The sequence below is a fragment of the Ischnura elegans genome, chromosome 2 (assembly GCF_921293095.1).
Source record: "Ischnura elegans chromosome 2, ioIscEleg1.1, whole genome shotgun sequence".
Taxonomy (NCBI): Eukaryota; Metazoa; Arthropoda; class Insecta; order Odonata; family Coenagrionidae; genus Ischnura; species Ischnura elegans.
Genome location: NC_060247.1, coordinates 10,465,392 through 10,609,570, shown reverse-complemented (window position 1 = coordinate 10,609,570; position 144,179 = coordinate 10,465,392).

The following is a 144,179-nucleotide window of genomic DNA, read 5'->3' as shown; positions in this document are numbered from 1 at the left end:
GGAGATACTTCATATGGGAGCACCCAGTAGGAGTTCCAACTAACTCCTTTGAAATATTTGTGGTATCAACTGAATCCCACCAACTCCCATTCCAAAACCCTGTAAATTTTGAATTCATCCAAAGCCATGTATGTATTAGCAGTTGCAAATACAATTACCAAGCACATTGAAATATAACCATTGGCTTCAACCTTAAAAACGTTCCCAGCAGTAGAGAATCATTCCCCTGCAGCCCTTCCTTACCCAAATCCTCCAAGTGTCATATAAGGGCCAGTGAAAGGAAGCAGCTATCTACAGCTTGTAGGAAATATTAATAACAGATATAGTAGGTAAATAGAGGACAAAAATATCCCTAATTACTCGGCTGCTATTGCAATAGAAATAATGTCATGTTGCCTTACAACTCATGAACAACCATTAGTTAATATTATTATGTATTCTGGTATTAATGCATAATCCAAGAACAATCCATGATTGAGATATTAGAAAATACATGGCGTTATAACAATTTTTTAAGGTACTGGGGTAATAATTACACGAAAGACTTCAGATTATTATAGAACAAGGCTTTTATTTTTGGAGATGATTTTTCCAATTATAATAGGTATGACATCAAAGGAAAGAGCAAACCAGGGGTGCCGACTTGCAAATAAAATTGGGGGCCCACACCGGGGACCTTGCCCCGGTAAATTTTATAAGTAGTGAATTTTAAGTTTTTCAAACATTGTATAAGTCATATATTCAACATTAGCACCCTGATCACTCGAATGTCGATATCTGGACACTCCGGGGAAAATTGACTAGCCTGGCAAATTTTTTCCTCACATCTGTAACGAATTTTTGGGGGGGCTCAGGCCCCATGGAGTCGGCGCCACTGGGGCAGAGCTCAGCAAGGCATAGGTTACAGCTGTAACTAGTTTAGCAGACACTATGAAAGAAATATCAGTATATTTTATGATGGCCTGCCGCATAGAATAGGATGCCAGTGACAAGTGTAGGATTATAATTCAATATTGAATGTAATGCATCCAACTTAATGAAATGAAATCCCTCCACCACATTTTTTCCCCATTAAAATCACAATTTTAAAATATTCCAAGGTAAAAGATTATGCCGGGAGCAGGGCTGAATGTATAATATCAATAAAATCATCAACAGGGAAGAGGGATTCTGAGGACAGTGAAATATTTAACTGAGGCCTTGGTGTGGAAGGTTGTATATGATACCCATTGTCCACCATATTTCCACCTCAAGTGGGGAGGTGGGAAGGGACCATCTTTCTTCACTTGTGCTGGGACAGGCACTTCTCTACTAACACAGATAGTCAAGCCCAGATGAAGTAAAAAGTAGGCATCAAATATGATTCTTCATCACAAATTGCTCCTAGCTTTGGTGAGTGAAGAAGTATGCTATTATTCTGAGAGACCCTTAGAGTTCTCAACTTTAATTGATGAGAGTAACTGATTGGCCCATAAATAATGAATCTACCTGCATGTGGAAATAAGATAAATGAGTATAGAAGATTGTTAAAATATATGTCATAATAAATTCATGTCTCATAACATTGAAATTTACATTCATCTTTTAATCATGCAAGGCTAAATTATTGATTTTTTTGTCACATATATAGCCAGAGGAGGGCCAACATTGATTTCATTTGTAAATATATCATTTGCTTCATTAAAATATTCTATATGCAAATGGTGTATTGTTGACAATATCAATCCCAATTTCTGCAAAAAGATAGTGCCTTAATGATCTAATAATAATGATAGCACCTTACCCTGGTATGACTATTCTGTAAGTTTTATGACTTCATTAGCATACCTGTATATCTCAAAAGTGTTTTTTAAACCCTTTGGTAAGTTTTCATTATCACATAATGACATATTTTAATGGCTATAGAGGCATCAGGCCCAAGATTTCATGAAATAAACTTTATGGTTATTTTCTCATATGTGTCCATTGTCCAAAAGAAAACGATGTAAATGCAATGCATGAACAACTAATAAATATCCCTTGTAAAATATTCTTAAGTATGGTTTAACTAACATTCCATAATATTATTCTCTCTCACCCATTGTGCCTCATGAATTAACTCTCTTTCTTGGATAATAGGGGGATTAGGAGTAGGGAGGGGTTTATCTTCTTCCTTTATATGCTGAGGGAGAGATATACTTCCTCTCACACATGTGTTATGTGGTATGTAACATGCTGTTATTATTCTGCCAACCTTAGAGTAGAGCTATAGTGCAAAAGATGGTGTTTTAAAAGACATCTAAAGCGATTTTGAATTACTCCAATACACCTCTCAACAGTGGATCAAGCTTTGCAGTGTAGAGCTTTGTGTTCGTGACATAAAATTAACTTCAACCTTTACAAAAGGCAGTACTAAAAGCAGCAATTTAATAGTTGTCTGTCCATAGTACTGTTAGAACTATATCATTCTATTATTTTTATGTAAGAATTGGTTGAAATAATCATCTATAATCAAGACTTACTCAATTACATGTTCTGACCTAACACCGCTCTCCAATACCCTTCTCATTTCATCGTGAGCTTCACTATGGCCCCAGACATATGAATAATGAGAGCTTCAAGAGAATCTTGAGACACAATTTAGTATCATGAGGTCACTATCACATATATATAGAAAGGTGAACACTCATATTCAAGTTGGTGAAAAAAATTATCTATATAATGAATTAATCCAGTACATAATGATCTGGGCATACTAAGATTAACAAACTGTTTTCAATCGGGTTATATATTGAATGGGCGTACCCTTCTCTTCTATTTACATTTATGTGTTAGTATGTAGAAGGAGCCCTTATAGAAATATGAGTTCCATCAACAAAGCCAACTACCCCAGGGAACCTAGATTCTCTGTAATTCCTGTAAAATAATTGTGGTACATAAAATTTATCATGGTGTTACATTTAAAAAAAATCTAGATAGAGGAAGGAGTTAACATAATTTTCAAAGTATGAATTGTTACAGGCAAATTTTATGAGACTATATTAATCTACTCCACATAAATTACATAAACATGCTTTAACAGCAGTTTCTACCTCCTTACACTTTGAAAACATGTATCTCATATGACTTTACACTGGCACAAAGATCCTGGTAAATTTGTTCATTAAATTATTTTTACAAGATCATCAAAGTATTTGAACTAACTCTCGACTCATCTCCCTTCTTTCCTCTGCTCTCACTATAGGAAAGGTAGCCAATTGGCAACCATATTAAAGAAGTTAATAGCTTCAGTCAACTCATCCATAAAGCATCTTATTGAACTTTGGCTCAAACCTAAATACCTGTCACTGCTAGCTGACTTTTGATATGACCCTTGGCCATGAAAGTGGAGAGTGCAAAGTACCTACTTCATAAAGAAAATTGATTTGCTTACATTAAAAAATGTAGTTGCATCAGATATTAAAAAGAAGCTTAAAATTTCTTTGATAGTATATACATCCCCATAAAAGCTTCATCAGGCATTTCAAAAGGTACATATCCCCCTCTATTCCTTAAATTTCTTCTCTTCCTTAGCCAAATTAGGGCGATATCATCATCCATTAATTGCTACAGAGGTTCATGAAGGGTGGTTATAAATGTTTAATCAACTTTGAATGTATCATCATTACTTTCAGCCTTCTAATAAGTTTGCAATAGATAGGAGCATGAAAAATTATCATTATCAATTATCAATACATATCATCCTGTATGCATGTCATGCAAGAACACTTATCATTTAGAACAAAAACTTATTATTCATAATTGAGTATCAATTTATCATCTAAGCATTCAAAAGTAAATAAAACCATCACTTATATTACATGATGTCACCCAATCAATATTCTTACTTGCCTAATGATGCATCCTGTAACCTATTCCTCTTACAATTACATAGTGCTTCAATATCTTTGTTTTTCTCATGCTAAATCTAAGTTCTGATTCTAATGATAAGTCAGATCATATACCATTCAAAATAAAGCTCATATTTATATGTTACATGCATCGAGTGCATTGATTACATTCTTATCAAATAAAATATTCATCTTTCATCGTTAAAAACCTGTGCTAACGTTTATACTGTGATAACGTTTATTATGATTTCTGTTTCATCATTCAAAAGAGTGGTACTTACTCTCAAATCTTGCGAATCTTAATCTTTCGTAAAAACCTCTTAGTATGTAAGGGTATTCTTATCAATAACACTCCAGCGAATTTTATATAAAGCCTTAGCAATACCTACGGGTGACGCAAAAACATCTCACAATTATCGTCCCTTAATAGCTTAGGAAAGTGTTAGTGAAACGTAAACACTATAGGATTTATGATAAGGTACACGGTCATAAAAAATGCAACGTCAGGAAATTGATACACAATGAAAACAATAATTTATAGTCCACACGAAATCACAAGATAGTACCAATGAAATGAAAGGCTATGCACAATATCATGAACGAATATTATGAACACAATTTGTAAAATTGTAATATCATACTATCCATATATACGTATAACGTACTTGGTACTCTATAAATGATGAAGTTCGAAGAGAATAACCACGCACTGTTAAATACAAACACATTCACAAACGTCATCTACATCTAAAAGTTGCTCCGATGTTGGCGAGCAAGCGTATAGGTAAAAAAATAAGCCTCAATTAAGTAGTTCATTTTCTCAATTATACAACAGAGATTTTCCAGTATAGCTACAGCGATCACCGACAGCAGAAAACAGAGCTAACATACAACAGAATGAAGAGCACGACCCCTAATAATAATCACAAAATCAACACGAGCGAACACAATCCAAAATCAGTTACCAGGAATTCATGAGTATTGCCTATCCCCAAAAATTTAGGGGCTGTGAAATCCGCTATAAAAATATAGTTCCATTGTGACTCGTGGTGGCGAATATTTAGTCACGATTCTTCACAGAAAATAACTGAAAGGCTAGTTCACAGGTGATAGCTCACGAAACAACCGTATGAAACTTCGGTTTTTGAAATAATCATATTATAAAATTATACAACTATACGTATCATTATACCTATTTTGCCTTCTTAAAAATATGAAATAAGACCGTGATCACCGTCGTACGTACGTCAACTTTTGAACTATGAACTTCTAAATATGCCAGCTGCAGTTGCACTCCTTGTAAATCGAGGATCAACAAGACTCGAAATAATTGTCGAGGCCTACGTCGCCTCGATATTTTTTCCGTCTGGCGCGGCCTCGAAACGGCGACAATAAGCTTCGTGAATTGCAACTTACGGAAACGTCGAGGCTTGAACGTCGCCGTCTCGACATTGTCGAGTATTCGACAAAATCGAGGCCTTCGTGAATAAGGCCCCAGATGTCAGTATGATCGAAAAATCGATTCGATTATTATAGCAAATACGTAAATGAGCATAACTTCCATAGATTTACCGTTGGATCAATGAAATTTGGTGATTGGGTACATATTGGTATTCCTCACGATGCCCAATGAAAATTTATTTTGTAAGTAGTCTCACATTCGATATATATCGAATCTACTTTTTCTTAAAATATATCGAATGGCTATAACATGTAGGATTTTACATCTAAGGACATAGTTAACTAAGGATTAAATAGTAGATACCCATAGACTGGAATTTAAACCAATAGGATTGCGGACTTTACCGTACAGATGTAAGTATGATCGAAAAATCGATTCGATTATTATAGCAAATACGTAAATGGGCATAACTTCAATAGATTTACCGTTGGATCAATGAAATTTGGTGAATGGGTACATATTGGTATTCCTCACAATGCCCAATGAAAATTTGTTCTGTACGTAGTCTCACATTCGATATATATCGAATCTCCTTTTTCTTAAAGTATATCGAATTGCTAATACATGTAGGATTTTACATCCACAGGCATAGTTGACCAGGTATTAAATAGTAGATACCCATAGACTGAAAATTAAACCAATGGGATTCCGGACTTTACCGTACAGATGTCAGTATGATCGAAAAATCGATTCGATTATTATAGCATATACACAAATTGGTATAACTTGAAAAGTATATCCGTTGGACCAATGAAATTTGGCGAATGTGCACATCTTGGTAATCATCACACTGCCCAACAGAAATATGCTTTGTATGTTGTCTAACATGCGATATATATCGAAAATGCTTTTTCTTCTAATATATCGAACCGCTATAACATATAGGATTTTACTTCCAAGGGCATAGTTGGCCAGGTATTGTATAGTAGACACACAGACTGAAAATTAAACCAATAGCCATGCGGATTTTACAGTACAGATGGCAGTGTAATCGCAAGATCGATTCGATTATTCTATCAAATACGCAAATTTGCAAAACTTGATTAGTTTATACGTTGGTCCAATGAAATTTGGCAAATGGGTACATCTTGGTATTCCTCACAATGCCCAAATGAAACATATTTTGTGTATAGTCTCACGTTCGGTATTAATCGAATCTACTTTTTCTTAAAATATATCGTATTGCTATAACATATAGGATTTTACATCCAAGGACATAGTTGACCAATATAATGATGTGGAAGATAGCCATAGGCTGTAAGTTAAATCAATAGCATTGCGGATTCAACGATACAAATGCCAGTATAATCGAAGAATGGATTCGATTATTATAACAAATACATAACATTGGCACAAGTTGAATAGTGTATCCGTTGGACCAATTAAATTTGGTGCTTGGTACATCTTGGTATTCCTCACAATTCCCAAAGGTAATATGTTTTGCATGTAGTCTCACGATTGATGCATATCGAATATGCTTTTTCTTAAAATATATCGAATCGTTATAACATAGGATTTTGCATGCACGTACATAGTCGACCAGGAATTTTAGTGTTGATGATCAAAGATTGGAAGGTAAATCAATCGGATTGCGTATTTTCAATGCACGTGTCAGTATACTTGATAATTCGATACGATTATGATATCAAATATGCCAATGCGGGGAAATTTTTGAATATTAAACCACTTATGGGCACATGACTCGAAAATATGTGACACAACTATGTTTCCACCCCCCCTAATTACCCGCTTGATGAATTCAAGCGCCCAATCGACTCGTTAACGTCCCTATAATAGCTGCGATTTGATTCACTGATTGGGTGATTGATACAAATTAGTAGCCAAACTGGTGATATGTGTGGGTATATGGAATATTGGACGTAAAAGTAAAAAAAAATTCATCGGGAGGAAAAATCTGAAATCTTTAAAAAGTCGATAACTTTTCGAGATATATCGACTTGAATTAACATGGGAGCCTTATGGGACTAAAACTTTTTCACTTTTTTTATGTATTTCTAAATATGTGAGGAACATGAGATTCCCTTGACATAAACTAGATTTTTTGGTTGATTTTTTGGTGTGGTTGTCATTGCGATAAATTGATATTTAGTATTTTTTATGATTTTTTGAAAGTGCCCCATGCTTTTCTTATGGCACTACGTTAGGATTTTTTTTGACCAACTTGCAATCATCACAGGACAAATTCCTTGAAACGCAAGATACTAGATTTTTTGGTTGATTTTTTGGCTATCTCGAAATTTTCATATGTCGAAACAATTCCGAGGAATAAACGATTTCGACTTTCCATTGTAGAGGTGGTCGAATTTTCAATCTTGGATTTCGGCGTTGAGACATGTGCCATATGAAAATTTGGAATCTTTAAGAAAAACCGTTAGAGGGTTCTCCGAACCCTCACGTTTGAGCTTACTTTCGCCGTAACCCTCTTGGTTAATTCATAATTAAATTCCGAAAAATGTCCTGCAAGCGAAAAATCATTGTCGCCATTTTTTTGTGGAGTATGCAATCTTGAATATCTTAGCAACCGTTTAAGCTAGAGGAATGAAATTTTCAGATAAATAATATTATTAAAATGGTCAACTTTTGCAATGATGACCATTCCGCTCGATCGATTCATGTGCGAGTTATATCGATACGAATCTCCTTGGATACGCTTTAATCGCTAATAACTTTTTTATTAATCAAGTTTTGAACATGAATGTCATATAAAATACGACTGAAAATGTCATTCATCCGACAAAAGTTAAATCAGGCGAATCGATTGATTAGACTCGAAGTTATGATCGATACAAGGTTGTATTCGATTGAGCCATTTTTTGGGCTTATTTACATAGTTACGGAAATAAAAATTTTAACAATACGTAGGGAAAAAAATGAATTATGCGCACACATAAATTATTTAGATGAATTATGTTTCCTAATGAAGATACATCGATTTGAATTTATATCTTTTTGTATTAGGCCCCCGTAAGAAATACACGCATCCCGTCCTATTACGTCACCAATATAAGAACATAGGCTAAATTTTGAAAGCGGGGATATTAGAGAAGGCAGGGATAAGGGAGTGACCATAGAAGGGATATCAATAGGATTGCGGATTTTACAGTACAGATGTCAGCAGTGTCTAAAGTACGATTCGATTAGTATAGCAAATACGCAAATTGGCATAACTTGATAAGTGTGTACGTTGGACCAATGAAACTTGGTAAACAGGTACATCTTGGTATTCCTCACGATACTCTATGGTAGTATGTTTTGTATTCAGTCTCCCGTTCGATATATATCGAATCTACTTTTTCGTAAAATATATCGAATTGCTATAACATGTAGGATTTAACATTCAAGGACATAGTTTACTAGGGATTAAATAGTAGATACCCATAGACTGGATTTAAAACCAATAGCATTGCGGATTTTACAGTACAGATGTCAGTATGATCGAAAAATCGATTCGATTATTATAGCAAATACGTAAATGGGCATAACTTCAATAGATTTACCGTTGGATCAATGAAATTTGGTGATTGGGTACATATTGGTATTCCTCACGATGCCCAATGAAAATTTGTTTTGTACGTAGTCTCACATTCGATATATATCGAATCTACTTTTTCTTAAAATGTATCGAATTGCTATAACATGTAGGATTTTACATCCAAGGACATAGTTTACTAGGGATTAAATAGTAGATACCCATTGACTGGATTTTAAACCAATAGCCTTGCGGATTTTACAGTACAGATGTCAGTATGATCGAAAAATCGATTCGATTATTATAGCAAATACGTAAATGGGCATAACTTCAATAGATTTACCGTTGGATCAATGAAATTTGGTGAATGGGTACATATTGGTATTCCTCACAATGCCCAATGAAAATTTGTTTTGTACGTAGTCTCACATTCGATATATATCGAATCTACTTTTTCTTAAAGTATATCGAATTGCTAATACATGTAGGATTTTACATCCACAGGCATAGTTGACCAGGTATTAAATAGTAGATACCCATAGACTGAAAATTAAACCAATGGGATTGCGGACTTTACCGTACAGATGTCAGTATGATCGAAAAATCGATTCGATTATTATAGCATATACACAAATTGGTATAACTTGAAAAGTATACCCGTTGGACCAATGAAATTTGGCGAATGTGCACATCTTGGTAATCCTCACACTGCCAAACAGAAATATGCTTTGTATGTTGTCTAACGTGCGATATATATCGAATATGCTTTTTCTTCAAATATATCGAACCGCTATAACATATAGGATTTTACATCCAAGGGCATAGTTGGCCAGGTATTGTATAGTAGATACACAGACTGAAAACTAAACCAATAGCATTGCGGATTTTACAGTACAGATGGCAGTGTAATCGCAAGATCGATTCGATTATTCTATCAAATACGCAAATTTGCAAAACTTGATTAATTTATACGTTGGACCAATGAAACTTGGCAAATGGATACAACTTGGTATTCCTCACAATGCCCAAATGAAACATATTTTGTGTATAGTCTCACGTTCGGTATTAATCGAATCTACTTTTTCTTAAAATATATCGTATTGCTATAACATATAGGATTTTACATCCAAGGACATAGTTGACCAATATAATTATTAGGAAGATAGCCATAGACTGTAAGTTAAATCAATAGCATTGCGGATTCAACAATACAAATGCCAGTATAATCGAAGAATGGATTCGATTATTATAACAAATACATAACATTGGCACAAGTTGAATAGTGTATCCGTTGGACCAATTAAATTTGGTGCTTGGTACATCTTGGTATTCCTCACAATTCCCAAAGGTAATATGTTTTGCATGTAGTCTCACGATTGATGCATATCGAATATGCTTTTTCTTAAAATATATCGAATCGTTATAACATAGGATTTTGCATGCACGTACATAGTCGACCAGGAATTTTAGTGTTGATGATCAAAGATTGGAAGGTAAATCAATCGGATTGCGTATTTTCAATGCACGTGTCAGTATACTTGATAATTCGATACGATTATGATAGCAAATATGCCAAATCTTTTTTGCAAATTGGAATATCTTGAGAATAACTATTTTTTAAGACCAAAGAAATAAGAGGAATCGTTACAATTCAGTATTTTACAAACTGCATTATGGACATTCGTTTTGCAAGTGGAATATCTTTATATATATATCTAAAGAATCTGCGTTGTATTTTCAAGAGTGGATTATCACAATGCTTATGAACTTTAACAGTTGAAAAATAACCACATAATCAACACTCTCTTGAAATTTTTAAAGCCTTATTCCGATTATGTGTCAATGGTTAACTTAATGGATCAAAGAATCAATTATCCGTAAAATAAAATCACATTGAAAATAACAAATATTTCTAACAGTGAAAAATTTAGTTCCTTACCCTTTCAAAAAAAGGCGGGGAAATTTTTGAATATTTTTAACACTTATGGACACAATGCTCGACAACACGTGACACAACAATGTTCCCACCCTCCTAATTACCCGCTTGAAGAATTCAAGCACCCAATCGACTCGTTAACGTCCCTATAATAGCTGCGATTTGATTCACTGATTGGGTGATTGATACAAATTAGTAGCCCAAACTGTGATAGGTGTGGGTATATGGAATATTGGACGTAAAAGTAAAAAAAAATTCATCGGGAGGAAAAATCTGAAAAGTTGAAAAAGTCGATTTGTTCTCGAGATATATCGACTTGAATTAACATGGGAGCCTTATGGGACTAAAATTTTTTAGGTTTTTTTCGGTATTTATAAATGCGTCAGGAACAAGAGATTCCCTGGACGAAAACTAGATTTTTTGGTTGATTTTTCAGTGTGGTTGTCATTTCGATAAAATGATATTTAGTATTTTTTATGATTTTTTGAAAGTGCCCCATGCTTTTCTTATGGCACTACGTAAAGAATTTTTTTGACCAACTTGCAATCATCACAGGAAAAATTCCTTGAAACGCAAGATACTAGATTTTTTGGTTCATTTTTTGGCTATCTCGAAATTTTCATATGTCGAAACAATTCCGAGGAATAAACGATTTCGACTTTCCATTGTAGAGGTGGTCGAATTTTCAATCTTGGATTTCGGCGTTGAGACATGTGCCATATGAAAATTTGGAATCTTTAAGAAAAACCGTTAGAGGGTTCTCCGAACCCTCACGTTTGAGCTTACTTTCGCCGTAACCCTCTTGGGTTATTCATAATTAAATTCCGAAAAATGTCCTGCAAGCGAAAAATCATTGTCGCCATTTTTTTGTGGAGCATGCAATCTTGAATATCTTAGCAACCGTTTAAGCTAGAGGAATGAAATTTTCAGAGTAATAATATTATTAAAATGGTCAACTTTTGCAATGATGACCATTCCGCTCGATCGATTCATGTGCGAGTTATATCGATACGAATCTCCTTGGATACGCTTTAATCGCTAATAACTTTTTTATTAATCAAGTTTTGAATATGAATGTCATACAAAATACGACTGAAAATGTCATTCATCCGACAAAAGTTAAATCAGGCGAATCGATTGATTAGACTCGAAGTTATGATCGATACAAGGTTGTATTCGATTGAGCCATTTTTTGGGCTTATTTACATAGTTACGGAAATAAAAATTTTAACAATATGTAAGGAAAAAAATGAATTATGCGCACACATAAATTATTTAGATGAATTATGTTTCCTACTGAAGATACATCGATTTGAATTCATATCTTTTTGTATTAGGCCCCCGTAAGAAATACACGCATCCCGTCCAATTACGTCACCAATATAAGAACATAGGCTAAATTTTGAAAGCGGGGATATTAGAGAAGGCAGGGATAAGGGAATGACCATAGAAGGGATATCAATAGGATTGCGGATTTTATAGTACAGATGTCAGCAGTGTCTAAAGTACGATTCGATTAGTATAGCAAATACGCAAATTGGCATAACTTGATAAGTGTGTACGTTGGACCAATGAAACTTGGTAAACAGGTACATCTTGGTATTCCTCACGATACTCTATGGTAGTATGTTTTGTATTCAGTCTCACGTTCGATATATATCGAATCTACTTTTTCTTAAAATATATCGAATTGCTATAACATGTAGGATTTAACATTCAAGGACATAGTTTACTAGGGATTAAATAGTAGATACCCATAGACTGGATTTAAAACCAATAGCATTGCGGATTTTACAGTACAGATGTCAGTATGATCGAAAAATCGATTCGATTATTATAGCAAATACGTAAATGGGCATAACTTCCATAGATTTACCGTTGGATCAATGAAATTTGGTGATTGGGTACATATTGGTATTTCTCACGACGCCCAATGAAAATTTGTTTTGTGCGTAGTCTCACATTCGATATATATCGAATCTACTTTTTCTTAAAATGTATCGATTTGCTATAACATGTAGGATTTTACAGTCAAGGACATAGTTTACTACGGATTAAATAGTAGATACCCATTGACTGGATTTTAAACCGATAGAATTGCGGATTTTACAGTACAGATATCAGTATGATCGAAAAATCGATTCGATTATTATAGCAAATACGTAAATGGGCATAACTTCAATAGATTTACCGTTGGATCAATGAAATTTGGTGATTGGGTACATATTGGTATTCCTCACGATGCCCAATGAAAATTTGTTTTGTACGTAGTCTCACATTCGATATATATCGAATCTACTTTTTCTTAAAATGTATCGAATGACTATAACATGTAGGATTTTACATCCAAGGACATAGTTTACTAGGGTTTAAATAGTAGATACCCATTGACTGGATTTTAAACCAATAGCCTTGCGGATTTTACAGTACAGATGTCAGTATGATCGAAAAATCGATTCGATTATTATTGCAAATACGTAAATGGGCATAACTTCAATAGATTTACCGTTGGATCAATGAAATTTGGTGATTGGGTACATATTGGTATTCCTCACGATGCCCAATGAAAATTTGTTTTGTACGTAGTCTCACATTCGATATATATCGAATCTACTTTTTCTTAAAGTATATCAAATTGCTATATCATGTAGGATTTTACATCCACAGGCATAGTTGACCAGGTATTAAATAGTAGATACCCATAGACTGAAAATTAAACCAATGGGATTGCGGACTTTACCGTACAGATGTCAGTATGATCGAAAAATCGATTCGATTATTATAGCATATACACAAATTGGTATAACTTGAAAAGTATACCCGTTGGACCAATGAAATTTGGCGAATGTGCACATCTTGGTAATCCTCACACTGCCCAATAGAAATATGCTTTGTATGTTGTCTAACGTGCGATTTATATCGAATATGCTTTTTCTTCAAATATATCGAACCGCTATAACATATAGGATTTTACATCCAAGGGCATAGTTGGCCAGGTATTGTATAGTAGACACACAGACTGAAAATTAAACCAATAGCATTGCGGATTTTACAGTACAGATGGCAGTGTAATCGCAAGATCGATTCGATTATTCTATCAAATACGCAAATTTGCAAAACTTGATTAGTTTATACGTTGGACCAATGAAATTTGGCAAATGGGTACATCTTGGTATTCCTCACAATGCCCAAATGAAACATTTTGTGTGTAGTCTCACGTTCGGTATTAATCGAATCTACTTTTTCTTAAAATATATCGTATAGCTATAACATATAGGATTTTACATCCAAGGACATAGTTGACCAATATAATTATGTGGAAGATAGCCATAGACTGTAAGTTAAATCAATTGCATTGCGGATTCAACTATACAAATGCCAGTATAATCGAAGAATGGATTCGATTATTATAACAAATACATAACATTGGCACAAGTTGAATAGTGTATCCGTTGGACCAATTAAATTTGGTGCTTGGTACATCTTGGTATTCCTCACAATTCCCAAAGTAATATGTTTTGCATGTAGTCTCACGATTGATGCATATCGAATATGCTTTTTCTTAAAATATATCGAATCGTTATAACATAGGATTTTGCATGCACGTACATAGTCGACCAGGAATTTTAGTGTTGATGATCAAAGATTGGAAGGTAAATCAATCGGATTGCGTATTTTCAATGCACGTGTCAGTATACTTGATAATTCGATACGATTATGATATCAAATATGCCAAATCTTTTTTGCAAAATGGAATATCTTGAGAATAACTATTTTTTAAGACCAAAGAAATTAGAGGAATCGTTACAATTCAGTATTTTACAAACTACATTATGGATATTTGTTTTGCAAGTGGAATATCTTTATATATTTATCTAAAGAATCTGCGTTGTATTTTCAAGAGTGGCTTATCACAATGCTTATGAACTTTAACAGTTGAAAAATAACCACATAATCAACACTCTCTTGAAATTTTTAAAACCTTATTCCGATTATGTGTCAATGGTTAACTTAATGGATCAAAGAATCAATTATCCGTCAAATAAAATCACATTGAAAATAACAAATATTTCTAACAGTGAAAAATTTAGTTCCTTACCCTTTCAGAAAACGGCGGGGAAATTTTTGAATATTAAACCACTTATGGGCACATGACTCGAAAATATGTTGCACAACTATGTTTCCACCCCCCCTAATTACCCGCTTGATGAATTCAAGCGCCCAATCGACTCGTTAACGTCCCTATAATAGCTGCGATTTGATTCACTGATTGTGTGATTGATACAAATTAGTAGCCAAACTGGTGATATGTGTGGGTATATGGAATATTGGACGAAAAAGTAAAAAAAAATTCATCGGGAGGAAAAATCTGAAATCTTAAAAAAGTCGATTACTTTTCGAGATATATCGACTTGAATTAACATGGGAGGCTTATGGGACTAAAACTTTTTCACTTTTATTATGTATTTCTAAATATGTGAGGAACATGAGATTCCCTTGACATAAACTAGATTTTTTGTTTGATTTTTTGGTGTGGTTGTCATTGCGATGAATTGATATTTAGTATTTTTTATGATTTTTTGAAAGTGCCCCATGCTTTTCTTATGGCACTACGTTAGGATTTTTTTTGACCAACTTGCAATCATCACAGGACAAATTCCTTGAAACGCAAGATACTAGATTTTTTGGTTGATTTTTTGGCTATCTCGAAATTTTCATATGTTGAAACAATTCCGAGGAATAAACGATTTCAACTCTCCATTGTAGAGGTGGTCGAATTTTCAATCTTGGATTTCGGCGTTGAGACATGTGCCATATGAAAATTTGGAATCTTTAAGAAAAACCGTTAGAGGGTTCTCCGAACCCTCACGTTTGAGCTTACTTTCGCCGTAACCCTCTTGGGTTATTCATAATTAAATTCCGAAAAATGTCCTGCAAGCGAAAAATCATTGTCGCCATTTTTTTGCGGAGCATGCAATCTTGAATATCTTAGCAACCGTTTAAGCTAGAGGAATGAAATTTTCAGAGTAATAATATTATTAAAATGGTCAACTTTTTTAATGATGACCATTCCGCTCGATCGATTCATGTGCGAGTTATATCGATACGAATCTCCTTGGATACGCTTTAATCGCCAATAACTTTTTTATTAATCAAGTTTTGAACATGAATGTCATACAAAATACGACTGAAAATGTCATTCATCCGACAAAAGTTAAATCAGGCGAATCGATTGATTAGACTCGAAGTTATGATCGATACAAGGTTGTATTCGATTGAGCCATTTTTTGGGCTTATGTACATAGTTACGGAAATAAAAATTTTAACAATATGTAAGGAAAAAAATGAATTATGCGCACACATAAATAATTTAGATGAATTATGTTTCCTACTGAAGATACATCGATTTGAATTTATATCTTTTTGTATTAGGCCCCCGTAAGAAATACACGCATCCCGTCCAATTACGTCACCAATATAAGAACATAGGCTAAATTTTGAAAGCGGGGATATTAGAGAAGGCAGGGATAAGGGAGTGACCATAGAAGGGATATCAATAGGATTGCGGATTTTACAGTACAGATGTCAGCAGTGTCTAATGTACGATTCGATTAGTATAGCAAATACGCAAATTGGCATAACTTGATAAGTATATACGTTGGACCAATGAAACTTGGTAAACAGGTACATCTTGGTATTCCTCACGATACTCTATGGTAGTATGTTTTGTATTCAGTCTCACGTTCGATATATATCGAATCTACTTTTTCTTCAAATATGTCGAATTGCTATAACATATAGGATTTTACATCTAGGGACATAGTTGACCAGGAATTTTAAAGAAGTTACCCATACACTGGATGTTAAACCAATAGCATTGCGGATTTTACAGTACAGATGTCAGTATGATCGAAAAATCGATTCGATTATTATAGCAAATACGTAAATGGGCATAACTTCCATAGATTTACCGTTGGATCAATGAAATTTGGTGAATGGGTACATATTGGTATTCCTCACGATGCCCAATGAAAATTTGTTTTGTACGTAGTCTCACATTCGATATATATCGAATCTACTTTTTCTTAAAATGTATCGAATTGCTATAACATGTAGGATTTTACATCCAAGGACATAGTTTACTAGGGATTAAAGAGTAGATACCCATTGACTGGATTTTAAACCAATGGGATTGCGGATTTTACAGTACAGATTTCAGTATGATCGAAAAATCGATTCGATTATTATAGCAAATACGTAAATGGGCATAACTTCCATAGATTTAACGTTGGATCAATGAAATTTGGTGATTGGGTACACATTGGTATTCCTCACGATGCCCAATGAAAATTTGTTTTGTACGTAGTCTCACATTCGATATATATCGAATCTACTTTTTCTTCAAAAGTATCGAATTGCTATAACATGTAGGATTTTACATCCAAGGACATAGTTTACTAGGGATTAAATAGTAGATACCCATTGACTGGATTTTAAACCAATAGCCTTGCGGATTTTACAGTACAGATGTCAGTATGATCGAAAAATCGATTCGATTATTATAGCAAATACGTAAATGGACATAACTTCAATAGATTTACCGTTGGATCAATGAAATTTGGTGATTGGGTACATATTGGTATTCCTCACGATGCCCATTGAAAATTTATTTTGTAAGTAGTCTCACATTCGATATATATCGAATCTACTTTTTCTTAAAATATATCGAATTGCTATAACATGTAGGATTTTACATCCAAGGACATAGTTTACTAGGGATTAAATAGTAGATACCCATTGACTGGATTTTAAACCAATAGCCTTGCGGATTTTACAGTACAGATGTCAGTATGATCGAAAAATCGATTCGATTATTATAGCAAATACATAAATGGGCATATCTTCAATAGATATACCGTTGGATCAATGAAATTTGGTGATTGGGTACGTATTGGTATTCCGCACGATGCCCAATGAAAATTTATTTTGTAAGTAGTCTCACATTCGATATATATCGAATCTACTTTTTCTTAAAATATATCGAATTGCTATAACATGTAGGATTTTACATCCAAGGACATAGTTAACTAAGGATTAAATAGTAGATACCCATTGACCTGATTTTAAACCTATAGGATTGCGGACTTTACCGTACAGATGTAAGTATGATCGAAAAATCCATTCGATTATTATAGCAAATACGTAAATGGGCATAACTTCAATAGATTTACCGTTGGATCAATGACATTTGGTGAATGGGTACATATTGGTATTCCTCACAATGCCCAATGAAAATTTGTTCTGTACATAGTCTCACATTCGATATATATCGAATCTACTTTTTCTTAGAGTATATCGAATTGCTAATACATGTAGGATTTTACATCCACAGGCATAGTTGACCAGGTATTAAATAGTAGATACCCATAGACTGAAAATTAAACCAATTGGATTGCGGACTTTACCGTACAGATGTCAGTATGATCGAAAAATCGATTCGATTATTATAGCATATACACAAATTGGTATAACTTGAAAAGTATACCCGTTGGACCAATGAAATTTGGCGAATGTGCACATCTTGGTAATCCTCACACTGCCCAACAGAAATATGCTTTGTATGTTGTTTAACGTGCGATATATATCGAATATGCTTTTTCTTCAAATATATCGAACCGCTATAACATATAGGATTTTACATCCAAGGGCATAGTTGGCCAGGTATTGTAAAGTAGACACACAGACTGAAAATTAAACCAATAGCCATGCGGATTTTACAGTACAGATGGCAGTGTAATCGCAAGATTGATTCGATTATTCTATCAAATACGCAAATTTGCAAAACTTGATTAGTTTATACGTTGGTCCAATGAAATTTGGCAAATGGGTACATCTTGGTATTCCTCACAATGCCCATATGAAACATATTTTGTGTATAGTCTCACGTTCGGTATTATTCGAATCTACTTTTTCTTAAAATATATCGTATTGCTATAACATATAGGATTTTACATCCAAGGACATAGTTGACCAATATAATTATGTGGAAGATAGCCATAGACTGTAAGTTAAATCAATAGCATTGCGGATTCAACAATACAAATGCCAGTATAATCGAAGAATGGATTCGATTATTATAACAAATACATAACATTGGCACAAGTTGAATAGTGTATCCGTTGGACCAATTAAATTTGGTGCTTGGTACATCTTGGTATTCCTCACAATTCCCAAAGGTAATATGTTTTGCATGTAGTCTCACGATTGATGCATATCGAATATGCTTTTTCTTAAAATATATCGAATCGTTATAACATAGGATTTTGCATGCACGTATATAGTCGACCAGGAATTTTAGTGTTGATGATCAAAGATTGGAAGGTAAATCAATCGGATTGCGTATTTTCAATGCACGTGTCAGTATACTTGATAATTCGATACGATTATGATATCAAATATGCCAAATCTTTTTTGCAAAATGGAATATCTTGAGAATAACTATTTTTTAAGACCAAAGAAATTAGAGGAATCGTTACAATTCAGTATTTTACAAACTTCATTATGGATATTCGTGTTGCAAGTGGAATATCTTTATATATTTATCTAAAGAATCTGCGTTGTATTTTCAAGAGTGGCTTATCACAATGCTTATGAACTTTAACAGTTGAAAAATAACCATATAATCAACACTCTCTTGAAATTTTTAAAACCTTATTCCGATTATGTGTCAATGGTTAACTTAATGGATCAAAGAATCAATTATCCGTCAAATAAAATCACATTGAAAATAACAAATATTTCTAACAGTGAAAAATTTAGTTCCTTACCCTTTCAAAAAACGGCGGGGAAATTTTTGAATATTAAACCACTTATGGGCACATGACTCGAAAATATGTGACACAACTATGTTTCCACCCCCCCTAATTACCCGCTTGATGAATTCAAGCGCCCAATCGACTCGTTAAAATTTAAACTGGAAATATTTTATCTTGATAAATCAACAGCTATAAATGGCTGAATTTTATGAAATCAGTATTTGAAAAATTATTCAGAGCCTTATTAAAAGTTGTCAGATTATACTTCGATTCACAGAGTTTTAAAGATGTTTGAAATCATTACACTTAGGAGGTTGACCTGGCACTAATTCCGTCACATGTTCATTTTCGTGACATTTAGAAGGTATTGATATAATATTGGCATATCATATAATTTGGGCATATTTAGAAGGTATTTCGGTAGTTAATGTTTTTTCTCCATATAAACATCACCTTTATAAATGTTTTTTGATCATGCACAGTTATAAGCTTAGCATTTTTTTTTATTTTACAATTTATCGAAATATCCCATCTCGCAATTTCCTCTAAAGGTAATTCCGTCACAAATTGAATTGCCCCAGAGAGAACTTTCCTTTCCTCTAAACGCCCACAAGTACATTCCAAACTTCACCTCAAGGGCTTATCTCTCTTTCCTACCGCTGACCTTTTTGGCCAAAGCATATAGAAATAAAAAAAATCATTCAAACCACATAAGCATCAATACCAATGTGAAATAATGGGGCTATCAGTTTTAAAAAATCAGGGGCAACCAACCTAACACAATGAGTAATCGAAAAAATATAATGGACATATTTCGAACTTATACGTAAACAAACGTTCTTCTTCAATCTTTACCGTCGATTTAGTTGATTCCAACATCAACCTGGAACACTTACGCCGTCATAACTATATTTTCACCTAAGGAACCCATTCACGACATGACTTTCAGCGAGTTGCCTTGAACTGCGCATGCGCAGCGCGACTCATGACGCAAGTGAGGTTAGTGCTCCAGAGCAAACTACTCATGGACATTTTGTGATGCTGAGATCAATATTATGCCCAAAGTATCTACAAGATCGAAGATTCCCATTCCATCATTCAGCAATCGATGGCCTTACACATCGGTCTCAATGAACTCAAAGCAATGGAATGCTGGTTGCTAAGCATCGCTCCCTGGAGCAGTGAAAACCGAAATAATTGTCGTCTAGAATTCTAGCGAGTAAATCTAGCGATTCGATCTATGGATTTTTCTTCCTCATAGGAAAATCCACTAGGATCGCTAGAACAATAATTGCCTATGCTTGGTTTCGCTAATAGTAGGACCCCCTTCGCTTCTATAGCGTGCCCCGGTGCGTTGTATCCTTCGAAGGATTCACCTAGAACCCTCATACTCTCTGTCGTCTAGAATAGAAGTACCTAATTCATCTTCCAAGTCGCTAACTCATCCGACATGCAGGAGGTGAGAAACTTTTCAAAGCTGCGAATACATATGTATTTAAACGGAGCGGGAGTACAGAGGTCCTTTTCAAGATGGCTTCACTTAGGCATGAATATTCTATTATTTACACTTCATTGATTGATTTCAAGGAGAATTCGACTGAATAACTGGCACTCATCAAGGCACACAAATTTTAAACTTGAGAGTTTTGTATTGGAAAAACCTTTGTATTATTAACGTGTGCATAAATAAATAAAATATCCTTCCACGGATTGGTTTACGTACTCAAAATTCCTTCACGAGTCGTAGTACCTTCTCCAGCTGAAAAAGCATAACAAAATACATCAATACCCTCCCGAAACTTTATCACTCACTTCTATCGCGCAGGACGTCACTTATAACTGTCAGCACCGAAGGCGCGTATACTATTGCTGTACCGGTGAGAACATAACTCACCACAACCAGTCAATTTACAAAATAAATTAATTAAAATTGGCGCATGTGTATCGTTGTCTGTGTAAATGATTGCTTGTGTAGAAAAGGAAAGATGATGAAGCATTTTTTAACAATTTTTAATTAGATTATATCATTTTTTCTTTTGCTTAGAGAGTAGGTACAACATGTGCTTTGCAAGCAGCAAAAGATATATATTTTTTATTTTTTTTAAATTATTTTCTGACTCTTTTGAAATTCCATTTGAAGGGTAATGGAATAATTATTGTCTTTAAAAGCAAGAACAATTTAAAACCTGTGATTGGAAGAAGGTAAGACATACGAAGGGCACATAGTCGTGAATAATAATTAAGGCAGTGTAATTTGTATTTGATTAAATGTCTGGTAAAGTTTTGATTCTTCGTCGATATATATAGAGAGAGAAAAGCACCATGTGTAGAGGAGGACTACCCTCATACCACACACGTTTTACCCACCCCAACCCAAGGACTTATTGTTAGAGCCAAGGGGGAGGGGGCGGGGGAAAAGGAGGCATGTTTGAAAAACTGTTCGCTCAGTGCACGCCATGTTGCGTGTGTGACATCACAAGGGAAGGGGGGGAGGGGAGACAGACAGCAGTCTACCTCCCCTCCGCGGGGAATTCTCTTCCCCTCTAACTTCGAAAGCACTAACCTCTAAAAAAAATATATTACCTCCGCCTCCCCTCCTTGGCTCGAAAGGCCCTTTCCCTTTATCTACCCCTACATTCTCACTTCCCCTCCTTCGAACCCAGCTGCTCCCACCCCCTCTCTTCCCCTCCCGCCTGCGCCGCGCCGCCTCATGGATGGCTGCCGAGCCGCAAGACGCCGTCGACAGAGGACTCTGGGAGTCTACGGAGCCGTGTCGTCACAACAACACGTCACACGTATACGTTATGCCTCGGGCGGGGTGGAAACTACCCCTCCCCTCCTTCCAACGGTTGGGCGAGGCCAACGAGGGATGGAGGGGAGGGAGCCAGCAGGCAGGCACGGAGGTAGGGGGTCTCGCTATCTGCCGACCGACCGACCGACCGCCTTGATATGGATTCGCGCAAAGGCGGATGGGAACACTATAATCGAAGCGGGTTTTCGGATTTCGGCCGCCCGTCCTGCCGGGCGGGTTTCCACGCAGGCAGGCAGGCTTTGGCTGTTAAAGGAGTAGGTCAAGAAATGCTCGTCCGGGCAGGGAGGCGGAGGAAAAAAATTGTGCCGTGAGCAGGTTTTCAAACAATTCCCTTTTTTTATAATTCCCCCTGTTCTGGCCGCAGCCGTTTCAGGAACGAACGTGTGATACGTGAGCGGAGCAGGAATTCTGTGATCAAATAGACGAGGTAAATAACAGAAGGAAGGATACTGTTGCGCAGGCATATCGTTATGAAGTGACGTCACCCGATTATAGGAGTTGTGTAAAATTGAATATGGTGCGAGGCAGTGAGCATGTATGATGCACTTAGCGTGACTACTCAGAATGTGAAATGTGAGGCAGGCGTGGAAATATAGTGAATTAGGAATATTTTACAATATTATTAAAAAATACATTTTGTAATAATCTAGCCGATTAGTGCTATTGGGTAAGAGAGGCCTCGCAATTTTTTAACAGGATTTATGGTTCTGTTGGTTGTTTCTAATGTTGTAAAACATAATTAAAGGCGTCTAGCGTAAGAATAGATTCTGGGGCAAACAATTGCGAAGCCCAGGTGAGATTTTCCACCTAATTATACCGCACACCGTACATGGTGTATAATAATAATCGTGTACGCAAAACTATTATGCCAGCAAACTCAAGAGTCTTATTAGATAATTTAAAAGACCTGTATTATGGCTAGGAACATGATTATGGCCATGCGTAAATTTAGACCCACTCTAATGCACGAGAAAAAGTGATACGCAGAAGTTTCATGGAGTCAGTTATACCTAATTCTATCATGATGGCAATTTTATGAGAGCATTCTCTATTATTGCTGTGTACATAATCTACATTGAACTTTACTCAATATTATATTAACAGACTTAGATTTCACGCATGAAGTAGGTGATAAGGAGGATAATTCTGTTCTCGTGACTAAAAACATCTTTAAAATAATTTTAAGCTCTTTCCTGTATCTTTCATCGCGATGAGGACTTATCCATGCAAGTAAGAAAAAGTCATTGAAATTATGTCCATGAAGGGGCTTCAAATCATGAACGTGAGTTCTAAGTTCGATGTAAAAAAAAATTAGCAAACTCACTTCCAAGAATCGCCCAATCGCGGAGACTTACAGGGACGGGTAGACCTTAGAGTTTGGTGGTATTCGCACAAGAAAATTTTTCTTTCTCCTTCCATATGGCTCTCGATTATAACGTTTGTATTTACAGTGCGATGTGTCAAATTTTAATAGGCAAGCACTTATCGAAGTGTGAGTCATCCAGCCTGTCAACGACGGTTGAAGAACTTCTAATCGTGGTCCAGAATCTTATACTGGATTGAGAGCCTAACCACTTGATTATAATTAGCACACGAAATCCATGTTGTGTTACTGCATTTAATTAAAATATTAGACTCTGAATTTATTCCTCAATTAGTCAAGATGGCCGTCCATCTTAATACTAAAATATGTACTTAGTTATTTATTAACCAGAGATTGTTGAATAGGAAAGCCTGAACAAGTACTCAATAAATCATTCAGAATAACATATTACCTTTTTCGGTAATATACTTAATTGCAGGCATTTCAAAGGTTATCAGACCACTCAAACAAAGTTAGCCGCATGGGAGGGTGAACGTCAGGGCCTACGAGGTTGTAATGGAACCATTGACCTCTTGGCTACTCATTCATACCATTTTCAGGATTTCTTCCCCAATAAACTGTCATTCTGATGATAGTAATGACTCACAGTAGCATGCAAATAAACTCGGATATGGTGGGCAACGTAACGAGCCGATCTAAGGGCATTTTCATAAGTCACTGTCGAGGTCACAGTTGACATTTATTGAGAAGTGACTACAGCAAAATAGCTTTTGACAAACATTTTAATAGATTGATGTGATAGCAAGGGAAATTTAATGGTTAGAAAAATAAGTTATGGCTCTTTATTCGGAATAAATTCCTATCATAATTATTATAATTGAAATTATGTTTCATTTGATGTGTGATATTCATGATAGAAAAAAATAACACAAAAATCCATGCCTTAATTTGTTTTCTGACTACTCCAATTACATTTAGGTCCTCGACATATATTTCAAAAAGTAACTTTATTAAAACGCCCATCGCATTAATTACATTCTCCATCACTTATCTCCTTTTCTAAAAGGCTCAATGTACCACCTAATAATTAGTCGTGAAATAGGCATCCAAGGTGTGTGCTTGACCGATGCAGTCGTACACAGTACGGCAGGTGTCTGAATCTGCTTTAAAAAAATAGGTTATCCGCACATGAGGTTCTAAACCATGAGAATGCCAAGAAAAAGTAGCAAACCACTTCCCGAATAAAAAATAATATTGCAAATGATCGACCTAAACATCAAAGGCCAAAATAGGAGCGTATTGAATGATCATTCGAGCCAAAATCAGTCATATTTGCTCGTATAATACCGAATAATCACCCACCATTCTTCTATAAAAATTTTGATAGATGGACATCCTGCCAAAATTGGAACTTGAAAAGTTTCATGCCTCGCAGATAACGTACAGATGATTAAGAAAGCTTTGATTCTTTAGCATCACTTTTCATTATTGCCAGCAATAGAATTTCATTGCCGTCAATGGCACACGAACGTAACTTCCGACGCGTCGGTACGACGGAGTTTTTTGAACGTAGATCATAATAACATGGGGAGTTGATTTTTTTCCCTTGGTAACAGTTAAGATCGCGCTTACATTTTCGGTCCAGCCGATGGAAGGCTGTTCCACTTCGATTATCTGAAGTTTACGGCGCATATCAAGCTCGTCCTAATCGTCTCTCTGAAAGATAAAGAAGAAGAAACACAGCAGAGCCTTATGTCGAGAGATAATGGGACGCTCGAAAAAAAACATAAGTTCACTTGAAGATATAAAAGGGAACTATGAAACAGCCGCAACATCTGCAGATATCTGTTGCGCGATAGTGTTTTTTTTTGTCGCGCCAAGGCATGCGTGGACCGAATGGGCGCTTGTTCAAGGGGTTAGCGCAGTGACACAGCTTCCCCTATCACTTGGACCAGTGATCAGTGGTTGCCACGCCAAGAGTCGACCAGCTGATCCGAGCCCCCATTGTCATTTGCTCTCTCGGATGTCAGTGGTGCGTCCCTTTGTTCGAAGCAGATAACGCGACTTGTTCAGTCTCCTCTCCAAGTCTCAAGCTGTGAGTACACCTACGAGGTCTAATATTCCTTCGATAACGGTTATCATGCAAGATTATGGCTAAAGAAAATTGTTTTCAATGATTGAGATAAGAGGAGATGTTGAGGCAAAGATCAGGACGACGTCGAATCATCGGGCAGTGGGTACAGGGTGCTGCATGGTGATGACTAAAATACACTTCTATTATATAACTGATAACTTCAGGCTTTACTTTCTTAAAACCTCTCCGTATTGGAAACAAAGGAATAAAACTTTGTAAGGTTCACTATTATTTTAATATGGGCACGACCCGGGTTTCGTAACGTAGTCACATCTTCAGGTAAGGCAGGACCTGAAGATGTGACTACGTTACGAAATATAAATATACATATTAAAATAATAGTGAACCTTACTAAGTTTAATTCCTTTATTTACACTTCCATTGATGTGACACCTATTGTTTTCCTTTAAATTAAGAAAAGCACCACACTGGAGCAAAATTAACATTCATGCACAGCATAACTTAGTCAAAACCTCATTCATAACTTATCAACACAATTTGCATGCAAATACCAGTATAACACGGACAACGATACATTGTCGACATTCCATAATGCTGCAGAAAATGAATTCGACAATGACCATTGGCCATTCTTGGATTCATTTCCTACAACATGGTTGGATGGGACAACAAAATATAGACTATTTAACCTCCAGCTATGGAATATTTTAGGGATGAGAAGCGGTGCTGTTGCTCTTCATCAATCCCCTGGACCATCATACCTTTGCGATGCATGGCAGTTAGAATTAAATTTGAAAAAATGCTTAGCAATGAATTTCTGGAAAAAGAATAACTCCTCATAACGTAGCTATATCATTCGGGGTACCCAATCAGAGGCTGTTGAATCCGTGAAATATCTAGGAGTTAGACTCAATAATGATCTATCGTGGAATAAACATATTCGGGCAATAATAAGACAATCTTAAATTGGGTTTTGTTAAAAGAATATTAGGAAAGTGCGGCGACAAAGTGAGAGAAATTAACTACTTCTCCCTCGTTGTACCCCATTTAGAATACGCTTCCAGTGTTTGGAACCCTCATGAAATATGAGCATGAAATGAAATTCAAGAGCAGTGTCTTCTCTGACGAAGTTAACAATATCTTACGAACGCCAACATAATACGGTAGATCAGATCATGTAAATAAAATAAGAGAGATAGACTGCAGGAAAAACAGATTCAGAATGTCTTTTTTCCACGATCAATAAGAGATTATAACGACATCGTGAGGACTCACGAATAGATTAGATGCCTTTGTAGTGTAGACTACTACCTTATGTATACTTTAATGCATATTTCCGAATTTTATTATTATTTCTAACAGCATGTGGTAGTATAATTTTTATGCATGCGTAACGTTTATTGGACGGTGTGGTGTGCATGTGGGAATCCAATTGCATGCTGCATGCTGGTGATTGTTCACCCCCTGCCAAACACCCTAGTGGTGGCTCGCAGGGTATTATGTGGATGTAGATGTGGATACCTCTTGTCAGGTCTCTTCAAGATTTCTAAAAGGCGTTACAAAGATTAAATAAGCATTAAATAAGCTCCCGTATGTTACGATGCATTCAGTAAATTATTTCTCAGTTAAAAGTACAAATTTTAGTAGAATGTTCTATCCATTACTCGTATATTGACGACCTTCAAGAGAGTTATGTAAATGTCTTTTAAAGAACCAAATACTTAGGATGTGCTCGGAGACACAATAAAATGAGTTAAAAAGTGAGTAGGACGGTTAAAATGTCGAGAGAAATATGATAAATCAAACTATGCAGCTGTAATCATCCCCAGTCCTAGTGCTATCTCCATTCCCGGTGTTATCTCCAGTCAGCGGGATAACGACAGTCCTCAAGATCAGTTCGACGCAGCTCTTTCCATTGTATTCTTTTATCAGCTTTACTTTCCAATTTTACGAACATCCTCCCTTACCCATCCTTGATGATTTTTCCTACGCAACTACTTAGTTCCATTACTAACGATATCATTCTCCCCTTCCACTTGTCCTTCGTTAGTTGTCGCTGGACCATCATACCTCTCGTTGTCCCGTCCCTTCACAATTTTTAGAAGGCGTTACCAAGGTAAAGTTAAATAAGTACTTTACGATACACTCAGTGAATAATCTAGAGCCGAAATAAACACACGTTTAAAGATCTTCTTTGAAGAGAAGAAAAGTCTTTGCACTACTTTATACAGGTATTTAAAACTTTATTTTCCAGTATCTTCGAATATTTTTCTTCAATCTGGACTGGAGTAAGTCTTTCTATCAATCAGTCTTTCGCATTTGGTTTTCCTTAGATTTCCGAGGCGAGATTTTCATCGTAGTATGATTAACTTGAAAAGGTTCAGCTGCCAAATTTCGTCAAAAAGAGTGCCCATCCAACCAAGCTCCCGGATCCTACATCTGAGCGGTGGAGCAAGGTGCATGGAAATTGTGAAAAAAGTGCATATTGTCTCCAATGGAAAGCCTCCGTCGTGAAGGAGGGTCTACTTATTTACGTTTTTATTTTTCCATTATTCTATATTTCCATTATTGGAATTACTAACTGTTGGCTAGTTTCGCCTTTGCATGAATGTGCATGTATTTTTGTTATTATGTGTCATATTTATAGGCCGTGTGGTAAGTATGTGGATATCCTCTTGAAAATAGATGACCCCCTGACAAACATCCTAAAGGTGGCTCACCGGGTGCTATTTAGATGTAGGTGTAATATGATTTTTTTAATTCGGGGCGGAAGGCATGAAGAATAATCAACGCCTAAGTCCACGAGCTACCAAAAATTTAAAATTTGCAAGACTAACCTCCAGCGATTGATATTCAAATAATTTAACATCGAACACCTCCTAAAGTCCAATTTCAAGCTTGATTACTCATACACATGTAATGAGTGGGTAAGACCCAGCCAAGGCTTTTTATAAATAGCATGTTTAATTCAAAATAATAAAAACAAACAAAACATCAGGCGTCAAAAAGCTGCCGGCAGAATTCGGAATGGTCAATTTTTGGAAGAACCGATGCTTATAGGACCTCTCTTACTCTCTTTTCGTCTGCCTCATATGTATCTCGAGGTCTCCATAGCAACAGCGGCGTACGGGAGGGCAGGATTGATTTGCATAGGAGGCGCTAGCGTCGCTCCAGTCGGGCTGCTTTCAAACGGCGCCAAGGCGACCGACCGAAGGCGCGACGAAGATTTTCGGCGAGAGAGAGATGCTTCCCTCCCACCGAAACCACTCCCACGCCCTCAAAAGGTCCACTCGAGCGAGCTGTGCCTCGAGCGAACGAAGACGGGCAGGTACTGATAGCTCGTGTTGCGGTTGTGAGGGGGGATCGATTTGGATGGTACGGTATTTGGAGGCGAATGACATCTGAGATCACTCGCAACCATGAGTGAAGGGGAGGGATGGAGGAAAACCCGGCGTCAGTATTAGCTTACTCGTCAATTTAATCAAACAAATCAGCAGCAGAGAAGTCAGGAGTGGAAGCATTCGAAATGCGGTGCTACCGAAGAATGATGAAGATAAAATTGATTGAGCGTGTAAGTAACGAGGAAGTGCTAAGAAGAGTGGGAGAAAAGAGAAACTTCCTAAAAATCTTAAGCAGAAGACGGGACAACTTAGTTGGCCATATTTTGAGGCACGATGGTCTGGTGAAGACAATCGTTGAAGGACAAGTGGAAGGGAAAAAGGGCAAGGGACGGCCCCAAATGAGTTACATAGGACAGGTGATGTAAAAGAGATGTAAAAGATGTAAAAGAGAAGAAATATGTAGCAATGAAAAGGATAGCGGATTGGAGAGAGAAATGGAGAGCTGCGTCAAACCAATCCTAGGATTGTTGACTAATGATGATGAATAATAACAATAATTTAAGGTCGCCAAACATGAAAATAAGGTAAACTATTTTCACAATTAATCATGATTAAAAAAGACCTTTATACAATAATTAATTATAATAATTATAGTGAAATTAATTTCGAAAAGAGTCAATGCCGGCTGAATGTCACTTACAAAATTGTTCAAATTTATAATGTCGCTAACATCGACTATATCTGTCCACGAAACATTTCCTCTTTATTTATTATCATCCTATCGCATTTAAAATTATGTTAAATACTTCGCGGATATTTCATGATCACTAAATAAGGGTGCGTGCATTAATAACGTGAGGCGTTTAGGGAGGGGGAGAGGGGTTAAGCCGATTCTCACCCTTCTCACCCAATCTCGCGTGGGGAATGAGGGGGGTCCTGGGAAGTATCACTTAATCTTTTTCCACAATAGACAGTTTAAAAAGTGATTCTATACTACGATTTAAGTAATATTAAATACTAGTCTGAACTAATGTTAAACAAAATTAATTTATGACATCGTTTTTTTTTGTAATTCCAACGTAATGAAGCATATATTAACGTATTTACACTGAAAATACGCATTTCGAACAATCTCACGTGAGATTATCGGGAGGAGAGAGGAGTTTGAGCCAAATATCACGATATCTCGCTAAAGAGGGGAGAGGACACAAAAATCGCCATAATCACCTCACGTAATTAATGGACGCCTCCTAGTGGACAGGGAAACATGGTATAGTAAAAGTATTTACATTCAAACGACTCATTTCCGTGTTAACCATTAGAGTATCGCGCTCCTCCTATCTCACGCGAAAAGTGCCAGAAGCGCGATAGCGCTCCTCCTGCTATGTCTCTCTTAATTGCTGATAGTTCACTAATAATTCAATAGTCAGTATTCATTTTATGTTAACATTAACTATTTTCTTTTAATTATAAAAAAATAACTCAGATTACCAAAAATTCGTCAAATAATACATTAAAAAGGTGAAACCACGTAAAATAAAGATTTCTAAATTTTTTTGAATTTATGCTTTTAGTTGTTTTTGTGACCTAATTTTTTTCCTAACCTACTGCAAAATCAGCAAAAATGCCTTGGCACTTTTAGCACAGTACCTGGGAAACCGGTTGTCACTCAAAGGGTTAAAATAAATTATTCTCGTTTCAAGAGGATTGGAAGATTCAGATGCCTTCTAGCGTCTAAATGTTTAGCTTAAGGGGTCGTGGCGTACGAATATTAAGGTATGGGGATGCAAGAAGAGTGGTTGATGCGTGTGGAAAGAGTTTGTGCTGGGGACGTTGTCGCAGAATACGAGAGGGCGTCGGCCCCGATCAGTGTGCGCCTCCCCACTCATGGACCCGAGGAGAGACATGAGAATGCATTTGCCTCCCACGGAATATTTCGTGCGCTCTCTCAAAAGTCGTGAAATATTCTCGAAGGGACACCATTATGAGAGTGAGAGACACCATTGTGAATGAATTAATGCTCCGAAGGCGGGAAATGCTTCTCGAACAAATAAATGCAAGCGGAAAGAATCTCGCACTCTCGAAGGACGGTCGATGGCAAAAAAAAATGATCGAAGTTTTCATTTAGAGGCAGGTTTCACGCCAGTATATCCTTTTTCTCCACTGATTCAACCTTCGCAGTTCCGGGAAAACTTTGGGAAAAAACGTAGAGGGGCATGAAATAAAAATAAATACATAAAAAGACGCGATGCGGATGCAAAGGGCGCTAAGGAATCGTACGGTGCAAATGATTCTCGCTTCGAAAAAACCTGAGGTTCATAAGAGAAATACTAACTTCGTCAAAATAAATTTCGCAAAATAACGAGCCCACGCCAACGTTGTTTTTTAATTGAAGGAAGTGGATGAAAAAAAAGGTTCAATTTTCTTTGAATTCTGTTAGAAGCCATGTCCACGAAAATTAATCTCTGTTATAATATTATTATTATTAAAAGGATCTCGTATTCATGAAATATCCGCGAAGTATTAAACATAATTTTAAATGCGATAATCTAACTACTGTCAAATATAATTTCTTATATCTTTTAGGGCTGAATACAAGCCACTAAGAATACATAATGTCCCCACTAAGGAGATAAGTGATTAAATGTTTAAAAAAAGTCTTAAAATATATAATTTAGCGGACATTGTTTGTCATCATTTAAGAATACCATGTATCATAAAGCGTTCAAGTTCTTCACCGAAGAATTTTGCAAGGTTTAATAATGAACACGACTAAATTCGGGGAAGGGTAGCAAAATATCGCTATCCTTATGAATCGTCGCATCGAGAAAGGTAATCAAATAGAATTAAATATATTTAAATATTTTTAATGAGGAAACACTGCGTTTCTGTTTTAAACAAATTCATGTGAAATATTTCGTTATTACTCACATAACGTATTGGAATATGGCTACCAACTGTAAACGTAAATATTATCGGTATTAGCAGCAATAGAAGATAAGTAAACAAATGATCACAGATCAAAATTTAAACAAAAAGGAGGATATTTGTGAAGCACTTAATTGGAAAGAAGAAAAAATTGTGAAAATAGGCTTGCTATTGTATCATTCATTGCAAGGATCGTGCTGACAAAACTCAAATTTGTATCAAAACAACTGATTAGTATATATCTCTGCACTGTTCCGCAATGTTCAACTTATCGAACTCATTCAAAGCTGTCCAGACGAGAGTGCAAAGGTTGAAGGCCGAAACGAAAATGCGGAGTGCACGAAAACAAATACGAAATTTGGCGATCATTTTGGTTGCGTATCGCCACATGAGGCTCACTCTATCACTCGATTCTCAATCATTTTCATGCTCAGCATCACTTTCGAGAGCTTTCCTACTTCACAGAAAGATGGCGGATCTTCATAGAAAGACATTAAACCCACGCTATGTTTAGTGATTTTTCGTGACGCTTTACCAGTCTAAACTAAAGTAGTCATCTTAAAGTTTTCAATATGATAAAAGCAGACCCGTATCTAAATTGGCTTGAAGCTCAAGTATAACAACTGTGCATCAGAGAAAATTTTGAGATAGCGGGGGATATTCCAGAACGAAACTTAAGTCTTGATCACGACTTAAAATCGGTTACCACGCTGTTATTACCATACATTACTCAAGTCCCGATCAAATCGCCAAGTTCCAAGATGTCCGCCGTCATCGCCTCACGTTTTTAAAATGAAATGTATCTCGTCAAAATACTTACACATGCGATATTGTGCTCCACCATTATAGTTTTTGATGAGTAGGAGACCATAAGTGAAAATATTTTAGGTGAATCCAATATTTTGTAAATTTTAGCTCAGTTAATCTAGCTCAAGTGAGTTGAGTTGAAGTTATTTCCTTTAAATACGATCTCTAACTCAACGCGAGTTTCAGTTCTGAACCACCGAGGTACAGAAGAAAGACTCAAGATTGATTCAGGTCCTGAAATGCGGCCCAGAATATTTAAATACGAGATTCATGAAAATGTTTACGCTGATGTACTTAATACGCCCTGAAAGTTTGAAGGTGAAATCATGAGTTTTCAATGAGTAATGAAGCGTAAAGAAAAGACTGTTCGAGCGGAAACTATACGTCCTTCTTAGGAATTTTATTTTGTTGTCGTATTGCCTTTCACAGCATAACAGGGCCCATCAATGGCACCTGACACAACTATTTATAATGATATTACGCAAAACCAAAATTTTCACTTATCTCAGGCATAAATTCTCTTCTTATACAAGACATAAAAACAACTTTCTCTGACCGAAAAACACAGATGCTGAGCCGTCTGGAAAATGTTTCCTAGTGTCAAGTTTAAAAAAAAGGCTTGATTTCTTCCTGGCGAGTCCAATGCACGGGGAATGAGACTGAAGCAACTTTTACGATACTGAATACGATTCGGCCCGTTTCCACATTCGTGAACGTCGCTTGGCAATAAATATATATGGTAGAAATTTCGACACCGCCATCATAAAGAAAAGGAACACATTCAAGGGGGAAAAAATACGTCCAACACTAGTTGATTGAGAGTTCACATGTATCTCAGGCCCCGCGTAGATGGGAACGAGTTTGGTGTAGCAGGTTTCTTTCGAAACGCAGGTCGGCAGACACGGCCGCATTGTAGAAAGTGGACCTGACTTAGGGACCAAGCATAGACAAGGAAAGGGAGGGATTATGACCCGCGGTCAGACGGAGCAAGGACCCTGGAAGGAGACCATCCTGTTTCCCCGCTGCCAAACGGGAAAGCAAAAACGTGCCTTCACATACGTTACGGAATCGTGAAATCCCCTGTCGAGGTTCTTTCGAAGCTTTCCAGATTCCGTAATTAGTGCTACACGCCAGCTTCAATCGACTTGCAGCAGCTCCCAGCAAAAGTGAAAGCCTTTAATGTCAACGGTTATAGTTGAACCGGTTGGAAATACCGCAGGCGGTAGACAAACGAGTTTTTTTGTCCAGTTTACGAAGAAATGGAACAGCTATGCGCAACGAGATTGTGAATGGGACCTACTGAAAGGCATTCGCGTCGAGACGAAAATGTCTCCGCTCATTAGCAATAACGCATTAAATTTTCTCGGCCATACATTCAGGGTTTATGGAGGGGCATTCAACGTGATAACAAATCTTTATCTATTTCGTAACTCCAAGGAAAAGTCTTCGCACAATGGAAATTAAAACCTTTAATAAAACATTAGCATAGGTTGCAGAAATTTTTCTGCAGCTGATACTCCGGGAAAACCTAAGATCATACATTAGCATAGGTTCTAAGAACGGCATGAGCATAATATCAATGGTGACGACATTTTGGAAACTGTAAGATGACATAGACACCAAGGATGAAGTCCGCCATGAAAAACTTGGGTTAACTGGCATTCAAACATCGTGCGCGTGACTGCGTACAAAGTCTTTTGTTTCACTCAATGTTTTGTTGACACGTTGCGAGTGTTGTTCTGTCTTCTTCTGCTGGCGCAGTCGACTTTGCGCTTGGGGAAAACGTAAAATACGAAGATTTTGTGATTGCATTTTATGCGATGATCGACCATGTTCATATTTTTTTATCTCCGGCTTTCCCACGGTAGCCACCTCGAACGGAATTGAAGGGCAACCAGAGGGGAGAAATTGCGTGATATTAAGACGATTCGCATTAACAGAAATTAATATCGCGGATTTTAACGAACGTTTAAATTTAGGAGACAAAAAAGAGAGCGAGAAAAATCATGACGACACGATAGGGGTTGAATTGAATTCCAACTCAAAGTGTCACAAACACGGAAATGGAATTTGATCCGCTGCAGTGGAAATATGAATCTCGGACGTACATTGAGGTTCCATGAAATCTTTGCTCATGCCTTGCATCATTACATAATCATCTGCAACCTTTTTTTTCTGATATATATCAACCATGAGACAGAACTAGAGGAATAAAAGATGTGTTGACAGAAGTGTCAGGAGGTTACAATTAAATGACAAACTTTCTTCCGTTTAATCAAATATCCATTGACTTTCAGCCACAGTATTTCGTCTCACTACGATTCAATTCATGCATTTGATTGAAATGTGTAAGCATACTATGTATTTTAATTCTCAGACACCTATTTATACTCTCAAAGAGCAAGAAATTCTAACTGAAGTAAAACTCTCTACGGTATTTCGCTTCAAAGATAAACAATACAAGATAATAGTTGGCTAAAAAATAATGCCATAATGAGCAAAAACTAATCATTTGATAATAGAACATGATGCTGAGGTCGCGATCCCGTGCAATATGAAAGACGTATTTGATGTCCGAATGGAAATAAAATTACAATATATCTTGAAAAGGAGGTATTTGTCTAAATAACGGCAATATGAGCTCAAATTATTGAATCTACCAAAAATAAAAATATACGGAAATAAATTTATGAACCGTAGAGAGTCAAATACAAAGTTAGGGCAGGAAAGTTAAAGAAAAATGAAAATACATGTAATTAATCCGGGCAGTCCAGGGTCCCAACGATAACTCTCATTTGATAGGCAACCCGCCCATCATTCGGGAGTTCAAGGTTGACGGATAGCACGGGGTAGTAGGTGAGTAACTAGGTAGTACATAAAGGCCCCTGCCCATCATCCGATTCATCAACGCAGATAATAAACCGGATAAAGTTGAATACTAATGCTCAGTGCATGCGGAGAAGGCTAACGGAAAATATTTACGTTTAAGTAATTATTACGCTTATATTCTGTGCCGGGATATCAAGAACTCCTTCGAAGAATTTAATCGATATCGTCTTGGTTATCTTTGTGTCAAATGGATGGGATTTTCCATCGCTGTCACCAATCAAAACAAGAAGTATCTTCACTTCAGAGTAAACAGTGAGAACAATATGCTATCACTTTCTTGAAAGGAATAAATAGTAAGATTCATTTACGAAGAACCATGAGGAATTTACCGATGACGGGAGCATTAAATTATGATGTCAGAGAGTGTTGCTCAATGAATAGTCGAACTCCCAGTTTTAATTCGAGTGAGGGCACAAGATATGGCATTTCCCAGTGAGCAGTAATTTCAAGTGCAATTTTTGCCACTCAATTGGATGTTTCGAAATAAGCGTGGCATATGATGGGGTAAACATATGAGAATGAGGATGGGCGATCGTAGAGATATTAATTTTTTACATTATTATGGATGAGATTGATCAATCAGTTCACCCCAAATAGATTATTTTCCTTAATTTATTATATGTTTTTTCTTAAATATCTGTTCTATTGCTTTGATTCATAACAGGGCTAAGTTACCGAAAACCTAATCATTTTGTTTGACGCTTGTAGATCTTCTTTGTGAAAATGCGAAATAGAAAATGAAAATTTACCTTGCACACTGATGTGTAATTTCTAGCTAAGATTAAAAATTCAGACGAAGGTCAGAAAGAGCCCATCCTGTAAGTGCCCATTACACTCCTAAGTAGATCCTGGCACTTATTAAAATCATATCGATGTTCAACGGACCTGGCGAAGTTTTTCTGCGCACTTACTCTTACGCAGTGATTATGCCCGCCTCTTGACGGTTACAAATAGTGGTAGCTTAGACACTACTTTATGTCATTTATGATTAGCATCTTCATCTCTCGGGTGAGTTCTGTAAAGTTTGATATTAAAATACTGATAACGATGTATAATAATGCTTTCTGTTATTGAATGTAGATAGGGAGTTGCTGATTGGAGGAGAGGTGGATTGTTGAGAAAAGAGGAAGGAGGGGGAGGAGGAGGGGGAAAGGGAAAGTTGCTTGAAGGAGCGAGACAAGAAAGAAAACTGTAATTAGATGAAAATAAAAAGGTTTTAGGAAAAAAAACAATCGTATAAAGTTACAGTTCTCCTATTATTATTTTCTATGATTCTTAGGCATTTAATCTATTCGCTTTATAATTTCATCATACACTTAATGCAAACGTTTCTCAATAAACTCTCTCCCATTCATGAAAATTGCCGTGAGCGAAAAATTCCCTTGCACCGGGAATCGAACCTCGGACCTTTGTTCATCCGGGCCACTCCGCAGACCGCTAAGCTATCCAGGTTCTTGAATTCCTATGGCAATTTTTTGAGGGACTTTTCACTGGTAATTATCATAAGGCCTATATGTATAAGGTATAATTATTGAAAGGCTGAATTTACGTATCTTTCTTTGAAACCTATTGTAATTACTATCGTCTGACAGATTTTAATAGAGATCTGGTGACGGCGAAGGTTTCTAAAGATCAAATGGACGGATAAAATGAGGAATTATGAAGGGTACCGCAGGAAAAAATGAAGGCAGGGGAGAGTTGAGCAGCATACGCCAGAGAGGGACGCAAGGCCATGTATTTAGACACAGCAATATCGTGAGATGTGAATTGGAGGGCATTGTCGAAGGGAAAATTCTGCGAGGGAGATAAGAGTTTGAGGAATATAAATAAGAATACAAAAAATAAGAGCGGGAGAGAAATGAAATACCTGACTTGGGAGTAATTTAGGGTGAAAGAGCACTAATCTTAGGAATGCAATACTATCAATGAACGAACGACAAACTTAAGCTTGCTAAAATAAAATAAAAGTACATTGTATTTTCGACACATATCTATTTCATTGTGTTCTACGTCACTTTCAAGCTATACTGCGTGTAGTCTAGCAATCTAGCTTGAAAATGACGTAGAATACGTCGAGACCGGTTGCAGAATATTAAATTAATTGTCAGTGGCGGCTCGCGAGTCAAATGCTGGGAGGGGCACACTCCACCGGGGCGGTCAAAATTTTTGAATATTTTGTTTATTTTAATGAGTTTTTTCAGGCAATCTAGAGACCACTAATACACATAACAATCACTAACACTAAAACGCTAACAATCAGTAACTCGATTAACTCAACTACCACAAGGCCTATTTACATTAAAACAATTTACTCATAATTAGTCAACTGGTAACCAAAACAAGGTATTCTGCAACACTGCAACACCAAGATTATACGGCCGCCGGGCGTCGCGGCAATGTCAACTCACTAGATACGTCGTTCTGCGCATGCTCGGGCGGCGTCCCAAGACTTCCATAAGGCACAAGCTTAGACACGTCATAGCACCAGCAGCCCCCACCACTACCACTCTTCATATAACTGCATGGAGATGGATTGGGACGTTCTGGCCAGCGCCCCGCGGCTACAAATGTGAACTTCTCGCGCTATTTTTGCGTGTTTTTCCTATATTTTCGATGCATGCGATTGAAAAAACACCTTAGTTAATAGATGAATCATTATAATTTAATGGGTATTTAATTTTTTCCTTTTTCAAATCTTTGGGAGGCGCGGCGTCCGAGAGTCCTTATGGGCAAGTCGCCACTGATAAGTGTGGCAAGTACGAAATGCCTTTATTTCATTTTAGCATGCATAACTTCCACAAAGTTAATTCACCAAACATCAACTCCATTAGAAACTTTAGCTTTCAATACAAATATATCTGTTCCGTTTTTCTCTGCTGCATGGAGCGATGCAAGGTTGATGGCGGCTAATACAGCTAGCATACATGCGCACACGTTATTTTATCTCTCGACACACCTGGATAAAGCTGCACTCGTAGCGTATTCGCTCAGTAAGTTGGCGAAAATACATCCCCACTGGACTCTCTTTGAGGAGATTTGCAGGAGACTTGCACTGTTCTTATTAGAGTAGAAAATTAAAGTCTAATACGTTGGCTACCTTAAACAGCATAAACCTTCAAACCACTGTCACAGTAAATGATGAATTTTTGCAATGAATGGCAACTGAAAGGCATTATAAATTATCATGAAATAATGTAACTTATTAATTACGACGTCATTATATCATGTATACCACAAATATAATTATAAAAATCAGAAAATACTCAGCAATACTAATGATTTGTCAACGTGATTTCCTTAGGTATGTTTTTGGTATCCTCGGAGCTCTACTTCCAAATTCGGCCGATAGTTGGCGTATTGCTTGTCTGGATTCTCGAATTGTGCTCATGCAGACAAGTGAGCGTCAGAGCGATAGGACGCCGGACTGTCGTAGGTAAAAGATAAGAGCGGACGTCCTTGTGCTTCGGCCGGCGCCTTCCAGATTCGAGACGAATGTCCCCGGCAGAGGGAGCACCGCATAAAAGGCACGCAAATTCTAGCCGTTTCGCTCACGCGTGACATCAGCGCTTACATCACCGGCACAGTATAAAGGTCCCTACGCTTGGCTAGCGGTCAGAGGGGGGCGCATATCTAATCTTGATTAGATAAATCCGTTAAAGGGATAACAAGTTTCATCCAAGCTCACGATGTAATGCGATGCATGAAACAGAATAGCAGGTGGCAGTGTAATAGACACTAATCGAATAATTTCTCAGCAAAGTGATTCAGCAAAGGGTATATGCAGAAGAAAAAATAAAAATATCGTAGACTCAATCGCAATGAATAGCGAAGCATGTTATGCGACGGTGGAGAGAAACTTAGAGCTTTTGTCCTGAGCGCTCCTCAAAATACCATAACAGTATACCTGCAGTACTAACGTAGTCATTCACCGACAGCAATATTAAATGAGCAGCAATTTTTAAAAAAACCCTGCGATAAGCTACGAAAATTATTTACCATAGTTATATTTTTCATCGAAAGAACGAAATAAAAATCTTAGGATCACATCGTTAATTGTTCACACAATATTGTCACCAAATTAAGAACTAGTTTCCAGGATTTTTGTCCTTGGACAAATTCATTTGGGGCCAATAGATATTAATCAGAAATTCATTACAATTATAAAATAATGACATTAAAAAGGATTCTAATAGTGTACTTCATATGACAATGAAAGTTACTAACTACTAGAAGCTTGAGTAAAATGGGATCGATTTACCATTATCATAACGAAAATGGAGATCCTAGTTAGCTTCGTGATCTTAGGTTCAAAGGATCAGTCAACAATCACGATTCTGAACCACTAGGGCCGTTATAATACATGTTATGGTCGCCAGAAAGACTATATCATTTTACCTTAAGATCAAGTTTTAATTGGAATATAAAAGTGAATATTCTGAGAGAAACCGTAAATTTATAATTCCTATATCTCTGAAATACAAAAGCATCCAGCGGAGACATAATGTTACTTCCCGAAGTGAATTTAAATGTCTTTATCGGCATGATAAGAATAATGAGAATGGGGGACCATGTGTAAGAGGTTATGTGGAAATTTCAAGTCTTTACGTTCAAAGTCTCTTTCCAACTTGCGCCCTTTCGACGACAAAGAAGCTCATTATTATGGTCCTATCGTTTGTGTAACATGGAACTGGTTTCAAATACTTGGCCTCAAAGCGGATGACATACGCAGATAATGGGGTCACTTTGGATGAGAGAACAAAAAAGAAAACCACCCTCAGCATTTCGACTGGATTACAGCCACGTCTGAGAAAAGTGCATCACGTTTCTCCCTCCATTGCACTCACCTTCTGTCAAAACTGAAAGCAAAATAAAATACGTCATCAAAACGAATACTTGAACTTTGCTCTATTTAAAAATTATGGCAACCTCAAACTGCCTCCATTGGGAGATAACATTAGATATAACGGCACTAAAATTCCTTCCGCGCTATCTTTATCTGAAACGACTAAGATGATCTTGTTTTTGGGTTTTGGCAATTTAACCTATTTATTTCTTCGCAAGAATCGTTTTCAACTTAGATTGAGCCTTATATCCACCAAACTTGAATTCAATCTTTTTCGCAGGCAAAAAGGAGATCTATCTAATCTGTAAATGCGTTCCTCAGAATTGTATATTCCATTTTATAAATACGGAAAAAAACATATTATTTTTCTACGTTTACAATAATTATTAGTATCCAGTCATTAGTAACCATGAGCCATCCTGAAGCTTCTCGAAAACGTAAGTTTGGTCAACATTTACCATTGTTGGATGGTTGTCTTTCACAGCAAATTAGATCCTAGAGAAATATTAAACTACCGGTGTAAAATTTTCTACGCAGATATCTCCCTAGAGCAATACTTCCTGATTGGATATGGATAATCGTAGAAAATGGATGTGTGCGTTTCATAAAAGGGAAGAGATAGTGCTTCGATGTTTGTTCATATATAAAAAAGGGAAGGATTCTCAAGTTATCCAAAGTAATATACAGGACGGAAAAAATTGTGTCATGAAATTTTAAGCTGATGCCAGTAGTAACCAAAATTAAAAATGATGGTAAGGTCGAAAATTCAGCCTCGATAGTGTGAAAAAGTTTTCGTGGTTAACTAGCTAAAGATGCACTTCGATTATATTTTCCTTCTGAGAAACACTTATTAATCGGGCCCAATCGCTGAACCCACGAATATTACAATATTGGATAATCCAGTCGGCCACTGTCGCTCAACGCATATTGTAAAGTGTTTGCCTATGTCGCGATGCTGACGCAAGAGCGATCCGAATAGCAAGGAAAAATAAAGTATAATAAGCCTATCAACCGAAAATAATATTTTCGATCAATTAATCTTTCGAATTTATAAATATTAAGTGCATTTATTTTTAGTGCAAACATTCTATCTCTAACAGATGGATAATTAAGCGCTCATCGCTGGGGACATTATCACCAAAACCGGGGATATTTCAAACCAAACTGGTGACCTTTTATCACGACATTTTTGAAAATGGATCAAAAAGCGAGCGAAGAAGCAGCGTAAATCAAGCTTCCATATGACGGAACCTGCATACGTAGCATTCAATTTGCTGAACCAGTGCTAGGGAAAAAAAGGAAAAACGAGTTCCGAGTCCGACGACCTCTAGAGATATCTGTGTTGGATCTACACTTACGGACACCGTGAGGACAGATCATCGAGGCAATGGGATGAGGACTACTAGTGGAGCGACTTCACGCCGTGGGGGTGGACCAAGGTGGAGGGTGAATGGGTGGGGTAAGTGCGTGCGGATACTACCCTGCGAGCCGCCTAAAAAGGCGTGTGGCAGGGGGTGTTAGGACACCAGCCGTTTCCATATAAATATCAAATGCTCGAAAACAATTACGACTAGTATTTATTATGGCCCTTTATGGTTCGGGAGAGAAACGTATTCCAATATCTATCCGTTTGGCAGAACATCTCTCTTAATTTATCGCTTCTACCGTTCCTGGAAATATAGTGCGGCTCTGATATTCTGTTCTCTGTGTCGCTAATAAAGATATCCATTCTCATTTGCTCAAGCAATCTAAGCCTAGCGCGCAGCCTCCGAGTCTCCAGCGGCTCCCAGCCTAATTCGCTTAACATCTGGGTAACGGTGTCTGTACGCCCGTAGCAGTTTTTGACGAAACGCGCAGCCTTCCTTTGTATTTTATATTTAGCGATAGGCTCAGATTGTTTGAACAATTGAGAATGCCCACGCCGCCCACCCACCCCTCCCACCTGAAATATAAAAAGGCAGCAAAACCCCAATCCTAACACTATTCCCTTGAAAAAGTGACCAGCAGTCGGTCGCAAAACGTCGGGGCTATCTCCATCACGACACGCGGCATACACCCGTATGTGACTTATTTTTAATTGAGAATGGCTCTAATATTATGTTCTCTGTGTCGCTCTGAAACATATCTACTCTCATTTGCTCAAGCAATCTAAGCCTAGCTCGCAGCCTCCGTGTCTTTAGCGGCTCCCATAGTCCGGAGTATACGTCAGCGGCGTGCGGATCGGTCGTGGTTGCACATAGTCGTTATACACTGCTCGGAACAGCAGCTCAAGTCGACGCGAGATGGAGAGAGAGGGGGAAGCACCGTTAGAATCGGCTAGCACTTCACCTGGAGTGCACTCCGAGAGAGTCGACCGCCTCCTATACGTAATGCCTTGTATACGATTGGGGTCAACTTGACCTTCAATTTCAAAGCCGAGTTGAAGTGCATGGATTCTTATGCTTCGTTCACATTACGATCGTCCTAACGATAGTTGGCCGAACTAGCCGTGTGAATGAATGTCCTGACAATAGTTACCGTAGTTCCGAACGCTGCCACTCTACGATGGTTAGGCGCTGGGAGACCGGAAACAGAAGCGACAAGAGAAAGACGAAACGTTCGTGAAGCTCTCTTCCCCCTATTTTTTTCATGGATTTTTCCTAGGAAGGAAGAATATGGGCGGAAGAAAAATTATTCGGTAAATACATGTTGAACACAGGAATATCTTGACCCTGCATACCTCAACAGCTTTGTTAACCGTCAATTTCTCGTTCACTTTAGATGTCTGCTCTAGAGGGCAGCACAAATTTTAACCATCGTTGTGGGAATGCACGATTGTTCCGACGATTGCTGGTACAATCGTAATCTGAACGAGGCATTATGGACGGGTGTACGATTGCGTGAAACCGTCAACCGCCAACTTCAACCGTCAACTTCAACCGTCAACTTCAAAGTTCAGCCAGGCTGACATTTTTCGTTTTTCGGCTGACATTTTCACGCTGACGCGAGTGCAGTACACAATGCGGATATCGAATTTCATTTGTTAGGTACCCGTTGGAAGCAAATGGCATACGATACCGTCATACTTGGAATTCACAACTGGAAAATTATTATTATTAAAGTATTCAACTGTATAAGGCTGGTATCATCCATGGAGTACTTAAGAAACCTCCCCTTCATCTTCATAAACATCCGTGTTCAGTTCATAATAAGGCCTACTCCCTTTCATTCTATCCAAAAAATTCTATTCTCTTATTTCCTCTCCCTCGTTCACCCAACATTCTACCCTCTAACGCTGTCACCCCTCAGAGTACCTGCTCCATCCATACCTTCTGTCTCCCATTCACTCACATCATTTTCTCTTCCACAAGGGAAAGAGAATGATAAGCTGCGAAATAGAAATGTTCCCCGCACTACCATTCCTTTTCCTAATGAAAGTTAAAAATGAAAAAATACGAAAATTATCGCCGACTTTTTTGCATTTGGTAACGCCATCAGAGATCTTGCTCATTCACTCGTTCAGGGAAAACATTTCAATGAGGGAAGTAATGATGGCAGTAATATTATCTCAATAATTCATCAGGCGAAATGGAGGCCTTTAAGTCCTCTCTTATACCCACCCACTTTAGACAATTGATGTTTGTGAATTTATGTTCTCTCAAAGTACATATTAATTATTTGAGCTATTGCATGGGTTACTATGCTTCCAATGTTTTTATATGTGGTATTAAAATTCCGAGGTGGATGCCAATGGCAAGATGGTCGCCGTGCGCTCATATCATTCACGGAAATAATTCAAGCAAATTAGAGCAGGCCAGAAATTCGAATTATCATTCGAATGCAGGGAATTTCCGTTACGGTGAATGATGGCCATTCGAATGATCTTTCGAAAGATCTTTCGAATGATCATTCACCGTGTAAAGCGGCCTTTACATTTACCTTTTTTGTCAATCGCATACATGTAAGCCCTGGGAAGTGAAAAATCCACCCAGGGGGCATTCGAACCGGCGACCTCTCGGTAGGAAGACGATGATTTTACCCAGCCGACATTGAGGCCCGACGGAGTCGCTCGGAAGACAGTTGGATGACCGGTTAATTAAGTCAAACAGGCAAGCATTATGAAGGAAACGTAAAGAATGTTTCATCACCTTGGTGATGAAATTCAGAATATCCGAACCTATCCATAATTTGAATAGGTTAGCCACCCTTGCAGATCAGAGCAACTCATATTGAAAAAACAGGTTTCATCGAAGGCACACTTTCAACGGGAGACACTACAAACATTCATGCCTAAAAAGCAATATACTGGCTAAGATAAATGACCAAAAGTCAAAGTTTAGTGGGTAGTCACAAATGTCACTCGCAGGCTCCATCTGACGAAGACTTATGGTAACTGGTTTCAGTTCTGTTACGCCATTTTCACGCACCTTATTGAGGTCAGAATACCTCATTAAAGTGGATAAAATACTGTTTGGCCGGGTCGAAAAAGTCATCTCATAGTTAGCAACGAAAGCGATATTTCATTCAGGGCTTCCTTGTTGCAGAACATGATTATTTATGACAACCACACCTTAGGTTGGGGATGTTTCCCAACCTGAATTCAAGATTAAACTTCGAAATAGAGATGTAATTCAACAGTTGAATTAACGAGAAAGGCCCCCAAATCGTGATTAATATTCGATTTCCATTGATGATTACAGGGCTCTTGAGACAATCATTACGGTGGAGTAAAAAAAGAATATTGCATTCAGACTGTAAAATCAATGCAACCGAAATGATTCAGGCGTATGCTCTTCGCAAAATACAGAATACTTATTTTCAAAATTTATTGAGCGGTATATTAACGGCACGATATGACGCAAAGAGTAAGAAACGATTTTGCATCTATTTAATCATGAAATACGGCCAATTTTACTATTGAAAAATGAGCTCCTCAAATACAGAACACAAAAATATTGGCAAATTGTTGATATTATTGACTGCCTAGATCCATTGCTATGCCATAGTTGAAGCTGAACTTGTATGCTTGCATGATGCAGGATGTGTCCTGAATTCAGGCCCAATGCAACGGCACATGATATTCTATTATAATAGATGGAAGGTTTAAGCTTGAAAGAATCAGATAATTTTTCTTCAATAAAATTGAACAAGCTACAGGATCAAGGAGGCTGTCGGAAACGCTAGAATAAGTACATTACTTTTAAGAATCTAAAACGGTTGGGAAAATTGGTCATCTAATGGAGGATTTATATCAAACAGTATTTTAATATAGGTGAAGCAGCTAGATAAACCAATTCCAGTGATTTTCGATCGTTTTGAATTAAAACAAGGCCAAAAACAAAAGAGCATTAACGCAAGTTTGTGTTCATGTACTTGGGTTTACTTACTATATTAAGTATATTTTTATTCATCTTTTAATACAACTTCACATGCATATTTAACCTTATCAAACATATGTATACCATAACTCTTCACCCCATCGATCAAGAAAAAAAAATGCAATTAAAGCGAGAAATGAATAAAATTAAGACTCTAAATTAAAAATACGGTGGGGATAATGTGATTGCTATTCAAATATCACACTCCAGATTCACCTGCAATTTAATTATTGATCACTATTAATTTAATAATCGTCCCTAACAAATCCGTCTCATACCTCATAATTTAAAGTGTGTAAACAATAAGAATATTGTCTTGATTTTTGATGAATTGAGGGTAAAATATACCTCCAATGATTAAGAGAATAAGGTTATTATGATTAAAAACTTTTGGACTATGTCGCCGCGTCAATTCTTGTGTGGCCCCAACGTTTGCCGACCGATGCTGGTCGCTTTTTCAAGGGATTATGAAGAGAAGGGAATTAAGGATCTTTTATATAGGTATCTGCGTCAGATACCTATATAAAAGATCATAATATCATAGCGGTAATCATAACGACGAGCACCCGCGAAAGTTTTAACGAAGAATTAAGAGAATAAGGGTAAACTGGAGGTATGATCTTCACAAGCGTATGGAAATAAGAGCAAAGCATATGAGACCAGTTTCTACTCAAGGGGATTTTTATTATTTTATTACGAAACTTAGAATTCACGCCAATAATATAAGCGAGAATAAACAGCAAGGACAAATTTATAATGGCAACGAAAGGGCATAATATTTCACCGTTCATGCCAGTATATATAAGCAGGATATTACGACACAGGCATTCCTATTTTTTCCACAGGCAATGCAATCGATGAGGTGCAGCGAAGAACCGGTTTATGAGAGTTGAACAATCAGTACGCAACTAAAGGAGCGGAGTCTACGTACTCGACCTTTTTATAGCTGTTGCCTAAGAGGATGAGATGGTTTTGAATAACGAAAAGGCACATACTCAATGCAACGGCACAGAGTAAATGCAAACCAAGCATTAAATGTTTACAATTTTTTTAATATTGCTAATTTTGATCGAGTTTGAAAATGAAAGAGCCGTATTTGTCCATTTTTGAAGCCGTCACATATTTATCGAGATATTCGCGATGAAAATTCGACGCGATTAACCAATCCGCTGATAAGTTCATGACGTCACTAACTCTTGCAGAGCGGCTCACCGCTTCTCCTCTACTTCTCGGCCTTGCGCGTTTTCACGTGGTTCGTTTTCATCAACAATGTAATGAGCGATTCTTTCTATCAGAGATGGGGGCCGATTGTGTAACTTGGCTACCTTTCGTTCGTTAGAGATCCGTTCACTCTCGATTGAGTTCCCAGTATTCGAACGTTAGCTGTAAGTGCGATTGTGTATGGACGATCGTCAACAAGCAACCGAAAGTTACGACGTTGTCATATTTACTTGGAATTGGGAATAAGTTTCGCGATTGTTTTCCTTGAGCGCATGCGCAGTAAGGCCGAGAGTGGCTGTGTTTGTTTTGAATAGCGAAACTTTAATAATAGTCGTAAGGTAAACAGTTAAAAAAGCACGTAACTCATGAAATAAATAAGTACGTTAATATTCTCAATCAAAAACATTCTCATCATCACAAACCTTTCACCTATTACTTGAAAGAAAAAGCAAATATGCAGAGTCATCTTTGATATCTCCTCTCGTCTCAAACACCCGAATATCACTTCAAAAAATTTACCCTTTCTGAGGAAACCATATCGCATCAGAGACATTCATTGAAGTACATAAACCATATAAATTCAACTTAATTTAAGACGTCATTGAGAAGTTAAAATAAACTATTTGAATACATAAATTAAATCATTTACTTGTCAATAACTGCCCGATGATCCGAATTAAATTAAACATTGTAGAGAATATAATTTTGGCAATGTATTATAGCACGACTATAATTTACCTAATATACTATAGTGGAATCACGTTTAAATCAAGCATACAAAAAGGATAATTTCATTTGAATTGCACACACATTACATAGCGAAGCAATTGTAAACGTCCTCATCTTTGTATCGTATAGTAAACTAACACGTACAAATTGTATTTATCGATGTAATTTCACTACTTATTCACGTTATTAAAAACATAACACAATGATGTATAAATTAAATAGAATGTTTAATTCACTTAATTCCACATGAGTTAATTTCATTTCAAATGCACACACATTACACAGCGAAGCAAATGTAAACTTGCTCATCTTTAAACCATAGTGAACTAATACGCACAAATTGCAATTATTTATGTCAATTCACTACAAATTCACGTAATCAACAACATAACACTGCGATTTATGAATATAATTGATTGCATAATTCACTTAATCCCAAAAAAAGGACATACAACGTGGCCATGAAAGGTAATAAACATTTAAATTCCATCCCAAACCTCACCTGTGAACGATTCGATAGCCTTATCGTCAAGTGATGTGTTGACGAAGAGATGCTTTCGATCGAGAGCCGGAATACTTTCGAACGTAAAGTTACACAATCGCTCCTTCAATTGTTTTCGAGTTGTTGATCTAAAATCCACGGGAACCGGATCGTTACGTTCGAACGTTAAGTTACACAATCGGCCCCATGGTCTCTATGAACGACTCAATGAACAAGAGCATTAATGACGTCATTAATTCATGAAAAAGGTACTTGCGGCAACTATTGTATTTTCTTCATTTAGAAATAACTGAATGAGGATGTCTTTTTTTCGTCATAACTCACATCCCACTCATCTCATCATATTGAGATTTCGGTCTAAGATCCTTCTACTTCAAGTAAAATTGGATGGATGAGCCAGATACTTTGTGGAGATCCATTATGAGATATGAAGTGAAACACTTTGCGCTTTCCACATTAAAATTTATTAAACTACAGTCGACATGTTTGGTCTTGGAAATACTGCAGTGCAGCGAAAAATGTCGACTGTAATGTAATAAATTTTTATGTGGAAAGTGCAAAGTGTTTCACTTCATATCTCACTTCAAGTTAGCTTCGAAACCGGTGGGTCTATTGCCTCTGATAAAACAATTCGTTAGCAATAGGCGCTCTTAGAAATATGATCCCAATGTATTTACCTCAGAAGATAGTATTTCTTCCGTGCGTCTTAAGATTATTCCTAATCACCCCCAAAAATTAGTGAGTACAATCAATTACAATAAATGTTACAAGACACAAAGCTGTCATATCAAAGTCCTCATACTTTCATAAAAATTTAAATAGCTGTTTTCTATTCAATAGTAATAAAATTGACTGAAAAATATTACTAACCAAACTTCTCCACATACAAAAACTTCATTCGTGGTTCACCAGTAGAATCCAAAGAGTTGAAAATACTGAATTTGAAACTCATTACGTAAATCGTTGGCCTCCGGTTCAATCCGGAACCGTATCTAAGCACGGGCGAGTCATGTGAACATAGCAAGATAAAAATAATGAGATAATATTTCAGCGCCGGAGAATAGATGGAGGAAGGGGAAGGGAGAAGATGTATTTATTTAGATGCGATCTTTCGACTGTAGTACGGCAGGGAGCAAAGGGCGCTGGGGCAAATACCATTCTCATCTTGATAATAGAACTAGTCAAGTGCACTCAGGGTGGGTTGCATGGGCCTATGCTGCCTCACACGAAAATTAAATTGTTTCGCTTAAATCTCTATTCAAGAGAATACGAGTACTTAATACGGGCAAGCCCCCTTCTGAGAAAATTATCATCATGCCTACGAGATATACTTATAAGGACTGATATGCACTGATTGATCGCATGATTTACTTTCTCATGAATTGATAGATTGTGAAGGTCAAGTACTCTCCCGTATTGAGTCATCATATTGACGCAGTGAATTTGTTCATCAGGTGGTACATAAACCATGACTAAGAAATCGAATTTAAACAGAGGATTTCATTGTAACTTCTGGAAACATCATTTATAGCAACAGATGTAATGAATAGATAAATACTTGTCACACCCCTACACCATTTCAATTAATGTCCGCTTTTATTCACGTGTGAGTGATGGGATGTAAAGGCATTAGCCAGGCAAGACGGGAGATGACACATTATGAAAATACAAGAGGCTAGAGTGAAGTAATGAATGAAGCCTCAATAACATTCACATTTCCGGAAAAATAAGGTATTGATATCTTGGAATAAAATTTTAAAGTCGGAAAAATTAATTACTTGTCGAAAAAACATTCTAATTAAAGTTTATCATACACATATTATCCCGTATACCGTATTATCCCGTGATTTCAGAGTCAAAAAATAAATATGTACACATATCTCACGTCAACCGAAGTGTTTCTTAATGCTAAAACTCCCGTAAACCTAATAAAACTATAGCTGATAATATTGAGCAATCCACGATGTTTACCTGTCACCATGCTTTGAATTACAGGAGTTGATAAAATAAAGAACGAAGGAAAAGCAAGAATAGAGTCTGACAAGTAATCCAAGAATTATATCTTGAGTTATTTAAAAGATATCACTCTTCAAAGAAAAGAGAATGGAATAGTGTTTTGCATTTCACTAATCTTTAGATCAGATAACTTACAAGATATCGATCAATTCAAACTTTATGTAGCACGAAAGAAATCGAGAGTTTCATAGTAAGGCTGATGAGTTAATCAGTTAAGAATATATATATTCAGACAGTATTATCATCTACCCTCTTATGTCTAGCGATTTCCGAGTAAATTCAGTGAAATGAAAATGCTTACCACTCGATTGAAATGAAATTTTCAAGGACTTTAAAATGCATATCAAATGATGAGGATTTTTGGGATTGCATTTCTCTTATTCCTGGTATCATCTGTTTTCCGTGATAATGCTGGAATTGACTCTGCTGGGTGGACTCTGGAGTGATTCTGAGCATCTGGATGGATAAAACATTATCTCTTGAAACACGATAACGGGAAACAACGAGGCTGTGATACAATTGTAACAAGACTCGAGATATAAAAGGGCTCCGCTCCGAGAGTTTCATCAAGCCTGAGTCAGATACAAACGAGCTCTTTGCGATAAAGCGGTTTCTTGTAACAAGGCCGTAACTGTAGAGAACATTCCGGGTGATTTTATGAGTGAGATGGTACAATTAGGGGGGTGGTACTTAATTTCGTACCTTCCAAACATTTTAGGGGGTTTGATATTTCAATGAACAATGGTTAACTTATTGCAGATTCGTATATACGTCCATTTATTCTATTCCACGCATGCCCATGTCACTTGGATGACCTGCTGCAAGCGTGTTCAGGTCTTTTTCTTTCAATCCCGGTGAAACTTTTAACAAACTCGGACATATGTATTGGGCACCCAGGAGAAGTGGATCTTCAACTTCCAAGAGCCGAGGACTTATCCAAAAATACATTTGTCTTCATTTCACTCACCATGGAGTTAACGTATAACGTTAAAATATCACATGAACCTCGGAACGCTAATTTTAACCTTCGAAGAACAGTAATGAAGGGATAATTTTTTACTCTTAACTTCATTCACCTCGACTGGTTTGGAGCGATTATGAAATCATGTTAAGAGGAAATTTCGGCTCGAAATCGGACGGGGTGAATTAAGTTACATGCGGAAAACTACTTATCGTTGTTAATCTCTTGATCATGATGAATTTTCAAAGAGCCATCTCGTCGACAGCTGATCTCATTCAGAGAACAAGTTTATTTATCACAAAAATACATGCTTACTCAGCGGTAAATAGGAGTAGCAATAGTAATTTATCAACCACACGGGGAAGGGGAGCGTAAATGAGCCGCAAGACAGCAACAGACCCGAAGTGATTTAGTCAACTTGAACCCCAGCCGAAGACCGCTTTTCTCATGAACCTCTGCTTCGTAGAAAAACTTCAAATTCGTGCCAAATCTGCATCCAGCTACACGAGAGACAATACTCTAACAAAAAACGTAGCTAACGTAACAGCTTCCAAGAACGGCAACTCTTTCCGGGAGACTCCTCCGTTTCGTAAGCCTATCAACATACTGACTGGTAAAGGGGGTACTAAGCTTCGGCGCCTGCCGGAAACGGGGAACAAATATTTCAGTGAAGGAGATGCAGGGGAGGGGGGGGGGCGAATCGCGAGCTTGGCCAAAGGGAGGCCATTAAGCGACTTCAACTAGCACCCCTAAATTTCTCTCCCTTCGACGATTGCATTTGATTCATTTGCTTACTGAGTGAATTGATTATACTGAGTGAAATTGAAGTATTAATTCAACAAAATGTCGATGGTAATAATAATTTCTTATTTCTTTACAGGTTCCCCCAATTACGAGTAATCCAATAAAGACATTTATTGACATTTATAGACAAGAAAACAAGCACATTTAAAACCACCCAAGCAAGATCCAGACGAGACTCGAACTCGCGACCTTTGGTTTGTCTGGCGAGAATTCATCACATAACATTCTTAAATTGTTGAGAATAGTTTAGTAGGAATAGTAGCAAACGTCACTAGTTCAATGAGCATGCGAGGTGAATCCGGTGTCTTTCAACTTGATTTGTCCACTTGCGAGTTTGAGGGCCGAGTAAATTAACCGCTTCATAACAAGGTAAGCAGTGACTGAGGTGATAAGGTAATGGAACAAGCAGAGTGTAACCTAAATGTAAATCCCTGAATGTTTTGGAATTGAGATACAAAATTTCGACACGAACTTTGATCCATTCCGAAGAGGCCAAATGGCATTTTATGTTCCTGCGAGTGGTAGGCGAGCGTGCAAAATTTCTCTCCCCGTATTATTGACAAAAACAGCTGAGGTAGTTTTCCACATTATTTTATTTGCTCAAGCGGTATTGCGTGGAATATTACACCAGCTGTTTGTATAATTACTACCGATGAATTTCCACAGGGAGAACTCTTCAGCAATCGATCTGATTATCTCCCCCTTCCAATGCCTTCGCTCTCTGAGGGATATTCCATAACTCTTAATCGGTATTATAACATTCAGGGGTTGGGCAGAACTTGGGGAAACCCAAGTGATCGTGGTTCAGGTCAAAGGGAAGGTGAGTGATAATTCCTCTGTGGAGTTTCCACACGTCACGGTTACAGCCCCCATTTCAAAAGTAATGAAATACGGAGCAATAGCTGAGATGCCAATAGGAAGACAATTGCAAAGATCGAGCGTAGCTATTTAAAATTTTTATATCATAATATGGATACCATAGTACACAAGGGTTAAGAAGACGCATCACCTACGAAGACGCATTGGTCGTTTTTTGTCTCGTTTCCCACCGCATAACTAAGCCCCTCATCTTGATATTTTCAGGGCGAATAAATTTAATGCATCACAAAAACAACAATTTTCCCTTATAAAAATTTCAGGGAAAACGTTTAGGTATGTAATTTTTGATGAGTAAACTACCGTAAATAATTAGGAAGGCGTACCTAACAATCGAAGAAAGAGCAAGAGTGCAAATGAATGTTACAAACTATGAAGGATGAGAGCATATAGGATGAGGAACAGAATGTAAGGAGAGGTGTTTGAATCGAGTGACGGCTATTGGTGTGTTTGTGATGAAGAATAGAAAGAAAGATGGTCGACATTACTACTTCTACCGTGTCCAACTTGAGCATATAGGCAACAGGTATAAATAAATCCTATGATGTTATATAGCTGAGGGCGTACAAGGGCGTACCCAGGATCATAGCTGGGGGGTGGGCAAGCCATGGTCTAGAGGGGGGGGGGGGGCAAGCCAAGTTGTGACATTTGAAAAAATAATTTTATTTCCGTCACATATCTTATACTAATACATATCATTTTTCGTGGGTTTAAAGAAAACTTGTCTACTAATTTCATTTCAATTCAGTACTGATTTTGCTACAAAACTTTTGCGATTTTATGCTTCAAGGGGGGGCAGCTGCTACGCTCATGCATTCTGACGATGATACTTAACCATTATCTCCAGAATATATCCTCAAAGATTTTGTTTCAACACAGCATAATTTTATTGAAGTTTCTACACTCTACAGTCACGATAAGAGCATTTTTAGGAGAGAGGTTTGAGTGCTAAATTGAGTGGTGGACAATAAATTTATATTTAATAGGAATTAAAATATAAAGTAAGTGATGATCCTTATAAATCAAAGCGGACGAATAGCATACTGAGATTCTCACCTCCGTCAAAAGTCTTATCCTCCATCCTAATCCTCCGGCCTCAACAGCGTCAACGGAATGGGCTTTCGTTTTTTTATGCTTCCCCTCTCCCCGGAAAACAAACCCGCGGGATTTAACTTGACTGATGAGGAGGGCGTATAATGGGCAGAAATAGTTGAAATTGGCAATGCGGGAGGATTTTGAGTGAGACGAAAATTCCACAGAGAAAAAAGTCATTCGTCCTGACGGGGATGATGACCGGCGAATGATTTTTTTCTTTCTGAAGAATTTTCGCACAATTTGTGAATTGCGCGTGACCCCGTGAATTTTTCACCGCACCCAGCACCGGAATACTTCAATTTGAGTGAGACATTGGATGTGTGGGAAATGTTGGAAAGATGAAGGCGACGTCTGCAGGGAAAACCGGCTCAACGATGATTTCTCCGAACGTACGGAGGAGCCGACGTTCCGCTAAACCACGTCACGCCAGTCGAGGGAATGGGGAGTTAAATGGCGCTACCCCGTTGCAGGCAGGAAGGGGGGAAAACCCTCGGGCCCCATTCGAACCGTCACAATTGGATTCTCCCTGTATCGTTCGCATCCTCGCGCAGGAAAAAGTGTTACGCGTCCTCCGTCATCCTGCGCTCCGCTCCGCCTCGTGGTCATCGCCTCTATTCCGGTAACTCGACTAGAGCGAAAGAGGCCGACAGAAAAACCGCACTTTTTCCGCCGCAAAGGATTCTGGGAATCGAAAGCGGCCGTGATTAATTGCACCATGCGGTCGGCAGCGGAGTGCTCGCAGCGCCATGACGAGGAATGTGCCGAGAGGGGAAGTTAAAGGCTCGCGGATGGTTCAATTCCACGGACTACTGGCACACACTCCTCGAGTGAGAAACAGATGAAGATCATCCGTGAAGAAGTTCCCGTCAACTTTGGACTGAAAAAGCTGAAACGGTTAAAGAGGAGCTACTAAAGACTCGAAAGACCGTAAGAGATTGAAACGAAATCAAGACTGACGCGCGGTGGCATGATTAGATAGAGATAGAAGCGAGAGGAGAAATCGCAAATGAAATAGAATAAAATGCACGCAATTAAACGTGGAATACCGTAAATACACTGCAAATTCAAATTAATAGGAATAGTAGTACATGCAAGAATTATTTTCACCTCGCCTAACATATGATCACTGTCAAAACTGATCTGAAATAAAATAATACCACTTCCAGAATCAACACAATTTTTTCGCCGTCCCATTAAGGTATGCAGAGTGCAATGGCTGGTGTCCCAACATCCCTTGCCACACGCCTATTTCTGTGGTTCCGTAAGGAGATGCAAGATGGCCACCTGACATCGCCAAAATTTTCTCGAATAAATAAATTAGAGAAATTCCGATGAGTTATTTATGGAGGCTCAGGTACTGCCATAGGGACATCCAATGGTGATACCGAAAACTGAGATTACATGCACATGTGTAAAAATAAATGTCACTGTCCATCAGATGCCTATTGATTCCCCTATCAAAGGTCGATGAAAAATAAGAATGTTTTTTTGAGATGTTTGCCTTATCAACGAGTACGAGGGATCATGGGTCCACATGGGTCTTGGAATGGAATAATAATTTGCTACTAGAAATTCCACATACATTGCCTTCTACTCCGTAGTGCTTTATTCTGAAAATTTAAATGAATCTTCATACGAGAAAAATCTAATAGGAAAAAATATTCAATAATCCTACTCAAAATCCAAATTAAGCGATTTAACCCCGTTTAAATTGCAGATTGAGTGAGAGAAGTACAAAAAATTCATTACTGTCACCGCAACATGTAAAAAAAATTTTATCCCCGGTAATAATGGTCTCCAAACGTATCATTTCACCAGAACATGGTCCAATCTCAAAGCTCATTACAGTGAGAGTCAATTATTTTCATCACAGCAACAGCTTGATACACGAAAACTACCGGGTATTCAAATTTGAGGAACGGGTAAGGCAACTATGCTACTCGAAGGGAACAGGTAACACGAAACTTTCTCCCGAAGAAGACTACGAATGAAAAAGGGTTACTCAGAAGGAGCGCACTTTCCTGGCTTCGGCCAAGGTTACGTCATCCGGATTTAACGAGCAAATTTCGAGGGAACCACTCAGACCTGTTTCTTAAATCAGCCCCACGCGGATGTAATGAAAAAAGACACTGTGTCAGCGCAGGTGAGATTTCTCTAACCCCTGGACTCTCTTTGTAGTTCCCCAAACCAGGAACTGAAAGATCGAATTGCTTTCTCCACCACCCTTCAATTATCGGGAATTCCACCTGATGCATCTCACCCGGAAGAATGAAAATTCTTGTGAAAAAATCGGATAGCATTTTGAATGCAAATGCCGATTTATTTTTAAGCTATATAGAAAAGAAAAGTAGTTGAACTTTTTCACAATTATTTAATGCGTATAACGCGTTTTTGGCTCACGGAGCCATCCTCTGGTAAAAGATATCCTCATGTACAATAATGTCTTGTAGCAGATTAAGGCTAAACGAGATGAACGCGTTCTTAGCATAGAGTCGCTCTCTGCATGGGAAAAAAATATAATGTGACATCTGACAATGAGGGAAAAAGGGGTTTTCCCAGCATTCATACTTAGCCGTCGCGTTTTCGCGCGGTTGAAAATTTTCACTTTTCATTTGATCGCGAAAAATAAGTATCGTCATTTAAAAATGCAAAAGCTTTAAATACGTATTTTAGGAGTAACAATCTTTCGATTCAGGCAATAAAAAAATTGGAAACCACCATATTTTAAACATTGCATGAGAAGAAAAAAATCCAAAATGCAAACGAATTTAAAATGGAATTTTCTCATCCCTTCAATACTCTAGTAAACTGTAAATTTACTTTCCTCGTTACCAGATTTCACGTTATACATTTTCCTATGCAAGGAGCGATTTTATTAGAATCCAAATCCAGGCAATTCCATAATCCAATCATCACTAGTCAACAATCCTAAGATTGGTTTGACGCAGCTATCCACTCTATTCTCCTATCAGCTAATCTTTTCACACCTACGTATCTCTTCTCTTTCACATCCTTCTTTACTCTTTCCATATATTTTGTTCGAGGTCTTCCTTTTCCGTTCTTGCCTTCCACTTGTCCCTCGACGATTGTCTTCATCAGGTATGGCCAATTAGATTTTTTTCGTCTTGATATCAAGGTTTTCACGAGGCTTATCTCTCTTGCATTCTTCTTAGGACTTCCTCATTTTTCACCAGGTCGATCAATTTGATGATCATTACTTTTGTAGCATCAAATTTCGAAAACCTTGAATACATTGCGATCTCCGGCAACTAAAGCATCCGGAGTCATGAGTTGTCCATAGCATCCGGTAACAGGGCAAACTCGCAGCCAATTGAGCGCTTAGTTTAAAGTTCCTGTGGTTTAAAAATGCTGCGTTTTTGACCCAAACGTCAAGAGTAATTTTGATTCCTACTGGCATCAGCTATCCAGGGATAAAATTTCGTGTAAGAAGTTTTTCTCCCCCCTGAGTATATTCTCCGGGAAATCCCTCGGTTTCATTCCAAGAGGGCAGGGTACGTCACATCCTCGAGGTGGATATGATCACGGCAGAGGCGTTGGTGAAGACAATTTGCACAGCAGGGATAGCTTTACGGGGAAGAAAAGGGGTTGGGGTGTTGCAGTGAGGAGGACTGCCAGTGTTCACTGACCTCCGCGTGCATCGTTAGTGGTGGAATAGTTCTGCCTTTACCGAAACCCGCTGTAAACAGTGAACTACTTCTTTTGCGGTATTAAAGATTCTAGTCTACAATGCCAGTAGAATTATGTTAGAACCAGTAAAATTTTATACTCATTGATAAGCTAGTGAAGCTAAAAAATGTTTGAAAATACGCAGATTGCTATTTTTTTACGACCAATGTCATACACCGAGCTTGTTTTTTTTCCGGCAGTTTTCTCCGGACAATCTCCATAACTTCAACGATAACATTTTGCCACTGCACCCAAATTTTGACTTGGTTTCCCACAAGACGGTTATAAGTAATCCTTATATAGTTAGGCAGTTCGAAAATTTCATATTTGTTTTAGATATTAAATCTCTTCTTGAAATTTCCCAATTTTAGAACAGTAGGCAAATCCACCACTGTCAAATGTGCACTAAGTCGCCCTAAATCATTAATGTTTTGTAAAATAAAGACAAGCAGGACACAAATATATATTTTCACAATAATAAAAAATATATAACAAAAATGGACGCATGACCCTCTTACTAAAATTATGAAAAGTGGAGCATTATATCAGATAAAGAGGGAAAATATATGTTAATATTTAATGCCTTGGGAGGAGATTCATGTTCATTTTTTTTATTTTGGATACTGTTTTGATAAACATTTTTATCTACAATATTTAAAAATCATAGTAATTTTCACATTGTTCAAACCCGCGGCATGAATGGGTTTAAAAAAGGTCATAAGTAGTCCTACGTCGGAAATAAAATTGGTAAAGTTCAGCTGAGCCTTTCACAAAAACTTGTGCCACTCGCAAAAACCTGAAATACCAAAAGGAATGACTTTCCCGGCTTGATGCGTTCGGTGGAGGGTGGGTTGGGGGATGATCTTCAAAGTCCCCGAATGACAGGCTCGGCGACGAACAATCCTCCCGTTTATGTGGAACTGTTTCTTCTTGTACGTTTTAGAAAGGAGGAAGTGGGTTCGTTGCCCTGCAGCATACGTGAAGCTGGTATGAGGGAATTTATAATCGAGGATCGAGGACGAATTTCCAGCAACGCGGCGAACGTTTTCGACGGCTGTGCGACTTCGCAATGGGAACAGATTGTCTTGGAAGCAAGAAAAAAATTGCGATCTTGCGTTCGACAAAGCAATCGACCCATATCATTCTATACCATTTCAATTCAGTCATGAATAGCGCAAAAGAATGTTTAGGAGCAAGCCGCTCGTTAAAGTAAAAAAACTTAATAGATGGGATCGGAAAGCATTTCGGCATTCATAGACATAACCTTAGTCGACTTAAAAAAAAAACAATTTAATTTTTTTAAAGTTGAAAAAATAACCTTAAAAGCTATTGCGAGAAGGGATACCTCATATATTGAACAGCTTTCAGCCATCGTACATTCCTACTCCACAGCTGCTCACGAAATGTGTCCGTTTTGTATGTTTCAATCCATATATTATTGCATCTGACATCTATAAATGAATGGAATTAGAATTACAATCAATATTTTCAGGCGTTACTTGGTGTAATTGCTTCATATAAAATAAAATGACTTTGTTAAGTTCACATATTTTATATCATACAACCATTTCGTCGGGTGACTCGATCGTGTGGCATTAAATATGCGAAACACACAAGGAATAGAAGGATCAACAACTTTGCTATTTCCACATAGTAATTTATAGACACCGACCATGGTTTCGTTACAGAGTAACATTATCAAGGTGTATTAGAGTATCAGAAGGTATCAGAGTAACATTATCAATCATTATTCACCTTGATAATGTTACTCTGTAACGAAACCATGGTCGGTGTCAATAAATTACTATGTGGAAATAGCAAAGTTGTTGATCCTTCAATTCCTGCGATTATGGATTTCCACTAAGTTACGCCCGCTACGATTTATTACGAAACATACAAAGTTATTTTATTTCATAAATTGTTAGAAATTTTATTATCTAATTGCTTCGAGCGAAATGTTCCCAAGGTTGACGTACGTACCTCAGGAAGGAGACTGATGCTGTCTCAGTTCCGAAATCTCAGGGAAATATGATTAATCATATGATTTTCAGCTCGAGCGCTAAGCCTCGGTAAGCCTCACTCCACAACAATGTTCATCAGACAAAACAGCACTACGATTAGTTCAAGCGCTCCGAGAAACACGAAAACACTGTCAAAAAAAAGACACGACGGAAACGCCTCCTTTTTTTTAAAAGGGGAAGAGAACGGCACGTGCCGAAACTTTCGCAGTGTTCAACAATGCCGGAAGTCAAGGCAACGACAGGTTTACTTTTGCTCCTTTCATGATATCGATCAAATTTCCTCCGACAAGCGGATTAGACTGACCGAGTCCGCACAGCTTTCTTTTGAAGGAGCTAAGCCGGTCGGAGACCTCTGGCCACAAACGAAACGAGTTCACGATTCTTGGTCATGCTGTAACAATTTTCATTTACTATCCCTTTTAATGGCACACTCCCGAGGCGAATGTGTTTAAACCTAGAAGACGGAAATTTAAAAAAAATGATAATTTAGGTAAATGGGTTCCACATTCAACCATCATTTAATTAAATACACAAAAGGATGAAATTCGCCATGAAAAAATATTTGATTTAGCCGGGATTAGAACCCGGATCTCCCGATTGCCGGTCAGGCGTTTCCACCACCAAGACATTTTCTCAGAACGAACTTCGGGATGGGTTTTACCGAACAGGACAAGACGTCACAAGTCCACACAGTAGCAATCGGGTTATCCGGATTCGAATCCCGGCTAAGTCAAATATTTTTTTATGGCGAACTTCATCCTTTGGTGTATTTAACTTTGCACCCGTGCGCGTGACTGCGTACAAAGTCACTTGTTCCTGCAGTGTTTTTCATCATTTAATTGTTGACACGCCCGGAATAGAAGTGAACGATTATGCAGCTGTAAAATAAAGTATTCCACTTGACATACCAGTAATTACATGAAATATCACGAGGAAAAAATAACAAGAAATGCTAATGCATGGAGGTGAAAATTAAAACACATTACTGCTAATTCAACATAGGGATTTATTTTAGTGCCTTCGTCTCTTGTTATGTTCATTTAGTGAAAAATCATTTCTGCCTATCTTGAAAAATACGTTTCATCGATTTTCATCGTTTTTAATGAGTTTATAATTCGCGTTTCGACACACGCGTGTGCCTGAGTTTGTGTTTTGAAGCTGAATGATGAGAATGAAGAAGAAATTTCAGGGATTGCGCTCTCATGCGTCGAGTGAGATTGGTACAGTTATTAAATCGAACGAGGGAGAACAGTTTTTCATTCATGTTATGGCCACCGACGGTGGGAGTCAATGACCTCATCGAATGCCGTGATTCAGATGACAACACGCCGAGGCACACGCAGGTGAGGAGAAATTTTAAGGGCAAAGAGATGGTCTCCCGGCGGGGGTAAGCAGGCGCTCCCGTCTCGAAATGCGAGAAAGCTGCTGCTTCTAAGCGGATGCGGAAGGAGTAAAAGACGGCGTGGAAAACCGGAAGGAGCGGTGCAGCCGGATGTGAGCGCGCAACATCAAGATCTCGCTAAATGGATTCGTTATTATTCGGGAAAAGCCGCGGCCGCCGCCGCAGCGACGGGGGAGTTGTTCATGTAAAATGCATGCATGGAGACGGCGGTCCGTCCAATTGCAGCCGAGGAGCAATTCCCTCTCTCTCCATCCATTCGCGGCGTGGACGGAAGGTTCCACTTCACGGGAAGAATATATTCGCCTCGTCTGAGTCCCCAGAGCACGTGAGGCAGGTTGCAGGGGATGCCAGATGTGGAAAAAATCATTCTATCCTTTCTTTCTTTCCTCACGGAAAAGCAATTCAAGGCCATGGAATCCCATCCCGTTGGGGAAACCAACAAAGGGTTTCATGATTTTATACACATTTTTGGACACTCCGATAGAATGGATTTTTGACGCTTCTCAGGTTTAAAAATTCAACCACTTCTTGAACTCCAGAGATGTGTCATCTGTATCTTCATTGTGACCTCCAAGCTAGCCCAGATTAACCAGGCAACGAGTATTTCAACCTTCAGGAAACATGGTAGGTTAGTGGGCACGAACTATGAAGTTTCCAAAACATCGAAATAAACACAGAAGTATTTGCAATATTTGATCAATCAAAGAATTTTCGATCCTGCACAAAAAATCTTCTAATTTTCAAAGAAGTCACAGCCATAAATTGCTCCCTTTGAGGTCTTTGAGTTCACACTTCTGCCCAGAGAGGAGAAGACCCTATCAACAACGAGCGAGCCAAAACCTTGAATTTGGAGGGAGCCTTACTCAATCGCTCGAAGGGCGGGATTCATCATCCCGTTCCTTGATGCTCCATTCGAGCTGCTGTGCCATCCAACCGATTTCATGAATGAGAAACACGGAGCGAATGGAAAGAATTACGAATGAAAAGAGAGCTTATTAATTTATTTCCCCAAGAAGTAAAATTAAAAACCTTTCGTCAGAGTGGACGAAATCTCAGCTAATTAGTCACTTTAACACGAGAGGAAAGATACAAAAAAAATTTAAAGGAAGAGGGAAGGAGATTGAAAGGGAAAGTAGAGATCGCGATAACCAATAGCGGAAGATCAAAGAGTGCAACAAAATGTCCGCAAATTTCTAAATTAATACTTGAACTTACACGGCAGCTGCCTCAAGCATATGAAGTAGTATTGGTTTTTAGGATGCGTTGACAGCATAAACATTACTGACTGATATAAAGATTTATTAGGGATTAAAGGTTAGCGAGATCATTAACTTGGCTTTTGTGGTAATTAAAATACCTGCTCTCGCGTGTTCACATCCATAGTATCTCGACTACTTCACATTTTAATAAATATCTTGTTGCATTATTTTCGTAATCATAGAATGGGACTCAAGTTTCGAGAATGTATCGACTGAAGACGACAAATATAAACGAAACAAATATTTACGAAGCCCAAAATAACACAGCAAATGGCTAACTTCACTGACAAGATAAATATTAATAATTTTCGAAAGATTCTAGAATAGAAATAGCCTAGAAAGATCTATATTATCTTAAAAGATAGATAGCTAATTTCCTTCTCATTCAAATCACCATTCATGACAATTCAATATCGTGACCTGAAACTCAAAAGCCTCAATAAGAAATGTGAATTCATAAGGGAGAGGATCTAAGCTTCGCAGCAAGAACTCCTTAAGGCAGAGTGCCAAAGTAATACAGTGCTTGTATGTATATTGATGCAATCAGCTCATTTGTTTTCCACGCAATTTTGGCAGAAAATAAAGGTTCAAAAGTTTCAAAGCTCTGCTTAGAATTTTAGCCAGCAGGCCTGAAGAAAATTAAAAAAAATACAAAGCCTGCCCCTCGAAAAATTAGAAAATATAAAATGAAAAAATAAGTGGTGAACGAGTCAATGTATTTCTTTAGATCTTATGTCTAAATCCAAAGTCCTAAGTCCAACAATTCATGAGCGCTGCTAGGAATACTAACCATAGGTATGAAAGAGATTAAAACATATAAAGAATAATTGGATTAGCCAGTTATACATATGAGTTTGCTAAAACCGTAGAAAATTTCCAAAATTTAATAACAAAAAGGGTGCGCAAAAATGAGACATTTACGGTAATTATTACCATGATTCTCCATGTAACTATATGAAGCAAGAGGAAGCAATAAGTCAAGCAATTATATATCGTTCGAGCGGGGACGATATATCACCAGGATTTCAAAAAATAACGAAAGGCTTTTTTAAAAAAAAACTAGCCCTCGCGACAAGTCTGTCGAGCAACACTGACAAAATGAAACTCTGTGTCAAGAGGAAACACTACCAGAATGCCAAAACAAAAAAAAATCTGACGCACTTGCAGAATTCAAGCACGTCAGGTTGCGACAGGAAGGAGCGCGGCGACCAATCGCATTTGAAATCTGATGATGGCGGCAGCAGGAGGGACAGAGGTGGGCAAGGTGACCCACGGATCGGAAGAAAAATAGACACGCCACCCTCTCCAGCTGACGGACGAAACACACTCACACACACATGAGCTCATTGCAAATCAGCCGACGCGACCGACGAGAGGAGAGGAGAGAGAGAAACTTCTAATGTGTTGCATTGGAATCCAAAATGACCCAGACGGCCGGTTACAAAAGCGAGGGCGTCTGCTGATGCTGCTTGTCGAATTCATGAGGGCTTTATGGTCGGACGGAATTTGCCTTTCATCGATGCTCCACGCATCACGCGACACTCCGCTGGAATTATTAAAAAGTCCCCCTCTCAACGGGCGGAAGTTTCAAAATGTCCGCTAAAGCTCCTTTTCTCTTTCTCGGTCAACTTTTCATTTCGTCCTTTCCTTATTTTTTTAATGCCTTACTTTAATTTTTTAATCCTAACAATGTATCGTCCTCACTCGAGCGTTATCCGATTGCCTGACCTATTGCTCGTTTAAAACTTACGCTGTAATCTAGAAATATTTAGGGTATACAGAGAAAAATCTTGTGAGAAATGACCAGCAACTCAAAAGTGATAATCTTACCTCAGAAAAGTACTGATTTAAAACTTTCCTATTTGAGATTAGTTCAAGACATTACTTCCAAAAGCTTATTCAACTTACTAAAAATCTCAAGACAGCAAGGTAAGCTAATAGTAATAGTCCTAGGAGGAGAACATGTAACCAACCAACCAATGCAGCATTTCCCGAAAGCAACCAGCAGGATTGATAAGAGAACATATAGTCTCAGCTTGACCGTTCGCACATATCCTTGATTTCTTTACATATCACAAGTTCAAAACTTACCCTATCATCTTGAAGATTTCAGGCTACGTAGAGCAGACCCTAGTCAATATTTATCTGTATCTTCAATTTTACCGCAATATGCCAATATCAATATGCCAATTTCACTGCAGAGAACCTACCGAAGAAAGAAGGACATACTGTGTTTGAGATGGAAAATTGTGCTGATAAGGGTCTGCTCTGAGCATCTTGAAATTTTCATTATGGTAAAGCAAGTTTCGTGCAAGTAGTAAGTCATGAAATGAAGACAAAAAATACGGAAGGGATGACTGCTCCTTTTTAAGCACACATTGCGGATGACGGGACTTACTTAGTGGGACACGGACGAGGATAGAAGGATTAATCACTCCCCTACGTCTAGGTATTAAGCGTCCCCATTGAGGAAGCGGGGGAGGGACTAAGCCTCGGTTGAGCCTGGACTCAAGATGCGCAGACGGAAAGAGTGATTACACTGACGTTTCAACCGCAACATCATTTGACTCGTTACCAAGATGTGTGCGAGCGGGCTAAAGATACTGAGATACTCCACCTCCGGTAGCTTCGAATGATGATTTACCCCTGAATACTTTTTTTTAATTTGACACGAACGATTAGACTACAGCGCTAAGCCGTGATTGATATAAAAAGCCACTGCTGAAGTCAAAGAAGCTGAAATATCAGTATGCCGGATGCTCAACAGTAGCTTCAGTTTAACTTTATAACAATTTTTATCTCATCATGGAGTGCATAAATTTCCTCGTTGATATAGTCATCTACACTCAAGCTATCAATAGCTTCTTTATACGTAACATGATACATATGAAAATCCTGGGGATCCAGGATTGCGGCCAAAGTGATTTCATGGAAACTGTCCTATATTGATAGATGTGCTCTCGTTTAGTTTCGTTGTTTTTTCCAGGCAAACGGGGACAATATTCGTTTAGAGTAAATGGGTAAAGAAAAACGTCCGAAGGGTAATTTACTTATATGATTTACTATACTAACATACCTTCAAACATATCTAATTTCGCCCAGCATATGGCGGGGAAAAACTATCTTTATCTATACGAAAGATAGAGGAGGTTGGATAAAGGGGAAGTGGTGGTTTGGTATTTGTAATTTTCTGCCGACATCTCACCTACTATTTCTATTAACGTGAAAATACATGTGATACGCACGTGAAATTTACATCCGTGTGTATAAAAATGCTTATTTTTCTCCACTAGCTCTACCCTGAAGAGGGTTATCCTGGAATCAATATTTCCACTCTGTTTATCCTCCCAAAAAGAATCACATATTGGTATCCGGCTACTTTTCAAATGTATACTCAGTGGAGCAACGATTTAGTCATGGCATTGGCCACATCTATCGTTGCGATAAGATAAAAGCCCAGATTGGAGCTAAGATTCAAATAATAACATACTTCAGAAACGACAAACTCATCAATTTCACTTTTCTATTAATGTGACAAATATCGTCATGAATTATTCATGTAGTGATAATAAGGGCTCTGAGTAATTTTTCTTATATTTTATATTACCCTTTACATTGATTTAAATGAAAACTTTAGGATAGAGGAAGTATTGGGGGTGCTCTGTCGGCCTATGGGAACGATGGGTCTTGTTATTTTATTTTCACACTTTGATTACGTTATAGAGCTTACTTCGCATTCACAAACTTACAGTGCGCATTGATGCAAGTATAACAAAATATATTGCCCACGAAACAGCGATGCAATCAATGGAAAACAGAAAAGTTAAAAGTCGTACTATGCAATGCACTCTAATTGAATTGTCAAAAAAATTATTGAAAATCACTGTAAATCACCGGCGGAAAACCTATGGAAGTCATTCACCGGGTTTGGAGAAGGTGACGTTTAGGACTTACCCTTCAGGAACTTAGCAACATTTACGACTCAGTTCCCTTAGAAATGCTGAAAAGAAGAACTAATGCGAACCCATGGAGAATGTAATGATGAGAAACATCGGTTACACGCCTATTCCTACATAGTGACCATTGAAGAGTACAGCTTTTAAGATATCTTCGGCGCGAAATGCCACGTTGTTATTTTTTCCTTGAAGCGTCAGGAGGGAAGGAGAGGATCGGGTTGTATTGCAGTAATGGCTTGGCTGCGCGGAGACGTCATTTCACTCTCTCGAGGAGCGAAGCAGAGTCAATCCGTAATCTGCAGCACGTAACGGTTCTCTGCGACCCTCAGCAGCCCCGCCTTCCACATATTTCTCTCTCGCCGCTTCGGCCGCTGTCTCCCTCGGCTGCGTTTCGTGAGGGTGACGCCACGGCAAAGCTAACGGCACATCCTCCTCCCTTTTTAAAAGCAGCGGGGCAAATGCCTTGTCTACACTACAGACTTAACTAAAGTGACTTCACTTATGAATATTAAGTGTGGTGCGGTAGCTACACTTGAGTATTAAGTCGACTTCAGCGCCGTGATTGTCTATACCGGGAAACAGTTATGTTGACATAAGTAGATCTAGGAGAGCAATTAGTGAGTCTGTGATCCAAAGCCGCGGATATTTGAAATAAACTTCCTAACTCCGTGAATTAACCATTTTGGATTTAGAAGGTTAAAAGGAAAGACCGATTGCAGTCCCGAGCAAACGCTATTTAGCGAGAGGTGATGGAGCCAGAGGAATTTAGAATTACTAAGCTCGACTTCGTGGAATGGCATATTCATAACGTAAACGAAAACGCTAAGTCAAATCCCACTCCTTTATTAAAACCATTGATGTTAAATTTTAACCTTCCATTCCTCCTACGTCCAATTAAATCGCCATAGTATATCCCCCTCGGCATCCCCAGGACTAAAATTGAAGCCTTATGCATTGGCTACAATAGCAGTGTGTGGGATTGTACTAAGTGCATTCGTTTACGTTATTTTAGATTATGACACCATAAAATGGGTAATAATCGAAAATGACGTAAATGTGCCATAGAAACTTAACTGTTTCACCGGATCCTCTGCCGTCGTCTCAGTCTTAAAATTCATTAAAACGTTTCTAAGTTTTATAAACGGGTTTCACTGTGAGCAATAGGCATATTAATTAGTTTTCACGGAAATAAAACCAACAATAAGATGAGAAACTCTACAAAATAAATTCGTCGATTTAATAACCCCAATACCAGAAAGTTAACTAACGAAATAGAACGTTCGATGACCAAATCATGGAATACGGCACAACTTAGAGCATTATAGACGGGATGAGTCAGGGGTGGGATTGGTATCATCAAGTGCCCTTGCGCCATTCACAATACTTGAAGAGCGTCAACCGTGCGGAAACAGTTGCCTACGCAATATAAGTATGGGTTCCAAGTGACTTAAGTGTAGGTGTACTAAAAGGAAGCTAGTGACACCTATACTACCACTTCAAATAGAGAGCAAACTTAAGCGGTCACTTAAGGTACTAGTGTAGACCCGGCGAAATGTGGTCTAGTACGGGCGCCACTCCTCCCTCGCCACCACGACCAACGCTTTCACAGAGGCCACGCAAGAGCACCACCATCGTACAATCGCACCAGTTCCATCACATCCCTGAGATCGCAGCGTAAGAGCTCGAGTCTTAGGTTCTGTAGAATAAGTGCAAGTTGGCGAAAGCTCACTCAAACACACTGTCGAATACTTAAGTAGTGACTCGATGGGTACAAGTAATGAGGGCTCAGGTGAGCCCTGCGAGGGTACAACACGCCGGGGCCGGATCCCAGCAATCGTGCTGATACGCCCGATCACCCGGGGAGGGGGAGGACAGGAAGGAAAAAAGGAAAGAGGCGCCGCCGCGATAGGAGCCCGTCGACGCCTCCGCGGTAGGGAAAGAGTTGGATGGGATGGGACGGGGAAAAACACCTCAACGCTATAGAAGCGAAAAGGGCCCAACTAAATGGCGAAACCAGGCAAAGCCATTACTGTGCCAGCGATTTTAGAGGATTATCCTATGAGGAAGAATAATCCAACGATCAAATCGCTAGATACTCGAAGGGTACAATTTATGCGTAACATTTTTATATCCCTGCGGTGTGCATGTGAGAATCCTTCTGCATGCCACATGATGGTGAATGGTCAACCCCTGCCAAACACTCTAGAGCTGGCTTGCAGGGTATTATGTAGATGTAGATTAGTTGACAGTAGCTCTTCAGCAAACTTCTTCTAAGTCCAAGCCACCCTAAAAGTATTGCAGTGGGTGAATTTTCATCATAATGATCCACCGTAAATGTATCACTAACTGGCTGAAAATTACGGCAAGTAGGTGTGTTCAAAAATGGCTCTCATGTTTTTTTCTCTAATTTTCGAGATATATTAGAGAAACATATTTATTTAATTAAAAATAATTTTCCATCCAATAAACTTCTTCAAATGATTTATGTCTACCAAAAACTTTTTAAAAAAATATTGCTAACTCTCGAGATGAATTCCAATAAAGAAATAAAATATATATCAGCTACTTCAAATTATTCCGATGATGCCCAAGGAACAAGGGCTGCTCTGCAACAAGAAACCAGAGGCCGCTCAACTCCGTTCTTTATTATTCTCTCGTCCTCTTCAGAGCAGCCGGAGACATACGGAGTGGCATAAGAGCGGTGTGGACATTGCAGGAGAGTCTTTGCGATGCGTTTTCCCACAAACTGAGCGCCTCACGAGAGGATCTTTTTTCGCTTCCGTTTCGCAAGGGGACTCGTCCCTCAAATGAGGATCAAGCGGATTGATGGAGATGTGAGGAGCAAAAACACCAAGTTGGTGGAATGGTGCACTCACTTCATTATCACAAGAGTGGTTCGGGCCGTCTGACAAGAAGACATCCCGCGATCACGCTTGCGTGTTTAATTTACTGTTTCCACGTATTTTCAGCATTCGATAACACGACTTGGGCCCCACATATCAAAGCTGAAACTCACCACCCTAATCGCTAACATGAAAAGAGGAAACTTTTTATGTTGGCGATAACAGAACCATTTTATGTTAATTGGAAATAATTTTTCCATCTGTAAATGATAAATACAAAAATATATATAAATTATTGCAAACGCTCAATATGAACTGCAATAAATAAATAAAGTAAAAATCACTTACTTCAAATAATCAGAATCACGATTGCGTATTTAATTACTGTTTCCGCGCATTTTCAGCATTGAATATCAAGACTTGTAACACGACGATATCTCAAAGCTGAAACTCAACACCCTGATCGCTATAATTTAAAAAGAGGAAGCTCATGGCACTGTCAATCATAACCCGCAGCTGACACAAAGCTCTTTTCAAAGTTTTTTAAAATCAGCTTGAAAAATTTTAAGCCATATTTTGAGGAAGAGGCGAGGATCGATTTCCTTCATATTATTCACATCACATCGGGAAAAATGTCTCCAAAACCAAACTAAATTCACATTTTGGAAATTAGAAATTAGACATTTTTTTCTTTTACCGAGAAGGAAGGAAATAGTAAGCTTTGCCTTTCAAAAAAATAATCAGTTCCCCAAGAAAGATTCAAAACGAGGAAGCAGATGTAACTTCTCGAAAGAACGAACAACGAAAATTCTTATTTGTATTTTCCTAACAGCAGGCTGAAATCTGAATCCAACAATAATATCGGTTACCAGTGATGCATGAAAAAATGAACAGTTCATACGGTCGCTGCATGCTTGGGTAGCACTCAAACCACCAGGAAAATACTCGTACAAATAAGAAGTCTTAAATGCCGCTGAGTTTCGGAACACGATTAGGAACTATCAGTTTAAAAAAAAAACTGATATCGTTAAGAATACTGTTAATTCGTCAATAGTTAGAGAGCTTCAGCGAAAACTGAAACCCATTTTATTTAGAAAAACCTATTCCTTTTCATTGCTGCCTGAAAAGCATTGAATACATGTAGTGTATTTTTGTGCTTAACATTAACGTAGCTTCAATATTTTTTTAAATAAATAAAAATAATTCATTTCAAAATGACGCAGGCAGCAGATAAAATAAAAATGTTTTTCTTCAAGCGCATTTGATGTAAATGATAAAAATATCCGAGGAGCGCATGCAAAGATAATGTCTGAGGAAGGCCAAGGATGAAATGCGTCGGGAAAATAGTGGTATTCATAAAAATGAAAAGCCATAAAACGTCCCGCGAGAAAGGGAATAAAAACTTGCAGAGAGTCGTCGCCGGGATTTATGACAGCTTCCGACGACATCTCCGCTTCAGGTCACATGTGACGACGATGACGAATACAAGCGAGGAGGTGATAGGCGTCGGGGGAACTGCAAGGCGAACGTATTCTCAAGACGTAAGAGATGTGCTCAAAACGAACCGTTATGTCCATGTGTTGGATTGGTGATTGCGACAGAAAAACACAGGGAAAGACAAACTGGTGGGAAACGGTGTTGTGAAAAACCTCTTGAGCGACACGGAGAACGCCGACGAGTGGTATCATCGGCATTGATGTCTTCACGTTCCTCTCACTCATCACGGGCTTTTATTACTGATCTCCACGGATGAAAAAGTCAGGCGTGATTTATGGCAAAGTCTTGCAAAGGGCAAATCGGATCGGTGCGGCATTAATGAAGTACGAGTACATCATACGGCGGGCTCAAATACGAAGAAAGACAACTAAGAATTATTTAAGAGAAATATTTCACCGCTGTCATTAAAAAACAATCACAATAGTAGCTCAGTGTGAGTTAGAGTTGGATATATTTGTCAATAAGAAGCCAAGAATACTACCTCGAGAGTGGATCATCAATTTGAAGGGCTGTTTGCTCTAACACGTACTGCCCGGATCAAACTGCGAATTGATATTGCCCGGAACAAGGTAGGATTGATATCAGAGACTAATTAAGTACAGAGTAGAGCGGTCTAGTGCGTGATAGGATGCTATCAGAGACTATGGAGCGTTTTCCAGATGCTACACGAGTCATGCTGGGAATCCTTACTTGAGTGTAGGGCAAAATATACGATGAACTTGTATGGAAAATTCTACGAGATGTTCAACACAATTGAAGAGAAAAATGCCTTTTGTTCAGCGTTATATTATGGATCACGAGAGGGTGAATTAACGACAGAGACTGCAGACCAGAGAAGTCTACGGCGTTCTTTACTCGGATGATTTCTAGGGGCAAGACAAGTTGTTGACTAATTACATATTTTTATCTTTTTCCATCTATTATTTTTTAGCATGTTTGTCCAAAATTTCTTCGAGGCTATCCCTTTGTTAAACACTAACAATACATGGAATAACGTATATTGTTAATTGATCTTAAAAAATCTTAAGAAGAGTTATCACTAATTATTGCTATGTTTTCGCAATAAAATACTCTCTTAAAGTCTTGAAATTATCAATGAGTAAAGGAAAATCCTGATTAACATTTGATTGCATCTTATATTTTAAAAAATTACTGCAGTGCAGTTAGTCGACCGAATAAAGATTTTCTACGAAGTCACTTCAGTTGAATCGAGTGAATGAAATGGTATCGGCGAGTGAGCAAATGTCGGATCTTCCAATATCTTCACCCGAATGCCGATCGCGGCAATGAAAGGTCTTTCAGCTTGCACCTTCTTCTTCACTCCAGCAGTCCATGTTTGTGTCGAGAGGAATGAAAGCACGTACCAAGGACGCAGAACAATCCAACTCTGTCTCGCATTTTATTACTTTTCATTATGATTACCAGATGAGGCAGACAAAAGATTCCTTGCGCCACAAATCTCTGGCGATAAATGCGTCATTCTCGCATCGGATTCCCTGCCGTCCCGAAAAAAAAAAAACAACTCATAAGAGGTTACTGGCTTTCAAGTCGAACGGCTTGCAGGAAAAAAATGGGTCAAATGATAAATGACGAATAAGTGGATCCTGCTCATTCAAGTAAGCGAGACAAAGAGGTCTTTACAAGCTATAATCACAAAAATACATGTTCATTCTGCTTGAAGTGCCTCTCAATTCTCGGTAATCTTATACAGCTCATTAGCCAAGTTTAACGTATAAGTCGGAATTGGATGTTCTAACCCTTCATTCATCAGATTAGTGGAAATCACGTGGACTAGCAAATCTTACATTTATAGCCACCGTGCACTACGTCATATTCGACAAATAATCCATAAATAACCACTTATGATGGAAAATACATCCATTCAAAGGGACAGATATTAGTTCAAGTGTTCAGGGAATACTATTAATCCAAATTAATGACAAAAATTAAATCAACTATGCAGTTGAATTACTTTTTGAGGAAATACGTTTTGAAATTCAATGACTGCGCAAAATCCTAAACCACAGTGAGGATTTTGGGCATGGTTGAAAGTCGAATTTTAACTTCTAGGGTTAAATTTTGGGCAACACTAATTCGTAGTTATTGCTACATAGTGGGTTGAAGAATCGGTGAAACGCTTGTATAAAAATTTACTTGTCCTGGATGAATAATTTTGCCAAATACATAAAAGGCATTTCCTAACGCATTCATTCAAACTCTCCTCAGTGAAACTCCAATCTAATCGTGACACAGATACCAAAATATTGTCTAATTTTATCGATAATCATAATTATTTTTTTTTATTTTTGCAAATAAATTTGGTAAGTATCACGCTTAGTAGCACGCTTTGTACGCGATTAAACTGTAATAACTGTTCTTTTCTTTAATTGTTAATAAAACAAACTATAAACAAAGAAATCGGAGTGAAGGAAGTTAACATAAATAAAATCTGAAAGTGTATTCATATTGTGGTGAGATGAGTTCTAAACATATTATTGAGCCTATTGAAATAAATACTTGCAATTTCCCACGATCATTGTAAACCAAAGAGGGCGCTAATTTATTTCAATACGGAAAAATTGCACTCCATCATGCTTGAAACTTCACATTTTATTCTCGAGCCATGCTCCATGTTCCTAATCATGGCTTCAAAAGAAAAAAGGGCTAGATAATTCCCTCGGAGATTTAACAGTGAATTTTTTCCCCAGTGCATAAAGGAGTTATCATCCTGTTCTCATAATCCTCTAGGTTGTTCCAGCGGGATTACGTCTAGATAATACGCCGATGGAGGATCTAGTCTCCAACAAGATAAAATGGACAAAGAAACAGCTACTTGCGGTATAATGGTTGATTTACTAGGGCTTAAGACATAAATAGAAACTGGGAGTTAGCCGATAGCTTACATTGGAAACTCGATCAGTTTATCACCGGCGTTTCATCACTGTCTATCTGAATACAGTATGATATATTCAGAGTGAGATTCCGGTAGGTGATTAAGGCATTGCGTTATAGTCGGCTCCGCGTCCTTCATATGCACGGAATATAATAAAGCTAGTTTCAGTGGTAGGAGAATGATTGAATTCTACATGTCTTCAGAATATAAATGCAATGGCGAGTCAATAAGTCAATATTTTCTTATTTTGAGTAAGAATATAAATGTGAATTTTATATTAATTTTTTAATCAATTTTAATATTATTTTCATAATTTTATCAAAGTGACGCCTATAAGGCTACCAAAAGCTTCCTCATATAAATTGCGAAATAGCAAAGCCTAAAACGACGCAAGACGCGTAAAGTCAACGCGTAAAAAACTAAAAATGGAAGGAAAAAAAAATTGCCGATTCCAGGAATCAAACCTGTTATCTCCCATTTTTTTAGGCAGATGCGTTAACTGGTACACCAGACGACACCTGCTACTCTGACGAAGAATGTAATGACTGATACTCGCCCCGAAGGTGACCAATCACTTCAAATGTTAACTGTCACAAATTGTGGCTCATACTGCCGCTAAAGGCCTAGAAATATTGTAAAAATGCACTGTTATCTGGTTTTGATCTGCTCTGAAAATTTCAAGCCGATGCGACAATGGCAAGTGTGCCAAAAATCAATAACAAGATTCTATCGACTAAATAGGCATGCATACGATGCAAGTGAAGAAAAAGCATGAAATAAAAAGAGGTAACTGCGACAAAGAGCATTGGTTAAATAACCCTTTAAGTATGGAAGCAACTTATTGGGACTTACACTCGGAGCATACTTCTTTATGGCATTGAGGCATGGGCGATGACAGCAGCAGGAAAAATCAAGGTTGGGAGGTTTCGAAATGTGATGCTACAGACGAATGAGGAAGAACAAATGGTTAGATCGATTTAGTGATGAGGAAGTTCCCATAAGAGAAAGAGAGAAGCCACCTAACGACTTTTTAAGGTTAACCTTACCCAACGGTTAAGTTGAAGGAATAAAAACTTTGCTTTTTCCACATGGTGACTTATTTTGTCCGACCATGGTTTCGTTACAGCGTAATATTTTCAAGGTGACGGACGCAGGACAAGTAACTTAAATATTAATTATCGTTTGAATAAGTGGGCATCTTCTGTGAGTGAATTTAGTTTCATGGATCGAATTTTTTGTTGAACATGATAATATTTGCAGATACTTAAAGAGTTACTTACCTACGATAACTTTTTTTAATTCCTTTTAAGTCCTAGGATAAATATATTCTACCAAGTTAATCCCGCTACTATTACTTAGGCTTACTAAAATCTTAAGGTTAAGCCCTTACGTGGAAACGGGGACAATTCAATCCGAAAAATCATGATACACAGTGAAAATTATTGTTGTAGGACAGGTATAAGTTTCGTTTCTCTTCCGCTAGGCAGAGAGGACGAGATAAAGAATGTAAAATAATAGAATTACGTAGTTGGTAAAGGATTATCTGCTAGGAGAATTGAGTGGAGAGTTGCGTCAAACGAATCTTTGAATGATTGATGATTGATGATGACGACGACTGAAAGCCCCATTGAGAATCGACCCTGAGGCGATTATGAATAGACAGAAAGAGTGGGGCTTTCGTAAGCAGATGTGTCCGGAAGAAGAGGAGTGCTGCTTCTGCTGGCGAAAGAGCAAAAGGCGAAAAGATGGATAGATCATCCACTCACCTCATTTGCAAGTCTTTCCCTCCGTTCCTTCGCTCGCCATGAGCGGAGTTCTCGTGGCCAATGGCAGAGCACAAGGGAAAGCTAGGGGACAAATGAGTGAGAGAGAATTTATTCAACGAAAGCGAGAGACTCACCCAATAACCGGCAAGCAGCAATTGACAGTGGAAAGGTTACTGGGAACTTTGAGGGGTCGGACGAGTGGCAATAGATGTGATTTCTCAACAGCGGCCCCACAAAAGCTGTGGTCCAACCACAGCCAAATGGTCCACGGACTGGTAGGAACAGGATTCTCGGACGAAATGAATGGGAATGTCTTAATCACGTAAACTTCTTCAATTGTTTGCTGCTAAGTAAGTGCACTCCTTAATTGACAGACGGCATTCGGAATTCGTTCGGATAAAGAGTGAATTCATGAATATTTGAAGCTTTTCAGCGTTTAATGAGGGTCATAATCCCTACTTATGTTCAACTACCAATGTAAATAGTCACTAATTAATGGCTAACGCGCGTGGCATGCAAAATTTAAATAAAATCATAAAACAAGAAAAATATTGAGCACGCCGTTTATATTTCCTTAATGTTGACTCTTAATGTAGGTGAGGATAACAAGCGTTCTAAGTTAATAAAACGTATACAATTAGTGAACTTTTATGGTGGCATTTTAAAGACATGGCCGCTTTTGTTTAAGTAGAAATTTTATTTTTCATATTTCTAAGTCATATATGATTTAAAAAAATCAATATTGCAGGTACACTCTGCTATACTAAGTGTAACTACTACAACCTCATTTTTGTTATTGTAGCTCTTTCCATCGCTGAAAAAATGTAGAAGCTAACATCTACTATACTATATCTAACATTGCCTTAATCTTTTTCAGATAATTTCGAAATTAATATTTCGCTTCCCAGTCAACTTAAAACTTTTTTTCTACTCATTAGCAAAAACACCTATAGCATTTAAAAATAAAGTGATTTTCAATATTCTAGTCTCCTATTGTCCAAATTAGAGACATTGAAAAATTAGGTTTTCCCCCAGCTCGTCATAATAGCCACTTTTGGTCTTTTTTTTAATGGCACCAACTTTATGAAAAACCAACTTAGAAAATAAAAAATAGGCCAATTTGTAAACCATTCATACATGTTTCCAACATACGTATATTTTTTAATATCTCTCTTTTAATTGGAGCCTGCATGAATTTGAATGGAATGCCCCAATAATAATAATGAAAGCCGTAACTTTTACAGGAATTCCAAAACTTCATCTAGACAAGAAGATAGCTGCTTTAACTACATCACTTTTTATTCTATTTACGTCCAAGACTGCAAATTAGGATAAATATAGCATGTGGCAGATTAGCTTCGCCTTTCATGGTATGTATTTCGGTTCAACTAAATGCAGTAATGATAAATACTAAATTAGCACTGCGTTCTACTTCGAATAATGACAGATTTTAACTAGATCACTACGATACTGAGACTAAACTCATGTCAACATTTGCCCGAATATGAAATACATATGAGAAAATGTTAAGGTAAAATATTCAAATTTCAGAGATAAGCAAATGTTAACCTTATAGTTTTGTCAACACATCTTGAAAAGTTTAAGGACATGGCTTAATATAATAAATTAATAGAAAGGCCGCTTATGCGGTAATTATACGTCACCGTAAGATACTAAACTTGAGTGGTTAAAACACTTAATTTTAGAGCGAAAGTGTGGAAAAGAATTGAAAATGTATCTTGTTGAAAATTTCAGAATTGTCCCGCGTTGACTCCCAAAAAACTATGAACTTTGATAGTGCGCATACTAAACCAGTCAGAAAGCTGAAGAGAGCAAGTGAAAAAGAGGCGTATTTTCTCGCAGTGATATCCATGGACACTGAGGAACGTGGACGATGGCACCGCGCGAGTAATTAGAATCACAACCCGATCCCAATGGGGGTTGACTCCACCCAGCTTCCGAGCAAACCCCGCCCGAGGACGCACTGTCATCTCACGTCAGGGGAAGTGCTAAGGCCGCAAGCGTGTACTTTGGCACGCTCCACGTGCGTGACGCGGCAACGGCCCATGTAATCAGCGCCATGAAAAGCGACGTAACTTACACAGCACGCGCTAACACGCAAATATGCATGCGTTCACCCAAAGTCACGCCCACGGCGTGTCATGTGCAAACGTCTTCACTGAAACTCAAACGCCCATTCCTAATGACAAATGACCGCATCCATTGACTTAAGATCCCTTCGACACACTATTTGAAAAGCCTAACTGGCAAACTACGCTTAAAAATGTCAGCTGGTGGAACCAAATACATTTTAGAAAGAAAATTGCTTGCAGTGATTGGAAAGCAGGGAGGGGAGAATAGGGCTAATGAGTAGAATGAAAGTTATCATGCCTCACTCAGTACGAATTACAGAGGGAAGTTCATTGCCGGATTCAAAGAAGATTAGCCTGGGCGATCCGCAAAATGGACCATGTAAAAATGAATATAAATAAATAGTTTTATTACTCCAAAAAAAATAAAAAGTACAGAATAGAATTAATTACATAAAAAGGAGTAACTTTAGGTAGCCATTAAGGACAACCTGTTTTATGGCTACCATCATTTACATAGGGTCATGCGGACGTAGAAACATTTTAGGCACTGCATTTGAATTGAAGTAAGTACGTACATGTATTACATGGTATCATATCAAAGAAAAATTTCCTCCATACTTTGCATTCTAAACAACCAAGACTGTATATTTTTCATAATTGCGTTATTATTTTTTGATTTCAGACATGAGTCAGGTAATAAGTTATACACTTTTGGGCCTATAAACAAGAAACAACGTTTATACAGCGTAAGGTTAGGTCTTGGTAAAGTAATACGTGATCTTCGTAGGGTGAAGGAAGGACGATTGTATAATAATAACTCCGTATTTCCACTTCTCATGAAAAATCGACGTAAAACCTTGTAAATAAAATGATGTCTCAAGGGAAGCAAACCTATACTACAAAATAAAGGAAAGGAACTTTCAAGACGGTACCTTCCTGCCTACCTGCTAAATACCTGCAACGGTAGACTATGGTAATGATGATTCCTCTCCTGGCGCTTAAAATGTCTTGGCTCTCAATCTGTCAAGTGCGAAGAGTGGATACTTGAGGAACAAATTAGGATTTCAAAAAAGAGAATTTAAATGCATTAAAAAAGTGAATGAGTTTTGAAGCGAAGGAAACTTTTCCAAACTTTTTCGAGCACTCATCGTCCGTGAAGTGCTCGAATTTCATTATTTTCCCCGGAAGATGAAGGCGGCGTGAAGCCGGGATATCTATCCAGGGACCTCCATCGTCCTTCTCCGCTCAACAAGGACGGCGGAGTTCTGGAGCATTGCGCAAACTGCATCCAAGTTGAGACGTGCAGAGATAGAGACGGGAGTGACAAAAAAAGCCACGGCAATGAGTGAAGAGTGACAGCCACTCCAAGTGGAGATTGTGAAACGAAGCGCCTCCTCTATCCGAGGCTCACTCACGGACACATCCCAAGCGAAGTCACTCCGCCATAACCACCTACGTATAATACACTTCCAGTTAATTACTTGATGTCTTAGATTCGATTGCTCATTCCTTTGATCTGTTGAATCAACGAGATTACGGGACCAATGCTGGTTGCATAATAAGATATATGGAGGCAGGAGCGCTTAATTTGTCAACTCTTTCCGAAAAGGTTAAAGCAATAATGGGAATAAATGTGACTGAACGTTCTCACATATGATAAACCGTGTCCATTTGACTTTCATTTATCAAGTACAACTTGGACTAGTTACCCTCATAAATCCTTTTCTCCCCACTGGTGAATTCAAATATCTCTGATTTTTTTTTATTTTCTCTTTACTAATGCCCGAAAAAAGTCAAGATTAGAGAAAATAAATTTAAAATTCTTCCTATTGTTAATATAGTAACACCGCAACACCTTTAGTGGTTCATCGAGAATTTAAATTTAAAACTGAAGATTAACATTAATCATGAGCAAAGAACTTAGACAAATACTCAGTAAGTGAAGAATAGAAGGTGAAAATTTTAGAAGAGGCTGAGATAAACACCCATTGTGGAATAATTGTTTCATTCCATGAATAGATATCCTAGTCAAATATTTATACTGATCAAAGATAACTTGTTAGGTAGCTAGGATTCATGATAGTTTTTATACTCTAGTTTTTTCTCTGAGAAATCATTGATGCATTTCTTATACTTGAATTCTACTTATGGGAAATGCAAAGAAATATTCCATCCATTGCCCTTGGTTCCTAAAAAATGAACAAAAAAGACTAAAAAATTCTTCAGCAATAACTTCCTAGGAAAGAGCGTTCATATTAGATAAACTAGAAATAAAAAATGTTTTCTCTCGTCCGCTCAAACTTTTCCACTTTTAAAAAAATTTTAAGTTTCCAAAAATATACGCCGACTACAGTCGTTGGTAAGTAGTTCAATGCTCCTTAGAGCCTAAATCACATCATCTTAAAATGAAAATACGGAATGAGTTTTGCCGGAAGGAGCCTCCCATGCGACTTATCAACGACAGACTAAACAGTTCAACACAAGGTCAACAGTTCAGGAGTAGAATTTTCATCATGATATTTTCGCGTTCTTGAAAACCGAATATGAGTTCAAAGAGCATGCAGCTGTAAAAAAGACAAAGAGAAGGTAAGGTTAGGAGGAGGATGGTTGCTCTTATAACGAAAATTTTAACTGCTCAACATAGGTAGTATTCTAATTTTGAATACCTTGCTATACTCAAAATTCCCCCGGGGGCATAAATATTTTAACCAAATAGAAACAATAGAATCTCTAGCTGAAAAATGACTGTGCTAAGAGAAAAACAAGTTACCTGCGATCTCTGCAATCTCTTCGGGTTTTCACCGCGTCCATTGGGTTTTGGCGACAACAGTTTCGCTGACATTGTAGTCAGCGTCTTCTGGTCGAAAGAAACTATTGTCGCCAAAAACCCAACGGACGCGGTGAAAACCCGAAGAGAATGCAGAGATCATCTGATCAACGCCGCGAAAATCTTCGAACCTACAAGTTACCTGCGATGTAAGAAACATATGTCCCATAGAATAGCCCAGGCCTGGACGTCGTTCAACAAAAGGAAGGATAAACTTGCATTTCTCCTACCATAACAACTTCTCGATGGCAGTGGAGCGTGAACTATGATAGCAGTAGAAAAATCAAGATTAGATCCACTCAAGATGTGGTCCCATAAAAGAAAAATCTAAATGAAATGTATCGACCGGGCAGTGTGGAAAAGCAAAGAGGAGTTGGAAAAAAGAGATGCCTCATGAATAACTTGACTAAGTATGGTGGGCTGATGAAAACAATCATCTAGTGCAAGAAAAAGTGGACGAGAAGAAGGGAATTTAAGAATGCCGTCAAATTTAATACGTGGGACGTGTAGGAAATATTGTGGAGGATTTCTCTTGGAAAGCTAAGAAACACAGTAGATCATACAACAGCTGCGAGAAGAACTACGTCAAATCAATATTAGGACTTTTCGTCGGTGATGATGTTGATGATAAAGATTAAGCAAGCAAAGTTTTACCAGAGTTTAAATAACACGAATGGTAGTTCAAGATAAGTGTCTAAAATAGGCATTAATCAGCGATTCTCTTATGTTGACTCCATCAGAGCTACGGCTTATATTCCCTCAGCAACAGCCTTATGACCATTCAATCAAGTGGTCACGCGACTGATGATAAGCGGATAAAGGACACTATTGGTACGATAAAGGGATATCTTTTATCATAGATACACTCAATTTCTTACCTTCCATTATTAGTATCATTCATCGATTCAATAGCACAATGAAATCAATGCGGAATGATATCCTTTCAGATACGATTGGCAGCGATCGTTCTTGAATACCACATGTCCGCTTAATAGTTTATCAAGATAAATGATGACTCATAGATGATGCTTCGATTTCGATACAACATTCTTATCAGCTATGGAATTTACTTAAGGAGAGAATGCCCTATCCTTGCAGTCAACGGCATTTTTAGCGAGTAAAATCTTTGACCGACGAGGCTCCAATACGCAACGGAGAATCACAGGCTCATCAAAGATATCAGCATAAAATCCTGCGAGCCACGTCTAGGGTGGAAGGCAGAGGGTGCACCAGTCACCAGTAAGAGAGAGATAGTCTTTGAGGTGACGCGAACGAAACCTGTTGTTTCCTGTTCCGAGAGAAAGAGTATTCCTTCCTGTTTCACCCGTTGTCTTTCAATTCTATGGAAGTCGACTCTTAACAACTACTTTACTCGACTTATACGGATGAACCACGCGGAGAGAAAGAATCGATAGAGGGCTTGGATGATCTTGATTCGATTTATCAGCAGTTCGACCTTGAACGCAGTAGGAATCAATGATTACAGACTTACAGCACGGGACAACGTTATTACGATTAAGCACGCAAAGAACTTGGCTAGAGTATGATCTTAGGTTTTCCCGGCGTATCAGTTGCAGAAACGTTTCTCGGGTTTTCCACCGGTTGATGTCGTCCATGTCTCCCGAAGTTTCGATCCGCGACTTGCTGATCATCCTCAGGGCATCTTCCGAAATTTGAGCACATTTTCTCACAAACAAGAGCAGATTGGAATATAGTTTCTCTTTCGTCACAGAAATTTCTCTTATTTTTCCAAGTCTGCCATAATGAAGCCAATTGACACTCTTGTAAAACTTAATAGCTCATAATAATGACGCTTTTTGAGGTAGCACTCACCTTTGATGAGTAAACACAGCTTTAGATGGAATGAGAATCGATTTTTCGCTGGATGATCTTCGGTTATATTGTGGTGGGTATGTACTCTTTCCTCTCCCATGTAGCTGACACGATCGCCCCTAACCCCAGTTCGACTGAGGCGGATTTCCGCGCTGCGGTTCACGTGGTTGGCGCGTGGGAACTCGCATTCTGGGGCGATCAAAGGCCCCATCCAACACGACTCACTCCTCATCTGCACCCAAGCGGTCGCGGGTCGAAGGTCAGATAAGTGACGAAGCGGCGGCAGAATAGACACAGCTCGGTCACAGCAGGACGGAGCGAGCCCGCACCACGAGTGCGTCACCACCGCCACTCTTGTCAGTGGGAAAATTAAGTACCTTCCATCATGAGTGCGAATACTAACTTGGCAGAAAAAAGGGAGCAAGAAAAACTAATCGTCGTGTACAATCCGTTGTCTCGGGCGTGAATTCATGGAATCGAATTAACACAACGACACTTAACAAAATTAGACGGGGATCGGGTTGGTGTGGTGGATAGAGTGTTGGCTTCCCACCTGGCGGGCCCGGGTTCAAATCCTGGCAGCGGCAGAGAATTTTCAGAGACTGCCCGATCCCTGCTTGAATGTTGTGTGGAGGACATTTCAAGGCGTTAAGCCGAGGTCCCCTTGACGCCTTTCATTAAGAGCGGGCTAATGCCGACGCCGGGTTTCTCTCCATCCTTCCTTACGTACCCTTCCCTCATGGCGCAAATTACTTCAGCTGTCGGTCGCCTCCTCCAAATACCATACCTTATCAAAATTAGACATAAATTTAATACGGTGGAACCTTAGGATGATGACCACCAGATGATGACGTGCCACGTCAAAAGATACGTCATACAGTTTTAAATTTTTGTGGAATTATAAAATTATTCTTACATTTCATCATAATCATCCTGTAATTTTCCGAACTCGATATTGAGATTTTTTTCCAATATTGAATTAATGCCAATATTTCTCACGATTCATTCATTTCAACCGCGATTAAGACCGGAAAATCATGATATCACATTTTTCTGTTCGAAATTTTGCAGGAAAAAATCTGAGAGATGAATTCGGTGGATTTGTAAAAAAAATTATAACCTTCGTACGAGGGAGTAATTTATCCCGGATATTTACTCTTTGCCGCGAGATACAGAACGAAACCCTCAAGTGAAGATTTCGAGAAAGGGAGCGTATTAGAGGAAAGGGATGAAAGAAACGCAAGCGATAAAAAGAGGCGGAGGCCCTTTCGACGAATCAATGGCAGGAAATGGATCGAATACAACGGAATTACGAGGAAATGTTCAAGATAGCGCTGCATTAGCACAGTCATAGTAAAGTAAAAAATAAGATCAAAATACAGCAAACATTGGCAGATCATGCCACCACTGAGAATTCCCAAGTTTTGCAAGGCGATTCATGTGTCTCCGATTACGCATTTACCCTCGCAATGGTGGTGGAATATTATTGTTTACAATACCACAAGTGCAAGCGGAAAGCAAAATGCCGTTTTGTGCGGTATTTCCAACAACTTGCTCAAATATTTTTTACCGTAATCACATTTAGACGCATATTTGGCCAGAAATGTGGTAATTTGATAGAAATAAACTGGTATTTAAGAAAATTCGCTATTTTAAGACATGTTGGAATTGATATTACGAGGGTATTTTGGGGCTGGACTCAATTTGGATGGTTAATTATCTGAATAATTTGATAACTTACAAGCTTCCTCGAAGAATGCTCTGCCTGAGTCAATGTCCACTGCATTAAATTTAAATGGCATATTGCTTTTATGGCTATGAAGGTACTGCCACCATTAAACAAAATTAATGGATCAAATAATAAGGTGGACTTTGAAAATATTCGGCTTGGGGGAATGAAAACAGCGAATCTTCGACTAGTTTTTCCCAATAATTTCCCAATGACGAAAGGTGGGGCATTAATACAGATAACTGGATTAAAACTGCATTATAATTCAATTTTTGAAACTAATGGTGGAAACTTGGAGCCTGTATTATGGCTTATAAACATCGAAAAGATGTCATAATTTCTCAGGTATGCGAGAAGAGTCAAAAAGGCTACAGGATATAGCTTTCAAAAGATTTGGCTTTAATACCCCTTCCAACTCAAACTGTTGATCACTATTTAGAAATAATATCATCCAATTTGAGTGAATACAACAATATTTAAATGGCACATACGCGAAATCAAATGAGAAATCGAAGAATTTAAGTGCAAATGAATAGACAAACAGTATCTCCTCGGAAGAGACAAACAATTCAGTTCCTCTACGGTGCAAAAGAGATGTCAAAAAAATGAAAAAAAAACAACAATAATATAATAATAATACAAATTTTTTAACGACTCGTTTCACTCGTTTGGTTTTTAACTCGTTTCTAATATAATTTAAAAAAAATATAATCGTCTGTTTTTTTTTAAAGTCTTTTGATGAAAAGAGATGTTGATTTTTTGAGATGTGGCGAAGAGAGATGCTAACGGCGCTTGAGCTTCAAATAAGATGATTGAATGCGATAGCACACACTGATGGGCTGAAATAAAAGTCATTCACTCCCAGCCGGAGCAATAAACATTCGTAGATAGCGTTATCTCCACTTTCGTTATCTCCTCAATGCGTTATCGGTCAGTTGTTGAATGGGATGTTGGTCTGTAACAAAGGGGAATATCACCCAAAATCACAGATTGTACTTCCTTTGGCGACAAGATGAGAGAGCTCTTGAGAAAACAATTCGGGAAGATTACATTGGTTGGGTAATTTAGCTCTTAGCTCCAACTTTCACTCCCGATAAACAACACCGAGAATTTTTCTTTACTGCAACATTAATGAAAAAAGTAGGGATTGTTTCAATCATTAAAAAAAGATTTACTTAATTATCTGCCTTTATAAGAGAAACCCACTCAAATTATCACGAAAATGCTACAGATACACCAGGAATAACTTTTGGAAGTCAGCCATTGAAAGACCATACATTTCTTTCGGATATTAGGCTCGATCATGGATCTAAAATAAGGGAAAATACGTCATCGCGCTATGAAATGTCCGAATTAATTCAAACTTCCAAAAAGGAAAATCTCAAAATCAAATCTCCTCCCAAAGTTCTCCTGAAGTCAATTTATGGAAAGCATTTAAACTTTGTAAATTAAAATTTGTCAGCAATTTTCCGCAATCAATTTAATTCACACGACCGGTTTTCAGATATTTCATATTATCGTTGTGTTATCCACCTGGAGATATAGAAAATTTATTTAAACCAGTCGTGTATAAAAATATTGTTTGTGGCATATTGCTAGTAAGTTTTTATTTACAACAATAGAATTACACCAGATTGAGCCTGTACACAACGTCTACACTGTTTAAGAAATGGCATAATTTAAAAAGTAAATGATAGCAAGAAAGAGGGGAGGTAACATTTCACGCTTTGCCAGCGAATTTAAGTGATGAAACCTTTTCGGGCTGTACACCAAGTGAGTGAATTTAATTCCGCCGATGAAGTTTCGAGTACAGCCACTCCTCACCCGTCCTCAACGATTCGCTACCTGAAACGTCGACAGCATAAAATTCACTCCCCCGGTGTAGAGCTCGAGATGATTCCATAAATAAATAAGGGATTTTCTGCGTCAATCTCTTTCCAAAGTTATCATTACCGCGTGCATACCGAAACGCAAAGACTACCTTACATTTACCTATATGGAGGAAATCATGGAAAGCGTTAAACAACTACACAAGTCAAAAAAGCATCAATAGAAATAACGCCCCTTTATTTTCATGTATTCCAAACAATAAATATGTTATGAGTAAGAATTTGAGAGGGGAAGGAACAAGAATTGTGGCACGTTTTTCAAAATGAGACCATTCACTTAAAAGACATTTCCGGAGTTGCCCTTCTTGAAGGATCCCGAGAACTTAATCATGGAAGATAAGTCTTGTAATATGGCAGTCACAGCTAACGAATTCGTTTTCACCTCTGAAAAATTTAAAGCAGCCTCAACCTGTTATCCCAAGAATGACATTTTCACTTAATTCGGTGGTGATAACGTTTCATCGCATATTTCACGTAAGTAGTCCTCTCATTCAATGTGATAATATTTTTTTGTAGAAAAAAGATGATTTGCTCGAAATATTAAGCCACGAGAAACGTAAAACTGTAAATTGATGATATAATTAAAATCTCTCGTTTCTCAACATTTCACATAAACATTAATTAACTGAATTATTCTCCACCTCGCTGAAGACGGGTTCTCTCTAAATATTTCTAGTTTTTTTTGTGAGATCACATAATTTACATATCTGTTTCTATCTGCGTCGAAAGTAGTGACAATTAATAAACCTACCTCACCTAATTGTGTTGCACATAATTAACTCGCAGTTATCAATGAGTTGACAAAAATTTCCACGAATATTTCTTTTTTATTAAAATGTTCTAGAAACACCACTGTGCATTGCGACACTTAGCTGGGTAGTTCTCACTATCACAAGAGGTGTTCACTGCCAAGTAAAAAATTCTAGGAAAATCACTATCTACTCCTGTATTTGAACAAAAATTAAGGAAATACATTGGAAGCGAAAAATGTTTCCTCGAGCAAATAGTGATACCGCTAAGAACCGCAAGCGTACCAGCTGAGTCAGCTCTCGGTATCTATAAAATCAGGAGAGGAGATTGACCCCGAACCAATGTTTTTGCTTCCATGAATTCAGGGCGTAAACCAATGATGAGTTTAAAGCCGACGAGGAAGAGAGAGAGAGAGAGAGAGAGAGAGAGAGTCGAATTTTAAAAGATAAGAGAAGGGTGAGAAACATTATTCGCAATTATAGTGCAACGTTGAGAACTTTTACAAGAAAGTAGAGGATGCTAAGCATATTTAATTGAGGCAAAAACTATTGTTGCCATTTCGAGGTGCTACATTAAGAGTATCATTGAGGCTAGAGGAGCTCCACTAGATTGAGGTACAAAACCCCAGTCACTTTTTTACCGCATTACCCTCCCAATAGGGAGGAGTCGATTCCAAATGCCGATTCTCGATTCCAGCGATTCTCTAGCACGGAATCGGAGTCGAGAATTGATTGCCTAATTCTATTCCGAATCCATCGTTTCCAGTAAGATAAATATTTCGAAAATAAACCATAAGTTTGTGGCATAAAGATCGCCACACACCTGAGAAATTGTGCACTGTGCATTATGAAGTTATTAATTTTTGTCTGCAACATTTAAATTGCTTATTATTTTATTAAAACTGAAAATGTATACTACTATTATACTAATTCGCTATATTTAATAAATATACATTTTCGGCCATTTCATTGTCTTTATTTAATTCCATTCAGGTTAAATTTTAACGACAGATTTGTCACTGACAAATCAATTTCCCTCCTGTCAGTATGAATAAGAATCAAGGGAATTGGAGTCAAGAACCGGGAATTGATATGAAAGAATCGGAATCGAAAAACAGTGGAATCGACTCATCCTTATTTTCCAGTGATAAAATCTCAGCCCTGAGATTAGTTTTATTCTGTTTTTAACAATGCATTTACCCCCGAAATGTTTTTCTTTTTTGTCTGTTAACCCTTGAGTGTTGACGCCCAGTCTCACAACCTGACCATTTGATCTATCTGACTATAATGCATATAAATTACAACATGCGGCTCACTTTTAGCTCCACATTTCGTGTTTCACCTCTGACGTATGAGCTGAATTATCACTTTCCTACATAGTACTCAGAGCCTCAGAGCCGCAGACTCTGCATCTTAAAATACTACCCATTAAGGTCACATGCCAGGGTGGCTAGTTAAATTATATTTTCGCATCTCAGAAATGAATCCCTCTTTATTCTTTTATCCTGTGCGTGGCGACCTCTGAGTATAAAGAGGCAGAAGATGACATCCCACTGAAGCGCCAGTGAATCAATAAAGAGATTTCCCCTAAACCACTAATAAATATAATTTTATTTACCTCATATATCTTAATGAAAATCAATTTATAAGAACGGTTGCATTCGTAATTCAATACATCATCATCATTATCAATGGTCAACAATCCTAGGATTGGTTTGACGCAGCTCTCCACTAAATTCTCCTATCAGCTAATCTTTTCACACCTACGTATTTCTTCTCTTTCACATCCTTCTTTACTTGTTCCATATATTTTGTTCGAGGTCTTCCTTTTCCGTTCTTGCCATCCACTTGTCCCTCGACGATTGTCTTCATCAAGCCATCATGTCTCAAGATGTGGCCAATAAGGTTGTTCCGTCTTCTTGTTAAGGTTTTCATGAGGCTTCTCTTCTCTCCTACTCTTCTTAGGATTTTAAATAGTTCCTTTATCGCTCAAAAAAACTCAATGGTCCAAGCCGGTCGAAGAAACCGACGTCACCACTCCAAAAATTCGCCAATTTTCCACGCCACTGTTCGAGCGTTAAGTACGATCATCACTAAATTCAAATTCAAACTGGTCTAGGCACGCAGTGGCGCAGCGAGGGGGGGAGGGTTTGGGGGATAAACCCCCCCCCCCCCCAGAGCTCGGAGACATTTTTTAGTTTAATCCATTTTACGTAATGGATTAGCGGTTCCAGTGATGTAGTTGGGAAAAAAAATCAGGCAGTACTCATAAAAATTTGACAACAGCTGAACATGTATTATACGTCCAGCGGCGATTGAATTGTCAAACTCAAACTCTTGTATTAGTTCCAAGTTTTGCCACGAGATAACTCTGAACAAGTAAATAACCATATCCGATTTTTCTTTCTGAAATCCATAGGAAAATTTACAGTAGGGCATTTTTTACAGATTTAAAGAGGTAGTTTAACCTGTACGCTTATAGTTTGGATTTTAGGGGGTACGCCGTACCGGCCCGTACCGGCTCAAATACAGCACTGAGTATTACTTATAGAATAGTGTTAGGATTAATCAAATATCCCTCAGAAAACCGTAAAACTCGCCATTTTGAACCAATAATCTTAAAATTTTTCTGGTGGAGGGCCCCCGTAACTCCCACTTACCCTGATGAGTATGCAATACCCCATACACTCCTAAGTATTAGTTAGCGCCTAAAACGCCCCCAAGTCTTAATTCTTAGCTGCGCCCCTGTAGGCGCGTAGCCATGTATATATTTCGACTGCGCTGTCTAATACAACTCAGCCCTCTCCTCTAAATGTCCAGGGAGAGAAAATTCCATTTGCGCATTCAGCGAATTTATACGTAATTAAACACAAGATTTTTTTGAGAAAACAAAAAAAAATCGGGGAGTGCTTCGCTGCCATGGCATATTGAAATCAAAACTTGCAGTTTTCCACGATCATAAAACTTATCACAACCTAGGTTCTAATTCTATTATATCATCTTCAAGTCTAGACACCTACCTAGCTCCAGACTCATGGCCTAGACATCTCTTGACGATGATGTAGTAACATTGAAACCAAGGTCGTAATGAATTTTATAATCGTGGAAAATTGAAATTCTTTATTTCAATCTGAGAAATACCCCTCCATTACGATTGAATCTTCGGATTTTATCCATATAGCATGCTTTACGGCTGCGTGGCGGCCCCAACACTACTTTTCTATTGCTTTGCTTTGGCTTGCCTCGCTAGGCAGAGAAAAAGCGACAACCGGAGCTAAAAACAAAAATAAATATCAAACGATATTGAATATAGAGTTTACATTTAAAATGTATGGCCTACGTACCTGCATTACTTACATTCTACGGCACACAGCAGTACCAATCAATTTTCAATCGATCCATTGGTTTCGAAGTTAGCAGAGATTTGAGTTTTTTTTACAACAAAGACATTAATTTTCGTGGTATGAAGAGTTTGTTTTCTGCAAACTGTTAATAATAGATCAGGCTTTCCTATATAAAAATTCCAAGTTATTGGAACGAAAAATACTTGAATAATAAGCGCTCAAAGTTGCAATAAAACGGTACTTTTTTCAGAAAAATTTAAGTACAGGAAATCATTTGTACCAAGTTTTTAAGTACACCAAACATTTTTTAAAGTAAATGATCCAACGTTGAAATAAATTCTCTATCGTTTGCTTTCTGTTCTGCATCAAATTTGATTGTTTTGTGCAGACGACGGAGCTCCTCAAACTCGGGTGTCTTGTTTTTTTTTACAGACAGTAGTAGTAATCCAATTTCATCCGCAGCACAGGCATGCTGGATTTCGCAGGAGGCGTAGTGCAGCGGTCAGTTGGGTTGTGCGCGAGGATGTGGGTCGCACAAATGCAATGACTACTACTACGAGGGGAAACCGGAAGAGATAGCGGTGGCTGCTATCGCCAAGAGGTGCGCCACGGGATGATTCACCGTGCCCGGAGAATACCATGAAACATTAGCAGCGGTGGGTGAGCCGCCGCAAACACCAAGGCTGAGAGAGATGGGGATTTTGAAAGAGAAGCGCTTCCGGCGAAAACGAGTCAATTAAGGCTTCCATTACTCACGAGATTTATTAAATCTCAATTTCGACTTTCCCGAGACTCAATTCCAAAATACGAAACGATTGGAAAACCAGTTCGTTTAAGCGAATATAACACTTTTCGTGGCTGGGCAAGATAAACTGGCTCATGCAATCTTACGATTCGCAATTAGGGGCAGGCCATTGCGTCATGTACACGTTTTACCATATACAAAAATAGTAACTTCCAATAGTGTAATTGATAGAAAGATTTAATGTTGCTAGAGCGAGATACTTGACTTCATTTGCGAAATTTTGTTGTTTGCTTTAAAAAAAAGCTCGGCGAATGCGCGTCTAAGAAATCGCGAGAATAAACTAAGTTGAGACTAAACAATACGATGCATAACTAAGGCCCTTATAAGACAATTCAGTCAGAAAGATATTAGTGCTAATGAGACTCAAGACAATGAAAATTTAGGTTCTAGGAATAGGTATAAATGACCAAAAAATAAGGAGGAGAGTCCCAGGGTATAGGGTATCGTAGGATACCTCGAGGGAAATAGCTGTAGCAAATATTTCCAATTTTCAATGAAATTGACAAAGCTGATGGAGACGTATAAAATACCAATTTCACCATAAAATGTCAATATATTCCATGAGTTACATGGCTTCCTCAAATTTTAGCATTGGAGGAGCAAGGCTATAGTTTCGACTTTACGTTTGAAATAAGGCATGAAATGAATGGCGAACGTACAATGTCCAAAATGGTTTACCAAAGCCTGAGTAAAAGCGGAAGATTAGATGATAAATTTTAATTTATCTGCTTTGGAAATAGGCTAGTTGGCGAACAGGTTCGAATATCACATTTCCTACAAAAGATAAACAGCCATAACAGTTATCGCCCAGATTCTCTAACTATGCCCCACAAGTTGGGCAGCTGATTAGCTCATTTGAAAACCGATGCTTCCCAATTTACACATCTGGTAGAACCTAATGTATCGTCTTGCATTGAGATAACGAAGTCATTTTTTTTAAACGTATTCATATAAGCTAACGTGGCGTTCAAACACGAATAAACTATCATATTCCCTCGTTTAAGTTCTCTGACCGTGCATTATCTATCAAAATAACAGTATCTTTTTAAAGGACGAGCTTCTCACATATATTTGAGTTATTTTTGAATTTTCACAGCTACTTGTATTCAGCACATAGTAGTGGATGAAATCCAAGCCACTATAACTTTCTTGACGCGTATTTTAAGATTTTAATGACTTACAGAAAATACTTATGCGAAAGCTGGTTGATCTTTGAATGGATCATCGCATCTCCAAATAAACTTAACTGCTCCATACATATTTACGTCAATATTTTCGTACAAGCAAAAGTGATTTGCAGACTTCTTTAATAATTTCTCACGTCTCTCCGTTACTACCTCCAAACCCCGTCCTTTAAAACTTTTCCTCATATTCCTCATCCCTAAAATAAGGAAGCCTTTATGTTTTGCAGCCTCGCGGCGAAGAGCAGTAACCCTTGTAGCAAATCTGCCCCTGAAACAAATGTGGTCCTCGTAGGAGTTTCCTGCCTTGCGTAGGGTCTCGGGTGCAAACAAGGTCGGGTCCCTCTCGAGGCGGTTTGAAGATCTTTTCAGAGGTAATTACCTAAGTTAATGCAATAGATAACGTGGGAGGATCAGTTTTAAAAAGTCGAAAAATACTGAAACTCGATTCTGTCTGTGTAATATTTCCCTGCCGCGTGAACGGCGGTGAAATATACAGGAATTGCCATGAGGAAAAAAAAATTCCCCTAGACCGGGAATCGAACCACGGACCTTTGGCTTTCCGTAGCGTAGTGGTCTGCGCATTGGCTCGGAAAGCCAAAATTCCATGGTCCGATTCCCGGTCCAGGGGAATTTTTTTCTTATGGCAATTCTTGTGTGTGTATGTCGGTTCTATCTGTTTAAAATATATGGTGCAGCGCTAACTTACCTCTGACATTTACACTTAGCGTGCCATGGACGTAATATTACGTCCTGCTAATCTTTCTGAAGATTACCATGGACTTAATATTACGTCTTTCTATTTAATTGGCTTTGTATGCGTGAAGCCGTAATATTTCGCCCGTGCTACCTTTCCAGTTTACTGCTTAGTGGTTCTGTTATTTCAAAAATCAACTGCTCGATGGAAAAACAGTTCACTTTATGTCTTGAGGACGAAAAATCCTCTGTATCTACCGGCATCCTTATCATAGGCCACTTTGTGTGAAAATTCGTTGGGGTAGTGAACGGTTCGTTAGGGGTGCAGTGACCCTTTTTGCCATCCAGGATTTATAATGCTTTGCTTGGCACAATGCTTTTTTATGATTTCCATGCTTTAAATAGTTCAAATTGAGCGTAGTAAAAAAAAAATTATGCATGTTATGGCGGTGCATCATAAGTTGCAACTTTTTTATTTTTCAAAAACAGTAGGTTTTCATCGTTAATTATACATTTTGAAATTAGCAATAAATGTTATTACACTCATTTATAAAAAAGAACAAAGTCCATTTTTACTGAAATACTCTTCGATATAAATATATTTTTGATGCTAATGTTTTAAAAAATTTACTAATTTAGTAAAAATGGCTGGATTTTTCAGTGGGGCTTTAAATTTAGCAGGCGGCACTCAAAGTGTTAAATTATATGTCACACTCTGTAGTACAGTATTTAACTCAGTAATTTTTTTTTACTCTCTTCAACTTACAAGTTGTATTATAAAACTATTAAAAAAACTGTTACATGTCCTGCCCTTACGTCCAACAGCAAGGTAATTTTTCCTAAATAGACTACCATGTCATGATCATCAGGTCAAAGTTCTCATGATAGCCTTAAATGAGAAATGTCGAGACGTGAATAGTTTCTTCTTCGAGAAATATATTTTGGGCAGCAAAAAACTACTTAATTTTGACGCATCACTGAAAAACCTGTATAATATGTTCCTGTCGCCAAATATTATGTCTACCATTCTTACAATCACTTCCTAAGCTAACAATCACGAAGCAATAGCAATAACAGCACAAAATGCGAAAGACATTTCCTTTGTCAATAGAGGTGTGACCGTGTGAGATACTTTGAGCAAGCTCATACGAAAGAAAATTACCGCTGCCAATTGTTAGGATCAAACCGCAATTCCGGAACACTTCTTTTCTCGCCTGGCTGTCATTTTTGCTACCCTCAAGTTGAGTTTCAGCCTCAATTTCATAATGACAAAGCCTTACAACCTATGTTTGTTTTTGGATCCCATGCACGTGGTGGTCTATTCCTGCGTAGCAGTTGGCTATTCATCTTGGATACAAAAGAAGGATTTCACACGGAGTGCGATGTAATGTCTCAAGGTTGTCATGTCTTACCCGCTAAAAGGAGAAGGCGAGGAGGCCTCCATGTCCATGTTTCTCCGATGCCTAGAACCGTAAGCGGGTAAAAACATACGTTGAACCACGAGATTTAATTGACAGAAGGAGCTATGAGGTACGTCGACTGAATTTAAGCCGCAATACTGAATGTAGGGCAGCTACTTCATCGATTCGAGAGAAATTTTCTGAGTTTATGGAGTCGTGAGTGGTGGATAACGAGGAGGGACAAGATAAACCTGTATTTTGAAGTGTAAACCTTGAAAAAATTTCCGCGTCAATGTAATATTTCAGGAAATTCAACGAGAGAAAACGTTCCCTGTAAAAAGGACAGCGCGATAAATTTTTATTAAAGGTCCATAAGTCCAGAATTAGGTTAAAATCCGCACGTTTGTCCGTGTATCCATTTAAATAAATCTATTTCAGCGTCAAGTGGTAGCGGAGCACCGGAGGAAATGAGAACGCATTTGTATAGCCGCAAATTAGGTGGGGGACATTTATAATCCTTCGCAGTTATCATGACAAAAACTATATAACTTATCCTGTTCTTACGCCAAACAGTAAGGTACATTTCATTTATTTATATTTTTATTTTCCACGCCCTTCATTTCAATAGCATAAATATGAAAATTACAAAATCATAACAGGAAAAATATTTTTTTTAAACTACCTCTCTTTGAAGTGCCGCATCACGAGAAGAAGATGAATTAAATCCGTGCGCTATGAAAACTCATCCTTCAGCTATTTTCTTCTTCGCCATTTTTTAAATATGTGAACGAATAACAAGAGATTTTTTCTCAGCTAACTCAATCCATACATAATAACGCCAACCGCTTTTCCCCAATGTTGCGGCACACGATGACTCGACAGATTGAAACGGCGTCCTCTTTCGCGTTGACCCCAGAAATTCACCAAGAAAGGCGCCTGATGTGAACTACAATTGAGGGCTGCAATGTCTGGTTCTTTCCAGGCGAAGAATAGCTGTGAAGATTTCTCGAGTTTTCCACGAGGTAAGGTCCTCCTTGCAACGTTTCGACAGGCAACTCGCCCATTATCTTCATAGATTCAGGAATCCGATGCCATTTATGTATAAAATGATTGTTTTGAATTATCTATCATTAAAGCACCATATCATGAGAAGGAGACGAATTTAAATGAAATCCAATGAAAGGATAGTAAAATGTAAGGAATCCAATGCCATTCCGGAATCTATGAAGACAACGGGCGAGTTGTTTGACAAAACATTGGAAGGAGGATCTGAGCCGGTGCAAAACTCGATAAATCGTCACAGTTACAATGGAGGGCCAAACGCGGTACTATTCCCTGGAAGAATTAATCCGGGGATCGGGTTGGTGTGGTGGCTAGAGTGTTGGATTCCCACCCGGCGGGCTCGGGTTCAAATCCCGGCAGTGGCAGAGAACTTTCAGAGACTGCCCGATCCCTGCTTTCGTGTTGTGTGGAGGACATTTCAAGCGCAACACTCCGTCCGTCGGATAGGACGTTAAGCCGTGGTCCCCTTGGCGCCTTTCGTTAAGAGCAGGCTAACGCCGACGCCGGGTTTCTCTCCACCCTTCCTTCCATACCCTTCCCTCATGGCGCAAATGACCTCAGCTGTCGGTCGCCTCCTCCAAATACCATACCGTACCAAGAATTAACCGTTTGAGTGCCAACCGGTTTTCCAGGTACTATGCCAAAAGTGCCGAGGCATTTTTGCTGATTTTGCAGTAGGTTAGGGAAAAAAATTAGGTCTCAAAATCAAGTAATGGTATATGTTGAAAAACTTTAGGAAATTTTTATTACATGTGGTTTCAGCTTTTCATTATATTATTTGACGAATTTTTGGTAATACGAGTTAATTTTTAAAATTTGAAGGAAATAGTTAATGTTACAATAAAATTAATATTGATAATTGTATCATTAGTTAATTATCAGCATCTAAGAGTGACATTGCATGAGAAGCGCGATAGCGCGCACTTTTCGCGAGCGATAGGAGGAGCGCGATGGCGCTCTACGGCACTCTAAGGGTTAATTCATGTGCGCTCATTATCACGCCTCATACAAATACAATATCCAGATAGAGAAGAGAGAAAAGCGGGCTTGTCCCCACCCTCCCGGAGAATTCGTGCACGTCGTGGAAGGCTCAACCGCACGACCGCCAAGACGCCCGGACCGCCACCTCGCCGCTGAGCATAAAGTGGAAGATTCATCGCACGAATTTAAAAATCGAGTTTCCGGCTCTCCCGACGAAAAAGAAAACCCGCCGAACCGGTAACACCATTCTCTCTCGCCGTAAGTTTCTTCCCCAAGTGCGTCAATCCATACATTAGAACGCCAACCGCTTTTCCCTCGTTTTGCGGCTCACGATGACTCGGCGGATTGAAAAAGGCGTCCTCTTTCGCGTTGACCCCTGCAGGGGGCGATAACTGGTCCCGAGAAAGATTCCAACAAACACGAATAAATCGCCACCGGCAACGAGTCGGCGATGACGCACGTTGCGAACAGTTAATATCAGGAAGCTTAATAAAAGTTAAGCCAGCACTTTTCCCGTTATTGTTATGACTGCGTTTATGGATAGGGGAAGATTGCCTCACTTGGACCAGTTTTTTTCATTTTCTGGAATATCTCCATCAGTGTTTATTTTAAATCAAACTTAAACATTTCATTTCATACATTATAACTTCACATTTCATACACTACTTTTATATTTGCAACATGCTACCCTCGAGACAAATAAACTTAGTGGATAACACCAAACTAATGCAAATTATTAAAATTGGTTGTCTCATTTGGACTCAAAATTTTAGCGGAATGGAGAAAATGCCCAACATTATTTTGGCCGTTACAGTATGGAACACGTCAACATTTTCAGGCTGCGTCCGCGTATGCTGTTGGATAATCCGCAACATTTTCGCCGGCTTTGCTGCTGGCATCCTCAGGTGAAGGATGACACGAAGCTCGTGTTCCTCCCTTATGGAGGAAATTTTAGCGCAAAAACTGGAAATTTACTTCGGCCAATCAGGGAACTTCCCAAAATTTTCGCGGATACCCGTCCTTCCTGTTGAAGTTGTCTGGCCTTTTCAGGATATCAACGGCCTCTTTTATTATTCTGGGGAAATACTTTTCTTTCTTCGCTAATATTTTTCCGAAAATAAATAAATGATCGTAGCACTTTTCCACAAGAGTTTTTAATGCGTACAACGCGTTTCGGCTCACTGAGCCATCATCTGGTACAAGACACTGCAAAACATTTGAAAATCTCCATTATACCATTGAGAAAGGGAGGATTTGACATCTTTGAAGAAGGGGGTGGGAACGGCCGTACAGAGTAGAGACCGTGGGAAAAGATACAACTACGAGATGTGGGGGAGCCCACGTTGGAAGGAGGGCTCAAGTCATAACTGTAAAATAACGACACGTGAGGAAGAAAAACGGGAGGGGGTTGAGTAGAATTAAAAAGGGGGGGAGTTAGGGTTAAAAACTCATTAGTTAGACATATTTATTTATTCAAATATCTCTAACTTCCACCAATTGAAGCCTGACTCTGTTGAACTTATTCTTTTGCGAAAATGTTGACGTCATCCATTGATCGCCGCGGAAAACTGAGAAACTAACGATACAGTATGGAAATTTATAATAAATACCATAGGCTTAAATCCGTCGAAATATTAGGACCAGTTCCGACGCATTGGCATCATCATCTGGTACACAATATGGAATGAATTTTCATACTCATTTAAAATGGAAAAAAGGATGGGCATAGGGGAGAGGAAAGGCGAGGGTAAAGTGTTGGGGAAGGATGACGTGGTATGAGGTGGGAGGACTTGAGTGCATTGTTGCGAGTGCATATCCTCGCTCATTCTAGGTGTGAGGGTGGCGGGTCAATGGAAAGCCATGCAGAGGGAATATAAAAAACCTTCTCCTTTCTGACTATGGAATAGTATTGTACGAGGTATGTTAAATTGTTTGATTTCTAGGTATCAAAACTGACAAAACCATATCGACAATTATTAGGGAAGCTTTTGCAGTGAATTGTGTTGCATTGCGTGGGTCCAAAATTTCAAAAATAAAAAATTGAATAAAAATATCATTGAAACTTTATCGCCCTAAGTCAATTACATTACCATCTTGACCCTTCGACCCTTCTGGTAGGCGGAGGGATAGATATGGGTTTCGTTTCGTACATGAATTACTTTTTGCCGGCTGTTTTTTATTCATCAATCCGCGTTTTACGGCAATGCCGAAGACTAAGGATGTATTTCATTGAACACTGCGGTCATTCAGGTTCTCTCTCCTCAAGCAGGAGAAAGTGCTCGACGAGGACTTTTTCCATATCCGTGGTTACGGCTACTTGCCTAACGAAGGAGTTAACATCATTCGTATACTTATGCATTTATGTATGTATATTTCGTTATTGAAGCTTTTGACAATCTACGCACGGGTAATCCCATGCATAGATGTCCCGTGCCCGTCAGGCATATTTTCTGAATTCATAGTCATTGTTCTAGCATGCTACCACTGCCATCTGCATATAATCTCCTTAATATTTCCAGAATGTACGTATTTTTCTATTGCAAATACATATGCAGATATTCCAGCAAATAAATATATTTTATATTAACTGTGGAATTAGGTTAATTAGCGATAATAAATTAACTTTTCAAATACATCATTCGGCAGTCTCCAAAATTGAACCGGTCTAACTCAGGCAAAGCGCAGAGGTCCAACATGAGAAAAACGTTACCATTAAAATAATAACGACGTTAGACGAAAATGAAATGTTTATAAGTCATGTGCATTTTATTGTTCTAGAAGAACATAATACGTGCTGAAAGTGGACCATAGAAAGATAAATTGCATCATTTTAAATGAGACAGAGGCACTGAGGGTAAAATAAATTACAGCAGAAACAACAAAATCTCACCAACGATCATCCTCTCCAAAAAAGGAAATCCAACTCGCTGACCATCTAGTGAGGTTACCTTGGTGGAGTCACCAACTAGAACTGCCATCTAAAATGATTGGTGATATATTCTTTGGGGGGATATACAAATGTGGTCTAATTTGGGAAACCTCACCCTGTTTACACTTCCATAAGGAACACACCTGGACTATACCAAAGGCCTACGCATTACCCAAATTTCTCCGTAATGCTTTCAAGATATCGAAGGAATAGATGCCACGCATTAGTGCTCTCTCAAGGATGGTGACTTCAAAGCATGGTTCAAAGCAAAGGATGGTGGAAATCATTACCACACGAACTAAGAGGGCTGGCTGAGTGGTGTGTCGCCATCAGTATAATTCTAGTATGAAGAAACATCGAGCTTCCACTTCTTTTTTTTTCGAGAAAAACAATAACAAACGCGTATAAATGAAAATATGGTAAAATAAATTGACCTTTAGGGAATGAAAGGTGAAAAAAAATGAATGGATAAATATAAACAAAAAAAGAACACCGACTACCGGAGTAATTAGCACAGAAGAATTATAGGCATGGACTAATATATTTACATATCCCATAGTAATGACGGAATCATACTCATTAATTGAATGAAAGTATTAATTTTTCACTTAATCAAGCCATCGATCTGTACTTCGGTACCGATTTTCTTGTCGAAAGGTTGAGTATGAAAGGTTGTACAATACTGAGTTCAACCTACCCATCCAAATTTAAATAAAAACTCTTGCAATTGATGAAAGATTCATGAAACACTGAAACACTGGGTGTCCCATAACATGGGCGTAAATCCTAATACTCTCGCCTAAAGTGACCCTATGTCTTTTTAAAGCATAAAACACCCCGAAATTCATGCTGGACTAAGCTGGAAATTTTTATCCATGCATGCATAGATGGAATTTTCGCAGAAATATTCGAATTACACTCATATACGAAATGAAAAATGCTGTGTATTACAACCCTGCGACGTGACCGTCGGCGTAACCGCATGGTATTTCAAAAGGCCAACGCTCGCCCTCTGCGCTTAAATACCACACCTTTGTATGCCTTAAGATAAGCTTATATCTTATACCTTGAGAAAACAATAATTGAAATTAAGGACTGACCAATACCGCGGAGGTAACTCCTTCAAATTTAAAAGGCTAATACAGCCACTAACTTCTTCGAAGTTCATATGATACTGATGAAAAGAAATCCAAAAGAAAGAGCTCCTCACAGTCAAAATGTCCTTGGAACTTTTTGAATGCTCATCATAACTTGACAGAAAAATACGATTATAACAAATTGCCAGCCGATTCCGTTAGATTTACCCCAAAAAAATAAAATTAAGTTTGAATAATGCAAAAACGACGAATTTGCTAATTTCATTAGGCAAGAAGAAAATTCTAAGTAAGGAATTCGCAAAGTTTTTATTTTTCCATCATGGAGAAATTTAGCAAAATAAACCGTTCGCTATGTTATGTTTTAATAATTTTGGTCATAAAGTGCGACCTTCTCACAATGATCAGGAAGGAAATTACGAGCGAGCAAATGACTTAGCGAATGAAGAATTCCCCGGGCGGCTCTTTGCTCCCGGAAATACTTGATTGGCGAGTTCATCACTTCGCCATGGGATGTCAACATTTAAGGATTCCATAGCGACAATTTCTACTATGATTTTATTCAGACCTCTTTTCAAACGAGTGTTGCTGCACAGATTATTCGCAAAACATTCCGAATAAAATTCCGAGCTTATCTTGGCCGGAAAAGGATTGCCTTCCTCGGTATCAGCAACACAGTCTTTTTGCTTTCAAAGGAGGTGAAGTCTGCCGCAACGGCTGACCTTTTCGCGATCTTAGGAAGATGCACGTGAAAGATTTTTATGACTTGCTCACACGCGACTCTTGAGTTCAGCAATCGCGTGAACAGCAATCCCGTTTTGTAATTCTCCGTCACTTTTCTGCAGAGTATGCAAAAGATGGCCTATCAGTATCTCCGATACAATGCGTCATCGATGGCGTAAGATACGCAATCATATCCCGGTAAAATTTAGATACACACAGATAGTTTAGGAAGAGGAAAACATTTTTTTTTCAGAACACAACGTGACTTCCATTCTCGAGAAAAATTTGTAAAGGCACTTATAAGAAACGGAGTCACATTCCACACTGCCGATAAAGAGACTGTGACGGGTCTGAAAGATTTTTTAGCCAATTCCATTATGTTTAATATTCCAGAAATACATTTAAATCTGTCAACTGCGACACTAACAGTGCATAAATTGACAATCTCGGCTCCAATGTTTATTCAACTTATAAAGAAATATAATTAAGTTCATATCTTCACACAAATCGCATGAGAGCATCATGTCAAAACTCAATATATGCATTAGTAAAACTTGTGCAGCATGATTCAGTCTGCAAAAGAAACAATTGAAAAAAAAGAAAAAGTAAGCGCATGGACAAGATTTGTGTTCTTGGTTACACGAAGGATTTTAAAATATATTCTTTCCGAATAAAGTTTAATGGAAGAAAAACGCGATAGCCATTAACTTAGCAACTATACCTGTTCTAATCAAAAGGAGTAAATATTTTCAAGAATCAAGAGATCATATATTATCCAACTAAGAACACCACAGTGAAAAACTAATTCCATCGAAACAGAAATCTAAAAACCGGAAATCAATGAAACCCTCATCATCACAGATCATAACAACCCTACGCCTTGTTTTATTATATAACTTGTCAAATATCAACCCTATGTGCATCCTACATTGCATAGTGTCAAGTAGATGATGTCAAAAAGGGAATGAATGGCAAGCTTCACCATCTTCAAGCGTCAACTGCATTCATTTCAAGCCCTTAGTTAATTTTCTCGCGATCGACATCTCGCGAATGGTTGGGTATAATTAATTATCACTGAAAAAGGGGACCACGTATTCTGTACACAGTATTATATACACATATTTTAATCTTTCGCCTGGTGGCGTATTCACGGGGGGGCACAAGAGGCTCGTCCAGAAAAACCAGAGAAACCAGAAAAAATATGAACCTATAAAACAAATTTATTCTACTACACCAATATATTTTAGCAAAGCAGCTTTCCGACCACCAATCAACTACATGTATAAATATGATTTATAGAGATGGAAATGTTCACATGTTTTCCTAGAGGGGGGTTTCAAATACCTGACCCCCCCGGATCGTAACCCCACCCCCCCAACAGGTTGTCCTGGCTACGCCCCAACTTTCGCCTAAGTTTTCCACAAATAATAGATAACCTGAAGAGGAGGAACATGAATGAAAAAAAACAGAGACGCAAAAAATGTCTCGAACGCTGGGGAAAAGGCTTCCTTGTATTCATCCGAATCAGCATATCATGTTAAATTCAACGAATAGCGGCATTCTTCTCTGTCGACGGATTTTGAATCGCTAACGAGTCACCACCGTCCTTAACATCAAAATGCTTGTTTCCGAAAAGCACATCTTCAGAGGAAAGGACAAAACGCAAATCGATTATACTTACATGTACTTGAATTTGAAAATATTCAGCATCGGAAACACGAGTACGTATGGCAAGCTTAATCCAAATATTATTTCAAATGATTAATACCACTATAACCGGATATATTTTGCTGGAAAGTTATGAGAAATTGGCGTCGTTATTATATGGACGAGAATATTCACAAAAATCTTAGGGTAAAATGCGCAAATGTGATAAGTATGGTCCATTTAATCATGAATTGAGGCGCCGAATATATATCAGATGTACGGGAGCATGAGAAAATGAATGATCACATTTAAGTGAATAGGTTTTTGCTAAAGCTGAAAAACTGGAATACACCATAGTTTTATTCTAATATATTCATGACAGCTTTATTACATACTCGGAGGGGATATTTAGCTGTTGCTCAAACGAATGAATTTGGGGCGTCCGAAGGCTGCATACGGCTTTAATCCAGGAATTTTCAATCACTAGCAACACAATGAATCCCCGAAGAACCCTAATTCTCTCCCATTAAAGAATGGAATTGTTTGCATCTCGGCCTCGGAGAAATAAACCCCGAACCACGTGGTGCAGAACAACAGGGTATTCAAACTCATCCGTGGATCGGGTTGGTGTGGTGGCTAGAGTGTTGGCATCCCACACCGTAGGATCGGGTTCAAATCCCGGCGGTGGCAGAGACTTTTCAGATACTGCCCGATCCCTGCTTGAATGTTGTGTAGAGAACATTTCAAGCGCAACACTCCGTCCGTCGGATGGGACGTAAAGCCGTGGTCCCCTTGGCGCCTTTCGTTAAAAGCAGGCTAATGCCGACGCCGGGTTTCTCTCCACCCTTCCTTACCTAACCTTCCATCATGGCGCAAATGACCTAAGCTGTAAGTCGCCTCCTCCAAATACCATCAAACTCATCGAAGCCACGTTTCTGCCCATCTCCCACCTGATACTTCTCCTTACAATCCCCTTGGAATTGGCTTTTCGGAGAGGAAGGAACCAGCCATATTAATGGGGATGAGGAGGGTGCCGCGACGAATATCCGCGAGAAGGAAGGAAGCCGGAGGGGCAGGTGCGGCCGCGTTTCTTCTAAGCTAATTCGGGGGCGCAACTCTAATGAGGAATGCAAGGTGGGAGGGAGAGACAAGGCGAGGGTTCGAGAGGAATTAGGCGGTTCTTGCAGAGGAAAGGTGGCTGACGTGCGTGCGTGGAGACCGCAGCAAGCGAATTCAACCCAGAGTTTCCACTGATGCGAGATTACTGTCCGTCGAAAGGTGCGCGTAAGCCCACCCCAAGAGACGATGCTCTAACCACCTGCTTTTGGCCGCAGAGGGCACAGGGAGGGGGGACTGTCTGGATGTCCAATGACGCAAGGCGTCAAAATATGACCCTGTGAGACGCCAAAGACTCATGTAGTTGGAAGGCTTAGTTTCATGGGGAGCGCACTCATTCATATCATTTAAGGTTTGATACGTTCCTATTCTGCTCCAAAATCACAACTTTTTTATGGGGAACACGGCAGCTACGTTGACGAAATGAGATATTAAGCAAATGCATTCAAACACGTTTTCTAGTATGTGATCGACGACGGGCCGGGTTTAAAAAAATTATTTCTCTCATCAAACTATAATTCGAAATAAAATGAGCTACGTACTATACACAGTTACCACACGAATTTAAGTAAACAAATGAATCTTTTACATACTGGTATAGCCACATTATGGGCGACTACATCTATTTTTGCATCCGTATCTCGTAATATCGTCACTGGATATCCATTTACCATTAACTCTTTCAAGTATTTGCCGAACATGTTTTCATTATTTTCATATTTAAAAGAACTAACGAATTCTTTTTCTTCATTAACCGTATGGACACTAAATTTTTTCCCAAATCCAACCATCGACAAACTTCTCTGAGTAACTAAGAAATAATTTACACTTTCGTAAATTCTTTCTGCGCTTCTCATGGCATTGTATAGAGCAGATAACATGTGTCTTTGAGAGAAATTAAGATAAGTACTAAGGTGTTTATGACGTATTGATACCTCGATTCATTCCAACTGAAGATACTAGTGAACTGGGAGTACGCAGGAGGGATTACATGATAAGGAGATCACTGCCTCCTTAGTGGATATCTCATTACCCTTTAATGTATCATTATTGTATCTCATTACCTCTATAATTCTTCCGTCAGTTGACCCAGCATCGAGAAATAATCTCCAGCTCAGCTTAAAACTCGGCGAGATCTATTGGGGAAACATTAGCCTTGAGCCGATATCCAAAACTCATTAATTTTGCCAAAAAAGCAATCACATGAGCTTCGATTAATGCGCCAGAAAAAGATATCAAAAATGAGTTTCATGATTGCGCTAAAATATTTGATCACCAAATGAGGTCAAACTTCATTTCTTTGATTTTTTAGCCAAATATCAATGACAGAAAGGCTATTATCATGATGACCTACTGCAAGTATATACTGCTCTTCTGACAAGTTTCCGGAGAAATTTTCAGTGGAACAGAGAGTATTTTATTGAAAATATACATATAAATTTAAGTAAATACTGAAGAAAAGTAACAAATTTGAGAGCTTGTTCAACACCATTCCTTCCCTCCCATGGATCCCTCAACGCCCTTCAGAACATTCGAGAGGAAGCCTCGAAAAGCCGTCTTCTCCTGAATATTTATTTTTATTGTTTTTAAAGTTTTTATTTGTAAAAGGTGGAGTATATGATTTTCTATTCATAAAAGAGTAAGTCACTAGTAATTAATAAACAAAAGGAACACTTACACAGGAAACAATCAATTAGGAACTTTCGAAGCTAATGGCTTCTTTTTCAACAACTAGGCGAGAACTCGTTGAAAAAAAGGTAATTAGCTTCGAAAGCTCCAGATTATTCTTTCCTACGTGTGGCTTCCTTTTATATGTTTCATTTTCTCAAGTGTGAGTGACTTCAACTTTTATTATTATGTGCTACACGCATCACTTAATGCGATACTGTGTAAGTTTTATATTCAATGCTCAGGCAAGGTAGGTTGGTTTCGAATAGTTAAATAAATAAAAAGAGGCAGATCAACAGAGGCCTGTCCTCCCATTCGCCCCATCGCAAGTGACTTCCGCCCTGAGGGAAATTTCGGAGGGGGGCAGTGGCCGTCATCGCAAACAGGTGAGAGGGGACCGGAGGAATAACCCCTGCGCCCCGTGCACGCTTCATCGGCAGGTGACGACCCAAAGACCACGGCCGCTCATCTTTTTACGTCTTTCGGCAGATCTTTAAGAAAGGGTCGCGAGGGCGCGTGGCCAACGTCTGCCATCCTCTCCTCCCCCTCCCGCCACCCTCATTAAATGCCCGAAACAGAGCAGAAGCACCCGGCCTCACGCCACTCACTTCCCAGCCATAAAGCATAGTCTACTTAAAAACAACAGCACCGTGCTTCTATGCCCTCAACGATTGCACACAATATATTTTAGTGTTTAAATAGGCTCATCCAATATTTTCTCAGTTTGCTAGGGTGCATAGGCCATTCACTTTTACTGACAAAAGGAGCCTATTGTGGAGAACAACTGGACTGATAGCATTAGCACATATTCCGTGGGGATACACTGTCGAGGTCGGTTATCTAGCGATTTGATCGTTGGATTAATCTTCCTCATAGAATAATCCTCTAAAATCGCTGGCACAGCAATGGGTTTCCTGGTTTCGCTAGTGGTAGGGCCCGCCCGCCTTTGTGACGGTGCGGGATTCCTCGTCCCATCCCTTCCTTCCCTATCCCGTCCCAGGAGGCGTCGTCGGGCTCCTATCGCGGCGGCGCCTCCTTCCTTTTTCCTTCCCGTCCTTCCCCTTCTGCGGTGCAGAGGTGATAAGCTTATTGCTTCAGACTTCGGCCCAGGAGAGTAACCCCGCGAGCCCGCTCTGGGGTTTCGAATCCACTGTCGAGGCCGTGTCTACAAGTCAAAGAGGTTTTTTATCCTGGCCTCGGTAGACGAAGGGAAGGACTCATGGAGGAGGCGCCTCCGCGTTTGAGGAGCCCAATGGCACCTGTGGGGATAGAGGAAGGAATTGCAAGAAGAATCCCGCGCCGTAAATAGGGCGACGCGAGCTACCACAAGCGAAATCAGACACTATTTTTAGACAATCGGAAGACCATCCTATAAAGGAAAATTACTAATGAAATGCTTGCGTGTAGCACATAATAATAAAAGTAGAAGTCACTAACACTTAATGAAATAAAAACACATAAAAGCAACACACACGCAGGAAAGAAATAATCAGGAGTTTCGAAGCTAATGCCTTTTTTTCAGCGAGTCCTCATCTAGTTGTTGAGAAAGAAGCCATTAACTTCGAAAGTTCCTAATTGATTGTTTCTTGTGTAAGTGTTCCTTTTGTGTGTTTTATTAATTACTAGTGACTTACTCTTTTATGAATAGAAATATCCATGCATGTCTCTGGACCATTATCACTATCGCGGGTTTCGGTAAAATTTTGCAAGAAGAGGAAAATTGATACGTACATTTGTAATTTGCATGGTTGCCATGGTACATGAACCCTTTTTGATTCATTATGCTAACTCTATGTTAATCCAGCCTGCTAATTCAGAGACAGTGGATGAGGACACCATTGTCAAGTGATGAATTGAACCTTAGTACTAAGGTGCATCTTGACTTCGCCCGTCTGTGTTGTTGGAGTTGAACCGGCATGTAATCCAACCCAAATATGGCTTGAATCCACACATGATGTGGCTTATGTCATCTAAATAAATTTTGATGCCATATTCGAATAAATTTACAATGTTGACCTCCAGTCATCCGTAAATTTTAGTCCCTTATATTCACTTTTTCTTCAACCGTAGTATTCAGGAGACTACAGCAGTGGAACGCTGTGCTAAGTTATAGAAGATACATGCATACTGCTCACATTACAGAAATTTTAAGACCAAATTTGCGAGGTGTGATTGTACTCTCTCCAGTGAACCAAATTAAGGTCAATGCCAAAATATGTGAGATACCGAAGACTTTAAAATTCGATTTAAAAACTAAGTTAAACGAAAGAAATCCTGTTGAAATACATAATAAGGACAATAGTGCTAAAAACAGGTGAAATTTAATTAATATTAGCTTACTTGAAAGGGAAAACAGTAAATCTGGGAATAAATAACAAATGCTCATTCAGATCTGAAATCAAAATTCATCTGAAACTCATCGGACGAAAGGGAAAAATAAGCGACCACGACAAAAATCATTCCAGCCATTTACTCATAAGCGGAAAATAAGAAAACACGAAAGCTGCCGCCTACTTTTCATGAGTTGGTGACGTTATTAGAGTTTTGGTTCATTTACTGGATCGGAAGGTCAATTCACTGAGGGAAGGAATCGCTAGCAAGAGTGTGAACAACAGCGAATCACATGAGGCTTATGCTACACAGTGTGGAGTAGCGGAGACACGGTGACTCGCTAGAAATGGGTTCGATACGTCATCAACTCGATTACGTAAGGTTTATGGCCGTCAAGTTTTTCGCAACGAATACCTCGAGAAGTAGGCGAGGGAATGAAATGATAGTAATACAATAATTTTAATCCTCCCAAACATGCATAATTATTGGAACAACACATAAATGGGGAAGCTCTCTACGTTACCGCTGAGAGAAAAACCTGGGCGGGGGTAAACGAATACCATGTGCACATTTATAAGAAAAATATTAAAATATTACATTGATAAACATGGAGCAGATTTTTACAGCAGTAAGCACAGAGCACGCATATTTTACAAATTTACTTTACAAATTCATGTCGTAAAACAATTGCATGTACATTTTTGAAATAAAAGGTCAATTCATGAAATTTTTTGCAACGGAGGAATACTGGTCTCTTTCTTTTTCAAACTCTACCTCGATCGAGGAAAGTATAAAATCATTGCATGAGCCTACTAAATCGGCTTTACGGTTTATCCTGGTATTTATGCAACCCAAAACACACGAGGGGATTGTTAATGCGTGGGGATTACGAGAGCACGTGGTGCCTTCGCATTTCGCCTTCGCAGTTGCCCTCCGGATGACTCCCTAAATTGCCCTTCCTCCCCTTCCCAAAGCCTCCCCCTTCGCTGTCCCACACTCACACACACACCTGTCGCGTGGCCGCCTTCTGTTCCTCCGCGCTTATCTCCCAAGAACATCCTCTTCCGAGGTTCACCTGGCGCACGAGCCTTAAGCCAGCGATTCTTTTCCTTGATCCTGACATTTAATATACCATTGCTCTCCTTTTTTTATCCCCCCACTTAATATCCCGTCCAAAAGACTTAAGGATCCGCTCTCCGTATTCGAGAAAAAAATGTTGGACGATGGTGAACCTATTATACGTATTTTACAAATTTAATTTTATTAAATTACTTATTAATTACCCGGACTTATTATATACGCGGGCTATTAGACCTCATTACCACCGCAAGATGTCAGTTGACAGAGGAAGAATTTATATCACTTTTTATTCGGAATAAGGGCTTATTTCGGTCATTTTTTTAATATTTGGTAAAACATTGTCTAATGGCTGCCCCCAACCCAGCCCATGCATCTACCAACATGTTTAAACAGAGAGCCGTCACGCAAATGTACCAGAAAAGATATAAAATTTGTAATAAGGCTCCCTCAATTAGGTTTTTCTCAGAAAAAAAGAATACATCTGGTCTACAACCATATTTACATATTTAGTAACACACTAAGGTGAAAATAGCAAAAGGTGCCAACATCTCTCATCTGGTCTTAGCAGATAATCCTTGTAACTCGTAAAGATATTGGAATGCCGATCGGGGAATAAAACAGGGCTTTTGAGTCTTATTATACACTTTTCTTAGCATGTCTGCAACGAGATTTTATTCTAATTCTTCATCCCGCCAAAATCATTTCTATGTACTTATCATAGAAATTTATTAATAAGAAAACAAGTACTAATGGCGATTTCATATTTTCAATGAAGGGTCTTACATGAATTGAGTAGGTTCAATTTGTTAATTATCAAAGGAGCAAATATTAATAACAGGATAACTTGATCATTAGCACACATTAAGCGGCGACTTCATGCCACACACGTTAGAGCTAAGGCTGAAGAGTAACATGAATTAAAATTGCCTCAAGCCAGCTACAATAAGCTTTAAACAAGGGTAAATGATTCCATAATGGATACCTATCTTTTGCAATTCCGCAATTAGGTTCGGGTTTAAAAGTCAAAATTCATAATGGGATATAGCCCGGTCAAAATAAACACACCCTTGCATTAATTCCCAATAGGCTGAAAATTTACAGGAACGTTAGGAAAGCACTCTTATGAAATCCTGAAAAGTCCCCATCGATCCCGAGCGTGGAAAAAAATTTATTCAACGTCAAAGGTCACAAAATAGATTTTCTGCATTTTTTGGCCAAAGGTTTATTTTTACGATAAAGATTACTCAGATCAAAATTTTAGATCGGGAAATTATCCACAAAACCGTTATTGTACTTTTTTCTCTAACACATATCATTTCTGAGAAAAAGCCATTCGAAAGTAAGCTGGAGCTATCCAATAATGCTCCGAGACAGCAACAATATAGTCTATCACATTACGGAGAACACATCTCCAGCTAACTTTCGAATTGGTTTTTCTCAGAAATGGTAAATCTTAGAGAAAAAAGTACCGCATCAATTTTGTAGATAATTTTATGGTCTACAATTTTGGTCTCAGCAATTTTTATCATAAAACTAACCATTTGGCAAAATAAATCATTTTTGTGAACTTTGACCTTGAATAAAATGTTTGGCACGGGATCGATGGGGACTTTTCAGGATTTCATGAGAGTGGTATTCCTAAATTTCCTGTAAATTTTCAGCTTGTTGGGAATTTATTTTTGGGCTAATTTGACCGGGCTAATAATGAAATGGCTCCAGACTTCTGTCACAACTATCCACCGGAGACTTTAACGACCGCGTTCACGTAGAGCGAAGCAGCATGTCTGATATGCATTTTGATTAGTTATTTCCTCATGAATAGTTCGAATAACGGTAGTGAAGATGTTGTGAACAAATGCCTCAGTCGAAAGTGCAATCAAAATCGCTGCGAAAATCATTCAGTTTAACTTCAAGTGATTAATTAACTAAAGTTACCTTCATAATCATTTTGAAAGCGCTCTATATTAGAAAAAACATTTAAAATACTGGGAAGATTTAGTATTAATTCGACCATAGATTTTAGTTTAAATATTCCAAGATGATGTGCTGTTCTCCCCTTTTAACTCCATAGCAATAATGCCACCTGGATGATCTCATAACTTTTATGTCGCTGCATTTCAGCTAACAGTTCCCTGTTAATTTGCAAAGATTTGCAACATTACGCCATGCCTAATACATACAGCATTAACATAAATTTAATTACGTTAGGTATGTACAGTCTTTGCAGGAGAGTGTGCGAGTGTAAATGTGGTCTAGGAGCATTTTAAATTGGATAAGATCGGTCGATAAGGTATTAAACATCACCGCCACAACCAATGACCCCCGTATAGCTTCAACCCAACGACTACCCTTCATGGAATGTTCCTCGCTGGCAGTTAAAGGCACGCACCGCCCCGGGCCACCAAGGCGTCTTCTGAAGAGGGCAGGTGCAAGCATCTGCTTCGAAGGGCAAGCGGGAAAAAATGCGACAACGAGGAGCAGAAATAATTCCGAAACTTCTTTCACGACGCGTTTGGCGATTTTTTTTCAACCCCCTCCCAGACGCTCGCGTGCCATGGTCCATCGGGGGGCAGGGGGAGGGGGAGTGGCGGAGGTGGGGTGGGAGGAAAGGGTCGTATCTTATTTTGCGCTTGCGATGCAAAGGGCCGCCAATGGGAAAGCGCGTTCTCGAATGTTTAATTTATGGTTCCGCTAGCCTTGAAGGAGTGCGGCCGGGCTCGACCCCTCATCCCTCCCTAGAAGGAGGAGACGGGTTTCTCATTGATGCTGCGCGAATGATAACTCTCATTCGGAGAAAGGTCGCTTCCACAGAATCACCGCAGTCTGCACTTACAGTCCACGTACGGAATGAAGAGGTCTCCGATGGAAGCGAGGAGGAGCATACGAATGAACGTGGAATAGACCGTTAAAATTTCATGAAACAAAATACTTCAATGTCTTTGTTAATTTGAGAGGCCGTTCCATGTAAGGTTTGAAAATACATGGAATCTCTTTGATCTAACTTACATCAAAAGAATTTAAATCTTTCAAAAAAATGTCCTTCGCGACAATCTCCTATAACCTATCTCCCCATGATGGTTTGACATGAATTCGACCCATGAAAATCAAGAATATTGCCTTCACGTGTTACCTTTTATATGCAAAATGAAAACCATCGGAGAAAATAGGGAAAAGCTGATATTTTCTTCTAGAAATAAATATACCCTGATGGTTAAGTAATGAGTAGACTATTTTGCTAGGTCTTATGTTCGACTAAGTTTTCAGGAAAGTAGTAGCTAATTTAGTTGTAATTTGCGCAACTATAGAGCGAAGAATAAAACGTAAATAACGAAATCCTACCTTAAAGAAGCAATCGAATTGGCAGGAGCCAGAAAAAATATAAATAGATAACATAATACATTAGATGTAACATATAAAAAATTAGATCAATAATTCATTGGGGAATTAATACAAGGGTACCAATGTATATCTACGGCTGCAATCATCCATAATCTTCGGTAATAGGCTACGGTTCAACTGAAAGCGCATATCATTTCTCTTGCAGAGTCATCATTTAATATTTATCGGTCTTAATCTAGTGCTGTTTAACTGAAAAAAATAAATATATTTTAAGGCAAAGAAAAAGTTTATGGCCAAAGGATAGCGAGTTTAAATAATATTTAGCTCATCTATTTTCCTTTGAGTTCATATTCATATTGCAATGGGCACGAAAATGAAGCATGTCTGTAGTCCTTAAATGGGTGTAGGTACTTACAATTAAATTACATGATTCAATAGCTTTCGCGCTCGCGAGAATAGATAAATGAGACTAATCTCAGCCATAGAGAATATGATATACAAGTATTTGATGCAATGTCAGATAAAGAAAAGCTCATTGCGACGAAGATTCATCCAGTTTCAATGAAGGTGTATGACTATGAATTCTATTTGTAGCCATCGATGAATAAGCACCTCCTTCTGAAGCTCCATTTCAATTCTAGCATTTTATATTCCGCCTTATGTCGTCACAGCACAATCATTAGCTACTCAACAGCGGCTAATGTCTGCATAAAGTTGTTACTATAATGAGTAGAATAAAATCGTCGAAATTAATACCTATTCTTCGGTGATATCCTTGGAAGTGGCCTGGAGGAGTTGACATCAACATAGATGTGGAATAGCTCTCGAACCTCTAAAGGAAGAGAAAAGAGTTAGGAGTCAAAAAGGAAAGTTGACGACGTCGCACTGTAATGGCCGCAATCGGGCGCCGTCGTCGCTACAGAGCCGCTGGAGGAGAGAGAACGGGTCAGCGCCAAGCTGCATTGGAAACCAGTTAGCCTTCGGATGACGCGGCGGCGTCGTATAAAACTCAACACGCCAAACAGGCCCGATAGAGGGCGTTTTCGCCCCCGGCGACCCCACAAACCGGTCCCCGTGATGTTTTCTCTCCTCGTCCAACCCAACCATAAGAACAACCTTCCTCCAAGACGAGTCACTGAGGCAGCGCCGGACGAAAATAAAAAAAATGAATGCGAGGAGGAGTGAGAAAAAATAAACTCAATCTCGCTATGAGCTCGCTTACTCAAGCGGACTGGATAACCCCTTTAGTTCCCCCCCCCCCAACCCTCTCTTCGCACTCCCCCGTTGTGTTGCTCCACCTCAAGCCAGCACAGAAAAAAAGAACCATCACCGCCGTAGACCGGTGAGACCGGTTCCCCATTCCGAAGGTATACGGAGGGAGAGGAGGAGGAGGGGGAGAGACAGGTCTCCATGGCATCCGCTGCCCCGTCCTATTCTCATTATAGCGGGGGCTCGGGCGGAAAATACATGTAAGCAGTGCATCAACAGAAGGGAACGTGGCATTCATTTTTTATCAGGCGTCTCCCGATACATAAATATTGGTAAACCCATACTCACGCGCCCGCCGCTCGTTCGCACCTGCATTCTCGCCGTGGCGATTATTTCATTCTCGCCGCCTCCAACGTCAGGTTTTCGGTAAAACGTGATACGGCCTTATTTAGGACAGCCTTAACGGCAGTCGTTGATGGAGGGGGAGGTGGACTGGTTGGCCAAGACACGTGCGGGCGATATAGCTGGGGCCACTGTATATCTTCCGCAAATTCGATATTTCGGCAGAAAATCTCTAGGAACCAATTAAGCCAAAAATGTCTCCATTTCCATCTTCACTTTGACAATAAACTACTCAGTGGCTATGGAAACCAATAACCAAAGTTGAAACGCTTTGATATTTCCACAAGGTACAATTGAGTACATATTTATACCGGTTTAAAACTTTCCAATTCTTTCTAATGAGTCAGTAATTAAATATAAATAATAAGTCCATTAATTTACTTGGTGGAATGTACGCATGGCTTTCGTAAAACACAACGTTGAATGATTTTCCAGGGTTAGGAATAATGAACAACATTGAATGCTATGCAGACGTTGAAAACGGTCAAATCTATGTTTAATTACATCTGATATAATTACTTAGAAACACTTTTAAAAATAAACAACAATTTTTATTATTCTCACCGTTCTGCGTGTGGAGAATGTGAGGTATCTACGGGATCGTTAAGGAAAAAGATTCTAACAGCGCACCAATCAGACTACGTCAAAAAATAAGCATTCTCTTAAACAACATTATCATTCTCTATTGCACGCAAAAAGCTAACTCATACATCGTCTCCCGAATATTATCCTTACCTGAGAAAGGAGGGTCGGTGACCGGAGCGGCTGATAATGGATCACTTGAATGATTTTCCAGAATTAGGAATAGTGAAAAACTAAAGATAAATAGCAAACAATCATTCTGGACATCCTAATCTATGAAAAAATGGAGTCATTCGAAATTCACTAAGTAATGGAAAATATCGAAGTTCCTTAGCCATCGTAATCCACGAGGCCTCTGGTGCTGCTTCGAAGCAGTCCAAAACGGTGGCTCACACTGAAAATATGGGACGCAGATCACGATCAAAATAATGCTAACGTCATTTTGGTAAATGGAATAGTTTAGCTTAGTATAGACTAAATAGTAGCCATTCAAATTCTGATTTCTCTACTTGTTCGTGAGTTCTAATTTAAATATTAAAATTCACTGCTGCGATTTAAACAATGGCATCATCGGAATCAGCCAATCAGGGATCTTCCCTATCACAAAAATGCCACAGGGAGGGATACCGATCACAAGGAATGGAGAAATTTCTTCTTCAATGCATCAACCGCATTCAAAGCAGCCAAAAATATCTCTTTCCTACAGAAACCTGAGGAATATACATACATGGTATTGCAATCCGAAGATTAATATAATGCAGACTCTATTTCTCCCTGTCCAAAGCTAGTACTTTTACCTCCCAAAGGATCATCTTCCCCGTATTCTACTTGATCCGTCCTTCGCTTTTGCCCATAAGTCTTCCTCTGGTGACTTTTCCATCAGTTTTTCTTTCCATCACGTTTCCCACGTAACTGTTGCGTGTCAATGCGAGGCCAGTCCACTATGCTCTTCTTTGTCTTACTGTGATCCATACTGTCCATTCTTCTCCTATTCCTCTAAATATCTCATACTTTCTTATCTTATCAGTCCTTTATATCTTAAGATTCCTCCTCCAGAACCACGTCACGAAGTATTCTATTCTTTTCCGATCCCTTTTTCCGATGGTTCAGGCTACTGAATCAAAGAGTGTCAGTGCCCGCACGCAGGAGCGCAGCTAGGAAATAAGGCTAGGGGGGGTTTTAGGAGCGTCTAATACTGGGGAGCATGGAATACGGGAGGTGCGGGTGCCTTCCCCCAGAAAATTTTTATGATAAATGGTTAAAAATGGTGAGTTTTACGGCTTTCTGAGGGGTATTTTATTAATCCTTAAAGTACTCCATAAGTAAATATTTATCCAAATAAGTAAAATGGATCAAATTTTAAAATTTCTCTGAGTTCTGGGGGGTTTCTATCCCCCAAAACCCCCCCCTCGCTGCACCACTGCCCGCAAACACCCCAAGTTATGTTCCGCAAAATTTCACCTTAGATTATTGGACACCGTGAAAGGACCAAAATATATTGGGCATCTTGGGCATTGGGCAAAATATATTGGGTGGATATCTTGGGCAAACCCTCTCGGATACTGACGCGGGGAGGAGGGATAGAGGGACGGAGAGGGGGGCGTGGAGGAGGAGGGTGGGGGAAGAGTGGAGATGCCACATTCCTGGACCCGTAGACGACGCTGGGGCTAACGGATCCTTGGAAGGAGTGGAGAGGCAACGCTCCCGTTTGGACAAACTCGTAGGAGTGGACTCAAGGGCAGCAGAGGGTCCATAGGGACGAGGAGTAAGCGACTCTTTGAATCTGTTTTTCCTCACACAGCTCCATCTGCCTTGCCTACACTGAAATTAAATTTTAGCGGCGCAGCGCTTGAAAACGGTGAAATCAGACTTTCCATTTTTAAACAATCGGAAGACCATCCTATAAAGGGAAATATCCATGCTTGTCTCTCTAGATATTATGGACCATTATCACTATCGCGGATTTCAGTAAAATTTTGCAAGAAGAGGATAATTGATACGTATATTTGCAATTTGCATGGTTGCCATGGTACATGAACCCTTTTTGATTCATTACGCTAACTCTATGTTAATCCAGCCTGGAAATTCAGAGATAGGGGATGAGGACAACATCGTCAAGTGATGAACGCCCAGTCAAGACGAACCTTAGTACTAAGGTTCATCTTGACTGGGCTCGTCTGCAATTTTGGAGTTGAACGGGCATCTAATCCAAATCAAACATGGCTTGAATCCACACATGATGTGGATCTAAATAAATTTTGATACCATATTCGAATAAATTTACAATGTTGACCTCCAGTCATCCGTCAATTTTAGTCCCTTATATTCAATTTTTCTTCCATCGCAGTCTTCAGGAGACAACAACAACAATGGGACGCTGTGCTAAGTTACAGAAGATACATGCATACTGCTCACATTACGGAAATTTCAAGACCAAATTTGCGAGGTCTGATTGTACTCTCTCCAGTGAACCAAAGTAAGGTAAATGCCAAAATATGTGATATACCGAAGACAAATTCGAAATATCGAAAACCAAACTAAAAACTTTACACCTCAATGCGTATGCGGGGAGGAGGTTTAATGAAGGAATAGCAGTCAAAATCTTTCGCCGCTTTTGCTGAAAATAAGCCTCACCTTTTACCAGCCAAGCCAATCTGTCAGTTACCTGGTCAGCTATTGTCGCAATCAAAACATCAAATATTCCATCGAAATCGGAGCTGAGTGACCTTGACTGGGTTTGGTTTTCCGATAAGGGAATAAGCTCATGCGAATCAAAGCGATTTAAGTGCACTAAATCTCTTCCACTTCTTTCACTTCAAGGCCGTTCGGGAGCTGACCTTTGCAAGACAGCGAGGTAGGCAGGGTCCTCGAGCTTTTTATCATGAAAATAACCCCAGCGAATAATTTATGTGAATTGAAAATGGGAACCAAATTTGGAAAGAGAGAAAATGGTATGGTATTTGGAGGAGACGACCGACAGCTGAGGTCATTTGCGCCATGAGTGAAGGGTATGTAAGGAAGGGTGGAGAGAAACCCGGCGTCGGCGTTAGCCTGCTCTTAACGAAACGCGCCAAGGGGACCACAGCTTAACGTCCCATCCGACGGACGGAGTGTTGTGCTTGAAATGTCCTCCACACAACATCCAAGCATGGATCGGGCAGTCTGAAAATCCTCTGCCACTGCCGGGATTTGAACCCGAGCCCACGGGGTGGGAAGCCTACACTCTAGCTGCCACACCAACCCCATCCCAAGAGAGAAAATCCAGGGGGTGATGAGCAAAAGGCACCATCAAAAAACCACCCCAACAAAATAATAATAATAATTTATTACTCCTACATTTCGCTATTACATTTTTATACAACAAAAAAACAAGAGAAGGAGCTTTAGGTGGTCTCCAAGGTCATAGGACCAGAATTGAGCCACCATCAAATAACAAAATGTATGCCAATAAGCATAAAATGCTGTAATGATAAATAAATAATAAAATAGAATAATAATGATTAGCAGGTGTATACGAATTATGATAATAGGTACCTTTACATCCTCAGCCTCAGACTAATCATGAAGGCCTTTTCAACGTGTTCCTAACTCATTTCTGATGCTTCACCTGGAGAAGTCGCCGATCAGGCGTGATTCGCACGGCACGGCCTCTCAAAACGGGCGAACGGGAAAATGAGGTCCCCTCGCACGACCAATCCACACACTAGCACGCATGCGCAAACTTTATCGCGATGCAAGCCTCTGATGCCCCGATCACATTACGATTATCCGAGCGATCGTCCTAACGATAGTTGACCGAACTAGCCGTGTGAATGCATGTCCTGACAATAGTTCCCGTAGTTCCGAACGTTGCCACCTTACGATGGTTAGGCACTGGGAGCAGTGGCGCAGCGAGGGGGTGGGGTTTGGGGGATAAAACCCCCCCCAAAGCTCAGATAAATTTTTAAGTTTAATCCATTTTAATTAATTGGATTGATATTACTGATATAATAGTGTGAGGATTAATAAAATATCTCTCAGAAAGCCATAAAACTCACCATTTTGAACCATTTACCTTAAAATTACGCAAGTTATTAATCTCGCACCTACCACTTATCCTGGTGGGTACTCCATACCCCACACACCCCGGTATTAGTTGCACCTAAACATCCCCCCGCCTTAATTCCTAGCCGCGCCCCTGGCTGGAAGACCGGGAACGGAAGCGACAAGAGAAAGACGAAAAGCTCGTGAAGCTCTATTTTTTTCATGGATTTGTCCTAGGAAGGAAGAATATGGGCGAAAGAAAAATTATTCGGTAACTACACGTTGAACACAGTAATATCTTGTCCCAGCATACCTCAACAGCTTTGCTAACCGTCAATTTCCCGTTCACTTTAGATGTCAGCACTAGAGGGCAGCACAGGTTTTAACAATCGACGTGTGAATGCACGATAGTTCCGACAATCTCTGGAACAATCGTAATGTGAATGAGGCATGACTACTACCGTCTCCATTCGCGACAAAGCATCATCGGGATGGACGGGAGTGTCCATTTGGCTCACACGCACCGCTTGACCAATCAGGTCGTTCAGACATGAAAGTCAGTCAAATAATTTGGTAGAAGTAATAAGGAAAAGGTAAGCTGCTGCGTAAAAAGGAATCTTCCTCATTAAGCAATTCTCTCACTGGTTTTTTAAAATAGTAAAACATGCGAAAATTGCGGCCCACTGCAGTAATTGCCTACGAATATGCAGAAACTGTCCACATTAAAGTAATTTTATGACCAAATTTGCAAGGTTTGATAGCACTATCTTATGTGACTCAATAATAAGCCAATGCCGAAATATGTGGGACGCCGACGTCAAATTCGATTTAAAAAATTGAGTTAAACCAATGTTTCTATCCTCTCCTTTTAATAGAGGTTCAAGTGGAAAAAATGTAATATAGTTTCTAATCAAAGATGCTGCATTTAATTTATGTTGGCTTACATTCATGGAAAAATAGCAAAATTGGGAATCAATAATAAATTGAAACGAAATCATGACTATCTGAAAGAATTCAGTTGATTGAAGGGAAAGATAAGTCGCCACGTAAAGAAATTAATCTTCTACATTCAGCCATTCTCTCATGAGTGCAAAATAAGAAAATATGAAAGTTCCCGCCCCCTTTTCATGAGTTGGTGACGTCATTAGAGATCTGCCTAATTTGCTCTTTCAGTAGGAGCCTTTCATAATGGAGAGCAATCGCTCACAAGAGCGTAAACACCAAAGAAGCACACACGCGGCTCATCAAGCAAAGAAATGTGGGGGAGCGGAGACTCACTACACATGAGCTCGTGACGTCATCAACTAATCTGCGAAAGCATTTAGATCGCAGATTTTTCGTGGCTCGAGAATTAGGCATCTGATAGAAAAACGGAAAACTAATCATTTCTTCATATTCAAAACTGTCATAAAAGCCGATAAGAGAACATTATTTGCCGTGGTCATTTTGCCGCAGACAGCTTGGATATTGCGGAAGGGCAATGGATCACCGCTTTTAATCCCAACAAGACAGCGCCAAAGGAGAGCTCAAGAGCTTTCTTCATCCTTCCTACGGATTGTCTTTTGTATTTTTTAGTGAATAATCACTCATTTGAAACTTTAGCTATCATTTTGAAATTTATAGAGTTTAGAGAGGATACCATTGCCAACATTTTCACATTTCAAGTGAAAATATCCACTTGAGAAAACATTGGAGAAAATGTTTTACTAATTTCAGTTTAATGTTGGTCCACTTTATGGGAAATTATTCCCTCTATTAAATTTCTCACGCAATCAATGCGTACATTATTTGGTTAATCAAACAGTTATTATTTTGGCATGAAGTTCCGCACAGTTCTTTTTCATTCAATATTCTTCGGTAGATCCCCTCGATGCTCGCTTTTCCGTCCACTGGAACTTGAGCACATATCTTTATAACCTGGTCTAGAGGGCGCCAATGCTTTTAAGAAGAGCTTTTCAAATGGTCCATAGAATGGCACAATGTTTTTACGGAAGTCACCAGTAATTGATATGAACTGAGAGCATTTCACATGATTAACCGCCGAAAATTCTCTTAAGCTTGAGTAACATTCATTATGAATGAGTAAATAGTTTATTGATGTTCTAGCACACCCACAAGAGCAAAAAACGTAAGTACAGATAAAATTCTGTCCAAAATACAAAAATAATGAAATAATCATAACATAAACACAAGGTTAATTGAACACAATGGTTCAGGCAAAAATCTTTTCAACCAGGACAAAGTATCATAAATTTCAAAACAACAGAGCCCTATATTCAACATTCAGCCCTGATGATGAGTGCCGAGACGGTACTTGAAACATTGGCCGTTATAAAAACATTAACCCGGTGGGAATCCCGAGAAAAGTTGATCCACATTATTCGCCGGGAAAGCATAAAATCATATTTAACAGAGCTAATGTTTTAAATAATCATGCAATTTTCTCTTTAAAGAATACGGGGTGGATGAACATTTTGTTGAGGGGGTAATGAACTCCAAAACTTGGATAGTATAATCAGGAAGAATTTTAAGTACTAGTTGGCACTGTCTTGGAGTATGTGGTTTCGGATTACCGACTATTACATTCTTGCTCTTATAAACCCCTGCACTTGGCTAATTAGAGATATGGTCGCAAGGAAGGCTTATGATCGCTTCTTCTAACACCGACCACTGTGCTCGAGATGAAGTCATCGCTGCCACATACATTAATCAAGGAAAATCGTGGGCCTTTTTCACTCCTCCCATGGCTCAAAAGAAGAAAAAGCAATTGCTCAGACGCATGCCGACGAGATCGTCTCGGCTGGTCGCGCATTTCCTCGCCCCCATGTCGGCACGCCATTGTAAGCGCGCGACCCCTTGTGCATGGCTGGAACCGCGAGAGCAAAAATACCCACTACTCGTGCCCACTTCCAACTCAAGAACATAGAGATGGGCGGTCATCCAGCCATTGCGTTTACGATTGACGACCAACGAGCCTTCTGCACTGAGCCAAGCTGGGCAACAACTATAGAGTGGTCGATATGCCTACTGCTCCGCGGAATGAAGGCAAACCATTTAGTAGCCGTCGCTTCCAATGCTGTTCTCACGGTAACATCAGAAGAAAATAATGCTGAAATATTCATAACCGCTGGTATGCGATTCTTCGAAGAACGGCGCATAATCGACAGCGCAACTTGCATCTCTTTTTTATTCTTATTTATATTCATCTCCCCGAAAACAGCTCTTTTAAGGCCTTTTACATCGGGGGAAATAAAATATAACAACGACCATCACACAACCATTCCCTGGGTAGGGGCAACAATGTTTTATGGTATGGGGCAACAAAGAATTTTATGGTTTTACGACGAGTGAGAATGATCAACAAATGTTGAGCGTATGCAACCCGCGTGCCCCCAAAAATCTGCCTGGGGTGGGGCGCGCTCACTTTCGGGGCCTTTTCTCGGAAACCACAAGTCACAATTGGAAAACATTTTAGGAGCAGTATACCAAATGTCCAGTGTATCGTTAGTTACCATAGAAAATCAGTTGAAAAATACCAGCGCCTTCTGATCGCCATTCATATCCGAAAAAAAGCCGAAAATACCAAAATTTCTCAACTTTGAGTGCGATGAGGGACGTTTTCCCGTTATCCAATTGCAATAATATTTCGCAGAATATGTTTTTATACCAATTGGCATAAAATGAGGGGACGTTTCGAAAGAAAATAGAAAAATATGGACCACCCCAGGCTACATACCCAGGCGGGCCTCGAACCCGCGACCTTCGGTTTTCTAAACGAGGACTTAACCCCGCAGCCACCGGGGCCGACTACAATGTGACGATACGAAATTGGAAATTTTAAAGACAGTGCATTAATTGAAGCACAGTCCAACGATGATAATGTCTCTATACTTACATTTCCACCGCTATATGTCTCACGGCGGCAATTTTCAAACAGTGTAATTTTCAAATTGAGACGCTCGTAGAAGCTGATCACACTAGGACTTCTTACGCTGGTGAAGATGTGTGATTGGCTAATCATGTCCACTTTTTTCATGGAGGATCATGGGAAAACAGTGAAACTGAGGAATGCGGTGACTTGTCTGAATTATTCCAGTACTCTTTGGATAAATTGAGATGAACGATAGCAAAGGAATATGATAAATTTAATTTCCTTCGATTCCAGATAACAAAATACGCAGCCAGTCCGCGAACTAAGTTGCTATCTCCAACTTCTGCTATTTATGGCATCCTCGTATTCCTCCAAATCCACTTTACGTATTTCTGCGTCACTTTTTCAATTGTAACTGAGATAACACTAGTACCCAGGATCATCTGCACTTATTGATGGATCGCAAATGTAGGTCACGCTGATATTATTGCTCGCCTGCCATCTTTTGCTGTAATGCTGGAGACTCCTATTCTATTTCAAAACAGTGGTGATTATCAGTTGAGGAAGTAAGCCAGGTACAGAGAAGAACTAACACTGGCCTTAATTAAAGACATTGGTCCCAGGTTACTTTTCTTTTAAACGTGTGATTAATTCTGGGTACCAATTACAATTTGAAAACGGAGCTAAATGTACATTTACAATGAATTTTATAAAATCTTAAAAATTTCCCATAAGGTGAATACGCAAGAAATTAATGGTCGGTGCTTTCAATCTAGTACATATTTATCACAACTTACTCAGTATTGAAAACTTAATAGATAATTTTACCTAGTGTTTAGCTCCTGTCGATAGGAGTTCGCCGTTCTCACGATATTTTTAGTCTAGGCTATTTCGTGTGGTAGGGAACAGGAAAGACCAAATCATCATCATCACTGGTCAGTAATCTTAAGATTGGTTTGAAAAAGCTCTCCACTCAATTCTCCTACCAGCTAATATTTTCACACCTACGCATTTTTTCTCTTTCATATCCTTTTTTACTTGTTCCATATATTTCATTCGAGGTCTTCCTTTTCCATTCTTGCCTTCCACTTGTCCCAAGAAGATTGTCTTCATCAAGCCATCATGCCTCAGGATATGACCCTATGTTGGTCCACTTCTTATCAATATTTACATGAGGCTTCTCTTCTCTCCTACTTTTTTTTAGGACTTTCGCCATACAATGGTAACTCTATTCACATATAATTTCAAATAATGGGAGCAATTTTAAATGGGGATACATAGTACAAAATAAACGACAATCAGTGACAATTGTACATTTGACTTGAATACCAAATGCTTTCTAATAACCATTGGTAATTTATAGTTTTGATTTTCAAATTTTAACCATTTAATTCACCTAAGATTAAAACTCTGGCGATAGCTCAGTTTTTTTTTCTCGGATATCGTCTCTGGTGGGCAAAAGGCATTGGTATCGCGGTTATGCTCAAGCTCCGGACGAAAGAGAATGCGCGAGTGAGGATCATTAAGCGAGATAGATCACGTGGGGTAGGGAGAGAGGTGACTTATCTCGGGTAGGAATTCTTTAATTGGGTCGTGTTTACGGTCGAGGCACTCACTCTCTTGGCGCGGCGTGGGCACTTGGGCCTCCGCGCTAATCTCGTTCCCATCCGTGGGAAGCGGTGCGTTCAACTCACTCGGGACCAACCACACTCACTCCCACACCAACGCACAGAAAAATCCTAAACAATCCGGATATTGCGGCCTCGCGTCGGCCCTTGAAGTCACTCCGTAATTGGAGGAGACTTGCAGAGACGTAAGATGGGTGAATTGGCCACTAAATCCCACTCATATCCTCGCAGACTCTATAAAAAGTGACTCGAGAAACAGCTCGATATCCTCCGTTAACCACAATTTTAAAAGCACGCAGAATATCAATTTCTTGCCACAATATTCTGAAACGACCTTCTGTGACGTCGGAATCCCTCAATATATATACATAAATAAAACTCCCTGAAATTATTTGATGAAAATTTTGTGAATAAATAAAAAAAGCCCCACCCTGGTGCATAGCTCATGATAACTTTTTTCCAATCAAACCCAATTAAGTCCTCGTTTAATATTAGCTCAATTGTAATAGTACCATTATCGTCCGCCCTATTCCATGCCATTGTTTCTTAAATTATAATGCGTTTTCGATATAATATCAGACTTATCTCTTTGTAACGATTTGCACATAATCTTAATAGAGTTTGAAAGGTGAAGGCGACATATAATTTTTACTCTACTCACAGGTAATATAATTCAAAACGATTGGAACAGTTTAAAATCGGGATACATATTATAAAATAGACGACACTCACTGACAATTGTCCATTTAAAAATTGTGTTTGAAATGTTTTTTCCTTTAGCTGAGTGGTATAGACCTGGTCTCGTAAACCGTTGGTCGCACGCTCTAGTCACACAGAGGACAATTTTTTGTACGTCAATGTGTACCTCAAATGTTCGACTAGGAGCAGGAAACCGCTTACATAACTAATTAAATGATAATAAAAAGTATAAATCAAACATCTCTCCGGTAATTTAGGTCTCTTCACACATATTAAGGGGCATTATACTTGTTAGCGCTTCTAACTCTAAAAAAATAAGAAAATAGCGGACATGGTATTTTATAAAAGTACAAGGGTTAATTTCTTTCATAACATAATTCTTATAAGATGATATATTTCCGAATGAAGGGGTAATGGAAATAAAAGCTAGGGGGGAAGAACAGATTGAAAACCATTCGCACAAATTGTAAGATGGAACTTATCACGAGCACAAGAACACTATAGGTTTTTCAAGACCTTTCCAACTTAAGTCCTATTCGCCAGGAATAGCATGACAATGTCTATAACAGTATACAATAAATAGCCAAATGGAAGAAAATATGTCCGTAATAATATTCGAAAGATAGGGCCCCTGTACCTTTTTCAATTAATCTACTAAAACTCTGGATAAGGAATGAAAAAAACGGATGGTTTAAGTCTTGGAATTACAGAAATTATTTTCCATCGAAATGAAATACTGGCAATCCAGAGGTGTCTGGAGCAATCAATTCCTTCACATGTGCGCTCACGCAAAGACAAACTGTGTCGCATCTCCGAATCGCCCATGATGACGTCCCTATCCATCACTGAACTCAAGCTGGGGAAGGAGAGACTAAGGTTTCCTCAAGGTTTGTGCCTGGAACCCCTTCCCTTTATCTCAGGGGCGCATTAAAAAAAAACAGAGGAGAAGAAACGACGACTACGCGACCATAAGTGGGTAGCCTCAACCTTTGTCGCAGCAACACATACGAAAGAAACCTCACCACTGCACAACCAATGACGTCACCTTACGAGGGCGAGGGGGGAGGGAGACAATAGTAAAAAAAAGGAAAGTCGGCTGCACTGCGGGGAAAAGGATTGGAGTTGCAACGCGGTGGTTGTTTCTCTATGTTTTTTTCTTCAACTAGAGCGAATCCATTCGCTTGCTTGCTTTCTCTTTGCGACGACACCAACGTGCTTCGTGTCCAGGAGGGAAGGTCCCGGCATGCACCGCGATCGTTCCCCCTTCTTCCACTGATCGAACCGCAAGCATTGTAGTGGGAATATTAACAAACCCCTCACGTGTGTTCATCCAAGATAAAGCCAAATTCGCTTTCTGGAAAAACGTAAATGGTGAGTGGACGTGCGTGAACATGCTGTACCTCCCATCTTTAAAAGTAATTTCAAGGTAACAGTCCCTAGAATTTAGAAGTCTTTACCACTCCATATTAGAAAAATTATTGTTAGAGATAGAGTAGATAAAGTATATTTGCATTTCATGGCCATGAACACATCTGTATTACTAATGGATGCAACTATTTTAATTTACTGGAATTTAATGAGCGAATACCGGCACCGTACGCAATGAATATATGAAAAAAATGTTAATGCAAACTTCATATTATTCTTGTAATATCTCGGGACTAATAACCTCTCGTCGGACGGTATTCATTTTTATTGACGACATTTGAAGCTTTTCGAAATTATAGATTATTTATTTGAAACATTGCAATTTCAACGTTGATTGGATTGTATTTCTTTAAGAATTAAAAGCAAAGTTTTTGGCCAACGTTTTGGTATATTTTCACACCTTTATTAGGGCTTTTTTCAATGAATATGAATTCTTTGAACCCTAGTCAAAGAAAGAAAAAAAATCAATTACAATTTCGATGATTAGATATGAGGTAATTTAATTACTGCTAACTGTCCACATATATCTTCTATTATAATCTATCTTACGCCGGCCTCTGTGGCGGCGGGGTAAAGTCCTCGCCTGCCAAACAGGAGGTCGCGGGTTCGACTCCCGCCAGTGTAAGTTGCCCCTATCCAGGGCATGGTCGTTTGTATGCGTTAAATTTTTAACGTGTACGGTATTTGGAGGAGGCGACCGACAGCTGAGGTTATTTGCGCTAAGAGGGGAAGGGTGGAGAGAAACCCGGCGTTGGCATTAGCCTGCTCATAACGAAAGGCGCCAAGGGGACCACGGCTTAACGTCCCATCCGACGGACGGAGTGTTTCGCTTGAAATGTCCTCCACACAACATTCAAGCAGGGATCGGGCAGTCTCTGAAAATTCTCTGCCACCGCCGGGATTTGAACCCGAGCCCACGGTGTGGGAAGCCAACACTCTAGCCACCACACCAACCCGATCCCCTTTTAACATATTACGGACCCCGATGTAAAAGGCCGTATAGAGCTGTTTTCGGCGGTATGTGAATAGATGAAATAAAACGCCTACATGAGAATCGCTACCCAAGCATTTGAACATTCAAAGGCGGTTAAAGCGTGAATTTCATCCCACGTTGCTCCCCTAAACCAGCGCTAATGACTCCGCTGACGTAGCTCACCGCCACCACTACTCTTGGGGACAGCTCATCCGGCCGCGACGCACCGCCGAAGACACACATGCTGTGGAGCCGTTTACATCGTCATGCGCGGTTGTGTGTATGTACGACGTGTGAGTGTGAAAGGAGGAATATGACTTGGCAGTCACTCTCCATCTCTGCTCTCCCCGACCTGCCCGACTGAGGCGGGAGCGGCGGAATAGGGTCACCCAATCCCCCCCTCCATACACACCCAACCCCCTTTCACGTGTCCCGTGGATACTCTCTCTCCTGCCTTTAACGGCACAAATCCACACCGGCCTCCCCACTGACCCCAGTCCGTGCAAAAGCGTGCGTATGGAATCCGGTACAGAAAGACTTAATCCGCGAACTGAATAAAATACAAAGGAAGGCTGCGCGTTTCGTCAAAAACTGCTACGGGCGTACAGACAGCGTTACGTAAATGTTGAGCGAATTAGGCTGGGAGCCGCTGGAGACTAGGAGGCTGCGCCCTAGGCTTAGATTGCTTGCACAAATGGGAATGGATATCTTTAAGAGCGACACGGAGAACATAATATTAGAGCCACACTATAATATTTCCAGGTCCGATAGAAGCGATAAATTAAGAGAGATGTTTTGCCGAACGGATAGATATGGGAATTAGTTTTTCCCCCGAACAATAAAGGACTGTAATAAATGCTAATCCAAACTTCTTAGAGCACTTAATTTTTTATGCGTAGACGGCTGGTGTCCTAACACCCCCTGACACACGCCTTTTAGGTGGCTTGCGGGGTATTATGTAGATGAAAAGAGCCCCCGATAGAGTACGCGTAAGGCTGGGGAGGTTTACTGTAGCGACCACTCCTCATACAGATGGGTACATCAGAGGAGGGTTAAACTGCTCATTTATTGTTAGAAGATGAACCGTTAATTTGTATCCTATTCAGGAAAAAGAACAGTTCTAAACATCTATACTCGAAGGATAGTCCGAGAATATTATAACTATTAGATCTTTTCATGCAATTTAATCCCCAATTTATCCCCTTCTTGCCCGAACGATGAAGGCTGTGAGAACGATGGGATTGTGGCATCGACGCATATATATCCTCTGACGGATATGGAGTGGTCGTTACAGCAGACGATCCTCAAATGGCTGCACCCCAGTGGCATTTTTCTGAATCATATCGAAAAGAGCGATGGAAATACACTACACTAATTTGATGAAAAATCGATCCGAGCTTCAGTCACTCATTTCCATATTAGGGGTTACAATGAATGTTAAGTAATGCGAGAGTTATTTCACCAAAAATATAATACCATCCGTTCACAAAGTGACGCCAGGAACCCGGTACACAAAATTACACCGCATCTTTTCGAGACATGTAGCTGGCATGAAAAGAAAAATGAAAATTAGTTCGTGCACCTACGGAAGGAATCACCATTCGCCAATCCAGTCGTTCCATTTAACTTCTGTTCAGCGTTAAAAGTTAACTCCCGGAGAACGCACCAAGATTCGAGGACTGATCGTGGTTGCAGAAATGATGGCTGTTTCTTCTACGAAATGCAACCCTGTTGCCTCGCTCAGATTACGATTGTACCAGCAATCGTTGGAACTATCGTGCATTCACACAAGGATGGTTAAAACCTGTGCTGTCCTATAGTGCTGACATCGTAAGTTAACGAGAAATTCACGGCTAGCAAAGCTGTTGAGGTATGCAGGGTCAAGATATTACTGTGTTCCACGTGTATTTACCGAATAATTTTTATTCCGCCCATATTCTTCCTTCCTAGTAAAAATCCATGAAAAAATAGAGCGAAGAGAGCTTCACGAGCTTTTCTTCTCTCTCTTGTCGCTTCCGTTTCCGGTCTCCCAGCGCCTCACCATCGTAAAGTGGCAACGTTCGGAAATGCGTGAACTATTGTCAGGACATTCATTCACACGGCTAGTTTGGCCAACTATCGTTAGGACGATCGCTCGGATAATCGTAATGTGAACGAGGCATTTCCAGCGCTAACCATCGCGCGAGTCGGAAGGGGCGACCTATCTCCCTTTGCTGCTCCCTCTTGATTTCCCTTCCTCCTAGTAGTCCATCCCTCTGCCGGAGAAAGGGGGCCGCCGCAACGGGTCATAGTAGGAGGTGCGGCCCGCCGTCGGCTGGCCACCTGCTGCAAGCGCATGCATCTGACGATTTTATCGATCGATCTCCGCACGTTCGATCTCATTCAAAGATTAAAATTTACCGCCGGCATCGAGTGTGGCTCTCCGAGTAGGGATGGCTTTAAGGAGGAGTGGCGCTAATGGCGAGGACGTGGGGAAATGGCCACGAGAAAGCGTGGCATCTCGAACCACAACTCGACTGAAAAAAATTACATCTTCGTACTCACTTTAAAGACAGTAAAAGCCAAGAGCAGTTGATGGAACGGCTAATTGAAATACCAAATGACCCGAATTTCAATCAGAATAAAGTGAATCCACGAATAAATTCGCAGAGAGCAGAAATACTTAAAGGACGCGAAGAATCAGGCAGATGACAACTAATACAAACTCACACCATGCGTGAATCATGAGTTTTTTTCAGTTACAGCGTCATTTCATACAAAATCAAGCAACAGTTCACGGAATTATTGAGAAAAAGCATCCTCCATCTAAATGGATATTCCTCTAAGTAAAATTATTTAATTAATTTCATAATCTAAACAACAGGGATATTTTCTTCGCTTGTTGTACTTTGTAACGTCCCAGTATTTGAGGTGTATGAGAATAGCATAAGGAAATCAATTTTAACAAATATAGTGCTCTCCAGTGGGATGTTTCGAGGCATTCATCTATCAGTAAGTAGTTCCCTGTAAACTTCCTAATTTACTCCAAGAGGTGATACATTCTCAACATTCATTGCAGCAAAATCGGAAATATTTTACAAACATCACTTTCAATAAACCCAAATAAATGCAGATAATTTTTATATTTCCTCGAGCAGGCTCTGAGCCGTGCTTCAAAAACGGAATGAAGATATGAAAAATAAAAAAATGAGGGTTTATTGAACTAGCAGATTGAGAAATTTCTTTTTTCATTGAACGCAATAAGGAAATGAAAACTCAGATCTATGATAGTCAAAGCAAACTTACTGTACATACATGTATCATAAGTTCTCTTCAGCAATGACGTCATTTCATTCAACTTCAAGTGATAGTTCTTGGATTTATAAATTAGGTAAGTATTATACATCTAAATAAACATAACTCTATGTAAAATTATTTAATTCCTAGAAGTTGAAGGAATCAAAGAATTGCTTTTTCCACATGCTGAATTTTTGTGCGACTATGGTTTCGTTGCAGCGTAACATTTTCAAAGTGTTGCGCTCTCACAAAACCATGGTCGCATAAAATAAATCACCAAGTGGGAAAAGCACAGTTTTTATCCCTTCAACTCCTGCGACAAAGAATTTCCACCAAGTCAGGCCCGCTACTATTACTTACATTATTTAAGTCATTTCATTCACGATTTGATCTTAAGTGATCGTGAGACATTGTCTATTGAAAGGCCTCCCACGCAGAGATGGAAAGTTCAAGATAGCTGAATGTATCAAGGGTCAACGGAGTGCGTTGTGAAAGTCAGTCCACCGAGGTACACTCCGGGCCTGGGCTCACAGGGAACGTGAGCTGGAGCAACTCAAAGCGCCCGGCGGAGTCATTGGTGGCGCTCTCCGTTTCACCCACATCCAATTCCCAAAGCCACCCCCAGAGCCAGGCAACGCATACTGATCATCATTAGGTGGACACACACGACGCAACGGCGTCCGACTTCCCCCACTTCTCTTCTCACCCTCTGAGCGTCCGATTGCACGACCTGGCCCACGCAGACTAGTCTAACGACGTACTCAAATGAAAGATAATTAATTCGGTAAATACTGGTTTTCTTAAGAGACAATCTCAATCGCAATTCGGTGAATATTTGTCCTTGATTTGTCCTTTTCGAAAGGCATGAGAGAGATTATAAGAATGGGTGTTAAAGCTGGAAATGAAGACCAAAAATTTAATTGGATGGCCGGTTAGACAAGTCACAGAAGCTGTTTAAGAAATCGTGATCTTAAATGAGTGACCTCAATCCGCAAGGGGTCAATGTTAAAAGGAAAAAAATGAATAAATTATTGATGGCAGCACCTTTACATCGATGAATGTAAACATTCCTTGAAATTTTCAAATTATGAAGAATTTAACGGATTGAAGATAAGACAAGGACCCTCGATTCCACGAAAAAATACAAGTACTTGGATAAATAACCAATTTATTAATGCATATAAGTAAAAACCAATTTTTATAACTATTGAATATTTTCCTAACTCAGTAATAATGCAAAATTTGATATAATTTATCTACTTTTATAAAATACTTATCAAATTCTTTCCTGATGGCATTTAATTTACAGGTCAAAAATCCATAACAAGGTCAAAAACCCATATGGCTAAAGGCTTCGTCTTGGGGATAAATACGTTTTGAGAAAGAGAAGTTCCAATACGCTGAAACGGATTAGATGGATCAAGGGTTTTTGCTTCTGGAATGAATACCCGCGGTCAACATACACTTCACGACGGAGGCATTAGCGAGAGCAGTAGGTATTCACCGCTAAACAGGATTGAGGGATTACATTGAGGAGCGACATGGGGCTGCAGCAGAAACCGCTCACTACTACTACAGTAAGTCAGACTGAAGGTGTAGCCTGGAATCCAATATCCAAACCCCCTTACGAGGGACTTTTCAAGCTAGAGATGCAGCATGATTCACAGTGCCCGGCGATATCTGGTGGAAATGTTTTATATCCATGAGATGCAGCCACTAAATTCATTGATCTATATCATTCATGCCAGTATTAAAAGCCCTCTCGTAATTTTTCGATAAAAAACGACCAGTGTTATGAAATATTTTCTCGGTTTGTTCTATCAAATTTGCGACCAAGTGGAGCAAGTTTTAAGAAATATAGCGCACAATTAGCAGGTCGGAGATTGTCTGAAACACACTGTAACAACCCCGCCAGAGGCCCATAACGGCTATTTTTACAACTGTTGACCTTAGTTGTGGCGAGGTATCATCCTCACCCGTTAGTTCGGGGTCAAGGGTTCAAATCTCACCTGTAGTTGTTTGGCACCTCATCGGAACCGGTAATCCCTGGATCGGATAGAAGGGAAGTGAGATGACGAAGCGAGGGAGTCTATTTGGGGCATCGAACAATGGTGAGACGAACGAAAAATGTCTCCTTTGGAATCATAGTTTCAACCGATTCACATCACCAAGTGATCTGATCCATGAAAATAATCCAAATATAAACATTACTAATTAGAATTAGCTAAACTGTAGTATATCCCAAATCAATTCCCATAGAATTTGTAGCAACGTAAAATAAATTAAATATGAATAACATCCCAACATGATAAATGCGATGGTGGTTGGCGTAACATGGTGAAACTCCTTCATGATGCACAAAGGTTAAGAAAAGACTAAGCTGTTTCACATATTTTATTTTGTGAAACAGCTTAGTCTTTTCTTAACCTTTGTGCATCCCAACATGATGTCAAAATCCTATTACACTATGATCTTACGCAAATAATAACCAGCCATTTAAGTATTTAAGCTCATGTTATTAAAACAAGACCCACTTCAACTTTATCATCATACCGCTTGAAAAATTGGTAATTATTTATATGGATTAATAAATCGGCTATTTATCCAAACAGAGGCACGTTGATCAGTAGAAGTAATAAATCGTAAGCCGTATTTCATAAACAAATTCCAAAACGATATTTAACAACAATTTTTGCATTGTTCCATAAAAGTTATACTCTAATGAACAGAAAAAAATTGAGGAAAAGGAATAAATATTATAATATAAAATGTTTGCATAAATATGCTTAGAGTAAAAAATATATATGCTTCACGCAGAAAACCTAAATTCTGAAATTAATACATATTAGTTAATGAATGAGTCTATATGATAAACGAGTCGATTGGGCGCTTGAATTCATCAAGCGGGTAAATAGGGGGGGGGGGGGGGACATAGTTGTGTCACATGTTTCCGAGTCATGTGCCCATAAGTGGTTCAAAAAGCGAAAGAAACACCCCAAATATCGTTTAAATGAGTGAATTATGCGGGCAATACGCTCATTCACTGTCGACAATAATTAAGACCATCTTAGTAACCACGGTGATCAATGCTTCGGGGAACCGTTTTATTATGAATGATTTACGCAATATAAAAAAAATATATTGTATGGTAGATGAACTTAAGCGATTTATCGTATTTCAGCCATTACCCTAGGACTGTATCACCTCTTGATTTACTCACCTATTTTTGATTTATAATGTTTGCATACAGCAAACTTAATGAAATTAAAAACAGCATTTTTAGAAAATAAACGAACAGAGACTAATGAAATGATTATCCCAATAATTATGTCTCGAATAATGAAGTAATGTTCGGATTTCTCTGACGATGTATGTCTCTCAATGGTGTCAATTTTTGGATCTAAGGAAGGTTTATAACAACAAAACGCATTGATTACAATAAATATATTAATACGGTTATGAAACTTGAATTGGAGAAAGAACCGAAGAATGTTCAACTGTCCCCGTTGATGTTATATTCGGTAAGTAATAGCAGTTCGATATATTTTACAAAAACGTAGATTCGATATGTGTCGAATGGGAGCTTGGAAAGCAAATATATTTAATTGGTGCAGCATGAACAATGCTATAATAAACATATTCATAAAATTTCTTCGGTTTAACATCAATAGTTAGACAGATACGAAAAATTGCATATTTGCTACCGTAATCATCGAATTATCAAGTATACTGACACGTGAAGTTAAAATTTCGTAATCCTATTGATTTATCTTCCCGTTTGGTCATCTACCCTATAATTCATGGTCAAATACGCCCGCGGATGTAAAATCCTGCATGTTATAGCAATTCGACATATTTTAAGAAAACGCTGAATCGATATATATCTAATGAGACAAAACATGCAAAACATATTTCCATTGGGGTTTGTGAAGAATACCAGGATGTGCACATTCACCAAATTTCATTGGTCCAACGGATATACGAATTAAGTTATTCCAATTTGCGTATTTTCTATAATAATTGAATTGATATTTCGACTATACTGCATCTGTAATATAAAATCCGCAATGCTTTTGATTTTAATTCCGGTATATGGCCATTTACCATATAATTCCTAGTCAACTTTGCCCGTTGATGTAAATTCCTATGTGTTATAACAATTCCATATATTTTAAGAAAAAGCAGATTCGATATATATCGAATGAGAAACTATACACAAAAAATGTTTCCATTGGGCATTGTGAGGAATACCAAGTTGTACCCATTCACCAAATTTCATTGGTCCAACGTATATACTACTCAAGTTATGCGTATTTGCTACAATAATCGATTCGATCTTTCGATTAAACTGCATCTGCACTGTAAAATCCGCAATGCTGTATATTATAATTCCAGTTAATAGTCATCTACTCTATAACTCCTGGTCAACAATGCCTGTGGATGTAAAATCCCAAATGTTAAGGCAAATCGATATAATTTGGAAAATGAAGATTCGATATATATCGCATGTGAGACCATATACAAAACATATTTCCATTGGGCATTGTGAGAAATATCATGATATACCCATTCCCAAAATTTCTTTGGTCCAACTTATATAGCAATCAAGTTATGCCAATTTGCGAATTTGCTATAATGATCGTATCGATCTTTCGATTATACTGACATCTGTACTGTAAAATCCGCAATGCTATTGGTTTAACTTCCAGTCTACGGGTATTTTCTATATGATTCCTGGTCAACTATGTCCTTGGATGTAAAATCCTGTATGTTATAGCAATTCGATAAATTTTAAGAGAAAGTCGATTCGATATATATCGAACGTGAGACGTGAGAACGTGAGACAAAATAAATTTCCATTGGGCATTGTGAGGAATACCAATATGTACCCATTCACCAAATTTCATTGGTCCAACGGAAAAACTATTGAAGTTATGCCAATTTACGTATTTGCTATAATAATCGAATCGACTTTTCGATCATACTGACATCTGTACTGTAAAATCCGCAATGATATTGGTTTAACTTTCAGTCTATGGGTATCTACTATGTAATACCTGGGGCGGAATTCTGTACACCGTACCGACGATTGTCGGTGTCGGTAAGCCGGTCCTACCGATAAGTCTCGGTACGAGCGATTCAGGTGACACGTTTTACCGACGATTGTCGTTGTCCCACCGACAGTTGTCGGTAAACCCGTCGGTACATACCGACGATTTCAAAACGCTCGGTAGGACCTACCGACAAATTTTTAGCAACATGGCGGACTTTTGTTTACACTTTTCGGCCTAAGCTGACGATTTTAAATCCTAATCTACGACGCTAGATCCGTGGAAGCGCTCTAATTGTATGGTATTTATAATAAAAATGATTGATTAAACACTTGAAACGTAAAATTTACATAGTAGGAGCAGTATTTAACTTTACCAATGTTACACGTATATTACATTATGCGTTCCAATAGCGTAAGGTATTTTACATTATAAATATTCCGTAATTTTAAGTATGTAACGTATTGCTTTGCTTTTAAATTACTCACAACAAGACACGATAGGTATCTATTGTTGATTCGTAAAGTTTGGATCCGAAATTAATTTATATTTTCAATAAAAACGAATGCCTATTGATGCACTTTCAATGAAATATATACGTGGACATTTCGTTCACTTTCATATTAACTTCAATACCCTATGTGAGCATCTGAGAATGGGGTTTATAATGAAAATAACTCTCCTACCTTCGTAAGTACTCTTGAGAGCATCAGACAGCAACGACGAAATAGAAAAAGCATATTGCTACTATATTTTAGAAGAATATAAATGGCATCACTTAACTCCTCTCACTCTTTGACGTCGTTACCGGTGCACAAAACTTCCCGTAAAATTACTCCTGAATTTACTTCACCATACTAACCAAACACCGTACGGGACTTCAAGATAGATTTTCATTATTACTATAAGAGCTCTGAGTAGGTACGTACCGTGTATTCCATCGGTATAAAGGGGCAAATAAACAGAATGATTGCACGAAACAAGGAAACATTTAATGAATTATTCATCATAAAACTACAAAAATTTCATTTCAACACGAGAAAACCTTCATACTTTCAACGGTATATCACAAATTAACACTGATCAAGCATATTTAGTCAAAGTCATATCAACGCAAAGTTTGAAATAACACACAAATGGTATCAAAATGCAAAAGTTAACACTTCCAAATAGATAGCGTAAAGTATGTCACTCAAGTTCACAATCACAACACTTGACGCGATGATACTGATGATACCTTCCGTGACATCCGCGGAATCTCGATGTTTTTCTCAACGAATCTATTTAAAATAGCCCAAAATGTGAATTCAAGCGACAAAAATGTTTTCTAATTAAATAATTACCCTTGTGGAAGTATCGGACTTACGGCGAACAATGAGGCAAACGATTTAAACAAGCCGTGGCTCAAGATGAAGCTACATTGTTACAATACTAATAAAAATAATTTCGTCACTGCTAATCCCAAGAATACAATTATAATAAGCGTAGGTGAACAATTATGTAGCAGACAAAGTCCTCTTCAAGACAATTATACTTGAAAATTCCAATACATTGAGCACAAATGTTGCCGGTGTTCTTCTATCAACGACCGTTGAATCCTTGAATATAAAGGCTTTTTTACTTGGGCTAGAAAAAATCCGATGGTAAATACAGCAAAATCTCGGAATACAAGCCACATCGCACCAACGGGAGTAAGAAATTGTGTTCGCAGAGTGATTAAACATCGTAAGAATCTCACAAAGCAGTGATCAACTCTTTTTAACTTCTTCGCGGGCTGACGAATAACAGATGGCGTTTTCGGAGCCTCATTTGTTTAATGCAAAGAAAGGAGAAATATGATTGGTCGAGGCGCCTAGCCTCGCGTGCGGGTGCCACTTTCGTACCGACAAAAGCAATACGTCACGAATTTGTCGGTTGCACCGACAATCTGTCGGTAGCGGCGTTTTGTGAATCACATTTCTATCGGTGCTACCGACGATCGTCGGTAGCTACCGACACCGACGATCGTCGGTATCCGTGTACAGAATTCCGCCCCTGGTCAACTATGCCCTTGGATGTAAAACCCTATATGTTATAGCAGTTCGATATATTTGAAGAAAAAGTAGATTCGATATATATCGCACGTTAGACTACATACAAAACATATTTCTATTGGGCATTGTGAGGAATACCAAGATGTGCACATTCGCCAAATTTCATTGGTCCAACGGGTATACTTTTCAAGTTATACCAATTTGTGTATTTGCTATAATAATTGAATCGATTTTTCGATCATACTGACATCTGTACTGTAAAATCCGCAATGCTATTGGTTTGAAATCCAGTCTATGGGTATCTACTATTTAATCCCTAGTCAACTATGTCCTTGGATGTAAAATCCTGTATGTTATAGCAATTCGATATATTTTAAGAAAAAGTAGATTCGATATATATCGCATGTGAGACCATATACAAAACATATTACAATTGAGTATTGTGAGGAATACCAAGATGTACCCGTTCACCAAGTTTCATTGGTCTAACGTATACGCTAATCAAGTTATGCCAATTTGCATATTTGCTATACTAATCGAATCGTACTTTAGACAATAGTGACATCTGTACTGTAAAATCCGGAATCCTATTGATATCCCTTCCATTCTTTGGTCAATGCGTTATCCCTACCTTCTCTACTATCCCCGCTTTCAAAATTTAGCCTATGTTCTTGTATTGGTGACGTAGATAGACGGGATGCGTGTATTTCCTACGGGGGCCTAATACAAAAAGGTATAAATTCATATCGATGTATCTTCATTAGGAAACGTAATTCATCTAAATAATTTATGTGTGCGCATAATTCATTCTTTTCCTTACATATTGTTAAAATTTTTATCCCCGTAACTATGTAAATAAGCCCAAAAAAAGGCTCAATCGAATACAACCTAGTATCGATCATAACTTCGAGTCTAATCAATCGATCCGCTTGATTTAACTTTTGTCGGATGAAACACATTATCAGTTGTATTGTGTATGACTTCCATGTTCAAAACTTGATTAACAAAAAAGTTATTAGCGATTAAAGCGTATCCAAGGAGATTGGTATCGATATAACTCGCACATGAATCGATCGAGCGGAATCATCACCATTGCAAAAGTTGACTATTTTAATGATGCTATTACCCTGAAAATTTCATCCATCAAGCTGAAATGGTTGCTAAGATATTTAAGGTTGTATGCTCCACAAAAAAATGGCGACAATGATTTTTCGCGTGCAGGACATTTTTCGGAATTTAATTATTAATTAACCAAGAGGGATACGGAGAAAGTGAGCTCATACGTAAGGGTACGAAGTACCCTTTACTGTTTTTCTAGGAGATTCCAAATTTTCACATGGCACATGTCTCAAGGCCGAAATCCGAATTTGAATATTCGCCCATCACGACAATGTAAAATCGAAATCGTTTATTCCTCGGAATTGTTTCGACATATGAAAATTCCAAGATAGCCAAAAAATCAACCAAAAAATTCTCTACCAAATAAGTCAAGGAATTTGTCGTACGATTATTGAAAGTTGGTCAAAAAAATTCCTAAACTTTTTCCATAAGAAAAGCATAGAAAACGTTCAAAAAATAATTAAAAATACTGAATATCAATTTGTCGCTATGGCAACTATACCAAAAAATCTACTTTATGTCCATTGATTATCATGTTCCTCGGACGTTTAAAAACATAGAATGAAAGCGAAAAAGTTTTAGTCCCATAAGGCTCCCATGTTAATTCAAGTCGATATATCTCGAAAACTAATCGACTTTTTCAAGTTTTCAGATTTTTTCTCCCGATGAATTTTTTTTTTACTTTTGCGTCCAATAAGCCAAATACCCACACCTATCACAGTTTGGGCTGCGAATATTGATGAGTCAATCAGTGGCATATCGATTTGCCATTATATATTAGCTTAATTAACATGAAAGCGAAAATGAGCTAAATGTTTAAATGTATTATCCCCGAAATACTTGGAAAACTTCGAGATGAAAAAATCGATTCCGCCCTTTCTAAACATTCGACACACCCACGTTGGAACAAGCGAATCACGTAACTCAAAGGAAAGGATCTCTTACGGGGTGGAAAGTAGACGCGATTTTTAATTCTTACAGGACTAACTCTTAATCCCGACCCTTCCCGGCCATTGCAACTTAAAAAGAAAAAAAAAAGACCCCAGCCGAGAGCATGCCTTTCAGGTCAAGACAACCCCTATCCCGCCCACAAAACAACCCCTTCCAACTCATGGCAAAAGCCGCGGCCAACGAGAGAGGGAGGCAGGATAATCCGGGGCGGAGGCCACGAAGCGTCGAGTAATTCCCCCGCCCGCCCTAATAACATACGCTCTCCCCGAGGAGTGGCCGTACGTGGCCAACACAGCCACCACCCCGACTCACCCCTCATCCACGAAAAGGCTTAACGGTTTAGTTGGAGTGCTAGCAGGAGGAGGCTTTCCTATCCGCAAGTGAGGGGATTAGGGACAGCCTCCGTTATACGTACTTTAATCGCGCCGTTTTAGGGAATGGAAAAAAGGAAGGGATTAGGGATCGTAAATGGAATGAGGGAAGAAATTACGCTGGGACGAATTGGTGTACCAATGGATAGAATGAATGAATCACTTTTCATTCTCAACGCAACGGATTCCTGACTCACTCAGTGCTTACACCCGGAGGTTGGTTGGGGTAGAGCTCCCCCAGACTACATCTGCATCTACATAATATCTTGCGAGCCACTTGGAGGGTGTTTGGCAGGGGTGATCAATCACCAGCACGCAATATGATTCTCATATGGACACCACACGGTCATAAAAATGTTACTCGTATTACCAAATTATGTTTCCACATTCATGCAAAGGCAAAACTTGCCAGCAACTGATGGAGACTATCTGCCAATGAAGCTAGTAGATGCAGGACACGCCATTAGAAGGCCGTATTCGAGAAGGTTAATCAAGTCTTAATCCTGACTCAAACTCGCTTCGATTAACACGTTGATAATACGAATCCTAAACGCCCAAAGATCTCTCAGATTATATACTCCACTGTTCATAGTAGAGGCCTAACTATAATGAGTTGAGAGTTGACTCCTTCATATATTACTCCGCGGTGCTAACTCAAATTGAGAGTCCAAGGTCAAATATAACCGCCTCCGTCGTCTGGGGTTTTTAAAATAAAATATCTCTCGTAAAAGTTCTTTCACTTGTAATATTATAATCAATTGATGATATTTTATGATGAGCGAGAGGTCCAATGTGACAAGAGTTTAAGTAAATGTATTATGTAGCCCTGAGTAAACTTTCCTTCATTGTTAACATCACATTTAAGGTACATTGACCTTAATCTTCAGCAATTTTATTTTTAGAAATGTGATGAACTCCCAACTCCTAAATCTCCGTGCTCAAGAAAAGTGCTTTCTAATTAGTTCAAAGTGTCAGGTGAATTGCGCTAATTACATTAAGTTCGGAATTACTTGACGGGATGTATAACTCCTCGGATGAAAATATCATCTTCATCATTTCCAAGATTAAAAAAGAAATTAAGGACCCATATAACGACTCATTCGGTCATCTACTTCATCTCGGACAAATAATTCTCTCTCGGTCACCCTGTACCATTCTTTCCGAAAACCATTCCATTTATGTATCCATAATACACTAGGTCTGATAACCTGTCGTCTTCAATAAATTTTATTTTGCTCATCTCCAGTAATCTCCGCTCTTAGTGAATTTCTCAAAAACTTCCAGATTTGATCGAAAATCACAATAAAATGTAGCATATATGAATAACTTGAGCATTCTTCTTTCTCTTGACCTCTATGTTAAAATTTGATTAGTGTCTAGATTTATACGCTCCAAGTCACTAATAAATGCAACGACTAAGTAAATAATAGAATAATAAATAAGTAACGCGAGTGTAGAGAAAAATTGATAAATGCGACACACGCTAAACTTTTCATGGAATGATTGCTTATGCATTCATTCACCTTTGTGAAATGATGGGCCCTTTAGTTAGGCTCTCCAGGTTACAATGCGACCAGGGTTGAGCGAGAGATAGAGAGACATCACACACGAGCGGAGAGAGAAGATAATAGCAAGAGAATCGGCAATGTGAGATAAATCTAGCGAAAGCGAAGGAGAGACAGTGGAGAGTGGAGGCAGGAGGAGGAATTGGAGAGAAAAGAGGAAGCGATCCACACACCATTCATTCCCGTCACGGGAGGAGAGCTCCACTTGGGCCAAAAAGCAGCAACCGTATACATCCACACGAGTCGAGTCCCATCACGTACGCAACCAACCCACGCTCCTCCCAACCTACCACTCCGCGCTGACCAAAACCCTGGAGAGGGCGTGAGGCTACAACTCTTCAAACCCCCACCCGCCCCACCCCACCCCCCCAAAACTCACCCTCATTCTCATCCACGCCCCTCGCCCAACACCCCTCAACTTCCATTCTGTTCTCCCAGACAATTAATCATCGCTATTCATTGAAGGGTGGTGCTCATTGATGTCTTAGCTTGCATCCATTGTTGTGGTGTCAACATATAAACAAACACAGGAGATAAGCTGGCTGTAATCTTCTCCGAAGAGTAATCTATTAAAGTACTCGGATGAAGTTCATTGAAGGAATTATAACAAAATCATGGATTAATACAATACAAGAACCAAATTATTTCATGCAGAAATAGCACTATTGAATGCCATGGAAAAAGTACGAACTCTGGCGATCTAAATTTCAGAAAATTAATATCCATAAATACGTCAATATAGATATTTTCGGCTTCACGGTTGCTGCAATGAACAGCCTTAAGTAATTGAACCAATCCCATCTCTTGTTTGGTCTGACAATAATTACGCTTATTATTGATTACATCCATGCATTAATCGATTTGATTAATTTTGGTCGTAGTAGTCTGAGATGGAGTCACTTTACCGGAGCATGGCATTTTAGAAGGCAAATTGGGGTTATCAGCGAGGGAAAATGCCTTAATAGCATCGCATTACACCCATCAACCAAATTACCCAAAGCCAATAAAGAGATCGGATGATTCAAAGCCAAAATATTGAACCACCGACACGACCTCAGCTCCCATTTCACATTGACATGCCCTCATAATCCCTAATTGAGTGGTTTGAGCGGCGAAATCCCATCCATATAATAGTGCGCTTCCATTTACCAAAAATGATAAATTTGACTCCAAAGCAAAGACTAGTATATTAGGAAAACAATGACTCTATTGCATTACAAAGATATTTTTTCATTGTAATTTGCGTTCGTTTTCCCTAGACACTCCATTTTCAAAATTGTAATAAATACATAAATTCACCCTTTTTCATAGGATAATGACCTAGAGTCGTCCAAATTTTTAGATGCACTGAAGAGGAGAAAAATTGAATGAGTTACGAAGTATTTTGGTGAATTATTTTGTCTGATTTTTAAACTTGTCCCCCCCCCCTTCCCCAGGTGAGACCGATTGAGTCTCAGCTGAAAGTGGGAATGGGAGCTGACAAAAATGGAAAAAGAAGAAACGCAGCGGGCGCAGTATTATTACGGGAGGCCGAAGAGTCCGAGAACATGAGGCGCCCTACGAGGTGGACGAAGCCTTTAGGGATTCTTCCCAACTGCGCAATCCGACCGAATATCCTTCCGCTGACACCCACGGCACAAACGCACACTTTTTATCGCCAAATTGGATCGCTTCCCTCACGATCACTTCTCTCCACATTCCCCTTGCTTCATTCGTAAACCCCACCAACCCCTGACACCGACTCCCAGAAAAAGAACTTTCTCTCTCACGTACAGACCCTTGAACAAAAGGCTTCGCACAAGATCGTGAAAGACAATTTTGCGACAATCCTCCTTGAAGTTCTTCGACGAGGAGAGTAAAGCTCTAAAATAAATACTAGCAATTAGTTCTTTATCTCAGCAAAGTAACGCAATACAAGATAAATCTCTGGATATAAAGATATGCCCAATATGGAAAATACGAACGCATGCATCGATTTGTTTTACCTAAAGCGATGAACTTGTCATTGTAAACGCTCCAACCACGCACGTATATCTATAGTTTAGATTAAAATTCTTGAAAGCAGTAAAAATTGCTGTTCCCAAACAAAGATGAAAGACTATTTTCTACTGAAAGATGTAGTTTTTCTTTTCAAGAGCAGAAACAGCATGAAAGTATACACTTTCCTCTGAAAATTCACTTGAATGATGCATGAAACACGTTGAAAACGAGTAAATAATTATTTCCTGTACTTTAGCACTGAGATTTTCACATTTTCACGTCAATAGGACGGGTCCATCATTTAATTAAAATGTCATCAAAGCTAAAAGTCAATGATCGCCAATTTAAAGCAACAAATCGGGATATATCGTGCGGGTCTTCTGCAGAGCCGAGGCGGTGTACCCTCTTCCCACACACTCCGAGAAAAACCCTTTCCCCTTCACCTGTAGAGACCCTTAGGTAAGAGGATTCCTCGTCACGGTTCTTTGAGTGCTCTCCCCTCGAACACGACCTGCGATTAGGGCTATAATAAGGGAGGCTACTGCAGCTCAGCGCAAGGAGGTTGTAAATACACAACCGCCTTGAGCTCAGCGTGTTTTGGCTACCAGCATCAGCGTCGAGGACAAGGTTGAGGGAGACCGATATAATCCTCCGTTTGGAGTGTCCTGGCACGTCTTAGACATCCGCCACCTTTGGGAACAAAACATTGGTTTTGTACAAATAGTGGAGTCGTCAGCGAGTGGTGATGGATATGAGAATTACTTCAGATTGATTTAAATCTCGGTCTGGTACTTCTATCATCTAATTCGAAAGAAAGATGCTGCCTAGACATGCATATTTGGCGTAAATGATATCCATAAGTGCTAAATATAAAAGATTTCGGCTGAAGATACAAGTGTATTAAGATATGTTTTCCAGACATCAAGCTTAAAAAAGATAAGTTTTCAATTATCTCATATTGTTTATGAGTTTATTTTAAGAAGTTCAATGGAATTTTCATGGGAA